This window comes from Cricetulus griseus, chromosome 2 (assembly GCF_003668045.3).
Source record: "Cricetulus griseus strain 17A/GY chromosome 2, alternate assembly CriGri-PICRH-1.0, whole genome shotgun sequence".
Classification (NCBI taxonomy): Eukaryota; Metazoa; Chordata; class Mammalia; order Rodentia; family Cricetidae; genus Cricetulus; species Cricetulus griseus.
This window is the reverse complement of record NC_048595.1, coordinates 361,245,148-361,368,519: the sequence shown is the minus strand read 5'-3', so window position 1 is coordinate 361,368,519 and position 123,372 is coordinate 361,245,148. Positions and strand designations below refer to the sequence as shown.

The window sequence follows — 123,372 nt, the reverse complement described above, 5'->3', positions numbered from 1 at the left end:
CTGGGAAAGGCAGGAAAAAGCACAGAGTCACCTTGTGAGCCCGGAAGACAGGATGCTTGCTGCTGGCATCTGATAAGTCAAGTCTTATAAAATATATAGATTTATGATAATTAAGACTGAGCTAGCAGATGAGAAATCCTAATCATTGGCCAAGCAGCATTTGTACCTAATATAAGTCTCTGTATGTTACTTGGGACCTTAATGTGGCAGTGGGCAGAACTCAGGGGGCCTGGCAGAAAGCGCCCACATGGTGGCTCAGCTCAGGAGGATGGAGTAAAGACTTATTGTTACATCTGAGTTCATTTTATGTTGGCGTCTACTGCTGGACTTGGGGTCTGTCCTTAAGGGTGGTTTGTGTATCCAGTAAGAATCCTTTGTAGAAAGCTGATTTTTTCCTTTGCAAGAAGCTATCGATTGGAGGTAGCTTCTGGATTTGGATGGGGACTTGTGTCTACTTCTTCTCAGTACTGGGAACCCCCACCTAGCTTAGACCTTTCCAGGCCCTATACATGCTGCCACAGAATCTATGAGTGTGTGTGCGTGTGTGTGTGTGTGTGTGTGTGTGTGTGTGTGTGTTGGTCTTGTTGTGTTTGGAAGCCTTATTTCCTTGGTGTCTTCCATCCCAGCTGTCTCTGTCTTTCTGCTTCCTCTTCTGCAGAGTTCTCTGTGCCCTGAGGAGAGAGATTTGATGGATATATCCCATTTAGGACTGAATGCTCCAAAGTCTCACACTCTCTGCACATGGTCTAGTTGTGGGTCTCTATTGGGAACATCACCCTTCATGTATATATTCATGTATATGTATGCATATATACTATACCATATGAATATATACTGTAATACTATACTATATATAGTTATCCTATATATGCTATGAGTTATAGTGTAACTATATATAGTATAATTATAGTATAACTGTAATTCATATGGTATAGTATATATGCTATATACACACATATACATGCATATATATATATATATATATATATATATATATATATTGATATCCAGAGAGAATCAGTTCTAAGGTCCCCTGAGAGATATGAATATCCTCACTATAAAAGTCCCCTACATGAAACAGCATGACATTGACATATAACCTATGCATATCATGTTAATGCTTTCAAACAATGAATAGTTATTTGTAATACCTAGTACAATATCAGTGCTATGTAGGCAGTTACTATGCTTTAAAAATTTAGATCAGTTTTCACTTTAAAACTTCTTGAATATGTTCAGACTATTGTTAATTGAACCCATGGATGTGGATCCAGGGATACTGTCACGACATGAGATCACATGTCTCCACCTCTTTCAAACATACCCAGGCCCCAACCCTCCTCTTCTAGGCTACACACTGTTCTGAAAATGGGCAAATGTCTCACACAGATTTTCATGTCTTTATGTACAGTTGTTTTATAGTACATGTAGGATCATAGTCTCATGCACAAAAATAGGCTAATTTTATGTGAAACAAATTGTCAGAAAGTGCTCATTTTGGACTAAAAGACTGTGTCTATATTTTTACAATGAAGCTATGCACATCACAGATTCCAGAATCTGGACTGTGTACAAACTCAAGCTTAAACCTGTATGCAGTCTGTTGAACAGCTCTCATGTTCCATCAGCTCCCAGAACCTCTGGTGGCCTGGCAGAGAAGCCACCAACAACCAGGCCTATGCAGCTGTCACTGCCCAGTGGCCTTGCCAGTCCCACATGCTGTTGGCTCCTACTGCTTATTAGAACCTGCCAGTTGTTCAGTGGCCAGCAGAGTTGGGGGGATGGTTCTGTGTCCATCAGCTAGAGTTGTAGCAGTGGAAGAGCAGGACTAATGGCTGCCAGGGAGGCCTGGGTATAGATGGAGACCAGGATGGTAAAGAGAAATCAATCCAATCTTTGTTTTTCTCTACTTACCCACCTGTGTGGACTCTTGAAGACACTTTCTGTACAAGGGCATGAACTTAGAACAATCTAGACATGGAGTTGCACATAGACACACCTTCCTTCTTGGTGTTGCATCTACAGAGAGCAAGGACATCAGGAGCTCTAAGCCAACTGTTGAAGACTGTAAAAAATAGAATCAGGACCCAGGCTGGATATGGTTGGGTGAGAACGTCTAGTTGTGACAGACAGAGCTCTGCTCCTAACAGCTTCTACTTCAGTGAGTACTGAGTCTTGGAACTGTCTCCTGGAGTATGCAATCTCTTAACACTGCAATTACAAAAGCACTGGGCCACATTCACACAGCTGTGCTATGATGCAGGCTGCCTTGGGCTGTGTTAGACATACCTGATCTATACTATTGCCATAGCTCTCAGATTGGTGCCTGAAGCAGCAGAAGTTTATTGTATCCCAGACCTGGAGGGCTGGAAGTCTGACAACAGCGCATCAACAGATGTGTTGGCTTTCCACACTGTGACAAAATGCCCAAGACAACAGACTTTATATATAAAGGTTTCTGTCATGGTTGCTTGGCCCTGTTGTGCCTTCAGCTGCAAACTAGATCATGACAGAACACATGGTAGGGGAGTTTGTTTACCTCATGGGGGCTGCAAGCCAAGATGATCAACATGGAGAGGAGGGCGTAAATATCCTTTTCAAGAGCACACCCCTTCAGTGACCTCACTTCCTCCTACTAGTCTAGACCCCCTAAAAGTTCTATGATATTCCAAAGTGCCCCAGGGGGGCACCAAGCTTCTGACACAGGGGCCTTTTGGAGGTAGTCAAGCTCCAGACTATAGCAGCAGTGCTGGTTCATTCTGAGGAAGAGTCTGCTCTAACATTTTCACTGACTTGTAGGAAGCCATTTTTTCCTTTGTGCATTCCCACTAATGCACACCTCCGTCTAATTTCTCTGTGTTACCAAGAAGCCAAATTGAATGCGGCCTCCTCTTCAATGATCCAATTTTGGGCTTTGTCACCTCTGTAATGACCTTAGTGCCCAAAACCTCACATTTGGCGGTCCTGGGAATTCCTGAATCCAACATATACCCCTTTGTTGGGGCGGGGGTGGGGTCACAATCAAATGTATGTAACAAAGCTTTACCTAAAATGGATTTTAACACTCTGCCATTAGACAGAAGTTACAGCCAATGTTTGCTGGGTGCTCTCTGTCCATGCTAAGTGTTTTATGTGTACCTTCAGTTTTATTCCAACCTTTGAAGAAGTTTTATAACATCTGATTTAGAGATGATAAAACAGAGGCTTAAAGAAACTAGGCAACCTAGGCACACTCTACAGCTGGTAAACTGTGACTTCAGTCTAAATTGGAATGGCCCCAGAAGCAATGTTACTCATACTGGATGTTCAGTTGTTGGGGGACAATTAACCAACATTGAAGCCAGTATTTGTTTAATGGCCTTAACATTTCTTCTTATGTAGCCAGAGTTCATGTGCCTTTTTCTCAGTGGCAGATGATCATAAAAACCTAGTTTTTACCACCCCACTCCCACCCCAGGAGAATACTTCCTTTCCCTGAAAAAAATGTCTAGATATTTTGACCACAAGGACCATCTCTTTAGAGCCCGTTAGTTTTCTAAAGAGCATCTTAAGGTTTCATTGCAAACTGGAGGTGAAATTGAACACTGTCCTCTGCAAATGAATTAGCTTAATGTACTCCTAGTAAATAAAGCCCCACGGCTCTTAGGAATGGTGTCCTGTTAAGCCAAGTTTTGTCCTTCCACGGAGTTGTAGCAGAACATAAGCTGAACTCTTTTTTTTTTTTTTTTTTTTTTTAATGGTGAAAAAGAGTATATTTGGAATTAGCCAGCTGGACTCAGTTTAGATGATCCCAATTTTGCTGGCAACATCCAGAGCATCATAATCAGGAGCCAAGCGAACATATGCCTTCTTCTCTCCGTCAGGCCTTATGAGGGTGTTGACTTTGGCCACATCAATGTCGTAGAGCTTCTTCACAGCCTGTTTGATCTGGTGCTTGTTGGCCTTGACGTCCACAATGAACACAAGTGTGTTGTTGTCTTCTATCTTCTTCATGTCTGACTCAGTGGTCAGGGAGAATTTGATAATGGCATAGTGGTCAAGCTGAACTCTTAAGTAAATCACACACTTAGGTTATGGCAACTACCATGACCAAAATAACACAAGGTAACGGGAAGTGTGTGTTACCTTGTGCATGAGTGTGTGTGTGTGTGTGTGTGTGTGTGTGTGTGTGTGTGTGAGAGAGAGAGAGAGAGAGAGAGAGAGAGAGAGAGAGAGAGAGAGAGAGAGAGAGAGAGAGAGAACCTTTCTGGGGTCTTCTGGTGAGAACCCCACCCCCACCCCCGTGCAACGGGATTCCTGTTTTACTAACGGTAACTCTCACTCCTTTGACATTGCAGCTGGCTCCTGGCTGGCATCATGGGCTCTCATTCACTAGAGAGGGTTCTACAAAGTAGTGGTTGAATTTCCTCAGTTGTGAAACTGCAGGTCTTACCTATGCAACCAGGTGACTTTCTATGAGAGATAATTCTTGCAAGTGTTGCCTGACTGAGCTGCACATGATCCTGGACACCTCTATGAAATGACCCCGAGCCTCTCTGCTTCAGAGCCTAGCGAGGGAGACAGAGGCCTCTGGCAGCTGTGGAGAGGAGCAAGATGGCCTTGGTTTCCTGCCCCTCTATATTCCGTTTTGCTCTTCCTTCCCTTCCAGCTTCTGTGGATTCAATCTACCTTTTGTCTGAACCAGAAAGGACCTCAGGCTGAGAGCAAACTGAGTCATTTGTTTATGGTTAGGTGAAAGGTCAGGATCAGGCGGCTGCACCTGGCAGGAGCAGCCTGTCCAGGAGCAAGGCAAGAACATTTTTAAGAGCCTCATCAGTTTGCAACCCTAGGACCTTGAGCATGGAACATGGTGTAGTAGTCCCTAAATTCCAATGGGTCAGCATCCCAGGAAAGAGGAATGTCAGGTCTGCATGCTCTACCTGCTATAGAAAGGCCACAGCTAAGCTGGGTACACAGTGGAGTGAATACCATCACTGGGAAAGGCCATTCTGTGTGGATGGGGGCCCTTGGGTCCTGGGAAGGAGAGGGGACTCTGTGTATGGCCCTTGTTTTTCTGAGGCTCAGCTACCACACAGAAAATCACCCAGAACCTTTGAGACTCTTCTTACTGGGCCAAAATGGAGGTGGAAATTCTCACAAGTGACTTTTTTTGTTTAAACATTGTTGACAATTGTGCTTTATGTCAATTTGACACAAACTAAAGTTGTCTGGGAAGAAGAAACCCCAATTGAGAAAAAGCCCCACTAGAATGGTCTGTGGACAAAACGGTAATGTAATGAATTTTCTTGATTGATGATTAATGAGGAAGGGCCCAGTTCACTGTGGGCAGTGCCACCCACAAAGTGGTAGTCGGTTGCTATAAGAAAGAAAACTGAGTAATCCAAGAGGAACAAGCCAGTAACCAGCATTCCTTCATAGCCTGTGCTTCAGTTCCTGCCTCCAGGTTCCTGCCCTGACTTCCCTCAGTGACAGATGAAATAAACCCTTGTTTCCCAAAGTCTCTTTTGTTCATAGTGTGTATCACAGCAATAGAAAAGTAACCAAGTCACCACTTTATCTAATATTGTAGCTCCTCTGCGTGATCTTATAATGGACTTCTTGCAACTGTTCTACCTTGAGCCACCTAGTATCCTGGGCACAGCTGTGAAATGTCCCCCTTAGTGCCTCTATTTCTGCGCCTTTCGTTTCCAACGTGTATTTGTTGTACAAATTGATGGGATTTAGTGTGACGCTTCTGCCTTTGCACATAATCTGCATTCATTAAACCTAATCCCCTTTTTATCTACCCTTCCCCCTCCTCTGTTTGCATCACAGCCTCCATCTTGGTAGCTCTTTGAGTTAATAAGTTAATCAAAGCCAAGGAAAGGCCCATGAGGTTCCCTGCTTGGGCATGGGAATCCACTCAAGGTCCCAGGATGCCCCTGTTTCAAGGTTATACATTTCCAATTCCTTGCCCTGCCGTCCACTGCACTATCCCATTACCTGGAAAAACAGGCTCATCTCAGTTGTGAAACTGCAGGTCTTACCTATGCAACCAGGTGACTTTCTATGAGAGATACGTCTTGCAAGTGTTGCCTGACTGAGCTGCACATGATCCTGGACACCTCTATGAAATGACCCCGAGCCTCTCTGCTTCAGAGCCTAGCGAGGGAGACAGGTTTGTTTAAAGCACAGGTTCTAGTAAAGGGACCAACTCCCCATTTCGGCAGCCATGACAGTGTTTGTCTGACCTTGTCTTAGTCACTAGAGGTTAGGTGCCTGCTTCGTGACAAGGAACCCTTATAAGATCTCTATGCAGACGCTTCGAACTGTCTTTCCTAGCCACCCGCCATGGTGGTGGATGAAAGACTGAGCTAACATGGGGTTAGCTCGTTAACCAACTATAATAAAGCCTCGTGCAGTTTGCATCAAGTTTTCAACTCTGTCTGGTGATTGGGGTGACTGAGGTCCTGGGCCGAGATCCTGGAGGCCTGAGCTTCAGGGGTCTTTCACTAGAATGTCCATAAAATAAAATGTTTCTGGGGCTGGAGAGATGACTCAGCAGTTAAGAGCACTGGCTGCCCTTCCAGAGGTCCTGAGTTCAATTCCCAGCAACCACATGGGTGGCTCACAACCACCTGTAATGAGATCTGATGCCCTCTTCTGACCTGCAGGCATACAAGCAGGCAGAACATTGTATACAAAATAAATAAGTAAGTCTTAAAAAATAAGTAAAATAAAATGTGTATAAACTGATGACATGACTGCTCCCTGGAATGGTTAAGGGGGAGATTTTTATTGTAGATTTATGAGTTAGAGAACAGTCAGAGGCATCTGCAAGAGTCCAGACCAGAGAGAGGAAAAAGTAGACTAAACATGGCCAGCAGCCTGGGTGTGGCCAGTGCTATCTGCAAGACAGGGGAGAATAACAGGGAATGGAGAGCAGAGAAGTCAAGGTGAGAGAAGCAGGAGCAAGTGGGTGGGGAAAAATCGTGAAACTAGCAGGGTGTTAAGGAGAATGAGTATGGGGGGGCAGAAGGCTCTGGGCAGGAGGGGTTTAGAGTGGGGAGGAGGTGAGATGGGCTAGCTAGGGTGTTAGCAGACAATCTGAAAAGCATAACAGGTATTTGTGATACCAAGGGAACCTGGAAGCTAGCATACACTTTGATATGCTAATAGTCACCATGGGGAGCCATTTGTCCCTTCTGCTAGGGATAAGGAAAATGACTTCTTTTCATAGATGGGAACAGTCTTCACAAGTTCCTGGTGTATACTTGTAAGGATTCAGGCATTATGCTGGCCTGCCCCTGTCACCTGGCAGAATGCACTCAGGCAGTACCCTGGTCAGCCCAGAGTTCCATAGTTGTGTAGTCAGCACACAGGTGCAAAGGACCCCTTTAAAAGAAAGACTGCCACCCATTTATGCTCTTTCCTGCTCTCTTCTCTCACCCCCTCTCTCTCCCTCCTGCTGTTCCCCTGGGGTAGGCAGCACTCTTCCTGTCTCCCTCTTCTGTCCTCTCTGTCTCTGTGTCTCTTTATCTTTTTTCTCCTTTCTCCCCTTTTTCCCTTTCTGATAAAACTTCTCACTAAGCTCTGTCTGCCTAGTATGTTTGCCCCATCCTCATGGAATCTGCCAAGGTTCCCCTGGCGATTTCATAACAATGCTGGCTTTTTATCTAACCACCAGAAATCCTCCTGTCGTCCAGGTTAAGCCCAATTCTGGGTATTTGGATTGCCTCTTGGAGTTTAGGAAATCGGGGTCTCCTTTGGACCTAATAGTTTGTATCTTTGAAAGACAGGAAGGGGACATTATTGTTAAAGAGACAATTAGACAATATCTTAATAACATGCCATCAGCAGACAAGTTCATCTTATAGCCAGCCCAGCCCAGCTATGGGGGTGTTAGTGGGCATTCCCTTTCCCAAGGCTTGGTTTCCTCATTATGGAGTCCCCTGGGTGGGAGTATGGAACTTGACCTGACCAAGGCCAAACGAGCTGGCTCCTTAGTCTCCCTTCCCTGTTGGTTTGTGGTTATGGGAGTGAGGTTTGGGTGCCACCTAAAGTGGTCACACCCAATGTCCTTGAATTCTTTGCTTTGACAAAGTGAGGTTTAAGCCAGGCCGTGGAGGCACACACCTTTAATCCCAGCATTCAGGAAGGCAGATTCTGAGCAGGCTCTTGAGTGTGTGTGTGTGTGCCTGTGAGCACTGTGAGCAAGCATATGTGCCTTTGTGTATGGGTTCCTCTGTGTGTGTGTGTGTGTGTGTGTGTGTGTGTGTGTGTGTATGTGTGTGTGTTCGGGAGCTCTTGTGTTAGGGGGGAGCAAAGTGAGGTTTAAATATTTACCTGAGGCTCACAGATCCATTAACTGAGGGACAGTTAGGGTACAGTAGGCTCCATTTACACTTGTGAAGTAGAATTCCTGAGAGGAAACTGTGTCTACAAAGGCCAATCAAATCTTCAGTGACTGTGGAGAGTCTGGGCTCTTCTAAGGTTGGGAATCTAATTACAGTTTCCCCTGGGCTATCTTTACCTCCTCACCTCCACCCTAAGAACCACTCCTTGCCCCATTCTGTGTCAGACCCAACTTCCTAATAAAGAAATAAGCATTTTTGGAGTATATTAAAGTGTTGCGAGTGACCTCACACTTTCAGGCAAGAAAGAGCACACGTATCCAGAGGTCAGGCTCCCATATGTTTTCGGGAGTAATCCGGGAACCAACACCACAGCCTCATCCCCAAAATTCTCCAGATCAGCAGTCTTAACCTTAAGGCACCTGGTAACCAATATTGATTTTAATGCCTCACCTGAGGCTCCTTACAGTGGGAGGGTAAGTTCCCATTCTCTTAATGGCAGGAGACATAGAAAAGAGCAAAGTTTAAAACACACAAAGACAGACTTGAACGAAGAAAGGAAGTGTGTCAGACCTCAGTGAGGTAGATGTTCCTACCTAATGCACCAGGGGTACCAGACAGACACAAAGGAAAAGATGGAAAAGGAGGAGGGTCCCCGAGCTCACCTTCTTGAGGACCAAGAACATGAAACACGCCCGGGGCCAACTCACCGAACAAGCCACAGAAGAGGGGGCACCTAAAGGCACTGCACCTGCAGCACGAAGAGGAGTCTGAAAGGGTGCTGGTAGTGAAAGTGAAAGTGCACTGCCACTTTCCACCCGCCAATGCACCATCATCAACCAAAAGCAAAAATCAGGGCCCCAAAAATCCAGCCGCAGTGATGGAAAAAAGAATATACCCTGATTCAAGTGGGGTCGAGACCCATGCCAGCACAGGGTCCACAAGCCCCACGTCTGTGCACCAGATGTTGTGGGTGTCCCTGCACGGACACCCCTTGAGGAAGGGGGTGAGAAGATGCAGTCAGTACCAAGGACTCAGGCACTGGTAGTCAGTGAGTAGCAGAGCCTGCTGCAGACTCATTTATTAAGGAAGTTAGGCCTGTCTTTATACCCCCTCCCAAGGTCCTATTGGCTCAGGCGGCTGACTCTGCTGTCTTGTCCTTTCCTCATTGGTGTCTCTGGTCAGGTGACTCTCTGGATGTAGAGGCAGGCTTGGCTCAGGGAGGAAGTGCCTGCCGAGAATGCTCATACAGGCTGGCCTGGGCACCTCAGGCTTAGGTAGGCTGGCCACAGTTTCTCTTACAACAAAGCCCTACCCTCCACTGATGGAAGGGCTAAGAATGCTAGCCAGTAACAACTGAAGTCTCCGCTCTTATGGCAGCCCACCTCTGATGTTCCCATATATTTAAAAAAAAAATGCCTTGTTTTATACCTTTCTTTGTTCTGTTACCATAAAAACTCCACGAAACTCCTTCCACGAAACTGTATTTGGGATTGCCTAAATTGATGTTCTTGGGGGCATGGTCACTCATATTTGAGCCTCAGAGCAAAGCATCTCTCATTCCCTTTAAGTCGAGGGCTTCATTTTGTATCAACACACTTTTATCCAGGCCTTAGCCTTCTGCCTGGAGGTCAGTGCAGGGTGAGGCCCTCTGTCTTTAATCTATCCTTTGTCTATGACCTGATTTTCTGTAGAGGATCTCTTCTATCCAGAGTGTATTTAATTCATTTGGCTGGGGAACTTTGTTAATGATATAGAGAGATAACCAGTCATGTAGTTTATATTAGAATCGAGGATTTGGCCTCCCTCAAGAATACAATCTTAACTTATTGTTTGAGGCTCCATTGCTTTTGGATAAATACAGAGTGTGTTTTCTATTTCCTTATTCCAGTGTGCAGCTTTTTCAAATGGACTGTAACGGAGCTCTCTCTCTCTCTGTTTGCGTTGGGAGCCATCTCAGGTTTGCATCCAGAAAGCCTAATAGTGCGAGCTGCAAACAATCCTGTGGAGGCAGAGGCATGAAGAGAAGTTGTTTCGTGAGCATTTTGCAAAATAACAGAGGGAGGCTGCTGCTTGAGTCAATTTTGTAGGCGGGGTATTGCTTTTGTCCACATAGTTGGTCATTCCCTGGGGGCACAGGTGACCATCAATCTGCAGAACTACCTCATATGTGCCATGGAGACTCCTTTTGCATTGGTGTCTTCCAGATTGAGCTGCATTTCTAATATGATTTCCTTCCCATCTCCCCTCTAGCCTTGATATGATATAAAGCTGTTCAAAGACACAGCAAACAAAACCAGAGCAAAGCAAAGAAACCTCCGAGAGTGGCTATCTCTCAGACCTTACTCAGTACTATCTATCACTTGGCCAGTTTCTGCATGGGAAATTTGCTACATTGTTATCTGTATATTGTGCCAGGCGACAGAGGGAAGTCTTCCTCTAAAAGGTTCCCCTACTGTCTTGGGTTACCGGATAAACAGTATCAACAGAATAAGTAAGCATGGTCTGGCAAATGAGATGGTGTGGCATCTCTGTTTCCTATTGGTTTTGGGCATCCATCTTTTACCCAGTGCCTCGTGGCTCCTAGGTTCCTACGTGTGCTGGTTCTGTTCACAGAGCTGATTGCTGAAATCTTTAGCTCTATTTTCAAAGAGGGGAAGGAAGTAACTTGCCCATAGCCAGCAAGTGACAGAAACAACTGGAAACGGAAGTTCTAAGCGCTCAGTTAAATTCATTCAAGGACCAGAAGAAATGTTTCCATTTCTGTGCTACTTTCTATCACCTCTAATGTGGGTACCTCTTTAACCAGTATTATAACTCAGGAGTATTCAGGAACTCCCATCTTCCCAGGCAAGGATAAGGATCCTGGAGTGGAATCCATCATTGTGCACCCTACTGTGTTGATTGGACACTAACACCGTTGGATATCTGAGTCTGTTGAGCAAAGGGGACAATCCTTTCAAGCCCATTGAACAGATTAATGCCCTAGGAAGTGTCTGTCTGCTAAATCAACCTCTTGCTCTACCTTGAGGGAAAGTAAGTCTGACAACTTCTCAAGAGTCAGTGGGAATTTTAGACCCAGTTCCTCATTGGGTCTCTGTAAGGTTTAAAGTGATTATTACCATAAAGACTGTGGAGATAAGAGCAGGCAAGAAACCATAAGCACACATCAGGGCGGAGCAGCCTGGTCTCAGAGGACAGGGAGGTGCCTAACGCTCCTGTCCATGTCTCTGAGTGTAAACTCAGACCTCCACTCCTACCAGCACTGACAGCAGAGACCACAGAAACCAAGGACTGGACCAAAACGCAAGACTTTGAGGTTAGTCTAAGTTTCACTGGTCAGAAGCCAAAAGGATTACAGAAGAGCCCAGGGAACTTGCGGGTTCTGCTAGGAAGAGGCACAGAACATATCCCAACAGAGGCAAAACATTTCCCAAATGCATCCTGGGGCTGTAGACACTGTGACATCAGTGTAGTCACAGTTGAAGTGAGCGAATGCTGGTGACTGCTGAGGCCAAGCATGGCGCTCCCACACACCTTTACCTCATAGACAGTTTCAGACATGGGGAAGATGGTGTTTTGAATCACCTTGTACAAACCAGGTGCCCAAACTGTGTGCTAAAAAACAAATAACTCAATAAAGACACAACAATTGCCATCTGTCTGCCTCCACCAAGCAAGAAGCATTCTCTTCCTAAGCAGGAATCTTCTTAGAGGTCAAATCTATTACTTTTGGTTACATTGGTTACTTCCTTGTTTACATTCCTTCTCTTCGCTGCAATCCCTTGTTTGTCTGGGCCTGCAAGAGCATTTTGTTGCTGACTACTAAAAGCAAACATGCTTGAATGTTGCATGTTTGTGAATTTCATAATTAAAAACATTCCCGAAGGATTCCCTGCTAAATCTATACATTTCCATCTATTGACAGTTGTTGCAACGGTATTTCTTATTTGGTCAATCAGAAAACTACTACAGGAAACAAAGACACAGGTGGGATTGAAGTTACTGAGAGATGACAAATTTTCTGCTGTTTCTGTGTTATCTTATTGAGCACTCCATAAAAATCATTGACTAACTATAATTACATGATGAAAAATGTACACAGAGTGACCTGTTTCAGTTATTCTGTTTTTTTCTGACCATATATTTTGGTCTTAAATAATATGTGAAGCTTTAAAATATACATGGCTGAAATAGCAACAGTATCTTTTGTGCAACACAAAGCATAGGAGACTCTTTCTCACTTCTGTAGAGGAAGCATCTCAGACAAACCCGAGTATGCTCTCTCCATCAAGGGTCTCAGAAATGTGCTAAACGAAACTCAGCATCAAATCTTAGAATATTTCTTGCTCTTATGTGCTTTGACAACCAACAACAAACACAACTATGTGTTTAAGACCCTTTTCACACAGCACCTACCATATCTGGAAATGGGCAGCTGGCTGAAGTCCCGCAGTGCCAATATACCAGGAGCTGCTGATAGCCTGGGCCTTGACTTACAATAGCTTTCTTGGTATATTCTTTTATTTTGGGGAGTAATGCCACTGCATTCTCTTATATAAAATGATTAGTTTTTAATTTATTTTTATGTGTCTGTATTGGTGTTTTTGCCTATGTGCCTGCATGTGTCCTAAGAGTATGCCTGGGTGCCCACGTGACCACTAGAGGTTATTTGAGCCCCTGAAACTGGAGTCATAGGCAATTGTGAGCCACTTGAAGTGAGTGCTGTGAACAGAACTGGGTCCTCCTCATGATAGCAAGCCTTCTTAGACGCTAGGCCATTTCTCCAGTTGTCTCCTATCCCTGACCTCCTAATTAGGAAGACCATGCTCACTGTTGCTTTTCTAGGCAGTCTTTCTTAGTGGGCATTAACAGGTCACAAAAATGACTTGTGAATATTTTCTATGGAGTAAGAAAGGCTATGTCAATCTTACACAGTGCTCCACTGGCCCTCAAATTCAGCACATGTCCATCAGTGCCCCATTCCCACCTCTTCTTCCCCAGCCCCTTGCTTTGAAGCTCTTCATATTAGGAGGTGGTGGCTTAGTTTCTTGACCTCAGGGTATATCCCAGTTTATGACTTGCATTAGATTCAATAAGGCAACAAATATGGCAGTGTAGTAGACCCAAGCCTGGGCCTACAGATGTCTGACAAATACCGGTTAACTCTCATGGTCCTCAGGTTGCCATGACAACAAGACCAAGGCAGCCTGTTAGAGGATGGAAGGCCTTATGTGGTAGTGCTAAGTCAGCCCAAGTCAGCTTCAACCCGCCTGTTTTTAGCCACCTGTCTGCTTCAGGCACATGAGCCAATCAAACTAAAAACCACAGATGAGCAGAACCAGCCATCAGACTCAGAACTGATGAGTCTGGTTTGCAGGCATGGAATCTGGAGGCATTTGGTTAATTAGGAATAACTAAAAGATACTCCCAAAGAACCCTAAGCATTTTGTAAATATAGTTAATGCTTTCTGTTGCTTAGTCAGCTCACTAAATAAATCTTAGTTCCGTCACTGTGTGACTCCCCTTTCCCCCTAATAAATCTTAATTTCACCCCTCACTGTGCCCCCCTGCCCCCACCCCATGACTCTCCTCTTGAGTTTCTGCAGAGTTTATCTTCCGCTGAACACAGGTGCTCATCAGTTTCATCAACACTACCTAACCTTATTTTCCAGTCCCCATTCCCACACAGAGCTGGAGAAGAAACAAGCCCAAAGGAATTTCTAGCAGAATATACCAGATTCTTGGAACTGTATTAAATTAAGCACAACAAATCAAAGTGCGAGGCTGCCACTGTTTGGCACAAACCTGACCCCATTCTTTCTCTTTTAAGCAGGGCATGAACATCAGTTTTTTCCTCACAGACATCCCCAAGTGCTGAATAGGAAAGGAAGATTGGCTCCGTATGTGTGGAGTAGAACTGAATTAATTAGAGGGACAGAAACGGAATGATTTTGGATTTGATCTTTACTTCTTCCAAATCTTTACCCTTTGACCCTGGCCCAACCATTCATCCTCTACAAATGTATTTCTTCTGTAAAATAAGAACATTTATGGTCACCCCCCCAAAGAAAACCCAATTATGTCTGCTCTACTTAGTCATCATTTAGAGGATGAAGTTCAACCGCCTTCGTGAAAATGCTTTATAAACTACAAAGGGATGGTATGCTGCAATGTGGAGTATTGCTATGACTGCTCTGGCTTCATGTCCACACCAGGAGTATGGACCTAGAAGACCAGTGTGTGGTCCAATGGCGGCAGGGTGGAAGCCTTACCTACTTGCTTCTCAATGTGCAAGAGTAGGCTGGCAGACACAGAGAACTGGAGGACGCTGACAAACCATAGCTGGAGCTCTGTCTCAGGTTTAGAAAGAAGCTTCCTGGGTAATGCAGACGTGAGAAGGATGTCAGTTATAGCAGTGAGATGCAGCTGTGCAGTGCCACCAGCATCCCAAGGACTTCTTCCTAGCATCCCTTAGGACCTCTGCTCAGGCAAAGCAGGATCTTGCTATGTTGAAAACAACTTCAGGAGAAGTCAGATTGACACAAAGTTAGTGAGTTAAGTAGAGACAAGTGATAGAACACATTTTGGATTTAAGCAGTGTTGTTTAGGAAACACACACACACACACACACACACACACACACACACACACACAGGAAAAGTACAGTGCACACCAACACATGGATCTGGAGAGCAAGACAGTGATAGAGAAAACACAAAAGTGTCATGTTTCATAGTCTTTATGAAAGAAATATGTATGACTTGTGGGGGACCGAATATCTCTGTTATAGAATATTTTGGGTCCCAGGCTCTGGCTGCCTCTGGGTCACCACTGTATTGTTAATTAACACTAAATTGTTACTGTTTACCATAGTCTCAGGGTAATATGCCTCTTATTTGCATCTGTATGTGCCTAAGTATCTGAATAGGCCCTCACCTGGGCAGAGGAGAGAGGTATGAGTAACTTGTGAGGACAGAAGGTTAGGAGCTAAGGGGCGAGCAGCCAAAACAGGAGAGAGCAGCGAGGGAGCAAAGAGAGAAATGGTTGCCCCATAGTATTAGCAGGATGGTTAAGAGACACCAGAAAAGATGGCTAATAAAGAAATGACTTTCGTTCCACAACGTGGAACTGAGAGCTCTCTGAAGATGACAAGATGCCTGTGTTTGGTCTTTATCGCCGTTGGGTTCCTCGAAGCTTCCAGGTCCATACACTCCCACTCAGTTAGAACCTCATGGACTAAGGCTGAGACATCATGGGTCACGACAATGACTCTGTTTTTTTAATTATATTTTTCCAAGGATGTAATCTATAATAAGTTTAAAAAATAAGCAAAGTCTAAAAATGAAATACAAGAAAAAATATGGGCTGTTTGTTTACTTATGTTCTCTTTGTTGTGGGTGTATGTTCATATTCATACAGGTGAATGTGTGTCTATGCATGTGGAGGCCAGAGGTCAGTGTTGGGTGTTGTCCCTCAGGTGCCTTACCCTTGTTTTTCTTAAGAGTGATCTCTCAAGAGCTCAATAGGCAGGCTGTGCTGACTGGCCTGAGAGTCCAGCAATTGTTTATCTCTGCCTCTCCCAGTGCTGGGATTGGAAGCATGCACACTGCACCCTCAGTCTTCACACAGCTCTGTGGATCAAAGTCGGGTTCCTATTCTGTCACTGCAAACCCTCTCCTGACTGAGCTGTCTCCCCAGTCCTTGGCTATTCCTCCTAGAGAATTTCCCTTTGAAAATGAAATGGTAAGGTGGATTACTAACACAATTAAACACAAGTCCACAAACATTCCAGCCATAGGTAGACATGGTTTATTGATTTTAACACACCCTTGTCTGAGATGTCTTTAGGCAGATAAGCACTGTTGATGTAAACCTTTTGGATTTTATCTGTTGGGTGGAGTTTCTTGGCCAGTAAGAATCTCAAACTAGATTCCAAGATGAGGGGTTCTTCCTTTGTCTTGGCCATTCCATTTTCCCTTTTTTATCCAGTTTCCCTGGAAGACTCAATAAGTACAGCTACTACAGCGAAGATGTAGATTTTGACACCAGGACAGTGTCCTGGCTTGTTCAAGTTCTTCTGTATCTGAGGACATGGCAGGCCAAGCATGACCAGGAGAGTTGGAGTGGGCCAGGGATTCTTATTTGCAGCAAGGAAGGCTCATTCAATGCAGTGCTCCTCAAACTAAAAAGCAAGGGGCTGTGATTGAGGGGAAACCTCTGGGTAAAAAAATACAGTTTCAGTATTAAGCAGAGTTGGCTCTAGGCCATGTAAAGAGTGAGTCAGAGTGACTCAGGGACTTGGGCTTGTTTCTTGTTTCTCTGGAGGGCCATAAATGAAGCCAAAGGCATTTTATAGGAGAGTCAACAGGCCCTCCCTTCATGCCCCACCACTGCAAACATAGGTCATTGTATGCAGTGGCTAACACTTCCAAGAGGGAGCTTCATGGGTACATAACATGTTCTCATAGCAAGACACTAGTATTCAGGGTTCTGCACAGGAACCCTCCAGAATCTACCCCCAATCTGGGCAAAGCAAACAGGGAGAAATGAATCAAGGAGGACCCAGAGATTTTCACATGAAGCAAAGAGTTTTCTACCAGTGAGGGTGCTGTGGGCTATGATAGAGTAGTTAACAAGGAATCACTCAAGGTAAAGCCCACTGGTATTCCTCACGGAGATGTCCTGAGCCTGGTAAAGACCAGAGTTGGTTAATTCAGCAGTCTGCTAAATTACTGCAAGATGGAAAAGGAATGTTGAAGTTCTAAACCAGAATCTCAAATCTCAACTTTATTTGAAGATGGGGTGAAGGCTGCTGAGGTCTTTAGGTGTTCTGGAATCCAGTAGGATTAGCATCCTTATAGAGGAGATTAGGGTACAGGCATGCTTAGGCTGACCATGTGTAAACACCGCAGACAAGGCTGGACAAGAGGCTTCAGAGGGAAACAGACCCACTTACACCTTGATGTTCAACCCTCCCTGCTCCTAGTGAAGGGACCAGCTCCCCATTTTGGCAGCCATAACAGCCAAACACGTGCTTGACTGACCTTGTCTTAGTCACCAGGAGATCAGAAGCCTGCCTCGTGGCAAGGAACCAATCAGAAGTTAGCTGGTGGTGCTATGCTTTATGGCTCTGAGTGTGCTTTATGGACAAGCACACAGCAATGATGCACAGAGCATAGCAACCACTCTGGGAGGGCCTATGGGCCATAACAACCAGTTGACTAATCAACACAGGGCAAGCCCTCGAAGCCTGGAGGCACACCAATCGTGAGCTTGTGCGTACCCCTAGACACTCCCCTTATGCTGCCCTATAAGATCTCTATGCATATGCTTCGAGCTGTCTTTCCTAGGCATCCACCATGGTGGATGGATGGAAGGCCCGAGCTAACATGGGGTTAGCTCATTAAACAACTATAATAAAGCCTCATGCTGTTTGCATCAAGCTTTCGACTCTGTCTGGTGATTGGGGTGACCGCAGTCCTGGGCTGAGATCCTGGAGTCCTGAGCTTCCAGGGGTCTTACACTAGGACTGTGAGAAACAAGTGTCTGCCGTCCAAGTCTCTCAACCTGTGCTATTTCGTTGTAGGAGCTGAGCAGACTCATACTTTACTCTCTCATACTCTTCTCCAAGGTGTTTTAATAGCTCCCAAGTTCTCACAGTGAGGCTGGATGCTCTCTGAGTTCTCAGGGCCCTGCTGTTCTGGCACTGACCTGTCCATGCTGTCCTGTGTGCCCTGTTTACACTCCTGCTGGCTGGTTTCTGATCAGTGGACTTGGCTCTGCACCTCTGTCTTCGTTTTCTTGCCTTTCCATCTTTATCTCCTCAAGCGCATCAATCTTTCAGAATGACCACAGTGGCATTTTCTTAAAGCCTTGGTGAGTGAGATCATTCTTCTGCCTCCCCTACATCCCTCAGTAAAATTCCACGACAGCCTCCCATCTGATGCTCAAGACCCCATCCATCTTTCAAGTGTACTGGATGGCCATCCTCCTTACTGCCATTCTCAAGGTCAGCACTTTGCTCCATCCATCTTTCAGTCTGTGCAGAAGGGTGGGGCAAGTAGCAAATGTTTTCACAAATGTGAATGATGAAATCGCAGGCCTGACTGGAATAGAGGCTCAAAAGTTGGGCCAGAAAGGAAAACAGAAGTAGTAAGCATGAATTAAAGTTAGTTAAACCTTAGGATGACCCAGGAGAAAGTGAAAAACTGGGAGGTGGCGAGTAGGTTTTCTGCCCCATGATATTGAGTTCTTTCACTAGCCCATGCAGCAAGCCAGATCAAGCTGAATTGAAAAAGTATAACAACAGGTATATTGAGCAAAGTAACCTGGACAGGTTCTCTAGTCCCAGAGATTGAGGCCAGAGAAGTCAGCTGCCCTGGTTAGGGCAGGAAAGTTTTGTTGATTGTAGGTGAGGGGTGATGATATGTCCACTACAAGCTGGGTTTGTGCCCAAGTGTGGCTAAAAGCTGAGTGCTTAGGTGGGGACTTGGGTGGCTGGCAACTTCCGGGGAGGAAGCTGCAATAGCCCCCAAAAATGTGGAACTGGGCTTTTTGGCGCCTTTTCTTTGTTTGGAGACTCTCTGAGTGTGCTGGGTTTGGAGAGAGAGAGAGAGAGAGAGAGAGAGAGAGAGAGAGAGAGAGAGAGAGAGAGAGAGAGAGAGAGAGCAGGTGGGGGGAGACAGAGACAGAGAGACAGACACACAGAGAGACAGAGCCAGAAGGAGAGAGAGAGGTCCATGCAGGGTGAGCCAGAGGCTCCAGCTGAACAGAGGGCAACACTGTCTCCACAGAAGAATAGAGTCACATCTTCCGGTGACTTTGTCTTATCCAAATGTATCTAAAGCTGCTTCAGATGGAATTTTGGACTACTGTTCTACAAGGAAAATGCTTAATGCCTTGCCTGGAGCCCGGCTTGTATCAGTCCCACGCTACAGAGGCTATCTATTCTGGACTGATGTCTCTGGGGCTGAGATCAGAGCCAGCCAAATGGCCCCAGGGTCCATCCCTTGAAGGGACCAGCCCCCCATTTCGGCTCACTAGAGGTTAGGTGCCTGCCTCGTGACGAGGAACCAATCAGAAGTTAGCTGGTGGTGCTATGCTTTACGACCCTGGGTGTACTTTACGGACAAGCACACAGCAATGACTCACAGAGCATAACAACCACCCTGGGAGGATCTATGGGCCATAACAATCAGTTGACCAATTAACACAGGGCAAGCCCTCCAAGCCTGGAGGCACACCAATCGTGAGCCTGTGCTTACCCCTAGACACTCCCGTTACGCTGCCCTACAAGATCTCTCGGCAGCCAGTTCAAACTGTCTTTTGTAGCCAACCGCCATGGTGGGTGGACAAAAGACCCGAGCTAACATGGGGTTAGCTCGTTAAATTACAATAAAGCCTCATGTAGTTTGCAGTAAGTTCTCGAATCTGCCTGGTGATTGGGGTGACTTCGGTCGTGGCCTGGGACCCCGAATACCTGAGTTTTCTGGGGGTCTAACATTTGGGGGCTCATCTAGGATTTTTGACCATCCCTGATTGAATCCCCTGAGTGGATTCAATCTTGGAGGTAAGATGATTCGAGCTCGCAACTTATATGTTCAATGTTATATGTTTGCTTGTTATGTCTCTTGCTGTTTTGTTGGTTTGGTGCCATGACTTGAATTTGATCTGAGCCTGCACAGGACTCAGTATTTGTAATTTGTACTGGTATATGAATTTGTAATTTGGACCTCAGGGGGAAACAGACATGTTTCGAGACCCAGAGATCCCGAGGGTCGTTTGATTTGGACCATAGGGAAAGCAGACGTGCCCAGAAAACAGACGTGTTTCTGGAACCCTTGGTTCTGCCCTGGACGAAAGTCCAAGGGTTGTTTGTAATTTTGGTTTGGGGCACCATTTCTTTGCCTTGCAGTTTGTCCTGTCTGATGTCTGTCCTGTTTTTGCTGTTTGTGACAGTCTCCATACTAACCACCCTCATCCCCGGATTCCACCTCAACTGTGATCGGCAGATGTGCCCGAAGGATCTTAGACTGCTGCCCTGAGGACACCCAGGACCCAGGAGGTACACTTGGACCCGCCTCAGTTAGTGGCGATTGTAGCTGCCGGGTTCTGCTGCCTGTGTTCCCGGCACCATTGCCTTATAAGTGGTGTGGGCGAATTGGGTTGGCGTCTGTTCTTTCCTGTTTATTCTGTGTTATCATCGTTGGTGTTCAATTCAGGATCCACCACGCCACCCCCTTTCTCTCCCCACCTGAGGTCTGTGAGGCATGCCAAGTGGGGCTGTTTCTGCCCCAGCTGCTGTCTTGCCATGGGTCCTGGCTTGAGGCAGGGGTTTTTCCCTGCTCTGAGGGAACATGGCTGCAGGGCTGCCATCTGCCTAGCTGCTCGGCCTTCTCTGTGCTCCACACACATGGTATGCAGGGAAACTGCGTGTTTTTTTTTCCCACCCCTGCATTGGCTGAGGGTCTGGGGTTACCAGTAGCACCCCCACCCCAGGTCTTTTCCCTGAGCTCGTGGAGCTCAAGCGGGTAAGCTATCTGGTCTGATTTGGATGTTCAAAAAAAAAAAAAAAAAAAAAAAAACGGCCTTAAAGTTATTAAAAACTATAAAAGGGACTTTGATAAGAATTTTTATGTTGACTGAGAAATGAGGAAAAATGTAGAAGACTTAAGTAATAAAGAGAAAAAGGGAAAGAGAAGTTTGTCTAAGATCAAAAGCAGAGAGGTTTGCAGTCACTTTCCTGTTTGTTTCTTGGGCTGTTTCCCTAGGCTGGAAACCCAGTTAGAGCTGAAACATGAGGGGAACAAGCACACATGCCCATTCAAGAAGAAAATGTGATCTGAACTCTTAGCCATGTGAGTTTGTAGGCTCTTGGTGGATTTTTCTGTTGTAGGAAGCCTTTTATTTTATACACATCTCTGTGTACACCTGTGCTCATGTATGTGGAAGCCAAAGGAAAACCTTGGACTTGAGTCCTTAGTCATCTTCCTCCTTTGTTTATCTTTTATTTTTGTTCAGGGAATGGGTGTTTCTCTCAGTAGCCTGGAATTTGTTCTAGGCTGGCTGAGCAACAAGTCCTGGAGATCCAGTGGAGACCCTAACCTCTCTAGCACTGGTATCTCAAGCGTGTGCTGCTACACCCAGCTTTGGCATTCTGGGTTTGAACTGTGAGTCTTTGTCCTTGCTTCATCTGAGCCATCTCTCCAGCTCCCTTCCCCAGTGAGTATTAAACCAGCAGGACTTTAAGACACCCCCACCCCTGATACACACACACACACACACACACACACACACACACACACACACACACACACTGTCTCCCCTGGCCTGTCACACAAGGACTGCTGGGAAGGACAGCTGGCAGCAAAGATGTCAAACTGGAGATTTGGAGACTGGCTTTGTATAACAAACAGCAGGACTAGACAGATGCCTCCAGGCTGGGAAGTGCCTGTGGGTACCAAAAGGCCTGACTTACAGACCAAGGCTTTGAACTTGATTCCCCTGACTATGAGCAGTCAGGGAGCCTGCATAAGGGATCAATAAATGAAGGGACCTGGGGGTGGGGTGGGAGGATGGATCAGGCAGGAAGCTAAATACACAAAGGGTGTCTGACCAGCTTCTGCTGCATCCCAGCATAGTTCTGTGTGAATCAGATCATATAACCTGTCCCTGATGGTCACTTCACTAGCAGTGATGCTAGGGGTAGGGGAAGGGTGGGGCATGAGTCATAGAAGGGCAATAGGGAGTTCTTGGCTGTGTTTTTCTGCCACGGCTGTTTGCAGAGAGTATATCTGAAGTGCTTGGGACAAGAGTGTCTAAATGTTGGCTTTATTTTAGATTTTGAAATTGAAGGGACGAGCTCCACATTTCGGCAGCCATAACAGCTGAACACATACTTGCCTGACCTTACCTTGGTCACTAGGAGGTCAGATGCCTGCCTTGTGGCAAGGAACCAATCAGAAGTTAGCTGGTGGTGCTATGCTTTATGGCTCTGAGTGTGCTTTATGGACAAGTGCACAACAATGATGCACAGAGCATAGCAACCACCCTGGGAGGACCTAAGGGCCATAACAACCAGTTGACCAATCAACACAGGGTAAACCCTCCAAGCCTGGAGGCACACCAATCCTGAGCCTGTGAGTACCCCTAGACACTCCCTTTATGCTGCCCTATAAGATCTCTATGCAATGGCTTCACAGCATCTTTCCTAGCCATCCACCATGGCCGGTGGATGAAAGGCCCGAGCTAACATGGGATTAGCTCATTAAACAACTACAATAAAGCCTCTGCTGTTTGCATCAAGTTTCTGCCTCCACATGGTGATTGGGGTGGTTGTGGTCCTGGGTGGAGATCCTGGGGGCCTGAGTCTCTGGGCATCTTTCAGAAATATTTGTACACACACACGTACGCAAACACACACACATAGGAAATCTTAGAAATGAGACCCAAGTTTAAACAAGAAACACATATAAGTTCATATAAACAGTTTAAGCAAAACTTGAAGATAATTTTCTACAATGTCTCTAAATAAGGTCGCAGTTTGAAATCTTAGGGGTTGGGATTCTGACACAGTATGACTTGTTGGGGTAGAGGGAGAGTGACCACTCACCCCTGACTGGAGCAAACACATTTATTGTGTGTGTGTGTGTGTGTGTGTGTGTGTGTGTGTGTGTGTCTATGTTGTGGATGGATGTGGGCTCATGTGCTGGAGAGTCCAGCTAGAGATGGGTAGGGAAGGCATAGTGCGGGCCATAGAGTGTGCTTTCGCGTACACACAGCCTCCACAGCATCAACACTTGAGAAATTGGTGACTGAAAACAGCTTAGGATCTGTTAGTTATTTTCACACCATGAATGTGTTGCCAGAGATGTGCAGATGGAAGTTCCAGCAGCACTTGCGTAGTCCCCCTGTGTGGCTCTGCTGTTGACTAGATGCTGTTGAATTCTCTTTGGTTCACTCACCTTTTCGTTTCTATGGATAATTTTTTTAAAATTAAATTTTGTTTTAGACTATGTCCCAAAGTTAAATCTACAAAATGAAGTTTGTTTAAATAAGTCTAGCTTTTATTTCCTTGTGAATCTATGGATTCGTAGATGGTCATGTGTGCGTGCACATGTGTGGAGGACAGAGGCTAATATTGGGTGTCTTTGTCCATCACTCTCTGAGGGACCAAAAATTCAAATTAATAGAAGTTTAAAAACTTAGGCACTGAAAGGGAATGTCTAATGATAAAGGAAAATTTAACTCCTTAAATCAGGAGTGCCATGACTAGTGCCTGATCCCCTGCTTTCAGAGAAGGAGAGGTAACTGTCCACCACTCCTGTTAACATTTCTTTGCTAATTGCTGGTCATAAAGATCCCCCAGCCCTGGGGGCGGGGAGATAACTGACAGACCCTGTGACTCTGTAACCCTGCAAGCCTATGCCCTGTCTTATCTCAGTCAAATGTATCTCCCTTAAAATGTATAGTTACTGACTAACTCTGTACTTTGTATGACCTTAAGTAACCATGGAAACGCTGTAATTTGTGGCCTTCAACCTTATGGTCTGCCCCTTTAAAAGCTTCTCCTTTTGGCTGGGTGGCATCTCATTTGCCCACCATGCAGTGAGATCCTAGCTGGCCAGCTTGAAATAAAAAGAAACCTTTTGCTTTTGCATCAGTGTGTCAACTCCTTGGGTTAGTCTCTGGGTTCCTCGAACCTGTCACAGCACTCTCCACTTGAGCTTTTGAGACAGGATCTCTCACCAAGACCAGCTGACCATCTAGCCCCAAGGACCCTCCTGTCTTTGCCTCTCCAGTGTTAAGGTTGCAAGTGAGTGTTGCTGTGGCCAGCTTTTGTCTTTCTTTCCTTCTGTCCTTCACCCTCCCTCTCTGTATTTCTCTCTAGAGGTGTTGGGGATTAGCTCAGGTCCCAAAGACTGCAGCAAGCATTTTACTGACTCAACCACCTCTGCAGACTCTGGCTTCTCTTTCTATCCCTTCTATTTTATTACCTCTTTCTTTTTTCTATAGACAACTTTATAAATGTTCATGTTCTTGTGTTTAAAAGAATTTAAGTGAATTCTCTATATATTTATATCTTCTCTCTCCCTTAGCTTACTCTATTCACTATTCTCTCCATCTGTACTCTTCCGGACTTGACTGTAGAAATCATCTCATAATGCAAATATACTCATGCTGTATAGTTGCACCATGCCTTAATACTATGTAGTCCTGTGGTACCTGGATAATTTACTGAGAAACTGATTGATAGGCAATTGGGTTGTTCTAAGTTTTGTTTATCTAACAAAAGATGATGTAATGAATAGCCCTTGGGATTTCTATTTTCAAATTCTTGCCAGTAGCCCGTTGGGTTATATCCTGAAAGTGGGCTAAAGATACTTATCTTGTCACTGGAATTCATTAGAGGTTGCAAAATGGTGATGTTTAAACTCCATCTTTCTTTATTCATAACCTGGAGAAGGTTCCCTTTATCACATCTCTGAGTGCACCCAACGACAGTCTTTTAATAAAGTCCGGACTGGTGGTTGGGTCTTTCTCTTCTCTTGCTGACTTTTACTATAATGAATCGGCTCTCAGGCCTCCTCCACAGGCGACTGAGGGAGCTCTTCTCTCATCTGTCTGTATTGCTATAAGCATATGCCTCTAACATCAATGCATCTCGATCCCGTGTTACCTTGGGACAATTGTAATTGGCATTTGTCTTATTATAAGCAAAGTGGAGCATCTTTTTGTTGTCAGTGAGTCAGCTGCATTCATTTCTCCACAAATGCTCCACTCAATATTTCTAGGTTACCGTGAAGCATCTTTGTTGGTCTTTTCTTCCTTTATTAGAACGCCTTTACAAATTAAGATCTTGGTACTTCTCCTGTTGTATCAGTTGTCATCTTTACTTTATTTACCAGGTTTTATTTCCTATAAAGAAAGAGCAATGTGGGGAGAATATGATCATAATATGACTGTAAAATATGTGTGGTTTTCAAAAGTAAACAGGGAAATGGAAAGGTTTTAAGGATAATCAAATAAGCTAAATTTCTCTTATTTTTAATCAGCTTTTTGGGAATTTTGTGCAATGTGTTTTGGTCATTTTCCCCCTCCCCAGCCCCTCCCATATCCACTCTCATGCCTTACCCATCCAAGTCCCACATTCTCTCTTTTTCTCCCATCAAATCTCAGTTTGTGCTGTGCATGTACACCTGGATGTGTGCTTGCAACACTCAAGAGAAAGCTGGTTGCTTCTTGGCTCCTCCTCCCCCTGCAGGTATTTCCTTAATTTCTTCTAGATTCCTGATCATAATTAGGGAAATTTTCTTTATTCTCATTTTAAAGAGGAATTTTTCCATATTTTCATCATACATATATACAATATATATATATATATATATATTACACACACACACACACACACACACACACACACACACACATACACACACACGTATAATGTATTTCATTCAAATACCTATCATTGGACATTTGTCCTAATGTACAACGTTAAGTTAAGACTCAGACGTTTTGTTTGTTTCGTTTTTCCCCCTGTGAGAAAACCATCTCTCCTGGTTTAGTGAGATGTCACTGTGTGCTAAGTATTCAGTCATGTGTGTCTGGACCGTGTCTTCTATGCTGAGTCCCTCTGTCTGAGCTCCAGTGTAAAGCTTTCTGAAGGACAGAGCTTCACCTTGTGTTTTAGTGCCCAAGAGGTCTAGCTGCACCGTCTGTCCCCCATTGCTCTTCCTTCTGGATGCCAAGCCTGCTTGTTTGTTATTTAAATGAACTGTATAATCACTCCCAGGCCTGAGGTGATGCATTATTAGGAAAACATCTACATTCTACAAGATTTGAACTTTCTTTCCTTGGACCTCACAGCCAGAGTTAATAACACATCTTCAGGTTTCTTAAGACTTAGGACTGCTATCCTACTGTGTGCTCAGCCCGCTGGCTTAACCTGCCTTTAAGGGGACAGGGTTGCAATCAACCTGACCTGCCTTGGATTTCCAATTGGATCTAGTGTTCTTCTGTGTTTTTCAGGATGTTTACTGGTTTTCTTCACACAGGCCTCAACTCCCCTTAGTAAGATGTAAACACTTTTCTGTGTGTCTTTCCCTGTCATTAATGTGGGCTTCAAAGCCAGGAGTGTAGGCAAGACACGTACCTGTAATCCCAGCACAAGGTAGACTGAGAAAGGAGGACCAGGCAGTTGAGTGCCTGCTTTATACAGTCAGATCTTGTTTTAAAAAAAACAAAAACAATAAAAAACCACAGGAAAACAAATATAAAGAATTAAGCAGACAAATAATAGAAATAATGGTCTTTGCCTGGCGTTGGTGGTGCATACCTTTAATCCCATCACTCAGGAGGCAGAGGCAGGTGGATTTCTGTGAGTTCGAAGCCAGCCTGGTCTACGGAGCGAGTTCCAGGACAGGCTCCAAAAGCAATACAGAAAAACCCTGTCTCAAAAAACAAGACAAGACAAAGCAAACAAACAAAAAGAAGGTCTTCTATTACATATTCTTATTATTTTTCATTTTTAATACACGATGAGCATTTTTATTTGTTAATTTTAAGTATTGCAATCTCACTAAATTTTTTTGGTGTAGTAATGGTATCTTTCTGGTTATGCAATGATAAGGTAAAACCTTCTTTATATCAAGAACTTATTTACATTATTTAGCTATCATATTTCTATTAGTAAACAATATATGAACAATAAATTAATGTGTTATATATTATTATATATTATAATATATATTATATATTTATTATATATATATATTTATTTTTATATAATTATATATTATTTATATATAACCAGTGCAGTTGCTGAGCTCTCTTGGAAGTGAAAGGAGAGAAATAATACTAAGAAAAGTAGAGCAAGTTTCCAGGGATGAAGTTACAGTATTGTATAGCAGGTGTAGATGTAGAAAGAAGGCAGTCTATGACTCAAAGGGATGTCAAAGTGCACAAGGGGATAAGACCTATCAAATGGACTCAGGGAGGTAAGGAGTGGATCACATGAAACTTTTGAGTTCTTATTTTGTTTTGTTGGCCCAGAACTTACTCATTATGTAATGCAGGTGGGCTTTGAACTCACGTCCTCAGTGTCCCAAGTACTTAGAGTACAGACATGAGCTCCTATTCCTGACTTTTAGTTATTGATGTATCATTGGCTTTTGTTTGCAGGGAGATATGAAACCATTGGAGGAGATCTTAGAGAAGGGTCAGGACAGTTCTGACTTATGTTTCCCATAGAACACACAAACCCTAGAGAGTCACTAGCCTGGATTCATAGAAATGGAATAACTTTCTGGAGGTGATGGAGCTGGGATTTGAACCCAGGTCTCCTTATCTGAAGTCCTTGTCCTGTCTGCCACAAGCATTTTTTTCCTAATGTATTGGGTACAAACACTTTATTATGTATACTTCTGATGTCTCTGTTTTATGATTTCCCCCATTTTTGTGGAGAGTGAGGCTGTGTCTGAGCTGTGTTTTTTTTTTTCACTCTTTCCAAAAATAAATATTCATTCCTGCTGTGTGTGTGTGTCATGATGAATTGTACCATGGACGATAAAGGAGGTGGACAAACATCCCCTGTCTCAGGAAATTTATAGACTGCCTGTAAAGAGAAGACAGGAGTTATATTGAAATTATTTATATTCAACGATTTTCACTTTGGGGGGATTCTTGCTTGTCTCATTTAATTACCTCAAACAAAATTGCCACTTCTTTTCCAAGAATCTCCCCAACTGAGAAGGGGAAGTGGACCAAAATGTGGGATTTCCTTTTCGATTTTATGGATTTTGACTCCCAGCCTGACTGTGCAGTCAGCACGGTGAAAGACAGCTCCCCCCCACGCCCCTAAGCCTTGTAAACCCCACCTGTGATCGGAAAATCCAGCTGTGCATGTTCTATTTCTCGCCTCATTGCTAGGAATAAAGATTCAGCAATCCCTGCTTAAGTGACAGTGCTGCCTGTAACACCTGCGGCAACACACAGGACCAGCTCCACAGTTCTCATGGGGCAAAGTGTTAGTCAGGAAAAGGAGATGGGCTGGGAGCCTCCAACTCCCTCCCTCACCGGCAGCCTCAGGCAGCAGGCTCCACTCCTTAAGGCCAGACGCTACAGCCCACGCCTTGATGCAGACAATGTGACATGACCAAAAGAGAACACTGAGTCTAAAGACCACTGTCACTCCTGGTCACTATTTCTCAGGACTGACTCCTGACAGTGGGGCTGCTGGCCTTTCTGTAAGAGTCTAAGAAAGCACCCTTTTCAAGGGAACATATTCTGGGTAAAGATGCATGGGTTTGGGGTTAATTTTTGCCCATCATCTTCTCATGGGCTGTCCAGAAAATGAATGGTGAAGCTCTCTAGCTTTCCAAGACATCGTGGGCTGCTTTAGGGTCTTGCAAAATCTATACTAGAAGACTATATATAGCAGCTGACTTTTACAACTCCTAAAGTCCTTGTTAGGAAGTTCATTCCGATCGGCTTGGTTTGCTTCCATAGTCTATGTGAACACTCGAATTCTCTCACTCCACAGATCACAGTATCCCACCTATGACCCTCCCAGAAATAGACGAATTTCGTCTTAGTCAGTTTGTTCTGTCTTTCCCTACAGTGAAAATCCACACAGGGTTCCTTTCATTCTCCCTTCTTCTTCCTATTTATTTATTTATTTATTTATTTTATTTTTGACAGGTTCTTTCTACACAGATCAGTTTGGCTTTGAATTCATGATCCTCCTGCCTCAGCCTCTGGAGTGCTGGGATTAAAAGTGTGAACCACTATGCCTGCCCCACTTAAATTATTTTTAATTAACTTTCATTGATTCTTTGTGGCTTTTGTATCATGCATCCTGATAAACAATTATTCTTAATACTCTATGGTTTGGGAACTGTTACCGCTTGCTTAACAAGGCCGTTTCTCACACTACTGTATGCTCAAGTCATTCATTCATCTTGTAGGTCTTAAGAGCTTACACAAGGCACCCTGAGACCCTGCACCCATACTGATGCTGTGAGAGGCAGGGGGTTCAGGAGTGTCAGTCATCCTTGTGCCTATTGCTCCCCTATCTTAGTGTCTCTGCTGTGATACTGCTACAGGAGGCATTCAAAACTATGCTTTGCTTTTCTAATCAAGGTTTTAATACCTTAAAAGCTTATAAGATTCAGCATTAGATGCTATAATTAGGAAGTCTTTGGCATCTGTATACAAAATCCTTTCCAGGAAAGGCCAACCTCCCCATCTAAGGAACAAAAAGAAATAGAAACAAAATTCCCTTAAATTCCCTCCCTCCCTCTCTTCATCCTTCCCTCCCTCTTCTTTTTTCTTTACCCCACCCCCCATGTCTAGATTTTTTTCCCGCTTTTGACAGTTTCTAGTTCTGCTCATGTTTCTTGTCAATGACACGGTTTTCTTCTCTTTTGCTGTTGAACAACACTCTCTGGTCGGAGTTTCTGTCCAGCCTGGTCCCATCGCTCTTCAGCCCCAAATAAATACATCGATGTTTATATTAATTATAAACTGTTTGGCCAATGGCTTAGGTTTCTTACTGGCTAGCTCTCTCTTAATTATTAACTCGTTTCTAATAAACTATGTATTGTCACGAGGCTGTGGCTTACCTGTAATGCTCCAGCATGTTACTCTTTTATCAGCTACGTGGCATCTCCCTGGTGGCTTTTTTCTGCCTCTTCTTCCCAGAATTCTCCTGAGCTAGCAGCGCCACCAATAACACTCCACTTTGTATACACACCACCCTGCCTTTATTCACTCATTTCATGAAGGCCACTGGATTTGACTGTCGGTGGTAAACTTTCTGAGGACTTGCCCTGCATGCTGTAGATACAATGGTGATTGAGTAAGGCACGGTCTCCACTCTGGTAGACTTGAGGTTTGGGGCATGCTCATCTATTGCATGGCAGCACATCAGTGCAGTGCCCGGCATTTGGCAGTGTTTGTTCCCTTTCTTTCCAGGTCAAGACCCAACCTAGGAACGACAGGAAGGCCCATCACCTTTGAATCTCAACTGGTTCTCCAGTCCCATAGGATTGTTTTCTTGCTGCAAAACTTTCTCGTGTTGGTCCAGTGGAAAAGACATGTGGTAACGCTATCAGGAGCCTGGGTGGAAGAAGGCACTGCAGACGTTTGTACACATTAGAGTCTAAGAAAGCGTTCCCAGTCCTTGAAGAAAACCATTACTTGGCTCACTGCAAGCTAATTGCATTTGTTCAGTCAGTGTGAAAATGGATGCAGATTGGATGAGCTATGAAACACCCTACTGTCCTACTGTTAAATCACAAAATAAAACCCCTTGTTCAGGAGACATGGCCTAGGATGAGGTTTTCACCAAGAAGTGGGAAATTGCTTGGTAAATTTCAGTTTTATGCTTAAGTGACTCTTTTAATTAATTTCTACTGACCTCCTCCTCCTCCAGCGTAACAAGTGTGAGGAGATGAAGAAAGCATCTCGCAGAACTTCTGAAGCCGGGGCATGAAGATGGATGGAAGTGGCATCCTTTCACCCTGGACAGAGCTGTAGGGTGTGGGGACCTTTTGATGGCTAGCCACAGAGGACACAGTTTCAACTCAGCACTGTATCTTTCTACCTCATGTGATAAAAGCTTACTTCTAGGGTTAGAGGCCATGTTGAGACACAAGACAAGACACAAGAAAGCAAGGAGAATCAAGTTTTAATGGGGAAAAAGTATACAACATTAAGATAAAAATACACGAGGGCATTGAGTTAAAACTCCAGTGTTCTCTTCTGCCTCATACACCATGGTACCATTGCTTTGATTGGCCTGTTGATTCCTTTCTATCATCTCATTAGTAACAATAAGAGAGGTGCTGTGTCATTTGGTTACTGTTTCCATGTGGAAGAAGTTGTGATCCTAGAGTTTTCAGAGAGATGTCCAGGCCAATCGGTGTTCTAGAACACTGCTGGTCAGTAACCCCACCATCCCTCCCAGAGACTTATCAGCAGTTTGAAGAAAAATGTCTCAGCAGAGGTCTGTATTGTTTGTTGTTTCATGTTCAACAGTGCAGAGAAATGCAAAAGGTTATGAAGCAGTGACTAGACACTTCACAGAATGAGCAATTTATTTCCAAGTAATAGTGCATTCTAGCCCTTTAAATGATCTGAAATACAGTTTGCAGAAAATCAAAGATATTTAGTATCATGTACAATCTTCCCAATGAATTAGGCAGGACACACACACACACATACACACACACACACACTTATGTGAACGCAAATGCATAGGCATATAAATCAGAAAGAAAGAGGTGAGGAAGATAGACATTCTGACCCTGAAATGTTAGCCATCCTGGATATTGGATTACATAAAGAGAAATGTGCTATAAAATTATTTCAAAATTCTACTCAAAATGTGCACATATGCAAAATCTATTCTCTGAGTCATGAAGTGGGGCTGCTGATTGATGGCTTGTCCTGGTACCTGGCTTGGACAGACAGCACTGATGTTTCAGAAGTAACCTGGAGACAGTTGTCATTTGTTCTTTTTGGAGCTATAATGACTCAGCAAAGGGTGAAGACAGAGTCTTTAGACTGCAGTATGTTGGTGACTCCTGTTTCCCCCTGGGTCACAGAGCCTGTGTGCACTTGCACAGCGAGAGCCTGCTGACTCTCCACTAAATGCTGTTTTGTTTAAATTGCTGAGTCTGAGGTGACACTTCCTCTCGGCTCCTGTTCTCTATAGTGCAGAAACCATTAACTACTTATTTGGGAAGCTGCACGAACTACACTTCCAGTTGCTTAATACACAGGCTCACCATTTTTGCTTTATTTTAAAACATTCGGATACACACCTATTTTTCCTGCCTCTCTTTTTCTTTTTCTTTCTTGCATGGGTATAAATGTTAAATCTTCTATTTCTAGCAAAAGGAAGAAACTCACATTTATTCTTTGGGAGGTGTGTTTATTTGTTTGTGTTCTTTACAGTCCATAGATTCTTTGGTCAACATCACAGCTTCTCTTCCAAAAATGACAACAAACAAGTTGCTTTTAGGCTATGAGTGGTCTCTTTACAAAAAACAAAAACCAAAAAACAAAACCCCAAAAAACAAAACAAAAAACCAAACCAAACCAAAACAACAGCAAAAACCCAAACAACAACAACAACAACAACAACAACAACAACAACAAACAAACCAAATACCCCTCCATAAAAGCTTTCCATATTCATTTCCAACTTTCAATTTTTTCCCCTGTAGACCACTCCATCTTGAACCCTACAGAGATGCCCTTCTGGTGATTGTAGATAAATTCTTTATGGCTGATCGCTGGATTTAAAACAAATGTCTATCAGTAAGAAACAGTTTCCCAAGATGCCATCAGATTTTAGAGTCGGGGTTGAATTCTGTGCTCTTAATTACTCATGTGTCTTGATTTACACACTTTCTCAGTTAATTACAGATAAAATATCATTCTTGGTGTACATCATTTTTGGTGTAGATCAAGTTTCTACTCTTGGGCTTGGCTTCATCTAGATCCAAGAGTTTGCAATATGAATAGAGGGAAGCAAAAGACTCTATGTTCAGGTGCTGGAGTTGGACCCTAGCTTGCTTTAAGAGAGAAAAAGTAAAGGTATTGCCTAGACAAAGATGGAAAAAGAAAAGCTAGTGCTCCTAGGGGCCTGGGTAAATCCCAGGGATTTATCTCCTTCTCTTCATCTTCCCTGGTTTACTGAAGTTCAAAGCAAAGGTGACCTTAAAGATCAGCTGCTGCAATCCATCGTTTATAGAGAACACTGAGCGCCTCTGGGGGCTGATGCCCAGTCAATAGCAGAAGTAGGACTAGGTAGGGTGGGGCTCCTGATTTGCACAATTCTTTTCATTGCCAACCATGTTTCCTATAGACCATGTTTCAAAATGAAAGCTGTGGACCATCTTTCCCACAGGGGCTGCATGGGGGATATGTCAGTGCATATGAGGGACCAGAGGGCAAGGAATTGGGGAGCCTTGAGGACTCTGGGGCTTCTATAGACCATTCGGCCATGTTCTAACTTCCTTCTCTTTTCAAAGCATCTGCCCAGGATCCTTTGTCTAACTCTAGGGGCTTTCTGAGTCCCCCTCTGTAAATGGCTAAGATCCCAGTGCTTTGACATCAGTCTAAAATTGGATTGATGTGTAGATATTTGTCTAGTTGGAATTTTTGAGAATTATCTACTTTTACTCGAGCAGTTGTATTCTGCCCTGTCTGTCTTGTTTTTCCCTGTCTCTCATGCTCTGCTCTGCAGACAGAATCTATTGCTTTTGGTATTTTTGCTCCCTATCTCCCATATCTGTTGAATGCCAGGTTCTCAGGAGGAGTGGAGACCTGATCGCTGTGGCGTGATGGAGACCTGCGCTCCAGTTAATGCCGGCTTTGTAGCATGATGGACATGGCTGTAATGAGAATCTCAAGGTGGGCGTTTATATCACCACTGTTTTGTTACCGGATCTGAAGCCATAGGCTAAGCTCTCAATATCCAAGTCCCTTCATCTAAGAATGAAGATAGCTCAACCAGATCTACTTAACTAGCAGTACTGTGAAAATGAAATCTAGGTATCAAACCACTTTTACAGGTTTGGAAATGCTGGGCAAACAAAACAGTTGGACATTACGTGTCTTCCCCTTCTCCCCCCAGAAAATCCCGTTAAATTCAATAGGCTTTATTTTGTTTTAAGTTGAAAGCACTTTTTAAAGAACTAATGATGTCTAGGGGGAAAAAAGAGCCATGCAATTTCAAACAAAGGAAAATTGTTCTGTTTTAGAATTCTCTAGTCTGTCCCCTTGGGTCACACTGCTCATTGTTCTATGTTCCTCTGAGTGCTGTTGGCTACTGAGTGAGCTCACAGTGGCATAGGGCAGATGGCCAGTTCACCTCACTATGAGTGAGGAGCAGGGAAGCTGCTGTCCTGTCTGTTGGCTGGTCCAGGAGCCCCCATTGTGGGGAACTGTGCTGACTGCCTCTGGTACAGACTTCTAGACGTCGGGCCCCACACACCCAAACACTTCCAAGCCATGTGGGAATCCCAGGATTACAGAGCTGAGTCCTCAGATCTGGAATGTCCCTCTGGGTTTTGAGGGTTTGGTCTTCGGCTTGGAGCACAGCATTAAGCAATGGTTGAAGCCAGAACTGTGGGTTTTCAGTGCTCAGAACTTAGGATGTTTGGGGAGGAGGAGTGAGAAACATTGATCATCCAGAGGCCAGCCCAGGAAGCAGACCGAAGAGAGTGGGTGGGCATGGGAAGAGAGTGTTGGACACAAGACCAGGAAGAGGTGATGCTTCACTCTGCTGCAAGAAGGAGGACTGGGGAGCAATGGTGGTTTTCCCTGGAAGCACCATAGCCGCCGCTGTAGTTCATGAGGTTCTGCATGTGTTAGTAACAGAGTGCAGTGTCACAGGGGAAGAGAGTCACCAGATCAGGCTAGGATTAGGGAGCTTAGTAGTCAGGTGTCTATGTGTCACCAGGACGTAGGAGACGCCTGCCAGATTGTAAAGGACTCTTCCCTTTGGGCTTGTAGGGATTTTGAATTGTCTAAATATTCCTCTTTTCCTATTTTGATGCCGAGATGTCTTTCCACCCTTGCAGTTGTAAACCTTCTGCCATGCTGTGTTATGCTCTCTTGTGCTTGCTGTATCTCCAGGCCATTTTTTTTTTTTTTTTGTGTGTGTGATAATAAGTTAATTCTAACCAACCTTCCCACTGATTCTAACATTTACTATAGTTCCACCATCCTTGAAACTTAGCTCAGGACTGCAAAAGGGAAAGAAAAGAAATGAAAGATTCCCTTTGCAGTCTTCTGTACTGTGTGGAAAATGTCATGGGTGGGGAGGAATTCTGAATGATCCTAGATAGGAATCTGAGCCAGAATCCTTAGGGAGGCACAGGAGAAACCAGGGCTCACCCACCTAGTTTAACCCCAGGAAATGGAAATCCCATTTAAGATAAGATGACAAATCAAATGCAGACAGGAGACATGAGAATTGCTTCATCTTGCTTGAGATTTGGAGAGCTTCTTGACTAGCATTCATTTCAGAGACCACAGTTTCTAGACAGTTCTTGCTTCACTTCCTTTATTACTTCAGTTTTGTGGGCATATGTAGCACCTCCCTGTTTTTATTCTACATGTCTTTTAGGGACACTTTCAGCATATATGCAGATACTCCTTGATTTGGATGGAGTTACAGCTCCATAAGCCCACTACAAGTTGCAGAGGTGTTCAGTCTATGTGGTCTGCAGAGCACCTGCCGTAGTCACATAGGGCACTGTACTGTCTGGCTGTCTCCTTTCATGAACTCAGGGCTGATGGGAAAGGACAGCTTGCTGATGGGTCCAGCACTACATAAAAGAGCACCTCACCACATATCTCTAGCCATGGGAAAGATCAAAGTTGGGCACATATTTTCTACTGGATAAATACTGTTTTGGAAGCATTCATTATAAGTTTGAAAAAATCATAAGTTGAATCTTCATAAGCTAGAGACTTTGAGTGTGTTTGTGTACATGTATGCAGGTGTGTGTTGGATGGTATCTATGCACATATACACAGAGATATACGTAAAGATAACTCTTTCCGCCAGCTGCCTGGGTTCTGCCTCCTCTTTAGGGCCCCCCAATAACACACAGAGTCTTATATTAGTTACAATGCTGCTGGCCAATAACTAGGATGTCTTATTTGCTAGTTCAGTCTTTTTTTTTTAATTTTATTCTTTTATTAGTTCAAATTAGGAGCAAACTTGCTTCACATGTCAATCCCTTCTCCCTCTCCCTCCCCTCCCCCCAACATCCCACCTGCCCCTACCCATCCCCCCTCCACTCCCCAGGCAGGGTAAAGCCCTCAAAAGGGGCTCCCCAAAGTCTACCACATCATCCTGGGCCAGGCCTAGGCCCTTCCCCATGTGTCCAGGCCAAGAGAGCATCCCTTCACATGGGATGGGCTAGCTCAGTCTTAATTACCAACATAACTACTAATCTATATATTTTTATAAGGACCTATCTTACCGAAGACGCCAGCCTCTTCCTGGGATCACATGGCAACTCCTCCCTTTCCTACATTTCCCAGAATCCTCCTTCTCTCCTAGTCCCACCTAACTTGCTTCCCTATTGGCAACAGTGCTTTATTTATCAACAAATATGACAGACATATACACAGAAGGATCTCCCCCATCAGATATATGTGCATTTATACACATTTTACTTTTTGAGGTAGGCTCTCAGTATGTATCCTAGCATGGCTTCAAGTTTCCAGTTCTGTCTTTGCCTCCTAAGTACTGGGTGTACAGGTATGTGCCAACACATCCTACAGAAACTCTCTCTCTCTCTCTCTCTCTCTCTCTCTCTCTCTCTGTCTCTCTCTCTCCCTATGCATGGTCTCTCTTTTTTCACCCTCTGCTGCAGACTTGATATTTGTTCAAATCTAGAACTTTCCATTGTTTGATCCTCTTTTCAGTATGAACTTTCCCAGGCATTGCTTTTCTCTTCTGGAAGCCCCATTTGTCCTACTGGGAGAGCCTGCCTCTTCCCCCCTGTTTTCTTGCTCTTCCATGGTGATCACATTTGTTTATGTCTCTGATCATTATTAGCAGATGCGCATTGTCATTTCTAGCATGCTTTTCTGGTCCCTCAAGGTCTTGACTATGCTTTTTGGCCTGTTTTCTCTGTCCACTCTTTTAGTGATTGCTGAACCACTGCTATGTCATCGACTGTCCTGTTTTTCATTTCTGACATGAAGGCCCATTCACCTTGGCAACAGGAGAAGCTGCACAGCTGTCTCTACTGGCAACCTCAGGGTCTCACTGCTCTGAGATGTTTGTTGTTATTTAGTTTTATTTTGAGGTCTCTGCACTGTTTTGATAGTATAAATTTAGACTCTACACCTAAGCTATCTACAGAATTGCTACTTTGACTTCTTACTGAAGACCTTTAAGCTATGTTTTGTCTTGGTTCCCAGATAGAGACCAGAATTGTTGGGCAAATGGGAAGGAAGTTCCCACTACCCTACATGCTAATCATTAAGTGGCAAGCTCTTAGCTTCAACTTCACTTCCCTCACTCGAATTATGACCCCAGGGTTGCAGTTCTACAAGAAACATGAACCCTCTGCCAGCATCTCTCTTATAGCTTTGCCAGATATGTTCTCAGAGTGAGAATGGAAAAATGAAGGAGAGGACTTGCCACTTGCTGGTTGTCCTCATTCTGGAGCCATTGCCCCAGCCACAGTGCTCCTTCAGGGATGGCAGAAGTTCTGTTCTTTTCAAAGTATCCAGTCCAGCCTCAGAGACACCAGTGCCAGCTGGTAGCACCTTCTTTGAAGTTTGGATCTTTGTGTGAGGACTTTAATACAGGGTGTTAGCTTCTAATAATCCCAGGCTCGGGCAAGAACATGTGTGTGGAGAGCAATAGCTGCCTGTGATGGGTAGACCAAAATCATCTCTGTGTGGTACTTGCAACTCCTGACTGTGAGCAAATACCACTTCTGAGACAAGGCTTCAGCAATCTCTGACTTCTGTCTTGCTGGGTCTTGGCTCTTTTCTGGCATGTTCACTGTCAAGGAAGCTGGCTACTCTGCTACAAGATTTTCTGTGCTGAAGCCCAGTGGTGAGGAGCAGAGGGCCTTAGTCAAGGTCTGCCTTTGGCTTTAGGGTTAGGGTTAGGGTTAGAACCAACCCTAGCAATAGGAGTGATCTTGGGAAGAGATCCGTGTGCATTTGATATCTTGAGTGGAGCCTTAGAAGAGACACCATTTGGAAGGCAGCTTAGTCACCCCCGGATACATAGCCAATGAGATCATACATGATCCTGGCTTTAAGCAACTCTACTTCTGGTAACAAGAGCCACACTTCCGTGGAGGCGAAAGATCTTTGAGCAAAAGATCTTTGAGCACTCTGAGAGTAAAGTTACAAGCTCCAGATACCTCCACCCTTTAAAGAGGCCATAATCCACTCTCTCTAAGCACAAGCATTTAGGACTGACCCTCAGCCATTGGGCCCTGGGAGACAGGATTGCCTCTTGGGCACCATGTGACCTCTTTCTTATTGTCTTGAAGCATCTGGACATTCCATACTGTCTGTCTGTCTGTCTGTCTGTCTGTCTGTCTGTCTGTCTGTCTGTCTGTCTCCCTCTCCCTCTGTGTGTGTGTGTGTGAGTGCTTGTGTGTGCATGCATTCATGTGTGTGAGGTGCATGTGAACATGTGTATACAAGCAGGTGAAGGCCAGAGGTCAATTCCTCAGGGGCTGTCTATCTTGTTTTCTGAGACAGGGACTCTCATGGCCTGGAGCTTCCTGGTTTGAGTAGGTCAACTGTCCAGTGAGCCCCGAGATTCTTCCTCCCCAGGAAGTACTACCACTATACTTGGATCTTACATGGATTTTGAGACTTCTTTTAGGTTCCTAGGTTTACACAGCAGGCTTTCACCAACTGAGCAGTCGCCCCAGATTTTCTCTTACTTGTAAACTCATCTTTCTCTTAATATTTCCCATATTCCTCAGGGTTTCTCTGCATTTTAGGAGGAAGTGGATGTCCTCAACAGCTTGTTCTCTCCCCACTGGCAGAAATGAAAGTCAAGCAGAAGGCCCTGGCCGTTTCTAGACAGGATAATTAAGCATCAAGAAGTCTCTGTATTTCAATGCTCAATATTGAAACAGATTGATCTTTACCAGTTGTTAAAAGGTACTCTCTAGTTCATAATATAAATGGTCTCCCAGGATGAATGCCATTGGGGCAATCTGTGGATTAATTGCTTCCTCCCCAATGACTTATGACTTGGAACAGATAGGAAAGCAGGATATCAAAACAAACACTTGAAGCACAAAGATAAAAAATGTTAATAATTAGTAACAGCTAGAAGCAAAACTAATTCACAGTGGGCCCATAATGCCAGCTATTTAATGCAAATTAACAAATGACATTTTAATGTAAAGGACACGAACACTAATATTCTAATTTTCCAAGTAAGATCAATAACTCAACAAACACTAATGTGTTCTAAAAGGGGACTTAGAGCCAGAGCGATAACTTCACTTTGGAGATAAGTGAAATGCCACACAAGTTTATATTTGTGGTTCCAAAATTAGACTAAATCAGAATGAGGTGCCACAGCCTTGGAAGGAGGGCCTCGTAAAAAAGGAAAGTGCAAGCAACGCTGATCACAAAGTGATGAAACTGGTCGCATAACGCTGGATAATGAGGCAATCTCTCACTTCTCAGAAGGATTAGCAAGGGCAATTGTGAATTAAAATGGTGTTGTCTTGGCATCTTGTGTCTTAAATAAAAGTTTGGAGAATGAACGATGAAGCAGCATTCCAACTCCTTGTGTTGGATTGCTTGGGAAGAATAATTTTAACTTCAAGTACAAAAAACACACTCCAGCATTCAGGCTGGAAGCCCACTGTGACCAAGAGTGGCCTTATTTACTTTTGTCTGGTTTGTACAAAGCACAAAATAAAATCCCTTAAAGTAGATACTTTTCATTGCATGGTATTTTGTAGTTGAAAGATATCCTCTAGCAGTTTATGCTGTTTGTTCCTTAAAACTACCCTGCATGGTAGGAGTTCTTAGTCTTATTCTATAGTGAGGGAGTTGAAGACTTAGGGTTTGCACAGGGTCATGCATTTTACAGATTCAAACTCCTCCTGGACTTCCAGTGTCCTACCATGCTTAAAGGAGTGATGCTGCCTGCATTCCTTTCCTTTAGCCATGTCCTGTGCCCTCCACTCCCGTGTGTGAGTGTGTGTGTGTGTGTGTGTGTGTGTGTGTGTGTGTGTGTGTGTGTGTGTGTGTGTGTGTGTCTCCACTGGCCAGTAAGCCAAATGAGTATCCTTTATCGCTTCTGAAATTTATAAAGGGTGTTGTTTCTCTGCTTGTTCACCTATTTGTTTTGGAGACAGGGTCTCCTGGGCACAAGCCATCCTTCAACCTCAGTGTCCTGAGTAGTTGGGATGACTAGAGCCTCACTGTCTTAGAGTTTCAATTTGTTGTTCTTCAAACAGAATTGTAATGCAGGGTCAAAATGTAAGCCATAAATGCCTTCTATATCCCTTAACCTCCAATATGGTTATTCCAGTCTCACTTCAACTAAAATGAGAAAAATATGCTGAAATATAACAATTATAGAGAAGAATTTGTGCAATAAACGCTCGATGATGGAACATGCCCTTATGCTTTCAGCCTTCAACAAGAAACAGAAAGTTAACAGCCCAAAGGAAGTGGTAAACTTTTCTCCAAGTGCCAGGAGTGTGCTTTTGCTTTGCTTGTTTTCACAGTTTTATATAAATGAAATCTATGGTGTAGCAACATGTCATGAGGAGTCATTTTGTTGCTATGTTCATTTACTAGAATAATAATTGTAGCTTTTTCCCCAGGACTTGTGACCTGTCTGTTCCCAGGCCCCTGGCTTCGTTAAAAGAATCAGGTATGGGTTCCATTTCATGGAGTGGACTTTAAATCCAATCAAGAAATGGTTGGTTATTCCCATAATATTTTTGCTGCTATTGTACCAGTGTATCTGGCATCCAGGTCAGCTCTTCCAGCATGCAGATTTCATAGCTGGTTGAGGCTGACCATTGCTTTCTTCCTCTGGTAGAGTATATAGTACCTTCCAGCACTGTGAACACCAGTCCATAGCAGTTAAAGCTTTTGGTTAGGCATTGGCTTGATCTCACCACATTCAATGACATAAGTAAGTTATGTTCAGCAAGAAAGTCTTATCACTAAGTTGTTGAGGGGAACCAATGGTATTGGCAATAGTCTGTTATAATTAGTGGCATCTATGGAACTGCTGTAATGATAACTCTTTCTGCCAGCTGCCTGGGTTCTGCCGCCATGTTAGGGTCCCCAAAAAATACACAGAGATTAATATCAGTTACAATGCTGCTGGCCAATGATTAGAATTTCTTATTTGCTAGCTCTGTCTTAACTATCAACCATAACCATTAATCTATATATTTTATAGACTTATCTTATTAATTAATTAATTTTATTTACTACTCATATTTATACATTCATCCCCCCTTATTCCCTCACCCTCCCATCCTCCCATGTTCCCCCCAATCCCCCCAACCTATCCCCCAACTCCTCCCCAGGGATAGTGAGGCCCCCCATGGGGGACCTTCAAAGTCCATTATATCATTTGGGGGAGGGCCTAGGCCCTCCTTGATGTATCTAGGCTGCAATATAATCCCTTCATAGGGAAAGGGGTCCCAAAGTCCATTTGTGCTCTAGGGATAAAGACTGGCTCCACTATAAGGATAAAGTGAGGCCCCATAGACTGTCTTGGTCTCCTAGCTGGCACCCACATTCAGAGGGCTTGGTTTGGTCCAATGCTGTTTCCCCACTGCTTCCTGCTGGTTGGGGGCGATGTCCATATCATGGGGATCATGATAAAACACAGAAACCTGGCCAGGTCCTTATTTTTGTAGACTGTAAGGCTGTATGTCTCAGCTGTTTTAGATGTTGCATCATTTGGGACATTGTTTTAGGGGGTCTTGCTTCATCAAACCACATTAGTCTGGAAGGAATCCATAGCTTTACATTTTCTGTGGAAACATAAGCAAAAACTCTTTTCCCAAGTAACCTGTCCTTATATTTAAATTTAGAAGTCAAAGCATTTTAAAAATATACAAGTTGGATTAATTTAGCAGCATTGATAATCAAATGTCTTTTAGCAGTTGTTGCTCCATCCCTAGCAATTAAACATTTTGAAGACAACACAATATCATACAGTATCCAGACTCTGCATTTTTCATCTTTACGTGGCTTTTATTACTCTATTTCTTTTACTTTTATTTTTTCCTTTTATGAGACAGGGTTTCTCTGTGTAACGTTGGCTGCCCTTGAACTCATTCTGTATACAAGGCTGGCCTTGAAGTCACAGAGTTCTGCTTGCTTCTGCCTCCCAAAAGAGTGCTGGCATTAAAGGCATGTGCCACCATACCCAGCTACTCTATTTCTTTTTTTTTTTTTTTAAACATGTTATCCTGTTTTTTTCCTCTCACAAGCCTACGTATATTTTTAAACACACTGTAAATCTTTAGAGTTTTTTTTTTTTTTTCATCTGAATCTGTCTCTACTGTAAATCTGTACCTTTTTCTGGCCATGCCGTCTTTTATCTGCTAAACAACATTGCTAAAATTAAAGCAGCAGCTGTTTTAGCCACTGTCTTTCCAAGATGGCGGGGGTACGTTTACTGTCAGGACTGAGAGCTGTGCTTACCACCTTGGTCTATCAAGCAGCATGCTGCAGGTTTGGAGATGTGGTCACTGCCACAGCCAGCTGCTCATACATACCATTGAGTTGTTAGCAGGGCCTCTTAAAACAGCCATGTGTTTTTTCTGTTTATGCTGTGTCAGGAAGATTCCCTTAAAGGAGCCTAGCGAGTCTCGGCTTGTCTCTAGCAAAACAGAGCCCACCCGAGAAAATGCTGCTAACAAGAAGCCGTGCTTATCTCTATTGTTTTGTTTCTAGAATCTCTTTTTAAGTTTTTGTGAAGTCTTATGTGGAAGTTTGTAAAGCCATGGGGGTACCATTTGTAACAATAACTCTTTCTGCCAGCTGCCTGGGTTCTGTCACCACGTTAGGGCCCCCAGATAACACACAGAGATTAATATTAGTTACAGTGCTGCTGGCCAATGACTAGATTTTCTTATTTGCTAGCTCTGTCTTAAGTATCAAGCATAACCATTAATCTATATATTTTATAAAGACTAATTGAGGATGCCAGCAGCATACTTCCTCTCCCAGGATCACATGGCGACTCCCTCTTTACTACATTTTCCAGAATCCTCCTTGACTCTTAGTCCCACCTATCTTGCTTCTCCATTGGCGAACAGTGCTTTATTTATCAACCAATAAGACAAACATATACATATAAGGACCTCTCCCATCAAACTGCTTTGGTCAACTACAAAAAAATGTGTAACCAATTCCTGGTACTGGATGCTTTCCTCTTAGTAGCATATAATGTCTAGCTGGGGGAATCCTTCAATGGTGACTCCACTGAAATTCTTCTTACTATGCATATATTTTAGGAAGACTGTACAGTAGTAGGTTTCCATATAACTTTTCAAAAAGCCTTTAGTGTTAGTCCCTCACTTACCTTGCAATTCCATCCCACCCCCATTTAATCTCACTATATTTCCCCTTTTATCCCATTATAGCATTATATTGTTGTTCTCTTTCTTTGGTAGTCTTCAACTCTCCCCAGTTCCTTAGTAGCTACACAACCTCTGTAGATATTCTAAATAGAACCAAAGCACAAAGCTAACATCCACATATAAGAAATCTCTTGCATTATTTGTCTTTCTGAGTCTTGGTTGCATCTCTTATGTTGATTGTTTCTAGCTCCATCCATTGGCCTGCATATTTAATAATTTCACTTTTCTTATGAGCTGAGTAACAATCCATTGTGTAAATGAACCACATTTTCCTTATCCACACATCAGCTATTGGATATCTAATTTGTTTACATTTTCAGGCTATTCTGAATAGAGCTGCAACGAACATGGAAGAGTATCTCTCTAGTTGGGTGTGCACCCCTTCGGATATATGGCCAAGAGTTGGGATAGCTGGATCTTGAGATCGATTTATTTTCAGCACTTTGGGAAACCTCCACTACAATTCCATAGTGACTGTACAAGTTTGCTCTGCACCAGCAATTAAAAAGTGTCCTATTTCCCCCACACCTTTTCAAGACAGGGTTTCTCTGTGGCTTTGGAGGCTGTCCTAGAACTTGTAGACCAGGCTAGACTTGAACTCACAGAGATCCACCTGCCTCAGCCTCCTGACTGCTGGGATTAAAGGCATGTGCCACCACTGCCCCGATCAAAGGCCTTAACTCTTGATGCTAGTCTGATGGACAGTTCAGAGTCTGGTCTCAAAAATGCCCATGCTGACATTTCTTTCCAAAATTACCACCCAGAAGAATCCTATAGCCATAGCTCACATCCTGAGGGCCCTTGACTCTCAGGAGCTTAGAGGAGACATGTGAGGAACCCCTTTCTGCCTCACCTCATGGCAAGTTTAGTCATTGTAAAATGGGTATGTGGCAGGTTTAGTCTGCAAGGTGATGTGTCTCACTCAAGGACTCTTGATTATTTAAGGTTTCACAGTTTCATATGTCAAGGGAGGAAGACATTATTGATAGCACAAGGAGAAAGCATCCTTTCTGGCTCTCAGTGTCCTTTTAAAATTGATCCACAGCATGCAGTTGCCACAGGACTTTCACTTAATGTCATTTCAGGTTTGAGGTCAGTTAAAGAGTCACTTTTTAATAGGTTTCCATTCTTTCTTGAATAACTGATAAAGAATGAAGCTGTGTGTGCATGTTCGGGTGTGTGCACACAAACAAGCGTGCTGGGTCATTGGAGGAAAGGGAGCAGAGGAAACAATGTGATTCCTTTTCAGGGTGTGTTAGTTACTGCTTAAAGAGTTCTGATTTTTACATATGTTACATATCCATGAAATTTTTAAAAAGTATCTTGTAACCTACCTAATCCTCATTGCTTTAACACGTTAATACTAAACCTTATAGATTATGAGTGATAGTTTAGTGACAGGCAAGACCACAGTGACTTTGAGGTTATTACAGGAACAACCGGAGTCACTTGACCTTAGAAGTGATCTCATGTTATAATATAGTGTCTGGCGGTTGAGTGGTAGAGTATTGTCTTCACACAAAGTTGGGTGGGTAGGGAAGGGGATGGTGGTAGATCTGGGAGGTGTTGGTGACGGGTGTGTGTGTGTGTGTGTGTGTGTGAATATGTTCAAAATACATTGAACAAAGTTCTCAAAGAACTAATAAAAATTGCAAATAAATAAGGATCACAGTAAATTATTCAACATGTGGTAGCTAAGTGGTAACACAGACTTTAATTAGAGTATGTAGATAAAATGGAAGACCTGAAGACAACACTGTGTTATTTTTCATCACTGTAACAATTGCCACTGTAACAACTTGCTGGGTTGAAGTTTACATTTCTCTTTTGGTAGCTTGTAGAGTACCTAGAGTACCTTCTCACACCGAGGACACTAGAATGTAGGGGTGAAAGTTCTATGTAGGCACCAGCTGAACCTCTCCATGTTCAACGAGTTGTCGTGTGTGTGTGTGTGTGTGTGTGTGTGTGTGTGTGTGTGTGTGTGTGTGTGTGTGTGAATCAGTCACTCTTCTTGTTGGCAGCAAAGATGTAACTAAAATTTTGAGAAAAATGATATATCAACTGCTTCTTATTTATTTCCTACAAGCCAACTAGTGCATTGGATATAGTTTTCTAGCAAATGTATTATCCTCCAAGCTTTCAATTATGTGTAAGTTTTCTGTCAATTTGATGCAAATGAGAAGGTTTTATTTATTATTTTAACACACGTACTATTGGCCCTTTCACTCCTAGATGGTTCTATGCTGTTGCCCTGTGTTGGGAGATCCTGCAGCTTTGGGTCTGTGGGTCAGGTCCCTTCATAGGCTCCAGCAGATCATAAAGGGGGTGGGTGTTGGGGTGGGTCAAGTCATAGCCCTGTTTCTGGGCCTGGGCAGCTGCAGGATTGGTCTGCCCACCAGTTCTCCCCTGTCCTCACCACCAGGGTGAGCTCTCCTGCATTGTCCCAGCGAATTCACCTCTTGCTGCAATGAGTAAGGAATAGGGCTCTCTCTCCTGCTTTCATGGCCTCCGGGATGGCTCTCCCACACCCCCTATCTATTGTGTTGCCCAGATGAGGTACAGGGACCACTGTTTCAAGTGCTGCAGCTGGTGAAGGGCTAGGACATCCCTTTGCTCTTATGGCCCCAGGGCTATCTCCTCCACCTGTCTCAGACATTGATGGGCAGGGGGTGGGGAGCATCTCTCCTTTGCCCATGCTGCCACATGTCAGATGAGTACTGGGGACAGGTCTCCCTTGCTCACAACATCAGTGCTGGGTCACCTTCACCTCCAACCACTGGGTAGCTTTGCCCAGGTGAGAAGCAGGGCCCACTTTCCTGAGGCTAGTAAGGGGGAGGGTCATCTCTCTCATCTGTTAATCCTGATCTTCTGAGGTAGGAAGATCTACTGTTAATCTGGGCCACACCTTCTGCTGGCAACCTATGTGAAGGACAAGGAAGAAGGAATCTTTCAGTCTTTGCCTGGCTAGTGCATTCCTTCCCTGGCATTAGAACCCACGTCTCTGGGACTCTGTCATATACTAAAGACTAGCTGGGACATCCAGCCTAGTGGACTGAAAAACTGCTGCATTCTCGGATCTTCGTTGGTAGACAGCCATTTATTGGATTAGCTGGACCACAGCTGGTAAGTCATTCTAATAACTCTCCTCCCACTGTATTATATATACACATATTGTGTGTGTGTGTGTGTGTGTAGATTCATTCTATCAGTTCTGTTTCTTTGGAGAACCCTGATGAACACAGATTGCTACAAAAAACAGTATCTTCCAGACACATCCAAGTAGCTGCTCAGATGAACTCATGGCACTTGTAGCAGCATGTTCAAAACCTACTCAAACCCAAGCCAGATAGAGGCCCAGCATGAATAGCAGAGCTGGTCACACAATCCCACCCCTATCCATGAAGTTATTGGCTATTGTTAGATGCTGGGAGAGGAAGAGATAACATTCTTTAAGAAGGTTGATCATACTCGGTAGAAAAACTCTGGTAGGCCGATCACTCTCCAGTGAAAGGCCACACATACAAGAATATTTTGGGCAGTACAAATTGGTCTTAAAGGCTAAAAAAAAAAAAAAAAAACTACAAAGTCTGGTAGATAAGGAAGGGGAGGGCATCGTGGAAAAGTTGGGGAGCGAACGAATATGATCAAAACACATCCTATGAAACTCTCAAAGAACTGGTAAAAATTAAAAAATAATAAAAGCATAGAGCATATGCTGCTTGACATATAAATACAGCACCTGGCATGTAACATGTGTACATCACCTTCAGGATGTACTCATGGGCATGTACTTTTATACATTTCCCAGGGTCTGCTTATTTGACTGAAACCTGATGGGTGTACAAAGCAATTGCCTACACACATTTCTCAATAGTGAGACTTTCTCCAGCCTCACTTCCCCCCTCCCGTTTGCCACTCAGCATCGCACAGCCATTTGCCTCTAGTTACTGCTCGAAGCACCCTGCACCTGTTCCCTGTTTACATTAGAACCATCGCAATCCTCACTGATTTGCAAAGCTGAATACATTTTGATGATTTAAATAACGTTTGGATGCAAGCTGTGTCTGAGAAATACTTTCCTTGGTATATCAGAATATATTTATATCCAAATTTGACCCTGAAAATACTGACATTAAGAAAAAAGAGTCCTTCCTTCCTTTTACCTGGATGACTCTCTTTTCATACCAAGAGACATTGGTTTTTCTCTGACAAAATAATAGAGACTAGGTGGCTTAAACAATTGATATGCATTCCTTATAATTCTGAAAGTGAGGCATCCATAATTAGGGGGCTAACATGGTCAGTTCCTGGAGAAGGCCTTTGGCTCAGCTTACAGATGGCTCATCTCTCATGGTGTCCTCACATGGGGGAGCAAAGAGGTAGGGGCAGAAGGACTATGAGGGAGAAAAACTAAGGAGAAGGAAGAAGAGGAGAAAGAGGAGGAGGGGAGGGGAAGGAAGAGGAGGAATGGAGGGGAGCTGGTTGTTCTCTTCTGATGACATTAATTCCATCACCAAGGCCATAGCCCCATATCTTCACCTTAGTCTCCCCAAAGCCCCCGTTTAAATACCATTGTGTCTCAGATTGGAGCATCAGTATATGAACTTTTTTGGGGTGGGGGTAGAATAAAAGCATTCAATCCATGTCAAGAGATAAGAAACAGATCCAGGGCTGGTGATAGGGCTCAGCTAGGGAAGCCACTTGCCATGCAAGTCTGCCAACCTGAGTTTGATCCCTAGAACCCATAGAAGGGTGAATGGAGAAACCAAAAGGTTGTCCTCTGCCCTCTACACGCACACTGTGTCATCTGTGTGCCCTCACACACGTTCTAGAACACTGATGATAAACACAATCTAAAAACAGAAGCAGATTCAATGAACTTGTAGAGACTTTTGATGAAGGATTGAAATGTTTCCTCATGGTTGAGCACATCCATCCATCTGTCCATCCGTCCATCCGTCCATCCATCATCCATCCACCTATTTATCTTGTCTATTTATCTATCATCTACCTGTCTTGTCTATTTAGCTATCATCTGTCTGTTTGTCTGTGTATCTATCTATATGTATGTATGTATGTATGTATGTATGTATGTATCTATCACATTATGCCTCTCACCATTTTGCTTTTTCACGATTGCCTGCAGTGAGGTTCATTAACAGAATAGAAATGGAGTAGGAAGTATTACCCACTCCACTCACATACAAAAAGAACAGCTAAGCATTGAGCACACAGGGATGACTTGCCTATGACAAGGTATCTTCCTTGCTGCAAGTGTGTTTTATTCTATGGGGATTCTCCATACGTATCATAGTAGGTTACAAAACCCTCTGACCAAGTTGGATGGACATGGTATGGGCACCTCTTCTACTGGAACACTTAGATGTTTTCACCAGGAACTTGTATTTTCAGCAGAAGGTGACATGTGACACTAGAGTGGGGACACATCTATAAATCACTGTTTCAGGTAGAGGAGACTGGCATCCAGTCCATATGGCTCATACAGAAAGACATCTTTAGACTGACTACAACACCTCAAGCTGGACTCCCTAGAGACTTAGCTTGATCCAAGTAATCACATGAATCAATCATGCCAGTATGAAATACTCTCTCCATTTCTTGCCTCTGTCTCCAATAGGTTGGTGAAATCTCAGGTTTTGATACCAAGGAGGCTGCAGAAGTTCCGGTTGATGACACCCAGGCTAAAGTGCACATTGCATATTGCATCAACAGTTCCCCAAAGTCCCACCAAGAGTGTCCTCCTGCCTCACTGGCTTTGCTTGAATCACCTTCCCACAATTACACCAACCCCCGAAGTTAGGAAGATGTGCTGCTTGGACCATGTCTCACCTGCAGCTAGGGCTGGAGTCAAAGAATTTGGAAAATAGGAAAAACAATAGCAAGAGATTGCTTCAGGATGCTAAATGTCCACAAACATCAGGAGCCATGGGATACCATGCAGATAGAGACACAGAGGGGTCACCTACTACAATGGACGATTGACGTGAACACACAGAAAAGAATAAAAGAAAGGTTCTTGTGGCCTGGTGCCTGGGGCTTAATGCAGATCCAGTTTGAGTCTCTGTGATTCTTCTGTGCTTGACATTATGTCCCCCTTCCCTTTCTCCTATGTGCCCCCTGCCCATGTCCTGTGTCCTCTGCCCTCTACTCTCCCTCCCCTCTCCCCATTATCTCCCCTCCCCTCCCCGCCTCTTTTTTCATTAAGGTATCCTGTATTGGTGGGTGGTGCTTTCAGCCAGTGACATTTACAAATCTAAGGAACTCTTCAGTATTTTATCACAGCTCCATCCGGGGCAAAGAACTGGAAAGTTGCTCAGGCTCAGGAACGGTCTATCTTGAAATGTTAAGGGCCATACTCTGAACTGTAATTTGAGATAGAATGTCAGACGCTTGCTTTGTCACTTCCCACCCCCTACATCTCTTACAGAGTCAGTCTCCATCATTCTCCAGTGATGTCCAGGGGCAAAGCTAACTCTGTTTAAGCCAATCAGCATGTTCCATCCTTTGATGCCAGAGAGACTGGCTTTCTGGTGGTCACTCGATGCCCACATTTGAGAAGAGTTATTCTCTAGGCTTTCCTTAGAACTATCAGGGAGGTAGAGTTTCTTTTCCTGTTGCATCTGAAAAGGTCACTGGGCTGGAACTGTGGCCAATTTCTTGTGAGCACATGGGTCCTGACATGGACTACTCAGGGCTGAGAAGTCAGAGGCAGATGCTCCATCCCTGGGAGATCTTGTGCAGTATGGATCAAGCTGTGCCTGAAGCAATGGTACCCTTGGGAGTCTTCAGTTTGTGAGCAAAGAAATCCCTTTTTTCTTTTCTTAAGCTTATTTGAGTTAGGGATTTTGTCACCTGCAGCCAAAAGAGTCATAACTAATACAGTTATGGGAAGCAGGCTTTGAGGGAACGTGTCAGGTAATCTGTAAGATGGAGAGGCTGAACTATAAGAGGGGACAGGTTCTAAAGCTCCGCTAGGCACATGCTCTCCTTTTTCCTGAGTTCATAAACCACGTTGCTTCTCCAGTAGAGGTGGAATGTATACATCACGCTGTCTTGACTTGCAATTCTAGTCCTTACATGGTAGGTGCAAATTTCATGACCATAAAACTCTGATGTGCAGAAATGTAACTTTCTTTATTGTTTTATAATTGGGTTTAATTTAGCTCACAGACCCTCATGTCTACAAATGGCAGAGAGCTTTATCTTGCTGACTCCAGCCTGTCTGGCAAGCCCTGGCATCAAGCTTGGTATCTGTTAGGGGAGGTAATAAGTTAGTTCATGATTCTGAATAATTTTCTACTGGGGGATGATGTGCTTTCTAACAAGGACGGCAGGGAGGCAAACTGTCTGGGCTGGGGGCTGACCCCTAACCATGGTGGATAGCAGGCTGGAGTTGGGCAGCTATCCCTGCAGGCTTCATCCTGCCTATGTCCAAGCTTAGCCTTTGCAGACTCTGCCTGGCCCTCTTCTTGTGTCCATCTAGGGTTCCCATGGTCCCTGGACTCCAGGCCAAGTCCTTTCCCCATTCCAACCCAGGAACTTTTCCTGTCTTTGTACATCCCACATGGGAGAAAGAGATGGGTCAGCTAGGTACCCTAACTACCCAAGGCAGCTTTGGCCCTGTATGTGCCCCAAGAACTACCTGCAAATCTCCCATTTCTCTCTCTCCTCTCTTTCCCTTCTCTCTCTTCTCTTCCTTTCTCTCTCTGTCAATCTCCCTTCCTCTCATCTCCATGCATACTTGGATTTCCCATTGGTTCTGGTCCCCTGGTGAACCGAGAGCACCGTCATAGGAATCTTGAGAGAGGCAGCTTCCTTCCTCCTGATGTTCAGACAAATCTGCTGTGCTCTGGCCCCCAGAACTCCCTAAGCCCAGGAAGGGCACTTGTCCACACATGTGTCTTGGTTTGCATTCTTTACTCTAGGTTTCCTTACAGTGGGGCTTGATTTGACATGAATACAAGCCCCCTTTCCTTTCTCCCCTGCCTGCATCTTGTAGCCACATCCCTGGTTTCCATGGCCTCACCTCTATTCTCTGAATCCATACACTGGTTGTCCAGGTTCTAGGTAGAAAGGTCAATTGCTCAAGCTGCTGTCTCTTCTCTGCAGCTGGGAGCCTTGGCCCTCACAGTCTTGTTTTAGCGGAGAGGAATTCTCAGGGCAGAAATGATAACCCAGAAGAATTACTGAGGAGGAATGGCATGATGGGGGATGTCCTTCTGTATATATATTTCTCTTATTGGTTGATGAATAAAAACATTGTTTGGCTGATAGAGGCAGGAAGATAGGCGAGGCTAGGAGACAAGGAGAATTCTGGGAAAGGTAGGCAGAGAAACACCGGAAGGGACCAGGAGGATAGGACGTACCAGGCATTCTCCGGTAAGATAAGACACATAGAAATACAAAGATTTATAGAAATGGGTTAATAATTAAGACAGAGCTAGCCAATAAGAAGCCCTAGCCATCAGCCAACAGTTTAATAATGAATATAGTGTCTCTGTGTGTTTATTTGGGGCTGTAGGGTGGCAGGACTTGGCAGGACAAGAGAAACTAGCAACAGTGACACTCTGTTGCTATTAGAGCATGACTTGGGTCTGAAAGTCACCAGTGTTTTCCCAGCCTTTGGGAGCACCATCTCACTCTTCATGGGACATGGTTGTTAGTCACTGCCTCCACACTGTTTGTCTGTCTGAACTCTGTGGGGCCAAACTGCCCACTCTCCTAAGGAGCATCACCATGGAAGGAGTGCAGAGCAGCTCCTCTCCCTGTAGCAGAGAGGTTTGTGTTGTTTTAAACCACCTGTTTTGTGCTGCTTTCTTCCAGCAGCCCAAGACAATGAGAAGGCTCATGGAGTTAACCCTAATCCATTTCTCTCCATCAGTTTGTGGGGCTGATGTCACACTTTCCCCACCCTACTTAAGAGTCTAAGTCTGGGGTGGAATATGAGAGCCAGCATCTCCAACAAGCTTCCATAGTGGTGGCTATTAATCTGGGGACCAGGTTTTGGGCCTTACTGGCCTGAGCTACCTGGGTTGATGGGATCTCACCAGGTTGAGTCTAGGCAGGATGGATGACCTGAGAGGGCAAATCTGTTAGAAGGGGTTTCCAGAAACTAATTTGTGTGTGGGAGTTGTGATACTGGGAAACCATACAGAAGTCTCTGTGTGCCTTGGGATCAGCATGATGTCAAAGGTTCATTTCTGAGCCCAGTCTCCGGGCCTGGGTTTCAGTTTTTATAAAACTGGGTATAAGCTCAAAGTGATGGTTTCTATGAAGCAGAGGAGTCCCCAACACTATCCCTGTGGGTAGATGAGACAAGGTTTGATTCAGAAAAGAGGAAGGTGAATTTTTATGTGTACACACATGTATAACTGCATGGATCCTGTGCACATGCATGTATGTATATGTAACAAGCACGCAACTATGTGCAGGAATACACAGGCACCTGTGTGTAGGCATGTGTTGGGGGCAACATATGCTTTTTGCTTTACTTGGGCAAGACAAAGCCACCAGCACCTGCAGCTCCCCGACAAAGGTGGCAAGAGCCCCACCCTGAAGCAAGCAAACCCCATCTCTTTGAAAGCTGTTGTCTACTTGTAGCCATCTATTTTTTGTGTGACAGATCTCTTCATCTGCGGTACCTGAATATCTTCAAACCTACCCAGTGAAGCCCTGCAGTTAGTCCTTCATTCCAGCTCTGCCTTTCTGTGTGGATGACACAGAGGGAAGTTCAGAATCTTTCTGCCTTTGCTGCTGTTCCCCTCCATGGCCGCTTGTTTTGAGGCTATACATAGTTTGCCTCACAGAGAGGGGATTTGAATTCTCTGATTTCTTTGTTCACAAACAAAACTGGACTCAGAGCCCTTCTTCTCCCTGAAGCACAGAATCTGTACCATGCCATCTGCCAGCAGGTGGCAGGGTGTCCATCCTGCTCGTTTTTTTGATGGAAGCTTCCAGGGTTTGCACAGAGCACGGTCTGTCTGACTGCCCCCTCTCTGTTATGAGTTAAAGGCAGGGGCTTGGGTCCTGAAGTTAACTGCGTTCTTATTTCTGGCGTGTTCCCTCCACCCCGCTGCCTGAGATCGGCTGTTATATTTTCTGTAGTTTTGTCCTTTCCCAGTGCCCTCCTCATTGTCCCAGGAACAGGCTCAGAGTGTGCTTACAGACCACGAGAGTGACCCTTGCTGACAGTCACTTCCTGCTCCAACCAAGGCTTGTGCGGTAAAGGGTGTGAAAGGCCAGTTCCCTTGAGACAAAAGGATAAGTCTGGGATATGATTAATGCCCCACAGTTTCTCCAAGAGGCTGTTCTAGCCACTGCCCCATACCCTTGCTACTCTGCTCATCTGCCTATACTGCGTCCTCCTTCTTTCTCCCTGCAGGCCTCCCTCAGTGAGTTGCTAACGTCCAACCCTCTCTCAGGATCTGCATTTAGGGACCCAGCGTAGAGGGTATCTGCATAGAATGTGTAGTCGTGTGTGTTGTGTGTGTGTGTGTGTGTGTGTGTGTGTGTGTATCTGTGTGTATGTGTGTGTGTGGGTGTGTATGTGTGTGTGTATGTATCTGTGTGTGTATCTGTGTGTGTGTGTATGTATCTGTGTGTGTATGTGTGTGTGAGTGTGTATCTGTGTGTGTGTGTATGTATCTCTCTCTGTGTGTGTGTGTGTGTATCTCTCTCTGTGTGTGTATGTGTGTGTGTGTGTGGTGTGTGTGTGTGTGTGTGTGTGTGTGTATGTGTGTGAGTGTGTGTGTGTGTGTGTGTGTGTGTGTGTGTGTGTAAAACCTACTTGAATATTATTCTTCATGGTCACACACTCTGTGTGTCTCACTGAACTTTATCTGTCTGGTACCTTTCCTAGTCCTGTTCACTCATCTAGCTCTCTCATTCCTGTTCATAGTGGAGCTACTGTTGAATACAACCACTTACCAAACATATTGCCTCTTCCTTGCTGTGCCCACAGACACAGCCTCTATGCATTTCCTTGCATGTGGAGCCTTGGACTAGAGTGACAGATGCCTGGGTGAACAGTCATCAGGTGTGCATGCCAAGACTGGGGACAGTATGCCTAGCTTCACAGAGCCCTACAGATGGCTTTCCATGGCTGCACTGGCTCATGTGAGTGTCTCTTCTCATATGCTCTTTTACAGCTGGAAGGGGCCCCTCCCAGTGGCCTATATTCTGGTGTGAGGTTTCACTATTGTTGCCATTTTCTCCGTGTTGCAGGAAATTTTCAGTGTCTTAGATAGTCCTCCACTTAGAGAAACACTTACTGGTTTAAAAAATAATTGAGAGACATTCTTTGTTTATTCTAATCATTAATCCCATGTTGTTTTATGCAGGGAAAGTATCTCTGTTGAGTGGACCATCTGTCTCCCTTGCTTGTGGCATACTTCACTGAGCAGAAATCCTTAGGAGTTACTGCCTCATGCTCTCACTGTCACATGGGGACTTGGACGAAATAGCCTTTTTATATTTCACTTGGTGATTATTATACTCCTTCAAACAGGGACAGGTTCAAATACACAGGGGGTTGTGTTAAAGGGTAAAAGTGCATTTACCTTTTCTATTAACTTTTCAGTACTCTAGATTTCTCATCTGTGAACTCTCATAGTCTTTTGGAGACCTCATGTGCAAGAGCCCTGGTGTGCCATCCCCATGAACCCCAGGGGTGCCTTAACTTATTTGAACTACACAGAAAATACAAGCCAAGCTAGACCTAATACCCCTGTGTGAACAACAGAAGGTAACTCCTTGGCAGCCCTTACTAAGAGGAACTTTTTGTCTCTGTGCATCTCATTAGGTGCCCTGTCTTCAGTGTTGGTATTTAAATCAGAGTCATGACACAGAGCTTAGCAGACTTCAGGGCATGCTAGGACTGGAGAAGAAAGTTTTCTCTTTAGTCTCTGGAGACTCTTGGTGGGTATTCAGTGAGCACTGCACACACTGGTATGTTGACCCTATGAGGAAGGAGAGTTGAAGGGAAGGCCCTGATTCGCACAGGAATGCCTGCAGGAGAGGGCTCTCAGAGCAGCAGGCACAGGTAACAGGGCTGGCATGACCTCCAGAGCTAGACTTCATCCTGGACAGTTGCCTGGGCCAGGACTCAGCAAGCGTTTTCTGGTACGAGCCATCAGGTGTTGATGACCAGTCTCTGTCACAATAACACTCCTCTTCCAAAGCAGCACAAAAGCAGACGAAACATTGTGTGAATGCCTGCATGGACTATGGGCCAATAAAACTTTATTGACAAATCTAGGAGTTGGCCAAGTCCTGTTTTATGTGATGAATATTCACAGAGGGTGCCCACACATGGTCTAGTCATCTCCCTTTTAGTACAATTATATTGGCAACCCTTAAATTTGGGGGAGTATGTGTGTGTATATGTGAGTGTGAGTGTGTGTGTGTGTGTGTGTGTGATTCACAAGTAGTGACAACTATGGTTGGACATTTTCATATTGTTTCTGGCTACTTTAGTGGAATGATGGCAGAGTTGAGTAGAAACAGTGGGGCAGTATGGCCCTTGGGTGGTTTGATGCTGGAATGTCACCCATAGTCTTGTGTTCTGAATTTGCTTGGCTTCCAGCTTGTGTTACACTTACAGGCTATGGCTGATTTAGAGATGAGGCCTGTCTGGTGGAAGTAGGTCATTAGGAACAAGCCCATGAAGGTTAGACATCTGGTTCCAGCCTGTCCTTGCCACTTCCTGTCAGCCAAGACACACCAAGCCATCAAGCTCCTGATGCCACAGTCTGGGCTGCTGGCTTTGCCTTCTCTGCCATGGTGTCCTGTGACCTTCTGAAGCCTTGAGCCTAAAGGAAATTCTTCCCTTAAGCTGTGTCTGTCAGATCCTACGATTATAGAGAACAGAAAAGTAGCTAATGTATTAACTAATGTGTCCCTCACTCAAACTCAAGATATGTGTTACTGAGCTCTTTCCAGGAATGTTTCATAGTACCCTGCCTGAGGATCCAGGAAGGGAAGGGATTGCAAATAAGACATCCAGTTTCCTTTCTGTCAACACACCGTGGTTAGACTTAGCTGTGACTGGAACCCCCAAAGAGCACTGATATGCATGGAAGCTCTGGCTTCTGTGGCCATCAGTGGCAAGCTTGGTAGTCATGGGTGCCATCACCTGTCCCTCCTGCTTTGCTCTTGGGCTGCTACCAGACCATGGACACTCGATTGCCTGGAGCTGTGGTTGTGGCAGATTCAAACTTGGCGAAGTAGGAAAGGACAGCCACTCTGGCCACCATCCCATGTGTCCTGTTAATTTTATAACAATGTGACACAAGCCTGAGTGTCTTTGGAAAAGGGACTGAGAAAATACCTCTAAGGCTGGCCTGTAGGCAGGTCTGTTGGCCTTAGTTAATGGTTAATGTGGGGAAGCTCAGCTTACTGGGGGTGATGCCAGTCTTGGGTGGGTGGGCCTGAGTCATCTAAGAAAGCAGGCTGAGTAAGCCATGAAGAACTCCTCCATGACCTCTCCCTTAGTTCCTGCCTCCAGGTTCCTGTCTTGTTTGAGTTCCTGCCCTTCCCTGGACGATGAACAAGCTGTAAGATGAGATAAATATACCTTTTCCTCCCCAAGTTGCCTTTGCTCATGGTGTTTTATGACAACAATAGAAAGCTAACTAAGACACTGTTGTGGCTATTGCCTTGGTGACACCACTGTACCCTTATTACTTAGGATTCAAGTCAGCTTCAGATAATGGAAAACTCAAATAACAATGATGTAAGCCAGATGGAAGATTAGAAAGAAATCTTAGTAGTGTGCAGATTCTATCATTGTATTTAAGCCTTTTCTCAGAAGCCCTGCCCGCAGCTCCTGCTCGTATCTCATCACGTGTTGTGGAGACACAGCAGAGGCCACACAGCCAAATTGGTAGAGAATAGAGAAAGGAATATCAAAGAACCAATAAGAACCCAAAGAAACAAGCAAGGATTATTCTGCAGCCTTCCTAGGGAAGAGAGTTCTGTCAATCTTGTATTTTTTTATTCCAGAACTCTGAGGCAATAAACTGTTGCTGTTTCAAGCCTCTACACCATCATGGGGCCCTGTATATACATGGGTATCAGGGGCAGCAATGCCATACCTCTCACCAATCTTTATTGTAAGGAAGATTAGAAGAACAAGTCATGGATGGAACATGGCAGGCTCTACCACACATGATGAAATTCTTCTCATCTCCAATCACCTGTCCCATGAGAAGTGAGGGTGTTGGGTCTTTCCCTTAAGACAGAAGCTTTTCTTGTCCTTGCCTGGTTTGTGAACCCTGTGCTCATTTCCAGGCCTTCCCAACATTCAGCTTGTTCTGTGAAAGAGACATGGGTGACACACAATTCTTATGGTTTATATTCATGGTCTTCAAATGACTCATGCTCACCAAGACGAGAGACGCTTTCTCTGCCTGACTCTGGCTGCCAGCCTTGGGTACCAACTTAGCTTCCAGGTGACATTGACAGATAGCATGATCTGTCATTCTTCCACCTCTGATTTCTGCTGAACATGAATTTCCCCTAAGACCCAAACCCAAGAAGACCTCCCACACATTCTGAGCTATGCTTCCAAGTTAGGATCTCAGGGCAGCCACTAGCAGTTGGCATCTGAAGTCACAAACCATGTGCTGATCTTGGGTGGAAATGACACGTGATGATGTCTAGTAATCTTTTGACATGATTTTTAGAAAAAAAATCTCCACAGATTTCAATTTTATCCTCTAGCAACTCAAGGTGTGGTTGTTTGAATGATGGAAGGAGTTTGGTTTCCTACATTGGAAGAAGAATTGAACAAATCTGTAGGTCCTGACACCCTTTGTTGCACCAATTCATTGAAACACCCCTTCCCTGGACTCAACATGGAGAGTGGCAATTTTGTACTAACACATACTCCAAATAGCTAGGAAACAGCCTGGTAGTTGGTAAGTAGTTACACGTGGGATACAGTATTATCCAACTAAACCATAACTTTGCTAATTCCAGGGACATTCTCATGTCTGAATTGGTAATGGCTTCTATAACATAATATAATAGGAGGTTGTCTTATAAACATCAGAAGTTTATTTCTTTTAGTTTTAAGGTCTAGAGTTCTGGGATATGGGCCCTGTTGATTTGGTGTGTGGTGAGGGTAGCTTCCTCGTTCATACAGTACCTTTTCACTTTGTCTCACACATTGCTCTGGTGGGAAACCTGAAACTTTCTTGAGCCTCTTTTACAAGGGGACAGATCCACTTAATTAGAGTTGTGATCATTTCTTTTGGCTCCACCCTCTGATTTCACCATCTCAAGGGCCAGGGTTTCAGCATAGAAATTATGGGGACGCAATTATTTGAAGTACAGCATTACATCTATTTATCATGACTAACAGAGGACACATTCTTAAAAGTGACACTGATTTTCTTTTCATTCTGTTTTTTTGAGTTTTACAGACTGATTTCATAGGGATCACCATCTCCACCCTGTACCTGCCCTGGTCATCTTAGCAAAGAAAATAAATTTATAGATGCAACAACCTAGATCACTGATGACGGAAGGCAATAATGGCCTATGCAGGGAGCAGGGAAAGGAAGAACGGGTTCTTGAAGAGGGTTCCATTGCAAAACTGCTTCTATGATGCAGCCTGCCAGTCCTGGCCTGCTGGGTAGGGAATGGATGATGTGGAACTGTGTTTCTGTGAGCACATCAGGTTTAAGTGAAACTGAATTAAAACACATTATCAGCTGGCTTCCAGGGACTTCCTGTGCTACCTTGTTTAGTTTCATAGCTACTCCAGGTGGGGAGGCTTCAGGCTTGACTTCACAGATCTGGCAACCCAGACTCCTTTTCCAGGAGCTGTCTGAAATGCTAGGTGCTTGTAAGCCATGACATTAGTTTTCCAATCTGCATTTGTCCATCTGCAAAGACATTGGATTTAAGAATAAAATCTACAGGAGAGAAAAGAAGAAGGGTAGAAGCAGTTTGTTCTAGTCAAGAAGCTTTAGCAGAGCCTTGGTGCTAGGCACAGCCTTGTTTCTCTCACTTGGAATACTGAGACCAACCCTAGCAAGAACCTTGTTAGCAGTCTGTATCAGTCACAAGAAGTTTGGCCAGCTGCTGTGACAAACATTCCCCAGACCTAGATACCTTGAAATAGACAGATTTCTTTACTGATGAAACCACATGGCCATTGTGGATTTGTAGGGAGGCTCTGCTTAACCTGTTTAAGCATTTTGCTAGTCTATAAGTTTGTCCATTGCTATGAATGAAAGATAAAGGGCTCCTGGGAGGACCCTGAAATGGCAAACACATGCTCCCATCTAGAGGTGACAGTGGCTATTTCTGTTTGGACATATTGACCAGAACTGATCACATACATGCCCTTGGAGCCCAGTCCATATAGAGGAATACTCCCTGAGCCAAGACACATGGGAATGGGCCTAGGCCCTACCCCAAAGGAAATGAAAGACTCTGACGACACCCTATGGAAGGCCTCACGATTCAGGGGGAGCAGAAAAGATATGTGACAGATAAGGTTTTAGTTATCTAAAACTAACTAACATGGGGGGCGGGTAGGGGAGGACGGGTGGGAGAAGGGAAATGGGATTGTCATGTAAAACAATCCTGTTTCCAATTCAAATACAAAAGTTGGAAAAAAAAAAACAAACATACATGCCCTTGTCTATATTGACTGGGGAATCAGAAACAATGCATTATGGGCCAAGAAGTACTAATGACAACTTATGACCACCACAGAGTCCCTGCCAAGGAAGAGGTGTTAAAAATTTGATTCTTTATTCAGTGTACTCCAATTCATTGGCATTCATTCTGATTTTGGAAAGCAATGCCTTCAGACATTATTTATCTTGATTATCGAGCTTTTTGGCATCCCCATAAATTTATCGGACAAGCCTAATTTTTGCTACAAATAGAGGGAGAATGAAAAATATCAGGATTTTGACTGAACAGTTGCTTTGTCTTGGAGCCCTGGAGAAGGACAAACCATACAGAGTCAGGCATGTAGCTGACATCTATACAAATATCCACGGAGAAAGAAGCAGTGAGGAACCCAGGAAAGAGAAGAACAGAGGCCAATTTGGGATGGAGGTTCTTGGTTCCTGGGTGCCACTGTTCTGGATCTTTCTTTTGTCAGTGTGCCCTACAGGAAATGTTGTGTGTGTTATTTCCCCAGTGACCTTCCGAGTACATTATGGAGGCAATTAGAAGCATATCCCAGAACCACAGATTTCCAGTGACTGAAGGGAGGTTAAACAGTGTGAATTGAATGGACAGCTTCTCGGAGTAAAATGGATTGGAGTCCTGATGAGCGAAAGTGGAAAGTTTTGCTACTTTGCTTCTCTGGAACAGCATTTGCAAGTGTGTATGCATGTGTATATGTGTGTGCGTGAGTGTGTGTGGGTGATTGTGTGTGTGTATGTATGTTTAAAGTTGTACTGGAATCCCAAGGAAGCTTCTGTAAGATGCCAAGAAATTGATTTTGGTAAAGATCCTGGATAGTTTCCACTTATTGAACTGTAAACATACAGCAATTTAATCTATTCTGATAGTTGGTAGGATTTTTCTTTTAACAGGTATCTACCAAATTTTGTACTTCTTTGAGTGTCCTGTGGGTGTAAATCTATAAAATTGACCCAGATCCTCTCTCAGCAGCAGACTCAGCTCTCTGAGTCTCTCTCTCTCTCTCTCTCTCTCTCTCTCTCTCTCTCTCTCTCTCTCCTTTTGATCTATGTGCCTTGTCAAATATCCATGAGCTTGTTTGGTGAACTTCAAAGGAGAATTTCAAAAACCAAAGTTATTTGCCGACTGTGTTTCTGCTTGGGACACAAGTGAAGTGCAAGCCCATGTGTACCCATGACATCACTTTACTCTTGATGGAAGCTCCAACATCCACATAGCACCCCAACAATAGATGTGGCTACCACTTGACTATTCGTGATAGTGTGAAACTTGGGCTTTTGAGAAACACTGCATAAAGCTCTCGACACACACTGTATTATGCTGTAAAGAACACACACTTCACCATGGCTGAGAGTCATGATGCTAACATTAGTCATTGTCATCTGGTGGGTTCACTTCCCCAACTGCCTTCCTGGAGATAATTAGGGTCTTGGAGTGATGTATTAATATCAGTTACCTAGGATCTGACCCACTAACGGGGAGCATGGCTGACACCAGGGAATGACTCATTAAACTGGTAATGGGAAGCTCTCAGGCAGGTGCTCAAGGTAAACAAAGAATGGGAAAGGACAGAGTTGCTTTCAGGTTACCAGCAATCAAGGAATGTGTCACTAACTCTGAGATAGATTTGAAGCACAAGAAGGAGTTAATCTGGCTGATAAGGGGCAATGTGAGAAAGGACAGTGAAGGCACGTGGACCATGGGGAACATGTGGAGCCAACTGTGGTCTCATGGGGACGTCCCCAGTCCAGTACGCTTGTTTATCCTATTGTCATCTATTTCCCTGCCAAGGCTACCTGTGACTTTGGAAGATTTTCTCTGGGTACTGTGTCCCTTCCCCAGGTCCATAAACAAAAGTTGCAGTGCCTGGGTATAAATATATTATGTTTCTCTCTCTCTCTAGATCAGCCCATGGGTCACTAGGCAAGAGGCTTCTTTGCTCAGAACTGGGGCAAACTTAAAGTGCAACGTCTCCTCCAGAGGCCTGTGAGGACCAAGCTAAGCCAGACCTCACCTTTGTGTCACACTTCCCTGCTCACCCCTTTGGGGCCATTTGGGGGTTCTTTCTGGTGGATCACTTGGGCGTGATCTTTTGAGGGGTTGGGAAGCCTCCCTCAGTGGTGTTTATCAAAACAATCACCATAGGTAGAGTTGCAGGAGTGGAGCGTTCAGAAACTGTAAACAAAATCAAATGACTTCAGGCAACAGATAAAAAACTGTATACTGTAAAGTGCTTCATGGTGTTGGCAGTTAGTTTTACCTGAGTTATAGGTGGAGATCAAGGAAGGAAAGACTGGAGAGAGAAAGGCGGGGAAAGACAAAAAGGCAGGAAGACTTTAAAGTTATTGCTGCATAAAATCCACTGGCTGAGAATTACTGCAGAAGCACCAAATGGCTCCCAGCTATCATAAAGTCTACATTCTTTGGAGAATAACACGTTGTACAGCAACAGCTATATAAAGAGTATTCGCCAAAACCCCATGCTTTCTTAATATTCAAATGCAGTCAGGTAGTGATCACATCCATCTTGAGGATGCCGTAGGGACAGCAGCGTTTGCTCCAAAGACCGAAGCAATGCCAGGGTCAAGAAGACTCCCTTCTTTTTTACTCTGTACTCAGAGGTGCATTTCTTGATGTTTGAAGTTGATTTCAGTTCTTAAGAATTCAGCTGCACCACAGTTTTCCCCTATGTTTGACTTCCGTACCCACCATGTGGGTATGACAATGGGCACAAGTTCTCAGGTTTGTGGCTCTTCTGCTCAGAGCTTCCATTGAGCCCCCTGGAGCATCCCGAGAGCGCCACACACCAGTACTGTGCCTACTGTTGCAAGGCAATTTCTTCAAATCATCCTTTTCCTCAGCAACTTCTCTTTGTGGCTGCCTCACCATTTGCCAAGGACCTCCTGTGGGCCAGCAGCATGGTCAACCAGAGGTCCTTGGCATGGAGTCTTCCTGTCAGCATGTCTGTGATGTCCTGACCCCAAGGAATTTGCTTGAGAGAATGCTCAAGGTAGCATTCTCTGCATGCTCATCCCTTATCCATAACCCATAAAAGAGACCCCGTGACAATCTGACGGCCTTTGCTGCAGAGATGCAAAACTAACATAGGCAATTCTCCTGGTATTTGGATAATTTGGAGGGGTGATTAGCAAAACCAGTGATCCATTTTAGGGAAAAGTGGGTAGAAAACTTCCACTCTAGGAAACTTCCATGGGCTGTGTATAAAAATTACCTTCGAGTTTCCCCATGAACCTTTTACCCCACTTCCATCCCTCTGTTGGTTTTCTTCTTCCTTCCTTGTCCTCCACCTGGACCTTGATCATAGAAAAGTATTACATTTGAGGTTCAAATTTAGATGTCAACATAAAAAAGTCAGTCTGTATCCAAACCCCGTTTAGTCGTCTATGAAAGACATCCTATGCCAAGTCTTGTTTAACATTCTTTAGCAAGAATGCTAAAGGCTCACAGTTCTGGAGAGAGCAAGTTCTGGTTCCTGGTGGCAATCTTTTCATAGCCGAGCAGAGAGACAGTGCCATGGATCTGTTTGGTTAGTGGCAAAGAGCAGATAGCTGTGTCTCCCATGCCAGGAGGCAGAAAGAAGAGGGGGCAGTGGGAGAGCAGAGAAGGCAGCAACTAGTAAGAGTTGACGAAAGAGGTGCTCGGCCCATGACTGCTGTCAGGCAAACTTGGGTAAACAGAGACTTAAAGTTTGAAAAAAGGAAAAGAAAAAATGTTTTTCAGGGGACAAACGGGATTTTAAAAAAGCCTTGGAAAAGACATTGAAATGGCTGGGTGGTGGTGACTCACACCTTTAATCCCAGCACTAGGGAGACAGAGGCAGGCAGATCTCTACGAGTTCGAGACCAGCCTGGTCTAAAAGAGCTAGTTCCAGGACAGCTTCCAGAGCCACAGAGAAACCCTGCTTTGAACGCCCCCCCCCAAAAAAAAGATTCCTTGAGTCTATTTCAGAGAGAAAACTGTGGATCTGTGTAAGTGAGGGAGGGCCAGGACCAGCACACACCACTGAGGGGACAGTAGCAATAGCTACCATTTTAACCTCAAGTATAGCTTTCTTCCCATTCTAGTTCTTTCTCTTCTCTCTCTTCTTACCATAGCCTGATTCTTGAAATTATTTTAAAACACATCTTTTTTTATCAGAGATAAAGTCAAGATGTTATGTGCTCGGGTACCTGAAGCTGAGGCTGTCTGCAAGGCCAGGCTGTGAGTTTTTGTGGTGTTTTGCTTCTCTTCAGGACCCCATAGCACGGGCACTGCAGGATTGGATTATTTTATGTGGCCCTGTTTAGAGATGTAGAGAGACAAAACCAATAAAGACCCACGAAGATGAGAGGCAGTGGGAGGAGCCTTGTTTGATGGGCGGTGCTAATGGTTTGGAGAACTGTGATGAAATAAAGCTTGCGCAATCGTCAGAAGTTACATCAGTAGTGAAGAAGCGGTGGTGTGAACACTTGATAAATTCCTCCTTTCCGACCCCATTCCACACACACCTCCCAGCTCCTCTCTTCCAGAAGCATCCTTTCTGAAAGGGAATGTGCTAGTAACTCCCATGTCCTATTCCCACACTGCAAAATTCTCTAGATGATGAAAATACCCAGGACTGGGAGGAAGATGTTGGTAATGTAATCACTAAGAAAACAGTTGCATCCCATAGCTCGTTAAACTACAATAAAGCCTCTTGCAGTTTGCATTAAAAAAAAAAAAAAACCAAAAACCAAAAACCAAAAAACTCCTTCCTTAAAAACAGCTTCCTTTCTTGGGTTAAAAAAAAAAAAAAAGAGGTCAATACTTAACATTTTGAAAGGAAAACTTTAAAAATGAAAGTGGGAAATTTTAGAGTATTTATATACATCTTTCCTTGTACCTGAGAAACTGTTTTAGGTAAAAAATATGTCTCTGGGTAATTTTATGTGAGGCAAAAAAATCAGTTAAGATTAGTATAATCAATTGGACAATTTTGAATCTTTCAAATGATCAATGTATCCCATTAAGGGTAATTTTGGTGTGTACAGTAACTTAGTCCATTTATACTAGAATCTTTTGTTACTTACATTTTATTAGTGTTTAATAAAAATGGTAACAAGCCAGGGAGATCTCAATTTGTACACAGGTAGTTTTGGTTGATATTAAAAGACAACCTCACCAGGATCCAATACTCACTGACCAGACCACAGACTCTGGCCAAAGTCTGAACTTGAATCAGTGCATGTATGTATTGATCTGTGAATGCATGTTGTGTTGTTTCTCATGTGGGGGAAGTTGTACACAGCAACGGAATCCAATCTTTGAATCCTGAAACTTGACATCCAAAGTTGAGTAAGCGTCACTGGGAAGGTAATGGGCCATGCAAATAAAATCTCCCTCTTGACAAATGAGCAGTGTGACCTAGCAGGTGGCTGTCCCTGGTGAGTGGGACCTACCTGATGCTGCCTAATGGCTTCTCTACATGGCAAGGCAGCCTGTCAGGTAGAAAGATTCATTTTTCTCCTCCTCAGTGTTTGAGAATCTTTTAAGCAATTTTTTTTCACGGTTGTAAGCAAAAGACCATACCTGTTGCCTTAAAGTAACACAAATGTACAGTTCTGGAGGATGAAGGTCTGAAATGGGCTTCATTAGCTAAAATCAAGGTGTTGGCAGGGCCACATTACCTGTGATGGTTCCAGAAGAAAGATCCCTTTCGTAGCCCTCCCTTGATTGGCTTATGGCCCCATCTTTCATCTTCAAGTATATCTTTCCAGTCTCTGTGACCCTGATTATATCACCTTCTCCCTCTGCCTTCCTTAATTAATCAATCTGCAAAGTTGCCATTGCTATGTGAAGTTAAATGACTCAAAGATTAAGATGTGATCTGGAGAGATGACATAGCAGTTAGGAGCACCCAGGAGACCCAGTGGCTTTGAGAAACCTCCTCATGCAGAGGACCTGGGTTCAGTGCCTAGCACGTGCTTAGTAGCTCACAACCGTCTGCAACTCCAGTTCCAGGGGATCCAATGCTTTCTTCTGGCCTCCATGGCCACCTGCATGCACGCAGTACACACACACACACACACACACACACACACACACACACACACACACACACACACACACACACACACCAAGACAGTGATACAAATAAAATAAAAATGAAGTGACCCTAAAACACTCAAGTACTTAGATTAATTTTAGGGTTTAATTTTTTTACTACAATGATATATATAAGCGTGTTTTCTTTCACCAAGGCTGAGGACCTATTTGCAATTTATGGCTGCTGAGGAAGGGTCTGTTTTCTGTTTTCTTCAGGGGTGTGGCCCCGGGTATGCTATTCATATTCTAGTGGATGGCCCCACACCCGTGTATATATGCACAGCACTAAGGGAACTTACTAAGTTATTATACAAAGTCATGAAAATGTGAAGGAGACTAGGGTGGGGGTTGAGGAAGGGTTCCAGGGAGGGAAGATTGAATGTGATAAAATCATTATATTCATATGTGAAATTCTCAAAGAATAATAAAATATACTAAAGACTTTGTAAACTGGAGAATGCAAGGGTACCTTAAAGACTTATTTATGGATTGGCAGCTATATTAAACATAAGCCCTTTATAAGAAAAATTAAGTTCATATTCAATGGTACCTATTCAACTTCAGATTTCTCTGACTATAGAGGTTTTTGTCAAGTTAAGGCTAGTTATTTGGTACAAAAAATAGTGATCATTAGTGTAAGTCAGAGAAAACTATAAAGTTCAAGTTAGTAAGACATAGATAGAAAACTTAAGAAGAACAGAGCTCAAATAGAACATTTTTAAATCTAAAAATAAAAAAACCTGAAAACAACAGACAAACAAAATTTTATAAAAATCTGCTCATTTGCCATAATTGTATGAGATTCTGGCCACGCTAGGCGCTTGTCAACACATGATATTGTCAGATTTTCCACTTTAGCTATTCTGAAGGACACATATTTCACTCTGGCTGTGATTTATATCTCTCCAGTTACTGATGAGCTTGAATAATTCTGTATGTCGATTGGATGTTTGTTTTTCCTCTTCATGAGTCTCCTAGCTGAGCCATTTTTGTTTCTTGTTTCTTTGGGTGGGTTGTCTTACTGATCTGAAGGCACCCATCAAGGGTTCTGGACACAGGTCCTTCATCAGAATGAAAGTGAACAGGTGGTTTCTGAATTCATATCCAGGAATCCTAATCCCTCATATGAGAGAATTTGGAGGTGAGGGATTTGGGAGGGGATCTGACCCTGAAGGTGGAACCTTCCTCAAGATGAGCATTAGAGATACCCAGAGGGCTCTGTGGGCTTTGCAACACATGAGAATGGAGTGAACAAAAATCAAGCAACCTACTGACCGCTAAGCAAGTCCTCATGGGGCCATGTGTTCAGGTGTCATGAACTTCTCAGCCTTCAGGTCTCTTGAGGGGTGAATGTGCAATGGGTATAAACGACTTCGTCTATGGGATTACACCATAGCATCCCGAACCAACTCATGTGCCCTGAAAGTAGTCTCTCTTCCTCCTTGGGTTCCCATCCATTCACATAGCATCACCTTGTAATCAAGGAAGACCTCCTAATTCCAACTTGTTCTACCACATTCATCCTCTTATGAGTGGAGTCCTTTTGTGAAATTTTATATATTTTTTCCTGTTTCTAAGTTAGAAGTCTTAGGCAATCTTATATCTATCTGTACAGCCTCTCTGGAATTTGACATTTTGTATGGTGTGAGGGGATAAAATTGATTCTCTTTCTAATTAGATGACTCTAGTTGACCCAGCCCTTCTTTGGAAAATATCGTTTTTCTACTCTCACCTGTGATGTCATTGTGGTCACATGTTAAATGATGGGTGTCTGTAGGACTCTTTCTAGAATTTTCTGTTCACTGGATGTTACTTGATATAGGAAAAATAAGGAATTGTGACCCTTCTTACATTTGTATGCTTATAAAAAATTTGTACCATTAAGATAATTTTTTGTTATGTCCTTCCTTCCTTCCTTCCTTCCTTCCTTCCTTCCTTCCTTCCTTAATGTTGGAGATCATAAAATCTAGACAAGTACTTTACCACTGACCTCTCTACTCTCACCCCAATAGTTTCCCTTTAATCAAAGCATCTTGAATACCTTTGTTTGTTCCCTTCAGTAGATGAAGGTCCTGAGTTATCCTAATTATATCCTATCCTGTTTCCAAGTTTCAAGAAAAAAAAATCCAGAATGACTTTGAGGTGGCACACCCTCTGGTGGCTCCTGCTGGAGGAAAACAAGAAGCAAGCATGGGATAGTGATAGCCCTCCACAGACCGCCAGCCTGTTTCAAATGGACTTTTCTTCTTGGAGGGCCCAGTGTGAGCCTCCTAGGCTCAGCATAATCCCAGTGCTTCTCCAAAGCCCTCATACAGTGTGAAAGCAGAGGGGGCTGGGCAAAGGAAGGATACTAGTGGGCAGGGGGGAGGAGAGGAAGTGAATGGCATAGGGGGATGAATGTGAAAAAACACAATACACTTGACATTGTCTTATGAAATCCAGTGTTATCTATGATGACTATATGCCAATGAAAAGAAAGAAAAACCATATTGTGTATAAAGCAAAACAAAGCAAAACCCATCAGCTCGTTTTCTCCTTGTCTCTTTCTGGCGCCCCGGGGATGGTCTCTCCCTAGCTTTTGCACTGCCCAAAGTTCACCCTGTCTGGTATCTTGCTAGAAAGCCTCTCTCAAGCATGTTGACCCTTGTGGCCCTTTCCCTTCTCAGAATCCTACAGCTATCATTATTTCTGGATTGCTTGTTCTGGCCTTTGTATCATTATTAAATATTTTATGGGTGCTTATCTATCTTGTCTCTCAAGCTGGAGACCCAGCTGTGTAGGAGTCAAAGTCCCCCTCTTACTGAAAACAGTTGCTCAATAAATATTTCATCAAGGAAGGAGGAAAGAGTGGTCAGGGCAACTGAGTGCTGTCCCTGGGATGCTGAGAAAGAAGTGTGGAGAAGCTCTGAGGAAGCCTGCAGCTGTTGGGGAACTCAAGAGTCACCCATTCTTCCCTTCTATGTACACTCGCTGGATCCTTCACACTTCAGAGCCCAGATGGCTGATGCCAGCTCACCAGGCCTGAACCCTCACTTATAGTTTCTAAAGGTCCCGAACCAGGAGGGCCCTCCTACAGGGTGGAGTGGAGAAGGACCTGGACAAGAGGAACACTGTTTTTAGCCAAAGCTCTTTGTAGCCCAGGTTGGCCTTGAACTTGCAAAATGAAACTGGGAATAATCTTTAACATCTAATTGTATAGCCTGTATAATCTGAGTGATGAGATAATAGGCCTATGTCACCATGCTCAATTCATGGGATGTTGAAGTTTGAACCCAGGACTCCCTGCGTGTTCAGTGAGCAGGCTACCTCTGAGCTCCTCCTTGTTTTGTTTTTTTGTTTTTTTTTTTGTTTTTTTGGAAATGGGAGCAACAGCCAGCACTCTCCTTGCAGATAGAGCAAGCCTGTAACCAGGGAAGATGTGAAAACTAGACAGGCGCAGACTCCACTTGCTTCAGGCTGTTCAAAGTCTCAACTGCATAGACAAACCAGTGCACCTGCGGGATGGGACAGCCTCTAAATATCTGGTAAACAAGATTGGTTTGATAAGCCTTCAAGGCAGTGTTATGAGGAACTGTGCTTGTAGGCTGGCTGGCCTGGTAGGAAAAGCTACTGAGCTACAGGTGAAGTCAGACAAGTATCGAAAGACACTGTAGTTGCTTGGGGATTTCGACATTCACCCCAGACAGAAGATTTTGGATTTTTGTCCCTGGGTCTTGACAGAAGTCCTCCACAATGCCCCCAAGGTTTCCAAGAGAATGGCAACGGCGATCTGTAGTGTGTTTTCCTTAAAATACTGTTTTCTAAGATGTAAAAAAGTCAGTAAAGTAAATATTGGCAACTCAGCCTTTTTGGAAATTTCTACAAAGTGTGCATTGCAAGCATAAGACCATGATCTTGTTTGGGGGATGACGAATCATTCACAGTCACCCTATCTGTTAACCATGAGTTTCCTGTTTGCTACAGGGAGGTTCTAGGAACTCATTAATCATTTCTCCATGGATAGTCCCTAAGTCTATAATAGAGTAACGGGGATAAAATTATGTGCGGTATAAAGTGTTTCTGATAACCAAAACTCAGTGTTCCAGACTCAACAGCTAGACCACAGGCTCTCCCAGTGTCCACTGAGCCTGGGATCGGATTTAGTTGCAACAACGAACACACTTCTCTGGTGTTGTTTTTCTGCATTATTTACTTTTGTGCACTGTCACCAAAATACTTTATGAGAACAACAAAATAGAGGAAGACTGATTCTGACTTACAGTCAGAAGGCTTCCATCCATCATGTCAGAGAAGTCATGGTGGAGCAGCTGAGATCATGGTGGAGGATTGTGTGGTAGAGGATTCTCCCAGCACAGCAGAAAGCAGAGTGGCAGGAGCCAGAGGCCAGGTCAGTGTTCAAAGGCCCTCATCTTATGACCTGCTTCTGTCTAGGCCCCACCTCCCCAAACAGAGCCACCAGCTGGTGAGGGAGCATCCAAACATAAGCCTGCTGGGGTTCATTTCGGATTCAAACCATTCTAGTTTGGAGACGAGACTTGGAATCAAATGTCTTATGACTGTTGATTGAGAGTAAAATCAGCCTAGCGGAGAGTGAAGAAAATGACATTTGCTTGGGGCTAATTAGGAATGTAATCTTGGAAAAACACAGATTCAAGCAATTGTGAAAATTCTGTGGGATTTCATAAAGTTTTGGTGGTATTTATAGAGAAAGGAGGGCTAGAAATTATATCATTTGTTAGTAAGAAATTCTGATTGGTGCATGTAAAAAGTCAAGCAGAAGGTAATGAAAAATATTTTAGGAAAAAACCCAAAGGTCAGGTCACTTAGCATTTGAGTGTAGTGTGTTTGCAGTCTAGTCCAAAGAGGCACTTAGACAAGGTTTGACGATGCTTTCAGAGCCACTGTCATTGAGTTTTGTTTAATTCTGTGGGTAGATTTGCATTATTCTATAAAATATGAGATGACTTAAACCCTTATTTCTGGATGCTCCTACTTTGGGCCTGTGTCAGCATTGTATGTCATGCTGGGTACATTGTAGAGGAAGTGTTAATCCCATTGGTTGAGAATTTACCACAATTTAAAGCCAAACTTGAAACAAGCTTTAATTAGGTACTGGCTAGGTTGATGGACTCTGGTCAGGTCCATTCCAGGAAATGGCCATGAGTCATGTTTTGCAGAGACTCAAAAGGGCAAAACCATGGTGCCACAGTATTTCCCTTCAGTTCCAATCAGGGGCAAGTATATACCCTGGTATATTTCTGGCCTATGTACTTCCTGCCCACATGTGATCAAGTACATCTGTGTAGTTGGGTCAAAAAAACTTGTTTAGGGGAGTGAAAACTTGTGACTTTCTATCTCCCATGAAAAAAGTCTCCAACATTTCAGGAACTATCTGTCCTTGGGCTAGGGGCTTACAGGATAGAGGCATTTTATTTCATGGATCTCTTAAACACAGAAATTAAAACTTAAAACTTAACTTTGGCTGTCACAGAAGCCTATTCCTCGAGAAGGCAGGGCAGCAAAGAGAGACAGAGAGGTTCCAGTATCCCCTTCAAGACCATGTCATCAGTGACCTAACTTCTCCCAATTAGTCCCCAGGTCCCAGTAGCACTAGGAGCAAGGGGACCAGGACTGATCACATGGGCCTTGGTAGGCCTTTAACAACCCAGATTGTAGCACTTCCTCTATGTGACAAAGTTCTCTCTTCCTCCTAGAGTAGTCAAGGTGTCTGAATCTCTCAAGGTCCTGACAGTTGGCTTTTACCTTGTGGGTTGGTTAAGTGAAAATCCTCCATACTTGATCTGGGATCCAATTCCTCCCATTCCCCACATCTTATCACCCCGGCCTGCTTCAGCAGCGATCTTGCCAGATCCATCTAGCAAGACTTCCTTAGCTTTAATACTTCCTCTTGGCAATTTTATTCCTATTCACTCCTATTCTGCTCCTTGTCTAAAAATCTTCATTTGCTCTTGTATTTAAGGGATGAGCCTATTTGTCTCTGCTACTATAACCCGCCACCTCCCACCCCTCTGCTATTGTTATCCTTGACAGAGTCTGCCTTCCTGTCATTAACAAGAGTCAGGAAAACTTTTCTTAATCGTTTTGTGACTGAGCGATTAAATGAACCCTCTGGCTTCACTAACTCTGAGTTGACTTAAAAATATAAATTTCTGAGGTTACCCAGCTGTGCAGTGCATCTTCAGCTTCTCACAAGCTGTTATGTAGGTAATAACCCTCCCTTGTACTTATGGTAATAGTTTTCTAGATCGGGGCTTCCTTCTCCTTCTCTTCCTAGTTTAACTATTACATTTAAAAAACCCTATAATATAATTAAACCATGTCACCTTTCCCTTTCCTTTCTCCAAGTCCTCCCATGCCTCCTTATTTCCATACCCCCACATCTTTGCCTTTATTCCTTCTCAAATCGACAGTTTCTTTTTTTATTATTATCGTAGACATACACATGCACAAATATGTAAATACATGTAAATATGAATGTGTTCAGTATGATATGTGTATGTATGATCTCAGGACTGAGCATTTTGTGTTGGATAACTAATTAAGGCTCATCCCTCAGAGAGACTAATTCTCCCTCTTTCACCAGTCATTAGTTGTCATTAGTTCTTTGTATAGAGGTGGGATCCTGTGAAATTCCCCCCACTCCCAGTTAGCCTGTCTATTGACATTGTCACCATTCAGGTCTTTTTGCAGCAGCCATATTGATGAGGTATCACATATGTATCTTCCTTGTAATCTCTAGGAGTCACAGTCTCACAGCAGACTTACTGGTCCTCTGGCTTTTACAATATTTCCACACCCTCTCACATGATGTCCCCTGAGCCTTAGATGCAGGAATTGTGTTGTCGGCAATTCATTTGCCTCTGCATTTATGGCCAGCTGTGGTTTTCTGTGATGGTCTCCATTTGCTGTAAAGAGAAGTGTCTTTGATAAGGGGTAAGAACCACACTTATCTGTGGGCATAAGGACATGTTTTAGAGTGTGGTTAGGAATGATACTGATCTAGTAAAGTGGTGTGTAGACCGAAGTTTCTGTCCCAAATAAACACACAGAGGCTCAAATAAATTATCAACTGTTTGGCCTATTAGCTCAGGCTTATTACTAGCAAGCTCTTACAACTTAAATTAACCCATAATTCTTATCCATGGTTAGCCATGTGGCTTGGTACCTTTTCTCAGTAAGGCATTCTTCATCTTGCTTCCTCTGTGTCTGGCTATCAACTCCTCACTGCCTTCCTCCTCCCAGAATTCTAGTTTGGTAGATCTGACAATACTTCTTGCCTGGCTACTGGACAATCAGTGTTTTATTAAACCAATATGAGTGACAAATCTTTACAGTGAACAAGTGTATTATCCAACATCAGTGGTTGTAGCAGGTTCTCTTCTAGGAGCCATGACCTAGATGACTAGGTTTCTGGTACCAGACATGACTTCCCTCCTGTTGAGTGGACCGTAAGTACAATTATATGTGGTTGGTTGTCATGAACATTTGGGTACTATTCCACCATTAGTGACATCTTGCCATGCTGGTCTTTGTTGTGCTTCATAGGCATCATATCTAGATAGAAGTATTGACCCACCCCCCAGCAGCTTGCATAGTACTTTCTGGAGACCACAGCAAGGAGGCTTTCAGGCTAGATCCAGATCAAATTCTCGGAGTCCTGTGTCTGTTACCTGCAGCAATAGGGACTTATCTGCAACCTCTGAAAGGCATCCAAGGGCCACAACAATAGCCTATGCTGTTTGGAGAGTCTCCTGAACTACCCTGACCAACAACTGGGATGGAAGTTTCTTGTGCTTGTGTGAGAGTTTTTGCTTGTCTATAGCTCTTGTCAGGAGCACTGTCAACCTAAGTAGCATATCTTCATTTAAAACTGGGGGATTCTTTATGTTGACTTCCAGAGTGCTGCACCAGTTTTCATTCTGACCGATAGTGAATGAGGGTTCCTCTTTCCACAACCTTGCCAGCATTTGTTGGCAGTTGTGCTGAGCTTTTTGGCTGGGGTGAGATGAAGTCTAAAGTCATTTTAATTTATATGTCCCTGATTTCCAAGGACAAAGAATACTTTCCGAGGTGTTTCTTAGCCTTTTTATTTCTTATGTCAAGAACTGTCTGTTCAGATTCATTGCCCACTTTTCAACTGGGTAATTTGTTTTCCTATCACTTTGCTTTTTGAATTCTTCTTTAAATATATTTTGGATATTAATCCTCTGTCAGATGTATAGCTGACAAAGATGCTCTCCATCTCTGTATCAAAAACAATTTACAGATTCAAATGCAATCCCAATCAAAATCCCCACAACATTAAATAGAAATAGAAAAAGTCATAAAAATCATATGGAACCAGGGAGGACCCCTGATAACTAAATTAATCCTGAGCAAAAAGAATAATACTGGAGAGATAACCATTCTAGATTTCAAGATTTATTATAGAGCTATAATAAAAGCAATATGGTACTTGCATAAAAATAGGCATGAAGATCAGTAAAACAACAACAACAACAACAAACCAAAACATGAGTATCCAAAACTACAACCATCTGATGTCTGACAAAGATGCTCAAGAATCTTCAACACAAGGTGGTGGAAAAACCTGGTGTGCATTTGCAGAAGCATGGAATTGGACCTTCGTTTATTACCCCGAACACACATAAAAAAGACTCCAAGTGGATCAAAGACCTCAATTAGGAACCCAAAACAGTAAAACTGCTAGAAGAAAACACAGGCAGGATGTAAGTGCAGGAAAGGACCTTCTGAACAAATAACTGAGAAGTGGGATTTCACATAACTAAAAAGCTTCTGTCCAGCTAAGGAAACAATGTATGCATGCAGAAGACCAGGGCTTCTTAAACTCTTTCAACCTGTGACCCTGCAATCTGGAAATTGTTATGTAACCTCAGGTTAATAGGTATATAGACCAAATATTTTCTGAAAATGAATCACAAATAAATGTATTTTAAATTAATTCTCTAGTGTATATAATTTTGCCACTTATTAAATTTGAAATCAAATTTGGATGTGATGATGATTTCCACAGAAAGGACTAAGTCTTGGCCCAGCGCTTGATACTGTAGAGTGAGCATCTTCAATGTTTTCAGACTTGATTGATGTTTTGATTATAATTGCCAGGGCTCAGAATTCTTCTTCATATTAATACATAATATAAAATTTTCAGGGTGATTTTGGAAATTGTTGGAAATTCCACCCCAATCACAAGACATATTTTATTCAATGATCTTTTTCAGTGAAATTCAAGTCAGCAACTGAAATGACGATTTTTAAATCAAGCATTCTAACAGAATATAATACGAAGACACACTGATTTGATGCTCACATGCTGAGAAACAAAGGCATGAAAATGTCAAATAGATCTTTTTCTGTAATTGAGTAAATTAAGTCTATAGTAAAGACACTGTGATCCATAGGACACAGTTGTCCAGAATCCAAGCCAAGTTCCATTTCAAGAAGGGTTTGCCGCCATTGCATGGCATAGTGACATGCAATGTGGGGTTCAGATGCCGGATGTTTGGAATCAAGGCATGGCATGGTGGCATGATGGCATGCACCACACAGTTTGTTGTGGTGATTATTATTTATGATTTATTAAAGTTTGCCTGAAGTCAGTCACAAGCCATAGAAGCCAGGCACACACCTTTAATCCTAGCAGCCAGAAGATAGGAGGTACATACCTTTAATCCTAAGACTCAAGATTAAGAGGTAGACCGATCTCTCTGAGTTCAAGGACACTCAGGGATACATGAGATTGAAAAGAGTAACAGATTGCATACCTTGAATCCCAGCAATAGAGGGGTATAAAAGATAGAAGCAGGTTCTTCAATATTCATTAGGAGACATTCATTCTCCAGCCACATTGAGATTCTCCAGCCGTGCTGAGGAGAGGCAGCAGGATCAGCCCATTCAGCCTGAGGTAGTGGTAAGAGCTAGTGGCCAGCTACTTTGCTTTTTCTGTTCTTTAGCTTGAAGCTTGTACCCCAATATCAATCTCTGGGCTTTTATTTATCATGCTACAGCTCGAAGGTTGATGTCACACAGGTGAGTACTGCCAGCAACATCCCAGGTTCATTGTGCATTTGAGATTTAGCTTTTGGTTGTTGTGACAAAAGGTAAATAAATAAACACAAAATCCTTTTATTCAGTGGCAGTGATGGCTGGCAACCATCCTTTTCTGTACACACTCTCCTCCTGCTACCTCCATCATTAGCCTTCGCTGCCCAGGCCACTCACTGTTTCTTTGAATACACTTGGATTATGGGTTCAATCAAACTGACAACTTCTTATACTGGAGCTAGAGGTGGCTATATCTGTTCAGCCCCAGCTATTTCATCATCATTGCATATTGAGTTACTCTCTTTTCTGTGATCTCAGAGCCAAGGGACTCTGGGAAAATGCCATAAGAAGAGAAACTTTGGGGAATGACACAAAGCAACTGGGACACAGAAAAGACAGCCCAGCATTTGAACCTTTGTAGTTGATGGTTCTTCCTTCAGTGGGCTCCACTGCAGAACTAGCAAGGAACGTGATGAAGTTTCTGACTTCACTTTGAAACTTTCCTTACAGTCAGAGCCTCCCATCCTAACTAGAGGTGACACCTTAAAACCATGTCCCTCACCAGACATTTGTTTGCTCCTGTCAGTGCTTGTCATCTAGGAGGATCCCACCTCCAAATAGAGTAAGAGCCATAAGAGAAGATATTCTAAAGAGAGACATGTACACCTCTCTTCAGATCTCAGATGGAACCCAATTGGAATTGGAATTTTCACAGGAGTCTTGTCCTGGGGGAGAAAAAAGCTAGGACCCTTGTATCAGCCAGAAGGGCAGTTTATCTCCTGGAGACAGAATGCATATGGTGCTGACAATTTGTGACAGGCCAGGCCTTAAGAGCCAGGCAATAAAGAGATGGTGATAGAAGAGAATACCCCTTAACCAGGACTGCTTAGCTATACACACCTCTTAATATAAATCCTCATATTTCTACCAAGCCAAAGACAGGAAATCACAGATATTTTTATTTTTCATATTCTTTCTCAAACCATTAATCTGCTGAAGACAGGTATCAAGTGTAGCTTGTTAAGGGTCTCATAGTCCAGGATTTGACTCTAAAATCTCTGGCAGGAGACTCATTTCCAAGTGATGTCCCAGGAGCCTTGGGAACTGGACGCCTGTGGCCAGTTGTCAGTTTTCAGAGCAGCAGTCTCAAGCTCCATCAACAGATACCCACTCTTTCTCCAGGGCAGTATTTTTATGTGTCAGGAGACAGGACCCTGTTTTTGGCTCTGGCACCTACTGCTTATAGCTGCAAACCAAGCATGCACAGCTCATTTTCAGACCCCAACTGAGTCACTCGTCCGACTATCCCATTCATTAGGTGCCACTGAGGGAAACACACACTTCATTTGCTTTGTGGTTGCTGCCTTATTTCCTCTCCTTTGGTCTGGGGAGAACCAATAAACCCTCTATCTTAAATTTTCTGAGGGTTGCTTTCTATCGAACTGATTCTTGAATGCTTTTAAATGGGAAAGCGAACAGAAAACAGCCTGCCGTCTGGGTGATTTTCAAGTCCTCTGAAATGACTGTTTTTCTGCTCCATGGGCCTGGTGACTGACAGCACCTTCCCCAGATAGTCCACCAGTTTGCCTTGGCAGAGATGATGCTGTTCAAAATTACTTGAGTGGTCTTATTTTCACTTTAATGTCAGTTGCTACTGAATGAAAACTAGAATTAATTTTTCATGGGCTAATAGTTTTGCACGGCTATAATATACCTGCTGAGTTTATGGACTTTGCAAATCTCTTCTCCCTTCCCTCCCTCCCTCCTTCTCCTTCTCCTATCTCTATTTCCTTTTTCCTCCTCTATCTCCCCTGACCCCAGTCACTTTTGGATTTTTCTTTTTTGGTTGTAGTGCTTTATCTGGCTTACTTTGATAAGAGCAGATTACTCCATGTGGAATGTGAGGGAGGTACATTAGAGCCTGAAGTTTGTGCTCTGCCTCCTTCTGTCCCCTCCCATGCCTGGGCTGAGAAAGCATGGGTCTAAGGGTACCACAGCCTGTTTTCTCTCCCTGGAGACAAAGGTTTGTCCCCGGGGTATTACTGACATTGGTTGTGTGCAGCTCTTTGTGCAGTCTGCATATTTATCAGCATCCCTGTCTCCCACACTTCATTTGCTAGTCATACTGCCTCCAGGGCCGAGAACCAAAAGTGTTCCTGTGTATTACCAAGTGCTCTCTGTGATGGCAATGGGCATTGTCTCCAGTGGGAGATATCCTTCACATGTACTCCTTGAATAAAAGTGCCCAGGGTGAGAGTGAGATGGATGGAGGAAGAGGAGAGGGGAAAACCAGGCAGGTGGATTATGGAATGCTTAGGCTCTGCTGGGACCCCAGAATTGTGAACTCACTGCTTGCTAACCTTCACTGAATGCTAGAATCACTTAGGGAGCATAAGATTTTTCTGAAATATGTTTATGTATTTTTGGTTGGCACTTTGGTTGGCACACACACGGTATTCAGAAATGTCCTCGTAATAACAAGCCTAGCTCCTTAACTCTCCCTATGCACATCATTCACTGTTCACCACTGGCTGCCCACACCTGGTATTTGTGCAATTAATTTCCCAGTCAACTCTACTGTACTCATGTGTTGTTGATGTCATTTCGAATCTCATGAAGAACAACAAAAATGAATACAAAAAGGCATGCATAAAATGATTATTAAATGACTATTTGAATTATAGTTTAAGAGAAAACCCACACAAATTCATGCCCATCCTCACACATCTATCATTGAGGGCAGGAACCCGGGAGGCAGGAATTGAAGCAGAAACTGTGAAGGAACCTTGTTTACAGATTTGTTTCCTCTTCTTGTTCAGGTACCTTTAGTACACAGCCCAGGTCCACCCACCTAGTAATGACACCACCCACAGTGGACTGAGTCCTCCTACATGTGTGCCCATCAAGAAAATGCCCCACAGATATGCCCACAAGTTAACTCAAGGGAGGTCATTCCTCAGCTGAAGTTCCCTCTTCCTCTGTGACTCTTGGTGTCAAGCTGACAAAAGCTAACCAGCAAAATGAGGTAGGAAAGTGTCCAACTGCTGCTGAGAGAATGCATGGGGTGGCATTCAGGCACAATGGAGCTGGTATAGTCTGAGAAGGGTAGGGCAGTTCCTGAATGGAGCAGCCAGCGAGCTGGATGGGGCTGAATGCTGGAGGACAAGAACATGGAGCCTGATGCTGTTTATAAAACTTGCACAGTAGGAAGACACTGGCTGTTTTGGGACTGGAGTCATAGAAAGTCACTCTCCCCAAAGTCCCTCTTCTGAACTTGCATGTGGGACCGTGCCTTTAATACAGGAGCAGGAGTGGGGGCTTCATATCCAAACCATAGCGGTGTTCAGCATCTCATTGGCTCCTCTTTCGTATCCATGAGACACATTCTGGTTAGAGTGGGGTAGTCACATTTCTTGTTGGCTAGGAGTCTGGTCCCCTTCAGAAATGGGAAAACAACATGTGGCTTCAAAATGCCAAACCCTGAGAGCCGCCATCATGCTGAGAGCTTTAGAGGGCTGACACTAGAGGGAATCTCAAGTTACTAATGCCTAAAAATAACCCATTTCCTGTGGATGCTTTGGTGCCATTCCACAGTGGGATTAGTGGCTTTTTTGGAATCTTATCTCCTCTTACTATATTAAAAAAATTACTAACAACTTACTTAGCATACAGCAGACATTACATTCAGATTTTGGATATGCTGTTTTATCCTTAAAAAAGCAAACAAACATTGTAATTGTTTTCATAGTGTTCCAGTACATCATCTCACTTTTGAGAGAATGGAAGCTCAGAGAACTCAGATAACCTTTTTGATGTCACATAGCCAGAAGGAAGCTGAGCTCTCATTCCGGTTGTCCTGTCTGGGAAAATTAAACTTTTGATATTTAACAAAACACTTACTGTTTAATATGTTCTGATTTTTCAAGAGGCTACCATATCTGAAGACTTCAGATACTCATATTAATTCTCACTGTATTCCCATGTTAATATCAAACTGAGACTATGAGAGTGGGAGTTGCTTGCCTAAGATTTGTCAGGTGCAGGGGAGCCCATTACAATAATTCTCTTCCTCTTCAAACACTCATACACATTTTAAAAGTATTTGTGTGCTGACCACACAACATGTTACTCCTTTCCATCCTCAGCTCTGAAAGCAACAGTTCTCCGTGTCTCCCCAAACAGTTAGCTGACTGGACCCCTGTGCACCAGATGCTAAGTATAATTTTGGACAGAACCCCACTTACTCTGAGAATCCTGTGTTTCCCCAAAACAAGCCAGCTCAACATTTGGCTACATAGGCTACACTGCAAGACCAGGGCATCCCCGGGGCCTCGCCTCCTCTTTAGACCTTCCCAGGCCAGCTTCTTCTCCTATTGCTGATATCTGCTGTAGTTTCCACAGCTAATATATCTCACAGTAGTCACACACACACACACACACACACACACACACACACACACACACACACACACACACACAAAACCAGTGTGCAGAGTCTATTTGGTGTTCCTCATATGTGCATTTGTTTAGGGATGACTGCTTGAGATTGGATAACCTATCAGGGGGTTCCTCCCTAGAGAACTCTGGCTCTTCTTCTTTCAGTAGCTACAGCAGTCATTAATTGCCTATAGCTCTTTGTACTGGCTGGTTTTATGTCACTGGCACAAGCTAGAGTCATCAGAGAGGAGGGAGCTTCTATTGACAAAATGCCTCCATAAGATCCAGCTGCAAGGCCTTTTCTTAATTAGTGATTAATGTGGAAGGGCCCAACCCATTGTGGGTGGTGCCATCCCTGGGCTGGTGGTCTTGGGTGTTTAGGAACGCAGGCTGAGAAAGCTAGGAGGAGCAAGCCAGTAAGCAGCACTCGTCTGTGGCCTCTGCATCAGCTCCTGCCTCCAGGTTCCTGCCCTACTTGAGTCCTGCCTTGAATTCCTCCAATAATGAACAGTGATTTGGAAGTATAAGCCAAATAAAACCCTTTCTCCTCCTATTTTTATAGCAATATGAGACCTAATTAAGACACTCTTCATTAAGGTTCAGGACTTTGTGAGATTTCACCCAACCATCTTGGCATGTCAACTGGAATTGTCATTGTATCTGTTTTATTCAGTTTTTTCCCCCTTTGAGATTTCTTGCATGCAGTTTTCTTGTCATATATGGATGACATAATTTCACAGCAGTTGTCCTGGTCCTCTGGCTCTTTCAATCACTTCAGCCCCTCTTCTACAATTTTCCAGAATAATATATTAATTTATAGTGGTGGTTTGAATAAGAATGGCTTCCATAGGCTAATGTTGGAAGACTTGGTCCCCAGTTTGTGGATGTGTTCGGGAGAGATTAGGTAGTGTGGCCTTGTTGGAATGAGTGTATTAAGGGGTGGGCCTGGAGGTTTCAAAAGACTCTTGCCGTTTTGAGCTAGTTCTATCTGCTCCTGCTTGCAGTTTGGGATGAGAGCTCTCAGTTGTTCCAGACATCATACCTTTGTTCCACCATCATGGATACTAACCCCCTGAAACTGTAGACCCAATTAAATGCTTTTGTTGTGGTTTTTATCATAGCCATAGAAAAATATTAATACATTTATCCTTTGACAATTTTATACACACACAATGTATTTTCATTTTATCTACCCTCACTTCTTTCTTCCCACTCTCTTCGGGAACACTAATTTATCTCCCCCTGAATTCATGTCCTATTTTAAGTTGTTATTGTTATTATTAGTAATACCAGATCCCAGCCCAATTATTTCTGACCATGTGTGAATAGGTGTCAGGATATCCACTTGGGCACAGAAATCGACCAGTAGCCACATCCCCCCAAAGGAGTGACTCTTAGTCCCCTAGCAGCCTTGAACTGTTAATAGCTCCTCAGCTAGGTGTGGGCCCAGGGAGCCCCTCCATGACCCATGCTGGAATTTTGACTGTTTTATCTTGTGAATGCCATCACAACTGCTGTGACATCAGCCATGCCATGGCTGGAAGACAATATCTCACAACTCTTCTCCCCACCATTCCCTTTTTCATTCTTTCTGCCTACTCTTCTGTGATGTTTCTGACCTCTATATGGTTGAACTCTCATGGTCACTGGTTCTCAGTTATGAACAGTCTCTGTACTAGCTTCTATCCACTGCAAAAAAGCTGCCCTGACCCAGGTTGAGAGCAGCACAAACCTATGTATCCAAACAAAAATATCAAGAATATGAGTTTGACACTACCAACACTTAGTGCAATTATATCGGTAGAGAATCCCCTAAGTATCCCCTATGTTCTATCCTGGCACAGGCTTTTGACCAGGTTTACAGCAGCAGACATGCATCCCTCCCATGGGTCAGTCTTCACATCCAATCATAAAGTGGTTGGTTGTCTCCATAACCATCACACCACTATTGTACCATTAGATATAACTTGCTCGGCAGGTTGGTATTGTAGAATGTAAGGCCCAGGAGAGGGTAAAACCACTGAGGTTCTTAATTCCCCAGTAGCCTACATAACAATTTCCAGGTCTACAGGAGCTAAATAGCAGACACACAGAGAGAGTTTCCTGGTCAGTTTAAGATTGATTTCTTGATGTCCTGTTTTATTGAGCTGGCTGAAACGGCCTCTGGGGGCTTTGGCTACTACATCTCTCTAGTAAACCACAACTAATAGGGGATCTGGAACTTGAGCATGAGTGAGTCTATTTGATCTGGGGCATAGCACAGAGCTCGTTCTGAATAATGGTTTTGCCCATAAATTTTATTTAACTGTAGATAAAGTATAAAGTCATGGGCGTTTTAAGTTATAGTAGCTAACTTATGGGAAAGATTACATAATCCTTTTTAAAATTTTTATTTATTTATTTTACATCTTGACCACAGTTTCCCCTCCCTCCTATCCTCCCACTCCCCCCTCCACCTTCCTTCTGCCCCTCCCCCACCCATCCACTCCTCCTCCATTTCTGTTCAGAAAAGGGCAGGCCTCCCATGGATATCAACAAAACGTGGCATATCAAGTTGTAGTAAGACTAAGAATCTCCCTTTGTATTAAGACTGGGCAAGGCAAACCAGGATGAGGAATAGGGTCCCAAAAGCCAGCAAAAGAGTTAGAGACAGCCCCTGCTCAAACTGTTAGGAGTCCCACAAGACGACACAACTGTCTTATATATGCAGAGGGACTATGTTAGTCCCGTGTAAGATTCCCTAGTTGTCAGTTCAGACTCTGTGAGCTCCTATGAGCTCATGTTAGTTGATTCTGTGGGTTTTCTTGTGATGTCCTTGACCCCTCTGGCTCCTACAATCCTTCCTCCCTCTCTTCAGCAGGATTCTCTGAATTCAACTTAATGTTTGGCTGTGGATCTGCATCTGTTTCCATCAGTTGCTGGATGAAGCCTCTCTGATCACAATTGGGGTAGGCATCAGTCTATGAGTATAGTAGAAATTTTTTGTTTGTTTTTTTGAGACAGGATTTCTCTGTGTAGCTTTGTAGACCAGGCTGGCCTTGAACTCACAGAGATCTACCTGCCTCTGCCTCCCAAGTGCTGGGATTAAAGGTGTGCAACACCACCACCCAGCTGAATATAGTATAATATTGTTAGGTAACATCACATTGACTTTTTTTGTTTTCTCCAGTATATTTCTCCAGTATTTCTCCTAGGTCTCTGGGCAAGTCATTGGTTGGCTGCTCTCTTGATCTCTGAGCCACTATTATCCCAGCACGTCCCTCAGGCAGGACCAATTGTAAGTTGAATGTCATGTGGCTTGGCTGGTATCCCAATCTCTCCACTAGAAGTCTTCCTGGTCACAGGAGATGACCAGTTCAGGATACATATCCACTATTGAATCTTAAGTAGGAAGCAGGATACAAGAATGGCTGCCTATTCTCACAGATGCATGTGCAAAGAGCCAAGGATGAGGTATGTGGAAGGAAAAAGTAAGTGACATTTTTCTTTGTTGTTATGGTTTTCTAGATTGGCTTTTGTGTTGTTTCTCAATGAGTGTTTAGGGAGAGAAGACATATTGGAGTGCCATGTACTAAAGCTTCCTACATCAAGATTCAGAAACCCTCGCCCCCAAATTCTCAGAAACTACCAACTGTGTAATGAGCATCCAGGTCAAGATATAGAGTATTGTTGGGACCCCTGAAGTCCATGAGTTCCTGAGACTCCCTAGTCTAACTGAGATAGAGTGAGTCATTCAACACAGTAATCTATTACACTGGGGAAGGGTAGGCCTAGATGAGAAGTGGTGCCAAAGAGCCTCTACATCCTCCTGTCTTGTGGGACTCAGACCCTAGAGCTAAGAGACTACCGAATGACCTTCAAGAAAGTTTGAAGGTGCTTCAGGAAAGATAAAGAAACCAAGAAGAGACAGTTTGAGGGGAGTGTGAAGCAACTAGGTCTAGGGTCAGGTGGTATGAAGACCTAGTACCTAAAACCTCATGGGAGGTGGGTTTTCATCAAGAAGATGAGGTCTTTGGGAGATAGAAAGGGGCTACACAGACCTTCCTATGATCCTCTATTGGCAGATACAGCAGTTAACGAAAGTGATCTTAATATCAACAGGTAGATGAGAGCTGGGATTAAGAATGCAGCAGAGTAGCATCTTGAGTGTGCAGGGCTTCAGGAGGGACCCCAGTGGACACCCCTGTGAAGGCCAGTGAGAACTGATGTGCTGTGTCTGGGACAAGAAATTAACAAGAAATTCTGTTCACAATAGGAACAGAAAAACAGGGGCTGATGAGCCAGAGGTCAATTCCAAAGGGTAACAGAATGGCATGTCCCAACATTACCCATAATTCATTAATAATCCATCCTTATTGCACATTAAATATTGTTAGAAATAAAAAATGCTGGCATATCCAGAAATACCCAGGAATGTGTTAAGTTTATAGAGCTATAAATTTTAACAGTATATTATCATACTTACATAAACTATTAATAGTTTAAATTAATGGAAATAATTGTAAGTTAAAAATAGCTATTAACCAAAAATGAAAGCAATTAAAATAATAATTGGCTTTGATTCATAATTATAAAACTTTGTTCACTTATTTATTTGTGTATTTATTTGACTATTGGGGTTCAAACCCAGGACCTTGTACAGTATTATACTACCGAGATACATTTCTGTCTCAATTTGGTCAATTTTCCAAAGTGACATATTAAAATGCATAATTGTGATAAAACCCTAAAGAAACCAGGAGTAGAAGGAACATGCTTGAGTGTAACAAAGGTTATATATGACAAACCTTAAGCTAACATTATCCTGAATGGGTAGAATTAACACATTTTACTTAACATTGGGAATGAGAGAAGGGTGTGTGCTCACTCCTTTCTTAGTTAATATAATTCTTGCATTCTTAGCCAGAAAACCAACACAAAACAAAAGAAATACAGGGGACTAATAGGAAATGAAGAGGCCAAATTATCTCTATTTGTAGATAGTGTGATCTATAATTAAATGGCCATAAAAGATTCCACCAGAAAACTCTGAGGTCTGATGTTCACTTTCAGCCAAGTTCAAACATCCACACACAAGAGCAGTAGCATCTCTACAACACCCACAATGGACATACAGAGACCAAACTCTAGAAAATGATTCCATCAGAAATATCTTCCAAAACATCTGCGATTAAACCTAACCAAGATGGTGAAGGATGTCCATAGCAGAAACTTTAAAACATCGAGGAAAGAAATGAAAGAAGACAGAAGATGGGAAGACCTCCCACACAGACAGATTGTCGGAACTAATATTGTGAAAAAGGCTGTATTACCAAAAGGTGATCTATAGATTCAGTGCAATCCCCATCAAAATTCCAATAACAGCCAATACAGAACTTAAAAAAGGCCAATTCTAAATTCACATGAAAGCCCGAAGGCTCCCGAATAACCAAGGCAATCCTGGGCCCAGAGAGAAGGTATTATAACACTCAATTTCAAATTATAGTATAGAGTTGAGGTACTGGCACAAAACCAGACATACAGCCTAACGGAATGAACAAAGGACTCAGAAATAAGCCCACACAGCTACCATCACTGATTTAAAATAAAAGGTGCCCAGAATACACTGAGGAAAAAAATAGTTCCGCCAACAAATTGTGCTAGGAAAATTGGATATTCACCCCTAAAAGAGTGAAATCAGGTCGTAACTCTAACTCTATACAAGGAAAATTTCAAAATGGATCAAAGATCGAGACTTTGAAACCACTAAAGGAAAAGGTAAGGAGAACATTTCAAGTTACAGATGAAGGCAAGGGATGTCTGAAAAGGGCTCTGATATTAAGACTAGAAGAGGTTACATGAAATTATGAAGCAGATGCCCAGGAAGGCAGCAATTAACAGAGACAAACTACAGAGTGGGAGGAAATCTTTGCTAACTGTACATCAGACTGAGGGTTCATATCCAGAAAAGATCAAGTGTCAACCCCACTGCCAATGTTTAATTAGTAAGTGTACAATAAATATATAAGATATTCAGTGTCCTTAGCCATTGTGGAAATGCAAATCAAAACTGTATTTAGATATGTCTTATCTAGCATGGCTACCATCAGGAAAATAAGCAACAGCAAGTGTTAGCTAGGGTGTGGAGAAAAAGTAACCTCACAGGATGCTGGTGAGAATATGAATTATTTTAGTCACTGTGGAAATCAGTGTGGAGGCTCTTCAACATAACTGAAAGTCTAACTACCCAGTGATTCATAAGCAAGCAGAGCAGAGTTGTCAGCACATCCATGTTTACTGTGGCATGATTCATAGAGACCAATATAAGTATCTGCTTATGTGTCTGTCTGTCAACAGATGCATGGGTGAAGAAAACAAGATACACACAGACACAGACACCACCCCCCCCACAAAATGCAGTTTTACCCAGCCATAAAGAGCAGCGAAATTATGCGAAATGTAGGGAACTAGAGATCATCATATTAAGCAAAAATAAGGCAGATTCAGAAAGCAAAGGTTTCATTTTAAAGGTCCTTTAAAATTTTAATTGAAATATATTACTTGTGTCTTCCCTTTTCTCCTTCCAACCCATTCCATGTCCCTTCCCATGAACATCTCCTATGTCCTCTCTGACTCTTTCAAATTTATTACCTCTTTTTTGATTATTGTTGTTAAATAATATATGTATACACACACTCACGTATGTGTGTGTGTGTGTGTGTGTGTGTGTGTGTGTGTGTGTGTGTGTATAAATACAACCTGCTGAGTCTGTGTTTGCTATTTATGTGTATATGGTTTCAGGGCTGACCACTTTGTGGTAGATAACCAGTTAGCAGCTCATTCAGGGAAACACTTATTTTCCTTCTCTCAGCAGTCATTAGTTGCCCGTGGCTCTTTGTCTACAATCAGGGCCACACAAGATTTCTTTTTTCCACATTAGCATATCTATTGGTATTGTCATTGTTGGGGGTCTTATTTAGACAGCCATATTGCTGAGTTATGATGTGTGTAGCTTCCCTGTCATTTCTAGAAGACACAGATGTTCATCTTCTATGTGGAATCTAAATGGAAAAGAATCTGTATGACATGAAAGTAGAGTGTATTAGTTACTCCTGTTGCTATGATGAAATACTCTGGCAAAAGCAAATTAAGGAATAAGGGGCTTACTTCAGCTTACAGTTTGAGCCTACAGTCTATCATGGAGGGGGTGTCATCATGGCAGTAGCTTGTGGTGATCTGTCACATTGTACCAGCAGTCAGGAAGCAGAGCGCGGTAGATACTTAGGTTCAGCTCACCTTTCTCATTTCTATACAGTCCACAGTCCACTCCCAGGGAATGGTGTCTACACCATGCTGAACCATAATTAATCTAATCAAGATAACCCCCAACCTAGAGACCCATGTACCGGGTGATTCTAGATCTAGAGTTGACAACTGAGGTTAGCCATCCCACAAGGGAGCTGAGGGAGGAGGATGGCTATGGCTGGCTAACAAGAGATGGTAGAGGGAGCTGACTATGAGCAAAGTAATACCCACATGTCACAACGAAGCCTGCCTTTGTTCGCCAATACAAATCATCCACAGTTACATCATTATGCCATTGGTCCATTCAAGAACATCAGAAGGGTGAATTCTTCCTATTTCTGAAAACTATCTTTCTTGATCTGTGTGATTTGGAGAAATTGTGGTGGAATAATTATCAGTTAATTCCAAATAGTTCTTTGTGATTTCAGATAAATTGACGGAATCCTCTCTCTTATTTGGTAACTATAAAGGGGTGTGTTTGGATATGCTTTGTTCTTGAACCATGGTCTGGTTGACAAGGGGCTATTACAGGCTGAATTGTGTCCTCCTCAAAATTCATGTCAAAGCTAAAACCTCTAATGTCACTGCAGTGGGAGACAATACCTTTCGAGAGATAATTAAGGTTGGATGAGGTCATAAGGGTGGGACAATAACCAAACATGATGAATGTCCTCATAAGAGGAGGAAGGGACACCCGTGCTGGAGGCATAAGAGAGGCTGGGGAGGCACAGGGAGAAATACTGCAAGTCAAGGAGACAGGCTTGGGCAGAACACAGTCTGCCACCCGCGTGGCTCTGCCTTCCAGCTTCTGGAACTGTTGAAAACAAATGTCTGTGATTTAAGCAGCCAGTCTATGGTGCTTTGTTACGGTTACCACAGGAGACTAATATGTGTATTCATGACATTTTGTCATTTCTTAGAAGAGATGTCATTGGCTCTTTGTGTCCTTTGCTTTCACTTGGTTCAGATGATACAGAATGCAGGTTACTAGTTAACAGTTTGTACACTGTCATTTTCATGTCACTTGTTTGGAAATTTTAAAATACTTACTCTTTCAAAGAATTTAATGTTTGAGCATTTCATACATGCAAAAACCCATCTACTTTGATCAAATCCACCCCTTACTTCTTCCCTTTCAACTCCTCCCTCCTTTTATTCCTAACTACCACATGTTCTTCCTGAAATCCCAAGTCCCCTTGGAGCTGCCTGTGTGCATGGGTTTAGGGGTCATGTACCCTAGCACATGGGAACTTTGACAGTGCTGCAGTGTGGCTATGTACTCTGGCTGCTTGACACCGATCTTTATGGACTTGTAGTTTGGACATAGTTTTCCCCCCTAATTGAATAATTGAGTCATTGATCTTGACCAAAACTCATAAATGCTTTAGAGTTCATATTTTTAAAACAGGGAAACTTTTATTATGATGAATGTACTCATATCTCAGTTCTTGAAAAAGCTAGTTTATTGGAATACTTGCAGCACCAAATAAACCAATTATTCTCTTATTGGCTGCATGTTTACGAAAAGGCACTCCGAGTTTCTCTGAAATTCTCATTTTGGGTTCCTTATGCTTTTTTTTTTTTTCATGTTAAGGCTTGAACTCAACACCTTGGGCATATTAGGTATCTAAAACTCACTTTTCTTGCTTATGAAACAAAACATAAATGCCAATGTTGTGAATATTGTGATCAATCATATTTTTAAGACACTGTAGAGAGTCTGGATGTAGAAAGAAGCAGGTAAATGACTGACACTTTGACTGTAGGAGTGCACGTGCCAGAGATGTCCCATAGACCCTTGAATGCCATTGAGTGGTCTGAGCTCTGCCATGTAGACAGAAAAGCAGAATTGAGCTTGGCTGCAGACAACACTGAGTTCTTGCCAGTGAGTGTGCCTGTCACCTGTGCTACAACCTGTTTGTTAGGGTCCCAGGAACACAGGTGTTCTGAGTTCCTGCCTTAAGAACTGAAGGGACTCTGGATGGTACAGTGTGGTGAGCATGGCTCTGGCAGGCCTTGCCCTTCCCTTCCATTCCCCCTGCCTTGCTAAAAACCATTACATTCCTGAAGCTAGCTACCAAGGTCTATTACCTTATTTGGCCACTTCCTCCTGAGACTGACTACCAAGGTCCAACTATCAAAGTATTGTAGTCCAGCAATCAAAACCCCCTTTGGCTCACCTAATTAACATGCCCTTTTAAAATTAAACACCTCATCCTAACACAGGGTTTCCCCTTGTAAGTTTACAAGCTGCCATTTGCCTATGGGCCATGTCTGTCTCCTCTCTATCCAGAGGCACCCTTTGTCCCTCCAGGACAAATACCCCTTTCCCACGTTCCCTTGTCCTCTGTCTCCTGCCTTTATCTCCATCCCCTGCCCTCTATCCCTCCTCAGGAAATAAATCTCTTTCACGCTGAGAACATAGTCTTGGGGGAGTCTTGAGCCAATAATTTTCCTCTTATCAACTTCATCCACATGAGATGTTGCCTGGGTTACAGCTGGAGAGGACCAAACCCAGTCATCATGTGACCCTGTTACTGGGGAGATGTGAGCAGTCAGTGGGTTTGTCTTCCTGCTGATTATATCATTCTCAAGAAAGACAACTCAGCAGACAGGAGCACCGGGGGCTCTTACTGAGAACCGGGGTTTCGTCCCCAGCACCCACAACGCGCAACTTACAGCCACCAGGAACTCCAGTTTCAAGGTATCAGACACCCTTTTCAGACTTCCCTGGGAACCTGCAAACATGAGGTTTACATACAGACAAGTATGCCCACAGACTCACAGAGCCAACAATCAATAAAAAAGCTGTGGAGGCAGAATGGCTGGGCAGGGCCCTTCTAAGACAGGTCAGAAGTTGGTGGGTCAGTTAACACCGGTTTACAACTGGTCTGTGTCAGGATCCAGGTGCTGGGAGAGTGTTCCCCTCCCTATCCTGCCCAACATGGTGAAACTACCTGTAATGACATCAAGCTCTCTGTAGTGACATGAAACTGCCTGTGGGGACAGTCTATTCTAGTGTGGAAACAAGAGTCAATGTCTGCTTTGGAGCCCTTTATTCCTGTGTTGGTCTCCAAGAACCAAGCTGCTCCTTTGACATTGGCAATCAGTTTGAGTGTCACTTGTCAGTCCCCTGTTGGGTTCTCTACTGAACACCTGTGTTTCTCTCCTACCTCCTTTCTTTAGGTAACACCTTCCCTGAGAATCTCACTCTCTTACACACTGAGTTCTCAGTTCTGGAGCTCCAGGAGTGATCCTGTCCTAACCAGCCATAGCTGGACCTTACTTTAGGTCTTTGATATCTCACTTCAGTGTTCCACCGTTCTGCTGTTTGTTTTCTTGTCAGGCCTAAGAGCCACACCACCAGCCACCCAGGGAGAACATGAGCTATGATGGGAAAGAGAGAAACTGTCTTCTCTAACTCACCCACACTTTGTCAGGAAACAGAGACACATTGTGCCAGTCAAATGCTGGGGGGACCTGGAGGTGTCGCTTGGAGATGTTAGTCACTGAGGCAGGAGCAGTGTGGGTGGGACCCATGGGTGACAATGATGGTGACACAGTCAATGCAGAGACACCAAGCTTGATTCTTTCTCTGAACTTATAAACACCCTTTATCCCTGGCCCTTTCCTTCTGTAACGTAGGGTACCAGGCAGCAGAAATTCAGGGACCTTCAGTATCCATGGCATGTGGTGTGGGAGGAAGAATTAATAAGATTTTTAGCTGATTCATTTTGGGAGGAAATGGGAGTTGAGAGAAACTGTTTTAAAAATAGTTTGGCCAGCAAGACTGCTCAGGAGGTAAAAGCACTTGCCCCACAATCTTTTTTTCCCTAATATTATTTATTTATTTAATTTTTTACATTCCAATCCCAGTTCCCCCCTCCCAAACTCTCCGCTCCCCACTCCCTCCCATCTGCTCAATGAAGAGGGTAAGGCCTCCCCTAGGAATCTACTAAGTCTGTCCCATCATCTAGTTGAGGCAGGACCAAGGCACCTCTCCACCCCCCCATCCCTGTGTCTAGGCTGGGCAAGGTATCTCTCCATATAGAATGGGCTCCACTAAGTGCATTAGTGTTAGATCTTGGACCCATTGCCAGTGGCCTCATATGTTGTCACCTATATTAAGGGAGTCTAGTTTGGCCTTATGCAGGTTACCCATTTGTCAGACCTGAGTCAGTGATCTCTCACTAGCTTGTTGTCTCACAATCTTAAACACCAGAGTTTTGCATTGCGGAAGGGTATAACTGATACCCAAAGTGTATTCACCCAAAGTGAATACACCTCCATATGTGTATGGAGTGTATGAAGTGAATACACCTCCAGCTCTGTGCTTGCACTCACACACATAAATAATAAACAAAATACTAAAACAGCATACCTTGGAGGAATTCTCCTTCACCCTTGTTGTTATCATCATGAGACACTCTTAACTCTGTGTCTGGGCAATGCAATTCAAGAGTGACACAGCAAATTCTGATCTGGCTGATGCCACAGCCTTCTCCACTCTGTAGCAGCTCCTCCTCCTAGCCAGCCATTGCTGACTATTTTCTTTAGTCACTCCACTGTTAGTGACTCACCCTGGATCATTCTTCCCTGCAGTTTAGCTTCCTCCTCAGCACAATCCTTAGCAATGCCCAGAGAATCCTCATGTGTGGGAATCCAAACTCTCACTCCAGACAAGCAAGAGATCAGGAAGAACTGAACTGGAATCCAGTCACAGAGAAGAACAAGCGATGAGCAAAGGGGTCCAGACCAGGCTGGCTAAACCCACAGAAACAGCTGACCAAGAGCTTGGTCCCCAAGACTGATAGCTGGAATACCAGAATGGGACTGATCCAGACCCCAGGAACATGGGTTTCAGTGAGGAGACCTTGGAAATCTATGGGACCTCTTGTAGTGGATCAGTACTTATCCCTAGCATAGGTGTGGATTTTGGGAGCCCATTTTACATAGAGGGATACTCCCTGAGCCAAGACACACAGGGGTGGGCCTAGGCCCTATCCCAAAGGATATAATAGATTCTGATGACCCCCTATGGAAGGCCTCACCCTCCCTGGGGAGCAGAAAGGATATGTGATAGGCAGGGTTTTAGTTGGGGAGGGGGTGGTGTCGAGGAGGGGAGGGAGAGGGAACTGGGATTGACATATAAAACAATCTTGTTTCTAATTCAAATAAAAAAATCTGAAAAAAAAAAAAGAAAAGCGGGCCAGAACAGGTGTTTTCCAGACCATCTTCTATCATAAAATGGGTCACTAGGAAAAAATAAAAACCAAGTCTCTGAGGTTTGTCTCTGGCAGGCAGAGGTAGAATTCCTTCCTTCTTAGTGATGTGTTTCATTTTTCAGGAGGACAGTGTGTTTTTATTACTTGCAACATACAACGACTCTCTCCCCTTCTTAATTTGCAGCACCACACTTCCTACACAGTCTCCTTATTTATTTCAACTCAAAAGAACACACTGTTCCCTACTCTTCCTGTCTTTGAACAGAGGTGGCTATTAATAAACGGAAGATAACGAGCCCATGGCCCAACCCAAGGCTCCCTTGGGTAAAGAGAATGCATGGGGAAAACAATTCCATGTGGAGAGATACAAGGAGGGATATCCCAGGAAGCCCATCACATAAACATTAAAAAATAAATTAGAATAGATACCCTATAACTTCTCAGAGAGAAGGGAAACAAATTGAAAAATTATCCCTTTTTCCTAATAGCTTGGACCTAAGAAATGGCTTCTTTCCTCTCATCTAGTTGTAAATCCCTCCCAAATGCCACTCTGTAAGCATTCCGAGGCCAGAATCTGGAAGCCATCATGGAGCTTCCCTCAGGTCAAGGTGGACATTCACACCAGTTCTGCTTGGTGATTCAGGCAATTCCCAGGGTTCCTTCTGGGAACTGGAATAAGTAGGGTAAGCACCTCCCTCTAGTGCTGGGTACTTAAGCCCCAATGCAACAGTGTTGGAAGATGGGGTTGCATTTGAGGTGACTGGGCATAAACGGCAAAGTGACTGGGTTTGTTCTGTTGCCCCAGGTGGGTTTAATGTTGAGGAGTGGGTGATGGGGGATGTCCTTCTGTATATATGTTTCTCTTATTGGATGATGAATAAAAACACTGATTGGCCAGTAGCCAGACAGGAATTATTGGTGGGACTACGAGACAAGGAGAATTCTGGGGAGATAGGTAGAGAGAAGCCACCAGGGAGAGATGCCATGCTGCCGAAGGAGTAACATGCTGGATTATGGGTAAGCCACAGCCTCAGGGCAATACATAGATTAATAGAAATTGTTTAATAAGTAAGAGTGCTAGCCAGTAAGAAGCCTGAGCCATCGGCCAAACAGTTTAATAATTAATATAGCTTCTATGTGCTTATTTGGGGCTAAACAGCTGTGGGACCAGGCTGAACAAAAAACTCCATCTTCAAGTGGGCTCCTCAGGAAGTGCAGGTCAGCATGCCTAGGTTGCTGTTCATGCTCTTGTCCTCTATCATGAGGTGATGTGACAAGGAGTCCATCCCCAGAAGCTGGCACATCCAGCCTCCAGAACCCTGAGGAAATTTACAAAAAAATTTTTTTACAAAATCTGAATCTGCAGTAGTCTGTTTTGGCAGAATCAGCTGTACCAGACCACGACAAATGCGTTGATTTAGATGCTGATAGTAACTTGCCTAGCTGCCAGTTGCTGCAGATAATGGATTCTATAATGTCTGGTTGCTTGCTAGTGTTTGGATGTGAAGTGTGCCTGCAAAAGGCTTGCATTTAAGGCTTGCCCTGATGCAAACAGTGTTCTGTGGTTGGACTTTTCTTTGGTCTGCCAACCAGCTCCCAAATAAAGACATGGAGACTTATTATTAATTATGGATGCCCAGCCTTAGCTTAGGCTTGCACCACTGACTCTTTTACCTTAATTTAACCTGTTTCTATTCAGGGCTTTTTTTTTTTAACCTTTCTTTCATTTTGTATGTCTTTCATTTCTTTCCTGCTTCCTTTGTGTCTGTCTGGCCCCTGGCATCTCTCTGGCATCTCTTTTTCTTTCTTCCCCAAGCCTAAATTCCCCCTCCTACTTACTCCCCCTGCCCAGAAGCCCTGCCTATACCTCCCTCAATATTAGCCATTCAGCATTTTTTCCTAAGAAATTATTTTTTTTAGTTCAAATTAAAAACAAGCCTGCATGACATATCAATCCCTTCTCCCTCTCCCTCCCCTTCCCTCCACCCCCACCAGCCCCCTACCCCATCCCCCTCTACTCCCAGGGAGGGTAAGACCCTCTCTGGGGGATCCCCAAAGTCTGTCATATCATCTGGGAAGGGCCTAGACCCTCCCCCATGTGTCTAGGCTGAGAAAGCTTCCCTGCACTTGGAATGGGCTCCCAAAGTCCTTTCTTATGCCAGGGATAAATACTGATCTACTACCAGAGGACCCATGGAGTGCTGAGGCCTTCTCACTGACATCCACATTCAGGGGTCTGGATCTGTCAGTCCTGTGCTGGCCTCCCAGACATCAGTCTGGGGTTCATGTGCTCCTCCTTTTTCAGGTCAGCTGTTTCTGTGGGTTTCACCAGCCCAGTCTTGACCTCTTTGCTCTTCATTCTCCCTCTCTGCAACTGGGTTCCAGGGTTCAGTTCAGTGTTTCACTGTGGGTGTCTACTTCTGCTTCCATCAGCCACTGGATGAGGGCCAGCAGAGGGCATGGCGGAGGGGGAACCCCATTCAGATTTTATTAGACCAATCAGGTACCTTAGGCAGGCAAGGTAAAACAGCAACACATCTTTATATAATTAAACAAATACAAATAATCTTTACATAGCTAAACAAATATCCTACAACATAAACAAACGCAACACATCTTTATATAGTTAAACAAAGGCAAAAAATCTTTGTGGAGTTAAACACATATTCCACAACAGTGTTCAGATATGGAACCTGAGAAGTGATTGGATAGTGACCTGTTGATGGGTCATAACTTGATTGCAATATTGTGAGTGGGGCCTAGTGTAAGGAAGGTCACTGGAACATGCCTTTTAGGGATCCATCCTATTCCCCCCCTCCCCACCATCTCTCTGTGTTGACTGTCCACCACAGGGCTAGCTGCTCTGCCTCAGCACGGACTCCTTCCACCATGTCAGTCTCTCCTCAGGTTCATGTCAGTGGATTAAACCAATCATGGAAACCTCTTGAGACCAGGCGGGTCTACAAGAGCTATTTTCACGAAAGGCTCCAAAGCTACACAGGGAAACCCTGTTTCAAAAAACCAAAACCAAACCAAAACAAAAAATCCCAAACCTCTGAAACCATGAACATAAATAGCATTTTACCCCCAAGTTATTTTTCTCAGATATTTGTCCCAGCCATAGTAAGTCTGGCTAACACAATGCCACAGTCTGTTCATCGGCAGGAAGAGGATGAATCTACTGAGCAGACTCAGTGGGAGGCTTGAGGAAGTTAATACAACTGATAGCACAGTGTCAAGCCCGGATCCTCTTATATTTAGAACTGTAGAACGCTTGTATCTCATTTATGAAACAGTGTGACCCAGTGGACAGAAATCTGGAGCTAGATCCTGGGGGCTCTGCAGCCCAGTGTCCAGTCTGCCCACTTGTTCTGTGGGAGCATGTGTCTCCACTCTTCAGTATCTTGTGCTGTTATCTGGTACCCAGGAGGACAGAAAAGAAATGAGAGAGAGAGAGAGAGAGAGAGAGAGAGAGAAGAGAGAGAGAGAGAGAGAGAGAGAATGAGAGAGAGAACGAGAGAGAGAATGAGAGAGAGAAAGGAAGGGAGAGAGAGAAGGATAAGGTGGAGAGAGAGAGGGAGGAAGGGAGGGAGAGGGATGAGGGGAGAAAGAGAGGGGGGGTGAAGGGAGAGAGCAGGGGAAGGGAGAGGGTAACAGAAGAAAGATTTTTTACCTCCAGTTTTTATTTAAATTAGAAACAAGATTGTTTTAGATGTCAATCCCAGTTCCCTCCTCCCCTACCCCCCACTAACACCCTACCTATTCCATACCATTTCTGCTCCCCAGGGAGAGTGAGGAAAGATTTTGACAAGAGAACTGCTAGAACCCATTAAAACTTCATGCCATTCACTTCTTTCCCTGAACAGTTAAGGACACACACTGGGACTCTTTTCAGGTTACCTGTCACTAGTGGCTACTTTTCTGTTCCTGTGATAAAGTACCACAGCCTAGGCAATTTATGAGAAGAAGAGTTTATTTTGGTTTTAGTGCCCAGAAGGATAAGAGTCCATCACAGTAGGAAGGCAAGTCAAGGAGTAGCAGGCATGCCAGCAGGAACAGGAAGCTGAGTGAGCGGCCTGGAAGTAGGGTGAAACTTTATAATCTTTAGAGTGACATATTTTCTCTAGCAAGGCCATATACATTTAGCCCCTCCCCCCAAAAGTACCACCAACTGGGACCAAGGGTTCAAATGCCTGAGGTTATAGGGGACATTCTCATTTAAACCAGTACCATCCTAGACAACTACCCTTTCTCACATGACTCAAGTCTTTTGGGTTCTGCCCCTCCCATAATCCTCCCACACCTCTTCCTCACTTTGAACATTGGGCCCTGGTGCTACTTTTGCTTACACTAAGTGTAAACATTGGCAGGGCCTTTTCTTTCTTAAGGTGCAGCATCTCCCTCCCTGTTGGTATACTCCTTAAGGATGAATCCCAGCCATTCATTTATATATTTATAGTACTTCCATTGCTCTTACAGACTATAGAGAATTTGATTATATTAAGTTGATTAATGGTGGTATTCCCAAGAGTCAGCATCCCGTACAGCAAGGCAATAGCAGTCAATGTGTATAGAAGACATATGCTGGCTGCAAATACTACTCACCCACACTGCTGTGAGAGCATCAGCCTGTGCTGACAACTGAGATGATGGATGGATGGATGGATGGATGGATGGATGGATGGATGGATGGATGATGAGTGGATGAATCAGGGAAGGAGAAAAACTGAAAACTTCCCTCTGGTGCCCATTCCTCCTTCTTTCCCCCAAGGATAAGTAGCAACAGAGAGGAACAGATCTCTGCTTTCTCCCCACCAGCCTCATGATGGCTGTTCTGGATGGCTCCTGCCAACCTGGCAGTAGCTGGGTCTTATGTAAGAGCCTGAGTGAGTTGTAATTACCTCACTGGGAGCCATTTTTTTCTTCAGCATGTTTCCCCTGAACCACTCTCATGCCCCACATGGAGTTCACACGGTTCAGCGGCAGAGTGATTTATTGTTTGGGGAGTAATTATCAGAACTTCTTGTCAACACTGCTTTATTTCACTAAGGAACTGGGGAAGGATGGATTTTGAACAAAACAATTCCAAGATGCAAGTCCTGTGGAGAATTAGCTCATGAGTGCAGGAGAGTAGACACCATGCCAGAGTGGCAGAGGGGGTGTAATGCTCACAGAGGAGCTGAAGCAACCTACTCTACACAAACAGATGGCTCTGCACTGAGCTGTATGCTCAGGGCAGATCGGCCATTCTCTGTGCTTTCCCCGCCCCAAGAGGCAGAATGCTGAGCGAGGCCTGAGTGGATGTGTCTCAGCCTACTTACCCTGGGGCAAATGTTCTATCCCACCCCATTTACAGAGACGGGGTCAATTCCTAGTCAATTCTCCTAAAGGAGCACCCACTGCTACTAGAAAGAGGCTTAACTTCTCTAATCCCAACATCACCTTGATACATAATTTCCTCCTACCTGGAATTTATATTTTATGTAATTTATTTCACCACCCCTGCTATGCCTAAGTGACCTTCAGCTGCTAAATGACCTCCTCTCCACCTCTGCTCAGCTGGCTGTCCCATGATATTTTGTTCACACTGTTCCACTGGCTTATTCCTTTGTAGGCTTTATGATGCCAATCTATTTCTGCCTTCCTGTGTGTCCCCTGCAGCCTTCCAACTAGTCTCTAGCCTTTGCTTCCACAACCTCAACCTCCAGTCACTTCAAAATTAGTTCCTCTAAAACAGGTATGTCCAAGTTCAAACCTGTCAATTGTGTTTGTCACACTTCCGTGTACATCCCAAACTTCCCTGGTGTATGTATCTTAACCTATCAGTTGTCTGGATTAAAAAAAAAAATCTTGTTGTATATTTCATTTTATGGAATGATTCTGCCCTTTCTACCTAAAATTTTATCTCCTTCTTATTATTAATTCTTTCAGAATTTCATATATCATATTTTGTTCTTATTCATTCTCCTTCCTCAATTCCTCTCAGATTCTCCCCATAGTCGCTCAACTTTGTGTCCTCATTTTAAAACCTACAGTTCAGTGAGTGCTATGTACTCTTGGGTGTGTAGCCATCACTGGAGCATGTTGGGCATAAGTGGCTATATACTTAAAGAAAGGTGACTATTCTCCTCCTAGCAGCTATGGACCCTTGTGGAGAAATCTACTATTATGCTGCTAAGAGAACATAGCATTAAATCCACTCCCAATGACTTGTCATTATACCCATAGATCAATGGATCGCTCAGTGTGGTTAGTGTCCTCTCCCGAAGAACCTTGAGCTTTTTGAAGGGTTGCCCCATGTTTCAGTTATGTCATTGTGATATGTGTCATCCTTTAATTCAGTAACTAGAGATAATAATGTTTTGAGTCACCTACTAGACACTGCCATTCTAATGTTCAATTAAGCCAGTCCCTGGAATACATGAAATTTTAACTCCAGGGCAAAGAAGCAGACAGCACCAACAAAGCAAATAATGCTACATTGTGTTGTGTTAGACAGTGGCACACCATACATTTCCTGTTTGATATTTGTCATCTAAGAAACACCACATTGGAAAACATAAATTTAAACGGGGACTCTATAATAAACAAGAGAGTTCCAATAATCCAGAAAATGCTAAGCCCAGTGAGCTGGATGATGGAAGATCCTAATAGTTTATAGCTCAGAATATGTGCATTTTCAATCTGATATGATGCCTGAATAACAAAATTAAACTTGATTCCCTTGGCAGGAAGACAAAGAAGACGACACAGATGCTGAAGATAGAACAATTTTAACTTCCTACATCTGAGTAGAGCCACAAGCATTGTGCAGCTAATGTTCTCTTTGTAGATTCCAAGACAACCCATTTAGGAGCCAGCATCCTTACAAGGCCTCACTATAGAGTTCAGGTTGGCTTTGAACTTACCAGTGTCCCAAATTTACCTACCAAGTACTGTGGTTACAGGGTGCACCACCATGCCCACACCCTTCTAAAAGTCTCAAGGAGCAGAATGATGAGGTCATACTATAGTTTAATAAGACTTCCCCAGATCTCCAGCTTGAAGATGAATTACTAAAAGGACTCAGAGAGGGAGATCAGTTTAGACGACACCACTGGTTTACTCTTCAACAAGTTCTTTTTGGCGGCTCACTCTGTTGAATGAGAGGCCCCGTGCAAGGGGCAGAGTAGAAGCTAACTTGATTCACAATTTAACGGAAGACTTGGATTTAAACAAGCAGATATCGCCAGTCGTTGGTGGCTCATGCCTTTAATCCCAACACTCGGGAGGCAGAGGCAGGTGGATGTCTGTGAGTTCGAAACCAGCCTGGTCTACAAGAGCTAGTTCCAGGACAGCCTCCAAAAGCCACAGAGAAATCCTGTCTTGAAAAACAAACACAACAACAACAACAACAAAAATAAGCAGATATCAAAGTAGCCATACATTACAAGCTGTGCTATGATGACATAAACAAAGATTCTACATGACATAAATGAGTATAAGTGTATGTGCGTTTCATTTTTATGAGTGATCAGGGCACAGCTTCCTTGAACAAATAGCATTTATTCTGACACCAAGAGGATGAGGAGGATACCTTGGCTGTTCTTCTAAGAAACAGAGAGCAGGAGAGTCTATGGAAAGCTGGTTCTCTGCCAGGAAGAGTGGAGGCACCAGGGGTGTGGTGAGACAGATTTGGGCTGTCTTTTTGGAGAAGAATGGGGAGAGTTGCTGCAAGCTGGGGAGGAGCAGATGAAGCTAGGGGATTACTCACTGGGCTGAAGGAAGGGTTAGAGAGGAAAATCCCCGTAGGATGTGATTGTGGGAACTGGAGCTTCGAAGACATCTGTTTTTTTTTTTTTTTTTTTTTTGGCTCAGTAAACTGGAAAGACAGAGGCAGGGTAAGTCAGAAGCTGGGGAGTGGAGCTGGTAAATGCTTTGGTGCTGCGATGTCTGGGATACTCACGGTGTATCCAGAGAGATGTGTCTGCAGCATGCTGGGAGTGAGTTCAACTGCAGCGATGGCTGAGTTCATTTAGGCTTGAATGAAACTGATGCCATGTGTGGAGCACAGCACGAAGTGATCCTAAGATACAAACCATTATTGTTTCATCCATCATGAGCTGAGGGAGGCTAAGAGTGGAGGTGAATTAACAGAGACATCTTGCTGTCAGTTTTCACTCTTCAAGTGAGCCAGTGTCAATGGGTAATCTCAGGTTCACAAAACAACAACAAAAAAATCACAAAGAATAAGAATGAGAAGGAGAAGGAGAAGGAGAAGGAGAGGAAGAAGAAGAAGAAGAAGAAGAAGAAGAAGAAGAAGAAGAAGAAGAAGAAGAAGAAGAAGAAGAAGAAGAAGAAGAAGTTATTTCCTGGCTCCATTCCATGCTTAGTTCCTGGATTGGTCTCTGTGAATGGGTTCTGGTGGGTTAGTAGTGGCTGGGACACTACAACACTGAATTGCAGCATCCCAAGTTCCTTACTCATGCTTGCGGCCATCCATTCATTCTAGAAAGACACTGAAACACATTCCCAGCACAGAAAGGATTTTCCATGAAGCTACTGATGGAGAACCCTGTGGGTGATGGTCTAGCCTGAGAACAGTGACGTTTCTGGGATAATGTGCTTACATGGCCCACTTGAGAAAGGGGGGCAGGCTTATGACTGTTTATGTAACAACTTCTTTCCTAATGAATCTTTGCCTTGGTCTTGCATGCATTGTTATTGTTTTATGACTCAATGAAACTTATCCACCAGATGCATTTTTTTGGGGTCTGCTCATGGTGGTTGTTGTCATCCTCTTGCATTCAAAGATTGTTTTGATGATTTTATTCTGCCTACAGACAAAGGAGGATTATTAAGAGATAATAGCTGATCACAGAGTTCTTTTGTTATGGCTAAAAACTCAGTAACATTCTTGGGAGAAGACAAAAATGTGCTAATGAGATTTTTTTTCTTTTTCTGAAGAAAGTTAAAAACTAAGGAAGATTAAAGCATTCTTTGCAGCAAGGGAGTCAGGAATTGGTTCTGTGGTGGATAAAGGGATGAGGAACAGCAAGTGGTTTCCCACCCAAGAGTCTACCTGAGTCCAACGTTCTCAAATGTGACTGTTCAAGGGTGCTCTGTTTCTCACTGGTGCATTTTATTCTTAAACAAGAAAACCAGAAGACACGTCTTTAAAGAAAGATCAGGGTAAGAAATGGTCTTCAAATATGAACTCCCTGCAGCTGACTCCTTTAGAAGCTCGAAGCTCTTGGTTTTGCAGCACCTCAGTGACTGGTGGGCAGGGCAACACTGGATATGCAGATAGAAGTGGGAGGAGGAACCAGTGAAGACACGAGGCAAACAGAACTGGAAATGGGTAACATGTTTTCTGTGTATGCGTTTGTCAGCCCTGGCATTTGACTTATCTTAGAGGTGTGTTAACAAGCTGGCCGACTTCTACTGCTCTGCGAAACAGCAATAGAGAAAAATATAATTCAAGGAATTATATATTTATTTTTCCTTCATCTACTGGAGAGAGAAAGTCATTCAGAGTGACTTCTCTAAAAACGTCCAAGAGAAAACCGGATGGTTAGAGGTTGATGCAGATAAATTTGGAAGACTGGAAAAATGCCGAATCGGACACTCCATTTCAAGATTGTCTGGATGAGTCAGTGTTTGAAAGACAGTCAGGCTATGTCAAGTAAGGTGAGCACAGAACCGGAGCATTTATTGGTACTTGATACTGCTGGGTTCAGTCTCCCTTGTATTCACCACATACCACTCAGGCTCTGTCCAGGCAGGGATCTCCTGTCCTCAGTCTGGGATCTTCCTTCCCTCCGCCAAAGGAGTTTACAAAGCAGGGTATGGTGTCTTCTGCTATTTTAGCTTTTCTCATCTGACCTCTGAGGACCAGAAGAGGAGGGTTTCTGCTCTGAGACTGTGAGGGTGATTCTCACCTATCTTCTTTGGAGACTCTTGTATTTATTGAGAGAATTAGGGGAAGTGCAGGCACAGAGCCAAGTGGCTGTCTCAGGCTGTTCCCATGCTGTCTGCCTCATGAGCCAAGATACCAATTGCTGCTTCTTTTAGAGCATATTGTGGTATTCCATTTTTGGCAAGAATCTCTCCAGAATCCTGTATCATCTCCAAGTAGTCTCATGAATCACCTGTGGCTTTCCTTCACAAAGCAGTTCAAGCTCATCTCTCTTTTCTGTAACTGTAAGGCACAGCATATGGGCATTTATCCTCTATGTATGGCTCCTAGAGCCATTAATTTATGCACTTATTCATCCATTGCAGAAGCACAGTGTAAATCTGAGTGTGGTCTAAGTGCTTACAAAGGTCCTGGTAGACTTGAAATGTAGGTTGTGTGTTTCTGTAGCTTTTAACCTAGATGGCCAAGATTACATGTGAAACACTTGAAAACTGTTTTTGTATCTGTGTTAACTTAGGTGACATTAGGCAAATGGTTTAAATCTTCTAGGCCTCAGTAACCCAGGGGGAAATGAAGATTAAAAACACTTGTCACATATTCATTGTACTGGATGGGAAGGCAGGTTCTGATTGGTCAATATCAGAGAGCATAATTGAACAAAATGGGACACAGTGGTAGACTCTCTAATGTAATGTCAAGAGGGACTAATGATCTCTTCAAGATACCTGCTCATCAGCATGCTCCCTGCCCTTCAATGAGCTGTATGTCCTTATAGGCACCTATGTACCCCTCAAGTGAACACCCAGGAGAGACACTGCAGTGAGCTTGTAGGACCCAACAGGACATGATGAAACACATGGGCAGGTGGATTTGCTGTGTTGGGTTGTCTTTGTCTTTTGTTAGTTTTTTTTAAAGCTCATTTACTTAATAGACATTCCATTGAACATTTATCGTGTCCTGAATCCAGCATGTTCTTTCCAGTGTACAAACAGGCATGGAAATCTGAGTTCTGGACCTCTAAGAGGCAAATACTTGCTTAGAAGAAGATGGATACATGTGTGGTATAAATCACAGGCAAGTTTGGAGTGAGTAAGTGACCTGGAACACAAAACTTTCGGACTTTGCCTTTGAGTGTGAGTGGTGTGTCCTTTTATAGTTTTCTAAAGCCAAAATTTGTAACAGAAAAACATAACTTGTATTGGGTCATTGTCGTGACCCAGCTTGTCTCAGCTTTAGTCCATGACAGCCATGAGGTTCGACCTGAGTGGGGTGTGTGTGGACCTGGAAGCTCCCAGCAACCCAATGTCGATAAAGATCAAACACAGGCATCTTGTCATCTTCAGAGAGCTCTCAGTTCCATGTTGTGGAACTAGAGTCATTTCTTTATTAGCCATCTTTTCTGGTGTTTCTTAACCATCCTGCTAATACCACGAGGGAATCATTTCTCTCTTTGTTCCCTCGCTGCTCTGGCCGCTCCGCGTCTTCTCCTAACCTTCTATCCTCACAAATTATTCACACACCTCTGATCTTCCTGCCCAGGTGCAGGCCTATTCAGATGCTTAGGTGCATAGATATGTAAATAAGAGGCATATTACCCTGAGGCCATGGTAAACAGTAATAGCCTTACTGGCTTTAACAATACAATAGTGGGCCAGAGCTTTTTGGTGCTCCATGTTTACTGGAGCTAGAGACTGGGCCCGAAAATATTCCATAACAGAATTATTTGGTCCCCAACAGGTCGTGAATGAGGACTGCTGCTAGCTCCAGGTACATGAGTGAGAGAGTTGCTGCCCATTGGGCTTTTAAGTATGACATATGTGGATGCTATGAAATTATTTTGACGCCCCACAGTTTACTTAGAAAAAAGTACAAGAGTCTTAGGATCATGGCCTAACATGTTCATAAACTAAGTATGAGCTAAACTGTGAGACCCATAACATTCATTGCATATTTTTTCCTTTTGAGGCAGGAGACAGAGATTAATTACTTATCAGACTAGCCTTGAACTCACTATATAATTTCTGCTGGCCTGGATCTCCTTGTGTAGCCCAGGGTAGTTTCAAGTATGATCCTTCTTCCCATCCTTCCCAAGCACTGGAACTGTAGGCATGCTCCACCAAGTCTGACTAACATTTGCCTTCAATTTAATTTAATTTGATGTGTGTTGTTGCTATGAACCTGTATTTCCTACAATGGATTTATGAATGAATTTGTGTTTTAGTCCAGTTAGACTGTCTTAAAACTTTCCTGAGTATGACCCATTATCTCAGTGACTATCATTGTAAAATTTCCACTGGGTGATTTCTAAAATTGCAGGTATTAAAGCCTTGCTCTCTTCATCTATAAAACTAGGATGAAACAGTATCCTTCCCTCTTAGGCCTGAAGTAAAGAATTAAAGGGTGTGATGTATGTACATACATAAATGATGTCTTAAAAGCACTTAAAAGGGTGTCTGGCAACATTACAATACAGCATACTTTTTTCAGTATTAATTATGGGTTTTAAGTGTTCATTTTGAATTATAGTCTCATTTAAAGTCCATGATGACTTATTTTGAAAGAAGTCTTTAACACAAAAGGGGCCTCCAGTTTTAATGGTGTAGTGTGAACGTACTTTCTAATAAATAATGCCATCATTTTGTGTTTGCCATGGCCCTCTGCCAATGCATTGCTCTAGGCGGTGACCTTAGCCATTCACCTACAGCAGGTGAATGAGAAGTTCACAGTTACAGCACAGGGCTTGATTCAGCTTGACTATGCTCCTACCAGAGTTCTGTGTTCAAAGTTCTATGAGATCCCGGTGAAGTCTGCCACTAAAGAGTTTACGTTCAGATTTTACTGATACTGATGCACTTCTTAAGTCTGATGGGGTTTTCTTTTAAAAAAATACCATGGAACATGTATCTCATCATCAACAAAAACTTATTTCTTGTACTTCTGTGGCTGGGAAGTTCAAGATCAGGGTGCCAGCCGGTTTGGTGTCTGGTGATGGACCACTTCCTGGTTCATAAGCAACGCGTCCTTGATGAGATCTCACATGGTAGAAAAGACAAGCTAACTTTGTAGGGTCTGTTTAGTGAGAGCACTAATCCTTTCCATGATGACTCTGCCTCATGACTGATGCAGTTTTTTTTTTTTTTTTTTTTTTTTTTGGTTTTTTGAGACAGGGTTTCTCTGTGTCGCTTTGGAGCCTATCCTGGCGCTCACTCTGGAGACCAGGCTGGCCTCGAACTCAGAGATCTGCCTGCTTTTGCCTCTCGAGTGCTGGGATTAAAGACTGATGAGTTTTATCTAATTATTCTTTATCAATAAAATTTCGGGAGTCAGATACTGGGGTAGGAACCTGAATAATGAGAGGAGCGGTACAGAAGCCACAAGTGACCTACTATCTCTTGTGTTCCTCCATCAAAAATGCCTGAGATCTTCTCTCAGCCCCGCCTTACTACTTCCTGTCTCCTATCTATCCTCAGTCTTCCCAAACATTTATGGTTAGCTTTGGTCCGCTAGTGGCTAGCTCTGCCTTCTGACTCAAAGCAAACTTTACTGTCAGATGCAATCAAAACATCACACATCACATGACCTAACGACCTCTTGAAGGCCCTACTTCCTAATACCGTGACCTTGGAAGTTAGATTTCAACTCAGAGAGAACATAAACACTCAGCTTATCCACATTCTTGGCTCTAAGAGTTCACGGTCTCATGCCATCCCTGCGATCCAGATAACAGAACTTTTAAAAGGGGAAAGATTTATATGATCTGAAGAGAAACCAGAGGTATGATAACGGAACAACGGAACTTTTAAAAGATCATAATTATAACAAGAACATAACATTCTTGTTCAACTTGGATGGGCTTGAAATCCTTTATTTTGAGAATTTAGGATAAAAGATGTTCAGAGTACTTTGTCAAGGCTTTTGAAATAATATTCAAGAATCATTGGATAATACCACACCCTCAAATAAAAATATGCTGTTTAACTAGATGGAGCTAGGGAACCCTGCAGAAGAAGGGGAGGAAGGATGGTAGGAACAAGAAGGATCAAGGACACCACGGGAACACAGGACACAGAATCAACTAAGCGGGGCTCATGGGGACTCACAGAAACGGAAGCAACAAACACGGAGCCTGTACCAGTCTGAGCTAGGTCCTCTGCATACGCCTTATGGATGTGTAGCTTGGTGTTCTTGTGGGACTCCCAACAATGGGAGTGGGATTATCTCTGACTTTTACCTATGATTGGAACTCTTTCCCTCCTACTGGGTTCCTGCATCCAACTGTGAAAGGAAGGTTTGTACTCAGTCTCATTGTACCTTGTTGGGACACATTAGGTGAATCTTGGGGGGGGGTTTAAGGAAAATAGAAGAGGAATTGATCTCCCAGAGACGAGGTGGGGAGAGGGACAAGCAGTAGTGAAGGGGAAGGGGAAACTGTGGTCAGGATGTAATGTATGAGAGAAGAATAAAAGTTTACAGAAGAGAATATGCTGTTTGTAAATGACAAAATGACATAATGTCCAATTTTTATTCCTACCCACAATGAGAGCACCTTTATGATGAGAAGACAGAGATTTCCTGTCTTCATTAGAGATGAACTTCTAAATGTTACTGAAGGAAATGGAAGAAGTGAAAGACTAGATGAAGAATTAACAGAGTCCACTGTTAACAGAGTCCACTGTCCTGAGAAGGACTCTGTAATAGCTACAGCCAAGTTCTTCTTGCCTCCTGCTGTTTTTGCATTTATACAGTGGCAGACAAAACAAACACCATGCACAGAAATGGCCAGATAAAAGCCAAAATACAAACACTTGAGGTAAAACAAGGTTGGGGAGGAGACACCAACTACCCAAATGCACACTGTGAATGCATCCATGAGCTAGTAGTTTAGGTTTCAGGAGACTATGGTCAGTACTTCAGAACTACACACAGAGAGGATGTCTATGTCTTTGCAGTCTCTCTCTCCCTCTCTCTTTTTCTCCCTCCCCCTCTCTTTCCCTCCTTTCCTCTCTTTCTCCTTCTCTCTCCTTCCTCCCCCCTTCTCTTTTGTTTTTTTGAGACAGGGTTTCCCTATGTAGCTTTGGAGATTGTCCTGGAACTAGCTCTTGTAGAGCAGGCTGGCCTCAAATTCATAGAGATCTGCCTGCCTCTGCCTCCCAGGTGCTGGGATTAAAGTTGTGCACCACCAGCACTCAGCCATCTCTCTCTTTCTTTTTAATAACTAGAACCATCTAATCAATTTTAGTGTGTGTTGACTGGGACACTTACACAAAGATGGCAGCCATCTTAATTGTCACTCATAAATTCTGTTCTGAATTAGTCATAAACCATCTAAAGTGACTTCAAAAATTCAAACTTGGCAAGCATGGTGGTACAGGGTGGTAATCCTAGTGCCCTAGTGCTAGTGAGGCCCTTTCAGGAGGATCTGAAGTCCAAGACCAGTCTAGGCTGCAGGGCGAGATCTTGTCTCAAAAGAATGAAAAGGAGGTTAATAGATATTTTCAGCATGTGTTTTGGTTGGGATGTGGAAAGTCATTGTCCATAAGTTTCTACGGTTCACTTTGCTCCTGATACTGTAATTGAGGATGTTTTTATTATCCTGCCTAAGATTTTTCAACAAATAATCTTAATGTGTCAAATTTGGAAGGACATGCAAGGGTTGTTATAGTTGCCACATTGATATACCTCCATGGAAATATCTACATGTATCTTTTGCTCCCCAGCTAATGTTTTGTTAGTTTGAGACATATTAGAGATTTTTCAGCTGTCTTCAGCTCTTAGCTAGGGCTTAGGCATTATTCAGTGTTGCTAAGATTCTTAGTTTTACATTCAGCTTTTAGGTCTCTTTTGAAGGTACCATTCATTCATTATTTATTTATTTATTTATTTATTTATTTATTTATTTATTTGAATGAGTGAAATGGTCAGAAGTGGGCTGTAGTCCCTTGAGCAGAAGCCATCAGGCCCTTCCCTTACGCCTGGCTGACTGTCTTGATCAAACTGCCCCTTCTTTGGCAACTGGCCAGACTGCCTCCAGGGCAGGCCTGACTGATGAAGGCACCTTACCACCACTTTGAGAACATTCCAGCAGTTGCAGATCTCCCTGACCACTCTGTTTGCTTTGGGTGCTTGTTCTAGTCATGCCTATTCCATACAACCTGTGCATGCTAAGACTTCAGCAAGCATCACTCCAGGACACGCCTTTTATACTCCTAATGACCCTTGAACTATTCTCAATCAGGCCAAGAAGGGTGTGCTTCTCCTGGTGGCTCAGAATAGAGTTTGTAATTCAAGGCCTGAATATTTGATCAATATGAAAGACCTACAGTTGGTAAAATAGGAAGAAATGCAGTGATGCATGCAAATTAAAATGTTGTATTTGCATCCCCCCCACACACAGCTTTTCTGCTTATAGAACCAGGGTGTTTAGCCTATTTTTCAAGTCAGTCAGGAGACATCCTTCTCTGTTGTGCTTAGTGCTGTGACATTGACCCAAGAGAAAGGTCCTAAACAGTCTAATCTAAACAGTCTACTCTACTTCTGGCCTTCATTATGGTTAGTGTGGACAGAGATAGTGTCATATACAGGACACCGAAGCAGCAGAGGCAACACAAAGGCATCTGGAGAATTGCTGAATGCTGTGAGGGTAAAGATGACAAAGGCTGACAGAAGTAGGGAGAAGGTAGGTGAAGGTGAGGTGCCAAGACAGCAGAAGGCAGAAGAATTGTGCAACCAAAGATGAATTATGAGTTCTATCCTCTGGGAAATTCCAGAGAGCTATTGTACCCTACAGGTCAAGGGGCCCAAAGTCTGAGAACTGTAACAGGAGCCACTGCAAGAGCTGGAGGGTCCTGAAACCTAAAATTTGCAAGCTGCAACACTATTTATTGTTAGGAGCCACGAGTCTTGAGACCCAAGACTTGGGAACCATCACACCGGCTGGCACTGACTACTAATTTGCTTAGAGCCAAGATTTCATTAGCTAGGGCTGGTGCCAGGCCACTGGAAATCAGAACTCAGAGCATCAAGCCTTTGTCTTGAGAACATGAAACTGTTAAGTTCTGGCTTCCAATGCCTGAGACATAAGTTTCTAGTATTCAGGGACTGGAGCTACAAGCTCCCTAGTCTGCCAGCTCAGTCCATAATGCTGAACAGTCAAAACACTAGAAAATACTCTATTGCATGTGAATAGAATAGATGGACCCTACACGGGCTTCCCTTTCTTAGAAAGAAGAGTACTAATCCTGTTAATGTTCCATAACTAGCTGAAAATTTGCTGTCAGACACATTGAAGTTATCATATCTCAGATGAAAGACTGGTATTTTCCCTCCACTCTACCATCTTTCATGTGGATAATCGTAACAGGAAAGAATGATGGAGGCAATTTGATATTATTCAAAAGAGAAGTATGGAAAAAAAGTTCTACAAATAAAACACTCATTGTACAGGTGGTCAAATATGCCCTCTTCCTGCACGAGTCATTTTATCTGCAGTAGGAAGTGTGTGTAAAATTGCATGGTATCACAGCTGTGGTGGGTTGGAAGACAATGCTGTGTTCAGATTTTATTTCTAAAGATTGCAAAAAATCCCTAGAAATGGAGACTGTAAGAAAATGGTCAAAAAAGGACTCTACATATTTCATTTCAAAGTTTTTGGTTTCCAAGGGAATGCTTCCATGTCTTTAAGGAATTGATAAATTCTAAGCTCTTCCCCTAAAGCAGAAAGAATGAAGTTTTCCCATTACTTATGGATGACAGTCCAACAGTATCACATAGAGGGCAGAACAAAACTGCTCAGTCCAACCCACCTTGACTTAGAGAAGTGCTTACCACAGCACAACTCAAAGTAAATGAAAGTTTCCTTGTAGTAAAATGAGATAAAAAACCAATATATACACAATGAATATGCATCCTTCACTTTGCTTTATATGTCTTATCATTATATTGGAATAATAATCTATACTATGTTTCATGATGAACTATAGGTGACTTCTAGAGCCATCACTGTAAAAATGTTCTGGATATATAAAAATGGAAGTTACAGAAAATTCGATCAGAGCTCTATGCCTTAGTAAGACATGGGCAATATTTTCAGATATGATATGATTAACTCACGGGAAGCCTCATCTGTAGCCAATCAAAGTATTCATAGGAACAAGAGAAAAGTTATGTAAGTTATTTTTTTACAAAATGATCATATAAAAATGATAGTGGTTTTACTTGTAATTCAGTATAAAGCATTTCAGACATAACTAATATTATTAGAAAACCATGTGCCTGCTTTCAGGCCACCGTCTCAGTTAAGAAATCAAGCATTGCCAATGCAATTGAAGAAACTCTTCACATTTTTTTGCTCTTGATCCCTTTCCTTCCTCAGAGGTAATCGTTGTCATGAAGGTTGTTTTTCATACTATTCTTAATGATTTTCTTAAATATCTGTTTGAGTTTCATATCTCCCAAAGACCCTTGCGGTTTGTTTAAAGCTCCATGGAACTAGCATCCTATTGAAAGAGTGATGTCTTAGCTTGTTTGTTGTGGCCAGCATCATGTTTTCAGGATCCTCCTAGAAGGGCTAAAAAGGTGTGGGGGGCTCTAACACATCTTCTTGCTTTGGATTACTCCAGATGTAAATAAAGCCTTGCTTATTATGTCATGTGCTGTGGTGAACATCTGTGTGCACATTGCCTTTTCACAAATGTGAGCCTTTTTTTCACACCTAGACTGAAAAACACTTCTGGGAAAAAATATGAATGAAGACTCTTGTAAATAGTGATACGTTTTCATAATGTACAGAGATTGAATTGGAAAGATAAAAATTATTAAAATTAATTATCTTATATAAACATTTCCTCCTACATGTTTTTAAAGAATATATGGAAAAGTAATGGTCACTTTTTTTGTAATTTTTTTATTAGTTCAAATTAGGAACTGTAGGGAGCCGTCCCTGCATTCTCCATTACAAGATGGCACCTGCATCCGGCAGGCACCGAAAATAAACAAGTTAATGCGCACAGGCGCTGGGTAACTTTCCATTCCTTGATCTCTGGCTCATGGCGTCATATGGTCCGATGAGCTACAGCCAATCATGGGGTAACACGTCCAAGGCGGCGGTTGCCAGCCTTTATTAGGGGACAGGAGTCTTGGCTCGGGGTCTCCATTTTGTAAGCTTATGCTCTTCCTCTCAAGAGGCATTAAAGCTTTACTACAGAAGGATCCGAGTGTCCTATGTTGTTCTTGCTGGCAAGACGATCGCGCGGGACATCTGGTGCTGAAACCCGGGAACTTGTTAACATCGGCGGCACCGCGGAGACCCCTCAGACGGGGCGGATTCAGAACTGCAGGGTGGTAAATTCCGAGAGGTATGTCTTTTCTGGACTTTGGCTTGGGATTGTTGATCTTTTTCACTGTTGTAGCAATCTTAAAGAAGTCCAGAATTACATGTCAGAAACCAAACGTAATGAGAGGTGGGGCACGCCCAGTAACAAATAAGGAAAAAGGACCTCCCGGGGTGTCTAATGACAAGGGAGTGTATTTGTTAGATGATTCTGTAAATGAGATTAAAGCTTTAAATCTTAATAGCTCTGATGACTCTAAAAGCTCAAGAGATAAAGTTTTAGAGGAAACAGCTCAGCTAGATGAAAAAGAAAGAAAAAAGGGGGGAGAGAAAATAGGGAATAACCGGTCACACCCCGGTAAATTTAAGAGACCTGTTAATCCAGCGGGTGTACTTCCATCTTGTTTCACATGTCAATCCCTTCTCCCTCTTCCTCCCCTTCCCCCACCCCTCTGCCCCACCCCGACCTACCCTCCACCCCATCCACCCTCCACTCACCAGGCAGGGTAGGGCCCTCAACGGGAGCTCCCCAAAGTCCACAGTAGTGGTCATTTTAATTATCCTATTACTTTAACATTAAGTTATTTTATTCATATTTAAAACAGTATGGTACCGCTATGAAACATCAGGGTTGGTCACTGAAGAAGTGACTGTAGAAAAAATTCAAGTAGATACAATCAAACAAGTGACATCTGAACTCACAGGGTAGGGGAAAGAAAGTTCACAAGCTTTATTTAGTTTTGCATTTATTTAGGTTTAAATTCCCTTCCTTGCCCCTGTGACAAATATCTGACTGAAATGACTCCAGAGGAGGGAAGTTTATGTTGGCTCACAACCTTGCAGAGTGTGTGTCACCATGGCAGGAGAGGCTCGGTGGCAGGAGCAACTCAGTTCACTCAGTTCAAGCGAGTACTTGTGGTGACAGTTTGGTCCATGATGGAGGCAGACAGTGTGTACTGAGCCATAAGTGGGAATTACTTTCAAAGCTCATCCCTTAGTCACCACATAGACCCCGTGAGCCCAAAGGTTCTGCAGTGTTCCCCACCCCAGCCCCCAACCACTATCAACTGAAGATCAATAACTCAAAACAAGATCTCTGGGGATGAATTTTAGAGTCAAACCATTGCTCTCTTCTCTAGGTTCAAAGGCTCCAGGCTATCTAGTCATGCAAGATGCATTCATGCTAACTTCAAGAGTCCTCGTAGTCTTAACAGCTTCCACACTATCCAAAATCCCCAAATCTCTTCTGATGCTGAAGGAAAACTCTTCAATGTAAGCTCCTGTAAATCAAGAAGCAAGTTGCACGTGCCTAAGGTACAGTGGCACAGAACCTTCCCATTTCCAAAGCAGGGCAGGAAAGGACAGTGGAGGCCTCATTATCCTGTCATTCACAACCTGGGCTCTTCACTGCAGGCTAGATTCCGTCCTCACTGCTTCACAGACTGGCCTTGCAGAGACCCTGCTGGGACTCAGATGCCACCACACACCACGGGGCTTCATAGGCATTTTCTGGAACCTAGGAGCAAACTTCCTTGGATCCCTGCCACCCTTATAACTGCCACATGGATGATGCCAAGTTTTGATGACAGCATGAGATGTTGTTGGACCCTTTAGATCATGGCAGAGGAGCCTCTGGGTGCTTGTGTGGGTAGAACATATTTTTAGGAACCCGAGTTGAGCTTTTCGGGCACTCTGTTTACAAGGCCTCTTCTTTCTACATGAACTTTCCCAGTGCATTTCTAATTTTACATACCAGAGTCTTTGAGAAGATGGGTTGGGCTCTCAAGACATCTTTCCTGGTATGCCAGCTTTATCACAGCAACAACCCCACTTCTCAGGACCAATTTCCTGTAGTATTCACTTTTCTTCATCTCTGGAACAGAATACCAGCCAGGCATATCCAAGGAGAAGTCTATTTTGGGTTATGGTTTCTTAGGCAATAATTCATCATAGCTAGAAAGACCTATTTTTTCCAGGGGACCCTGTGTGCTGAAACAGCACACCCTCCCAAAACAGCACAAAGTAAAAAAAAACAAACAGAAACTCAAAACATTTATGAGGGTTGACTGTCAGTTTATGTGAATATATGACATAAGATCTACCTCAAAAGAAAAGCCTGGTTCACAGAAAACAGAAAAAAATAACTGTGACTTCATTCATGTTTTTAAGTATATATTAAAGCAATGCTGAGACTTCTAGGACATGAGGAGCAAGAAACGTAAACTCAACATATTTTATAGGGAAATTTACATAAGTCTCAAAAATAAAATTGTGCATGATACAGAGACTCTGACTAGACAGTCACCAGCAGGGAAAAGGGTAAGAGTTTAAGAGTGCAGGAACAGAGTGTGCTTCACAAGCTTGCACACCAGGAACCAGACAGGAGACAGTGTGGTTCACAAGTATGCACACCAGGAGCCAGACAAGAGACAGAGTGTGGTTCACAAGTGTGCACACCCATTAACCAGACAGAAGACAGTGTGGTTCACAAGCTTGCACACCAAGAACCAGACAAGACTGAATTTGACTCTCAGGCAAAGTGTTTCTGAAGCCTTGGACTTTTCAGACAGTAATTAATCATATACCCCTCAGAGCCGTGAGGGCTAAATGAAGCAGCATGGGCTAAGTACCTAATAGAACACCTGATGGATTACCAGGGCTCTGAACGCTTCTGGTACTGTAATTGTCATGGCAATTAAGGTCTCTTCACATTGTACAGCCCTTCAGTCATTGTAGCCTAGACTCAGAATTATGTTTTCTCACAGAGGATTCGTTTTCAGTACAATTTATTTTTTCCAGTCTCCAGTGTACGGTGTGATCCATTTAGAAGGGGCTGTGTTTAAGACCATGTGGCTTTAAGTAGAATTTCATAAAATGAAGCCAGTACATATAAGAATGTTAAACGGAAAAGTCATTAATTGACAGCATTTGTAATGTGAATCTCTCTCTCTCTCTCTCTCTCTCTCTCTCTCTCTCTCTCTCTCTTTGTGTGTGTGTGTGTGTGTGTGTGTGTGTGTGTGTGTGTGTTGCCCTGTTACCTCACTATAAGGAAAGGTGAGCACACAATATGAGGTATGAGTAGCCACTTAACAAGATCAAGATCAGCTTAACTGGCCTGGCCTTATTATCTTTCTATTAAGAAGCACTCAGCATGGAGAAAGTAGCAACTTAACATGACTAAACATGAGTCTGCATGAAAATTCTGCTGTAAGAAAATAGGAGAAAGAGATATAGTCTATGGCTTTATCTTAAAGATCAAAACAAAACCCTTTACACAAATTATATGTTTTAGTATAATAAAAGATGCCTCTGACTAAAGTCTAATTCTTGAGTGAATAATAAATTACATTAAGCGATTTTTTGGCATACACTTCCTAGCCTCCAACATCAGTGGTGAATCTGACTCATGGTCTTTGCATGACGTGTTTTCTTTACCCAGGGATCTCTTGCCTTAACCACTCATTTCCCCAGGGCTTTCCTCAACTTTCCTGTAAAACAAGCCTTCTCCCTTTCCCTATTTCATAGTCTCTAGAGTCCCTGACTTGGCTACGAGAAGAGCTAGTCCTCAGGGAGGAGCCCTTCAGATTGATTCTCTAAGTCCAATGCCCAAATCCTGTGGGGCCTTCAGCAACAGGGTCTTCCCTTCAAGTTCTGGGAGGGCACTCAGGGCAGCAGTAATATCCTGTATTGTTTTGGTGGTTTCTTAGACCCCCCTGACCAACTCAAGAGGAGGTTTCCATACTTGGCACTGGAGTCCTGTTATGGCTCTTGTGGGGACCATTATAACTCCAAGTGGTGTTACTTCATATACATATATACTATATGTATTTTAAGTAAACAAAGCCATGTTTTCCTATGGCTTTTTCAAAAATCCTTTGTGTTATTTATCCCTTATTCAGCCCTCTCTGTATTACTTATTTCTCTTCTTCTCCCTCTGCCTTGTTTTTCCCATCACTCCCTTCGAAGCATCAAGCTTCTGCTATCCCTATCTATAGAGGCTCTTATACCTGGGGACTATCCAACTGCTGTTTTATTAGAATCAGTCAGTAAGAGGAGATCCAGACCTGGCACTGTAAACCTAATCAGCTACTCAGGGTTGGTGACATCATGGACCCTAGAGGGGGACCACACCTACCACTCTCCTAAAACAGTATAGCTCCTACTGAATTCTAAAAACTTAGCCCATACCTACAACTCTGACCAAAGAAGCTTCCATTGTAGAAGACAGAGACTACTACAGAAATTCACAACTGATGAAAATGAAGAGAAAAGACCATGGATGTTGAACCTCACTCAATCTACCTACAACACCCCCCTGCACCTAAAGCTCAAACATTGTGGACACAGAGATGTGGGAGATTTCAAGAGCCAGGGTCCAAGATGGCTGCTGAGAGTGCGTATCTTTTATATAAAACAGTGAACTGCATCCACAAAATCTCAACAGTATTGTTGCCTAAACAAGACCGGCACAGTCATAGCACTAGTTGACAGGTCAACAAGGATAGGAAGAATCTCACCAGCCCCTAGCTGAAGAACTCTAGGCAACAAATGGTTGCTAAGAGAGGAAGAATGTCTTCCCCATGAATGAATTGCCTGTTCATCATCTAATTTTATATGATCAGTCCTAAATACATACACATATGAGAAACACTAAATGGAATCAGCAGGTTGAATTTGTGTGTTGTGTAAAACAATAATAATTAAAGAAGAGGTCACAAACTTGAGATGGAGTAGGGGCCAGAGAAGTTGGAGGAGGGAGGGGGATGGGTGGAAATGATGTAAATTCGGTTCTCATGTATGAAATTCTCTTAAAATTAATAAAAAAGATGTTCGTCTGTTCTCCAAGCTCCATGTTGAACCCAGAGACTCCAGCAAGCACAGATCAGGACTGAAGGCAGCAGGGGACTTCTCACCATGAAGGTCTTCCTACCCTTTCATTGTGATTCCTATAACATAGACATTATTCTGCTGCTTGCTCAAGAGGCTGGATAGCCCATGGCTTACATGTTGGAATCTCATATTAATCAGATGCAACTACTTCCGCCACTGTGTATTTCATGTAAATCTTTTATTTTTTAAAAGGCAGTCATTGGTATTTCAAAAACACTTCATGATCCTACTTAAAAGTTGAACATAGCAGAAGAGTCTGAAGTCTCCTTAAAACTGTCCCCATTCATCTCTCTAATGCTATCTTGGATGTAACAATTTGTGTGTGTTTTCCTTTTTGTTATTTAAATTTCTTTGTTTGTTTGTTTGTTTGTTTTCCAAGTCAGGGTTTCCCAGTAGCTATGGAGCCAGTCAGTGTCCCGCGAGATCGTCTTGCCGGCAAGAACAACACAGGACACTCAGATCCTTCTGCAGTAAAGCTTTAATGCCTCTTGAGAGGTAGAGCATAAGCTTACAAAATGGAGACCCCGAGCCAAGACTCCTGTCTCCTAATAAAGGCTGGCAACCGCCGCCTGGGACGTGTCACCCTATGATTGGCTGCAGCTCATCGGACCATATGACGCCACGGAAGAGGCAGAGATCAAGGAATGGAAAGTTACCCAGTGCCTGCGCGCATTAACTTTACATTCGGTGCCTGCCGGATGCAGGCGCCATCTTGTAATGGAGAATGCAGGGACGGTTCCCTACAAGTCCGGGAACTTGCTCCGGCAGATCAGGCTGGCCTGGAACTCATAGAGATCCACCTGCCTCTGCCTTTCGTGTGCTGGGATTAAAGGCATGTTCCACCACCACCTTAAATAATGTATTTTGATCAGGTTTGTTCCTCCTCCAACTCCTACCAGATTTTCCCCATCTCTCTACCCACCCAACTTTTATGTTCTCTCTGTCTCTGTCTCCCTCTTTCTTTCAAAAACAAATTAGAAACCCCGCAAAAGTAAAATAAAAACAAACAAACAAAAATCCAATGAGACAACATGCCAAATTAGAAAGAAAAAAACAGCCCACAAAAATCCCCCTTAGAGTTCATTTTGTGTTGGCCAACTATTCCTGGGCACAGGGCCAACTCTGGAGTGTGATTCATATACCCATTGACACCCCACTGGAGAAAACGGATTTTTCCTCTTCCAGCGGATATCAATTGCAGATAGCTTCTTGTTGGGGGTAGAGCCCATTTCCACTTCTCTCTCACAGTGCTGAGACCCTGTCTGGCTTATTCATGTATGGGTCTTATGGGTGCTGTCACAGTGTTCATGTGCACACCAGTCCTGCTATGTCTGGAAGATACTGCTTCCTTAGAATCACCTGCCACCTCTGGCTCTTGTGATTTTCTCATTGCCTCTTCTACAGAGCTCCCTGAGCCTGGAGGGGAGGAGTTTGATGAAGACATCCCTCTTAAGACCAAGTGATCCGAAGTCTCTCATTGTCTAAACATTGTTGAGTTAATCCAGGATGTGTCCTGGATACTCTTTTGTTTAACAGATGTTATTTCTCTTTCTCTTTTTTCCCAAAAGATTAGTTTTTATTAGTTAATTAGAAACAAGGCTGCTTCACATGTCAATCCCTTCTCCCTCTCCCTCCCTCCCCCACAACCCCCCCACTAACCCCCACCACCTCATCCCCCCTCTGCTCCCCAGGGAGGAAAAGGCCCTCCATGGGGGCTCCCCAAAGTCGGTCATATCCGTCCAGGCTGACAGAGCATCCCTCCACATGGAATGGGCTTGAAAAGTCCTTTTTTATGCCAGGGATAAATAATGATCAACTATCAGGGGCCCCATAGAGTTCAGGGGCCTCCTCATCCACATTAAGGGGTCTGGATCAGTCCCATGCTGGCCTCCCAGACATCAGTCTGGGGTCCATGTGCTCCCCCTTGTTCAGGTCAGCTGCTTCTGTGGGTTTCACCAGCCTGGTCCCGACCTCTTTGCTCTTCACTTCTCCCTCTATGCAACAGGGTTCCAGAGTTCAGTTCAGTGTTTTGCTGTGGGTGTCTGCCTCTGCTTCCATCAGCCACTGGATGAAGGCTCTAGAACGGCATATAAGGCACTCATCAGTCTCATTATAGGGGAAGGGCATTTAGGGTAGCCTCTCCACCATTGCCTAGATTGTCAGTTGGTGTCATCCTTGTAGATCTCTGGAAATATCCCCAGAGCCAGATCTCTCCTCAAACCTACAATGGCTCCCTCTGTTATGGTATTTGTCATAATGCTCTTCTCTATTCTTCCCCTGACTCAACCTTCCTCCTCCTCCATTTCCTCCTCTCCCCTCCTCTTCTCCCTCTCTCATTCTCCCAGCTCCCTCTCCCCTACCCTCATGCTCCCAATTAGCTCATGAGATCCTGCCCCTTCCCATTCTTCCTGGTCCATGCATTCTTCTCTTAGAGTCCTTCTTGTTTCCTAGTTCCTTTGGTGATGAGGATTGTAGGCTGGTAATTCTTTGCTCTATGTCTAAAATTCATATATGAGTGAGCACATACCATGTTTGTCTTTTTGTGACTGGGTTACCTCACTCAGGATGGTTTCTTCTAGTTCCATCCATTTGCCTCCTAATTTCAAGATTCCATTGCTTTTTTCTACTGAGTAGTACTCCATTGTGTAAATGTACCACATTTTCTGTATCCATTCTTCAGTTGAGGGGCATCTAGGTTGCTTCCAGGTTCTGGCTATTATAATGCTGCTATGAACATAGTTGAACATATGTCCTTGTTGTATGAATGTGCATTTTTTGGGTATATGCCCAAGAGAGGAATGGCTGGATCTTGAGGTAGACTGATTCCCATTTTCCTGAGCAACCACCATACTGATTTCCAAAGTGGTTTTACAAGTTTTCACTCCCACCAGCAATGGAGGAGTGCTCCTTTTTCTCCACATCCTCTCCAGCATAGACTGTCATTGGTGTTTTTGATTTTAGCCATTCTGGCCTGTGTAAGATGGTATCTCAGAGTTGTTTTGATTTTCATTTCTCTGATTGCTAAGGATTTTGACCACTTTCTAAAGTGTCTTTCAGACATTGTAGATTCCTCTAACAGATGTTATTTATGCATGTGTGCATGTATATGTATATAAGTTTGTATGCATGTTTTCCTTTTATGTTGACATCAAACTAAATATTGTATTCCTGAATTTGTTTTGTTGTTGCTTTCCTGTATTGAACCCAGGACCTCATGTAGTACAGTTAAGCCCTCTACCACTGAACTACATCCTCCAGTTGTTGTAATTTAAGAAAAGCCACATTTGAAAGAAAGAGTTCATGCGACAGGGTTCAAGCAGAGGGGTTGTTTCTTAGGGAAAGGGATCATAAAAAGGGGATAAGGGAAGGGGAAGCTGATGGGGGAGGTCCTTTTGTGTATAAGTTTGTCTTATTGGTTGATAAATGAAGCACTGTTGGCCAATGGAGAAGCAAGATAGGTGGAACTAGGAGTTGAGGAGGATTCTGGGAAATGTAGTAAAGAGACGGAATTGCCATGTGATCCTGAGAAGAGAGGATGCATCCGGCTGGCATCCTCAATAAGATAAGTCTTTGTAAAATGTATAGATTAATGGTTATGGTTGATACTTAAGACAGAGATAGCAAATAAGAAATCCTAGTCATTGGCCAGCAGCATTGTAACAAATATTAATCTCTCTGTGTTATTTGGGGGCCCTAATGTGACGGGGGAACTCAGGCTGCTGGCTGAAAGTGTTATCGTTACAGGGAGGGGAGGGAGAGAGACTGGCCTCTGGGGACAGGAGCAGCAGGAGAGAGGAAAGAGGGTCAGAGAGAGAAAGACAGAGGGAGAGAGAGAGAGATAGGAGGATGGGAAGTGGGCAGAGCCCTTTTAAAAGGGAACATAGTGAATGTGCACAGGTGGTGCTCTTAGTGGCTGCAGCTGATGATGTATCCTGTCAGAACCCCAAGGACAGGCCAGTACAGATGCCTGAATACTAACACCAGTAAGAAATTTGTTTTTTAGTCACTCACTTGACTGCATCATAAGCATATTTTCAGGATCCCACATGTTTCTTTTCCACAGGAAACGTTGTTTTTTGGTTAATTTTGTGGTTATTAAAAGCAACTTCTCTGACTCCACTATTGACTACAGGATGCACCAGAAATCTTGCAGTGAAAGCACACAGTGGCCTCACTTCAAGCTTGTATATTATAGCAACTATTCTAAAAATAGTTAGCACTAAGAATTATTAATCACTATTATTTAACAAAGAAAAAATATGTGTGTTTATATGGATCACGAAGATGTTTTGATGTGAATGCACACTGCTGAACAGTGAATGAAATGATTCAATATCTGTACTATCTCATGCTCCTCATAATAGCTTGTGTGTGATAAGAAGAGATTGTCAGCAGAGCTCAAGTAGATAATGCGGAGCTGGCAACTGTGGACACAATGGTATACAAGAGCTTGTTTCTCCTGTTGACATAGAACTACGTGTCCTTCACCCAAAACTTCCAGAAGCCCCCACTCTAGTCTTTAGAGACCACCCTTTACTGTGCTTCTGTGGCATAAACACTTTCAAAGGACAACTTCTAAGAAGGGCATAGCTGTAAACTGTTGAAATGTATTATTTTTCAAACCACTGACTCCAATCATGTTTGTGAGCATATTTTCAATTAAACATGTGTTTAAGTTGACTTGTCTAGGAAGATTGCTATCCACTACCCAAATGTGAAGTTTTCTTAGGTTCAGAGGGAACAAAATGAGGCTCGGATAGAGTAATTTATGACCTTCCTGCCTGCACTGGGACCTTCGGCAAGGCAAAAGTGAACAGCAGTTGACAAATTTTCAGACAATTCTGTCTTACCTTGTGGGAGGACAGCATATCAGGAAAGGCAGCAGACAGTTGAAGGAAGGACCTGGGAAATGTGCCAGCAACCTAGTTTCCCCAGTGGATCACTTGTCCTATTATCACATCTGGGTATGAATCAGATCAGAGGTGTTTGATCTCATATTTGTAAGCAGCGGTTTAGACCTCAAGGGAGATAACTTAGAAACTCCAGGGTGGGTGCTGGAGAGATGACTCAGCAGTTAAGAACATTGGCTTCTCTTTCAGAGGACCTGAGTTCAATTCCAAGTACTCATCAAATAACCTGTAACTCCAGTTCCAGGGTGTCTGATGCCCTCTTGTAACTTCTGTAGGCACCAGGCACAGCCATAATTGCAGGCAAAATACACATACATATACAGTAGTCCCCTTTCCCTTCTAACAGCAAGTCCAGATTATACACAAACTCCTCTCCCTTTGACACAATCACCACCTTAGTTTACAAAAAAGCACTTATTCAATGTTGTGTTTGGCTGAGGTAGTGAAAACGAAGAAAATCCAAATAGAAAACAAAAAGCAGGTTGGTAAGTTGAAGGACACAATCACTATATTTAAGCTCATAGAGGAAGAAAAGGAAGCCCTTGGACGGTATGTCTGTGAAACTGGCATATAGATGCAAGAGTCTGAATGGCTTCAACAATCTTCCATTGAGACAAAGACAAGTGATGCTAGCAAGCAGAGTGGCTTGTTGTGTTTCCTTTCTTGTTGCCGAAACAAGTCCTGTGGTTTTCTTTCCTTTGGCCTTTGTTGCCGTGTCCTCCTCCACTCTTGATAATATACTTTGCTTATTCACTGTGCTTCCCTGAAACATTTACATGGAGTTTAGCAAGGACTTGCAAATAAAAAAGAGCCAGTAAAGGGTGGTAAGGCAGAGATCTAGGCAAGAAAGAGATAGGAGCTAATGTCAACTTTTGGAAGCTGGTGGAAGCTTCATTGCCAGGCTGTTGGCATGGGTTGTTCTATTCAGAGTTTACCCCCATGGCACAAAGTGACTGAGTATCTATCCTTGTACATGATTATCTTTACCTAGATAGATCTGGAGACTCTTCAAGGAAAGCCCCAGGAAAGCATCTGTCCAATTT

The 123,372-nt window shown here is 43.4% G+C and overlaps 1 protein-coding gene across 1 annotated transcript; it reads right to left on the bottom strand.

Annotated features, from left to right (window-relative positions):
- Positions 1-3,780: 3,780 nt before the first annotated feature.
- LOC100760472 (60S ribosomal protein L23a) lies at positions 3,781-99,602 on the bottom strand. The gene is made up of 2 exons (XM_035438793.1): positions 99,526-99,602; positions 3,781-4,048 (listed from the first exon to the last, which is right to left on the bottom strand). Exons 1-2 carry the CDS (start codon positions 99,600-99,602, stop codon positions 3,781-3,783), a joined length of 345 nt encoding a protein of 114 aa, XP_035294684.1.
- Between the last annotated feature and the right edge of the window lie 23,770 nt (positions 99,603-123,372).

Coding starts and splice junctions, on each gene's coding strand:
- LOC100760472 (XM_035438793.1), bottom strand. CDS start 99,602: ATGGGGCAACCCTTCAAAAAGCTCAAGGTTCTTCGGGAGAGGACACTA. Junction 4,049..99,525: donor AGCGATCCATTGATCTATGG/GTATAATGACAA, acceptor GATTTACTTAAG/AGTTCAGCTTGACCACTATG.